The sequence below is a fragment of the Bos indicus x Bos taurus genome, chromosome 19, assembly GCF_003369695.1.
Source record: "Bos indicus x Bos taurus breed Angus x Brahman F1 hybrid chromosome 19, Bos_hybrid_MaternalHap_v2.0, whole genome shotgun sequence".
Lineage (NCBI taxonomy): Eukaryota > Metazoa > Chordata > Mammalia > Artiodactyla > Bovidae > Bos > Bos indicus x Bos taurus.
In genome coordinates this window covers 49,256,718-49,375,578 of record NC_040094.1, presented here as the reverse complement: position 1 = coordinate 49,375,578, position 118,861 = coordinate 49,256,718, and the positions used below count along the sequence as shown (strand labels likewise).

General features: G+C 48.8%; 6 protein-coding genes across 21 annotated transcripts; 5 read left to right on the top strand and 1 right to left on the bottom strand.

Moving 5' to 3' along the window:
- The first annotated feature begins 6,264 nt into the window (after positions 1–6,264).
- LOC113877501 (intercellular adhesion molecule 2-like) lies at positions 6,265–18,002 on the top strand. 3 transcript variants are annotated; one of them, XM_027517664.1, is made up of 5 exons: positions 6,285–6,479; positions 13,639–13,743; positions 15,236–15,502; positions 16,759–17,079; positions 17,740–18,002. In XM_027517664.1, the coding sequence occupies exons 2-5, from the start codon at positions 13,683–13,685 to the stop codon at positions 17,811–17,813; spliced, it is 723 nt and encodes a 240-aa protein (XP_027373465.1). In that variant the 5' UTR covers positions 6,285–6,479; positions 13,639–13,682; the 3' UTR covers positions 17,814–18,002. The 3 variants fall into 3 exon arrangements, 2 of the variants coding, with proteins under 2 accessions (XP_027373465.1, XP_027373464.1); XM_027517663.1 differs by having other exon boundaries at positions 13,480–13,743; XR_003506753.1 differs by lacking the exon at positions 17,740–18,002 and having other exon boundaries at positions 6,265–6,479; positions 13,480–13,743; positions 15,236–16,398; positions 16,581–16,831.
- A 101-nt stretch (positions 18,003–18,103) lies between these two features.
- LOC113877500 (intercellular adhesion molecule 2-like) lies at positions 18,104–42,607 on the top strand. 8 transcript variants are annotated; one of them, XR_003506752.1, is made up of 8 exons: positions 18,104–18,331; positions 19,072–19,129; positions 20,374–20,459; positions 27,707–27,811; positions 29,266–29,523; positions 31,063–31,383; positions 32,045–32,663; positions 36,784–36,870. XR_003506752.1 is itself a non-coding variant. In XM_027517657.1 (8 exons), exons 1-7 carry the CDS (start codon positions 18,289–18,291, stop codon positions 32,137–32,139), a joined length of 966 nt encoding a protein of 321 aa, XP_027373458.1. In that variant the 5' UTR covers positions 18,104–18,288; the 3' UTR covers positions 32,140–32,156; positions 36,784–36,871. The 8 variants fall into 8 exon arrangements, 7 of the variants coding, with proteins under 7 accessions (XP_027373458.1, XP_027373459.1, XP_027373456.1 ...); XM_027517657.1 differs by having other exon boundaries at positions 32,045–32,156; positions 36,784–36,871; XM_027517658.1 differs by lacking the exons at positions 29,266–29,523; positions 31,063–31,383; positions 32,045–32,663; positions 36,784–36,870 and adding exons at positions 38,319–38,576; positions 41,364–41,684; positions 42,345–42,607.
- A 90-nt stretch (positions 42,608–42,697) lies between these two features.
- LOC113877499 (intercellular adhesion molecule 2-like) lies at positions 42,698–65,232 on the top strand. 3 transcript variants are annotated; one of them, XM_027517650.1, is made up of 9 exons: positions 42,698–42,939; positions 43,681–43,738; positions 44,982–45,067; positions 52,311–52,415; positions 53,870–54,127; positions 55,664–55,984; positions 56,646–56,757; positions 62,117–62,221; positions 63,648–63,740. In XM_027517650.1, the coding sequence occupies exons 1-9, from the start codon at positions 42,897–42,899 to the stop codon at positions 63,655–63,657; spliced, it is 1,098 nt and encodes a 365-aa protein (XP_027373451.1). In that variant the 5' UTR covers positions 42,698–42,896; the 3' UTR covers positions 63,658–63,740. The 3 variants fall into 3 exon arrangements, with proteins under 3 accessions (XP_027373451.1, XP_027373453.1, XP_027373454.1); XM_027517652.1 differs by lacking the exons at positions 56,646–56,757; positions 62,117–62,221; positions 63,648–63,740 and adding an exon at positions 64,945–65,232; XM_027517653.1 differs by lacking the exons at positions 42,698–42,939; positions 44,982–45,067 and having other exon boundaries at positions 43,689–43,738.
- Positions 65,233–68,998: 3,766 nt separating this feature from the next.
- On the top strand, positions 68,999–98,716 carry LOC113877503 (intercellular adhesion molecule 2-like). Of its 4 annotated transcripts, none has more exons than XM_027517669.1 (5): positions 68,999–69,264; positions 76,572–76,676; positions 78,149–78,406; positions 95,788–96,108; positions 96,857–98,716. In XM_027517669.1, exons 2-5 carry the CDS (start codon positions 76,616–76,618, stop codon positions 96,907–96,909), a joined length of 693 nt encoding a protein of 230 aa, XP_027373470.1. In that variant the 5' UTR covers positions 68,999–69,264; positions 76,572–76,615; the 3' UTR covers positions 96,910–98,716. The 4 variants fall into 4 exon arrangements, with proteins under 4 accessions (XP_027373470.1, XP_027373469.1, XP_027373468.1 ...); XM_027517668.1 differs by lacking the exons at positions 95,788–96,108; positions 96,857–98,716 and adding exons at positions 79,662–79,982; positions 80,642–80,950 and having other exon boundaries at positions 69,000–69,264; XM_027517667.1 differs by having other exon boundaries at positions 69,008–69,264; positions 96,769–98,716.
- Positions 90,685–114,337, top strand: LOC113877502 (intercellular adhesion molecule 2-like). 2 transcript variants are annotated; one of them, XM_027517666.1, is made up of 5 exons: positions 90,685–90,948; positions 107,905–108,009; positions 109,487–109,744; positions 111,001–111,321; positions 111,981–112,721. In XM_027517666.1, the coding sequence occupies exons 2-5, from the start codon at positions 107,949–107,951 to the stop codon at positions 112,163–112,165; spliced, it is 825 nt and encodes a 274-aa protein (XP_027373467.1). In that variant the 5' UTR covers positions 90,685–90,948; positions 107,905–107,948; the 3' UTR covers positions 112,166–112,721. The 2 variants fall into 2 exon arrangements, with proteins under 2 accessions (XP_027373467.1, XP_027373466.1); XM_027517665.1 differs by lacking the exon at positions 90,685–90,948 and adding an exon at positions 100,434–100,697 and having other exon boundaries at positions 111,981–114,337.
- PRR29 (proline rich 29) lies at positions 112,989–116,535 on the bottom strand. Its single transcript, XM_027517672.1, has 6 exons — positions 116,444–116,535; positions 116,107–116,182; positions 115,828–115,934; positions 113,549–113,760; positions 113,320–113,390; positions 112,989–113,150 (listed from the first exon to the last, which is right to left on the bottom strand). Exons 1-6 carry the CDS (start codon positions 116,501–116,503, stop codon positions 113,125–113,127), a joined length of 552 nt encoding a protein of 183 aa, XP_027373473.1. The 5' UTR covers positions 116,504–116,535; the 3' UTR covers positions 112,989–113,124.
- Positions 116,536–118,861: the final 2,326 nt, after the last annotated feature.

Sequence of the window (118,861 nt, the reverse complement as noted above, 5' to 3'; positions counted from 1 at the left end):
TTGGCCACCTCATGCTAAGAGTTGACTCATTGGAAAAGACTCTGATGCTGGGAGGGATTGGGGGCAGGAGGAGAAGGGGACGACAGAAGATGAGATGGCTGGATGGCATCACCGACTTGAGGGACCTGAGTTTGAGTGAACTCCGGGAGTTGGTGATAGACAGGGAGGCCTGGTGTGCTGTGATTCATGGGGTCGCAGAGTCGGACGTGACTGAGCGACTGAACTGAACTGAACCACTGGGCCGCCAGGGAAATCCCCTTCTTAGTTTCTGTGGGCAGAGCTTCCTTGAAACACTGCAGAAAGTTTCCCCGAAAGTACTGGTTCAGGCTGAATTCCAGGAAGGTGGCCAGATTAAGACCCACATGCCTTGTGGTGAGGCAGGGGTTGGGGCAGGTGTTGGTCCAGGAAATCCACAGGGCAGAAACACCAGGGAGGTAACTCAGCCAACACAGCAGTGGGAAAGACACGACCTGCATGTGTCGGAAGCACGTAAGATGTCTGCCCACATGCCAAGGCATGAGCTCAGTGGCCAGCCTGGTTGGACTTTAGGATCCTGCTAACATGCTTTCACCCCTCAGGCCACATCCCCTCTGGTGACATCCGAGGATGCTCTGCTTTCTCTTGCACCACCAGGAAGGGGTCATTCACTGGAGGACCCCAAGGGCCCGCCAGCCCCTGGACAGCTTAGCAAGGGCTCTGCCTGGAGACTGGCTCCTTCCACTCGGCCAACCAGCACCCCATCCTCCCACTTCCCACCCCTACCCCCACCCAGCAGACACAGGGGTCATCCCTGAGAGCCATGGATGCTCCCTCTCTCTGAAGCACGGATCCTTGGATGCAGCCAAGTCCAAGGGAGCAGGAAGAGCTGCAGGGCAGGAGGAGATGGGGATGACAGGATGAGATGTTTAGATGGCATCACTTGGCACCTGCTTGCTGCCATCTGTCACTTGATGCGGCTCTCAGATTCCCCACGAAGCTATTGAGCCCGGGCTGCGGTCATGTCTGGGACTGGTCCAGGCCAGGGAGGGAGGTGGCTGGTAGCACGCTCACCCACCTCTGAGAACAGGGAGAGGCCAACAGGTGGTCAGGCCAGGGCCATGGGCTTCTTTTTGCCCCCAAAGTTATTAGATGTATGTGCAGATATACCCAATTGTATTCCATCAGTGAACACACTTGTTTGTACTACCTTTTTGTATTAGGCCCATCTGTCCTGTGTGCTAGACACATGCCTTAGCTTCAGGTTTGGTTCAGTCGCTCAGTCGTGTCCGACTCTGTGACCCCACAGACTGCAGCACGCCAGACTTCCCTGCCCATCATCAACTCCCAGAGCTTGCTCAAACTCATGTCCATTGAGTCAGTGATGCCATCCAACCATCTCATCCTCTATCGTCCCCTTCTCCTCCTGCCCTCAATCTTTCCCAGCATCAGGGTCTTTTCCAATGAGTCAGCCCTTCACATCAGGTGGTCAGAGTATTGGAGTTTCAGCTTCAGCATCAGCCCTTCCAATGAATATGCAGGACTGATTTCCTTTAGAATGGACTGGTTGGATCTCCTTGCAGTCCAAGGGACTCTCAAGAGTCTTCTCCAGTGCCACAGTACAAACACATCAGTTCTTCAGTGCTCAGCTTTCTTTATAGTCCAACTCTCACATCCATACGTGACCACTGGAAAAACCATAGCATTGACTAGACAGACCTTTGTCAGCAAAGTAACGTCTCTGCTTTTTAATATGCTGTCTAGGTTGGTCATAGATTTTCTTCCAAGGAGTAAGCATCTTTTAATTTCATGGCTGCAGTCACCATCTGCAGTGATTTTGGAGCCCAAGAAAATAAAGTCTGTCACTGTTCCATAGCTTCAGGAGATGATAACAAAAGAAAATTACAGTTAACCCCGCCTGCTTGTCTGTCTCCCGGGGCCAGGCAGGCACTGGGCTGGGATATCTGTGCCCTGGTGGCTGGCTGGCCTCAGTTCTCTCCCATGGCAGACCAGTATTTCCTCAAGATTAAGAGCACTTAACAGGACTTGCCTGGTGATCCAGCAAACGAGACTCTAGGCTCCCAACACAGGGGGCCCAGGTTTGATCCCTGGTCAGGGAATTAGATCCCACATGCTGCAACAAAGCCCAAAGATACTGTATGCCACAACTCAGACCAGGTGCAGCCAAATAAATAAATATTAAAAGAAAGAACACTTAACATCCTTTCTTCGGTGAAAAACAAACCAGACCCTTTGCCAAGGCAGAAAATCACATCATGACCCTGTGTCTGGGCCAATGAACTGTGAGCAGACGAACAGGGCTGGCGAGAACATGAGAGCCCCTGGGAGACCGTATGGAAAACGCCAGGGGTTCCTGGGCGCCGTTTCCAGACGCAGGAAGGGCAGGGCCGGCAAGACAGCAGCTGAGTATATAAACTTGGCCTCTGAGCGGGTTGGCAGGTAAGCCCAGTAAGTACCCTTCCCGCCCCCTCTTCCCTGAACCTCCAAATCCACCTTCCCTTCCCCAGCCCGGCTCAGTGACTTGGATGAAGCCGTAGAAATACAGGCTCGTGAGTCTGTCTGCCTCTGCCGTGCTAAGTCACTCCAGTCATGTCCAACTCTTTGCAACCCCAGGGACTGCAGCCCACTGGGCTCCTCTGTCCATGGGATTCTCCAGGCAAGAATACTGGAGTGGGTTGCCAGGCCCTTCTCCAGGGGATCTTCCTGACCCAGGGGTCAAACTCAGGTCTCCCACATTTCAAGAGGATTCTTTACCATCTGAGCCGCCAGGGAAGTGTGTCTGCAGGCATTGCAGAGCTGGAAAGAGTGACCAGTCACCAAGATGATTCATGACCCAATCAAGATTCCAGAAGTTACCAGAAACTGGAATGCTGAGCCCAAACAAAGATGATGGCATTAATGACAGGGCCAGAGGTGGAGGGCAGGGCTGTGAGGGGCTGGAAACTCACTGACATTTGATGACACAGGAGTTTGGCCTGGAGAGACGTGGGAGGAGCTGGTGGGGGCACAGATGTCTGTCACGTGATGCGGAATAAGGGTCTAAGCTGGAAGCGGGGGCACAGGGTCCCCAACGGCAGATCCTGGCTCCGGGAGGGCAAAGGGCTGCTAACAGCTTGAACTGCCCAGCCAGGCCAGAGGAGGGTTGCAAGGGAGCAGGTGCGGTCTCCAGAGGAACCCAACAGAGGGGAAGGGCCTCACCCTGAGCAGACTAAGGGAAAGTCTTCTTTGGGTCAGAGGTTGGGCTCGGGTCCCTTCCAAATCAAACCTGAGGGCTACCCCTCCCTGTGATGAGTTCCTAGAAAAAGGGGTGTGACACAGGAAGCAGGGTGGGAGGCACCAGAAAGAAGGGTTCAGGGTTCACCGTGGGGTGGGGGTGGGGTGGCCATTCATTCTGCAGGATTCCCCAGAGTCACCTCTTGCCATGGACTGAGAGGCAGCTGGTACAGATAAGAGAACCAAGAGCCACAGGACCGTTTCCCAAAGTTCACGCCTCAGAATATGAATTCCAAGGGAGGTGAAACTCAGAAAAACAGGCTCAGCGTCCAGACACGTTCAGGAAATGCTGAATCAAATCAAGATTCCCCGTTCACTGCAATGCCATTCAGAGGCCTTTCATATACTCACAGGAGATTCTCCCAGCGAGGATGTGCCCTTATCTCCCAACTATTGCTTTTCATTAACGGGAATAAAGAAGGAATGGTGTTTGCGGTGGTGGAGATGATGCTATCTTTTCATCAGATTTTGTTTCCCTCTTTCTGGAAACCCAGGAAGACAGCAGTCCCATCCTCTCTTGAAGTTAGGTTAGGGCATGTCAGTGGCCCTTTTATCCACTGACAAATGAACTGAGGCGGTTCTCTGTTGTTGTGACACATTTCTGATTGTGGCTGGGTGGCATCCTTACAGCTACAAAGCTTGCACAGAAGTTGGAGAAAGGGCGGTCAGGGTCAAGCCCCAGAACTCGCCTGACAAGGTCCCACCGCTGCCCCTGGACCCAGACTCTGATAGTTAAAAACCACAAACACCTGGTAGTATCTGACTTTTTAAAATTTTTCTAAAAATTTTAAGTATAGTTAACTTATATAATATTGTGTTAGTTTCAGGTGTACAGTACATTGAATTATACACACACACACACACACACACACACAAAGAATCCACCTGCAATGCAGGAGACCTGAGTTCATTTCAGTTCCTGGGTTGGGAAGATCCCCTGGAGTAGGAAGTGGCACCCCACTCCAGTATTCTTGCCTGGAAAACCCCATGGACAGAGAAGCCTGGCAGGCTACCGTTCATTGGCTTGCAGAATCGGACATGACTAAAGCGACTTAGCATGCACACACATGTCTCATAAAACCTAGCCATTAGCTTAAATCTAATTAACATTTATTGAACCTGCTCTTGGTGGTTCAAAGGGGAAGGCACAAGAAGCTTAGCAGAGAAGAGAAGGAAATAAACGGACCCGAAAAGCGATTTGCTCAGAAGTCACAAAATGGGTCGAGGAGGAGAGGGGGAGTGGAGGAGGGGAAAAGGTCAATGGCACATGCGCCCTGATTTGTGTTTAAAACTAAAATCCCGTGGGCCCCTCGAAGCCTTGGATCCTGATGCCCCCACCCCAACATTTGACCAGCATTGTGAGAGGAAGGTTTCAAAAGAACTTCTATGAAGAAATCGAGGCACAAATGTACCAGGAGAGATCACTTCAAAGCCAGCAGAACTTCAGCAACTGTGGCCTCCACTGTCTTGGTCTCTTGCACACATACATGCAAGCTCACTCGTGTCTGACTCTTTGCAACCCCAGGGACTGTAGCCCGCCCGGCTCCTCTGTCCATGGGGTTCTCCAGCCAAGAATACTGGACTGGGTTGCCATTCCCTCCTCTGGGGGATCTTCCTACCCAGTGATTGAATCCCAGCCTCCTGCATCTCCTGCATTGGCAGGTGGACTCTACCACTCGGCCACCGGGAAAGCCCTGTCTTGGTCCCAGACGCATACTCATTTGTGTCTTTCCTAAGCCAGGACTTTCAGTGGCAGGCGCTGAGGGGCAGGCCTGTGAGAGCAAAACCTCTGCTTGTGGGTGAGCCCAGCTGGCTGCCTAGCACCAGCTCTGAAACTCTGCCTCTTGGTACAAAGCTACTCTGCCAGGGGAGGGTTTTCTTAATTGTTAGGTGAAGTGGCAGATGTGAAAAGATCTCAGAACATAATCATTCCTAGGTGTAAGTAGTTTTGGGTAGTAGGGCGTGTCAAATACAGGGAAGACCCTGCTCCCTGATGTTGATAAGCCTCCTGCAGGGGTTCAGTGGGCGGTTCATCCAGGATCTGTCTCATTCATCCAAGGCCCCAGGAGCACAGAAAACACACATCAAAAGAAATAGCGGAGAGGGAATTCCCTGGTGGTCCAGTGGTTAATACTCAGCATTTCCATCGCCATGACCCGGGTTTAATTCCTGGCTGGGGAATTCATATTTTGCAAGCCCTAAGGCATGGCCCAAAAAAAAAAAAAGGAAAACATGGAACTACCATAGGCTACAGCAATTCCACTTCTGGGCATTTGCCTCAAACAGTTGAAAGCAGGAACTTGAAGACTTGTCTGGACCCCCATGACCACAGAAGTGTTATTCACAAGAACCACAGGAGGAATCATCCCAAGTGTCCACTGACCAATGAGTAGATAAACCTAATGGGGTGTATTCATCCAAGGGGATGCTATTCAGCCTTCAAAAGCAAGGAACTTCTCACAAATGTGCTATGGCATGAATGAGCCTTAAGGACATCAGGCTAGGTGAAATAAGCCAGGGCAAAAGGACAAATGATGTCTGATTCCACTCACAGGAGGGCCCAGTTACAGGGAGAACAGTGGTTGCCAAGGGCTGCGGGGAGGGGGATAGAAAGCCAGTGTTTCAAGGAGAGGGGCGGTGTTCACTTTGGGATGAGGGTGAGGGATGGTGGTTCTAGAGAGGAATGGTGGTGGATGTTACACAAAATGTGAATGTGTTTAATGCCCCAGAACCCTACACTAAAAACGTTAGAACGGTCAATTTTACAGGGTATATTTTGTTGTTGCTGTTGTTTAGTCACTGAGTCATGTCCAACTCTTTTGCAACCCAAGGGACTGTAGCTTGCCAGACTCCTCTGTCCATGGGATTTCCCAGGCAAGAATTCTGGAGTAGGGTGCCATTTCCTTCTCCAGGGGATCTTTCTGACTCAGGGATTGGCTCCCACATGGGCAGGTGGATTCTTCACCTATAAGCCACCTGGGAAGCCCCAGTATATATTTACCGGGGTTTAAAACAAGAGGTAATAAACAGAAAGTCACAGTCAGATATCATAGCTGGGACAGGAAGCACGTGACTTCTGAGAGGGGAATTCAGTCAAAAACCAGGCAACACTCGTTGAACCAGCAGCAGCCCAGGGAACAAGAGCTGCTGGAAGCTGGACCCCGGCCACCCTCTTTCCCCATCATGGCAGCACCCATTTGCTGGTACAGGTAAGGTGATGCTCCCTGCTTCCCTCTTGGCAGAGTGGAAAGGGCTTGGGATAGATTGTCAATCAACACTTGAGTTCTTGTTCTTGCCCTTCCCCGGGCTTCCCCCACCCATTCCAGGCCCCCCATGAGCACAGGGGCTGATATGCAGCAGAATTTCCTTCAACTGGTCAGTCGTTGCATGAGGAGCTCAGCCAACCATCTCTCTGAGTCCAACAGCCTATTGCTTTGTGGTTATTTCCTGGTTTTGTCCTTTCTCTTCCTCTCCTGCTCTGTAAACCACACAACCCTCTTAGAAGCCTGGGGCTGCCTTCCTGCCATGGCCCACGTGGGTCCAGGTCATCTGGACTGAGCTCAGAGCTGATGCTTAGGGGACAAGAATAGTCCCCAGCCTCTTGGGGTCACACTCAAGGTTCCTAATGAATCCCATTCAATGAAGTCCTACCTGGTTAGAAGGGACTTTCCTATCCTGTGGCTCATAGTCTCAAGGAGCCTCTTCTTTCTAGATATGTGGGAATTTCTCTTTTCCCTTTGTATTCTTTTGTGAAATTTACTATGTGACACATAATGAACACATCTATGTAACATGCATGTGCCTTGCACAGTAAGATAATGTAACAATCAGCCCTGAACCCAACACTCAACCCAAGGACGAACTACCACTAAACTTTCCATCTACCTACTGTGCTACTCACCTCCCACCCAGATATAAATAACCACCCTCCCAAAGTCTGTTTCAATTGTTCTCTTGATTCTTTTAATTTAGTGCTTTATCACATCCATTTATTTTCATTTTATGAAATAGTTATATAACATATTCTGTGTGCCAGCTACTGTTTCGAATACTTTTAAATATTGTCATATAATTAGTTTAATCCACACACCATTCCCATAAGGAATGTGCTATGGTTAATCCCATTTTACAGAAGAGAAAACTGAGGCACACAGAGATAAAGTGACTTGCTCAGGGTCACGCAGAAACCAGGTCTTCTGGTTCTTAGTACAAAAATTTCTCTAGGGCATATATCTAAGGGTGGAATTGTTGGTTATAGGATATAACGCTATTCAGCATTAGAAGATAATGCCTGATTATTTCTCAGAGAACCAAAATACACTCTCACCAGCAATAAACGAATTCCTTGACCCACAGCCTGTCCAACAATTGGTCTTGTCGACTTTTTTAACTTCTGGTAGGCTGCAGTCCATGGGGTCGCTAGGAGTCGGACACGGCTCAGTGACTTCACTTTCACTTTTCACTTTTATGCACTGGAGAAGGAAATGGCAACCCACTCCAGTGTTCTTGCCTGGAGAATCCCAGGGAGGGGAAGCCTGGTTGGCTGCCGTCTATAGGGTCGCACAGAGTCGGACGAGACTGAATCGAGTTAGCAGCAGCAGCAATCTAGTAGATATAAAGTGGTTCCTCATTGTGGTTTTAATTTCCCTGGCTCTTATTGAATTAAAGCATCTTTTCATTAGTTGAGACATTTTGTTTTCTTTGAAATGTTCATCATGTCTTTAATATATTCAAAATTATCAGTTATTTATTCCAGCATTAGTGATCTTGAGGTTTTGCTTTAGAAATCTTTCCTTGCCCCAAGGACATAAAAATACTGTCCTATATTTTCTCATGGGCTTCCCCAGCGGCTCAGCAGTAAAGAATCTGCCTGCAATGCAAGAGCCGCTGCAGGAGCCGAGGGTTTGACCCCTGGATCAGAAAAGTCTCCTGAAGTAGGAAATGGCAACCCACTCCAGTATTCTTGCCTGGGAAATCCCATGGACAGAGGAGCCTGGTGGTCTACAGTCCACGGGGTCACAGAGTTGGACACTGTTTAGCAACTAAACATATTTTCTTATAAAAGTTTTTAAAGTGTTCTTTTACACATGAGTCTTTAAATTAGATAGAATTGATCTCTTCATTCCACGTGAGGTAGGGATACGTTTCCCATCTTTTTCCTCCGCATAGTTAGCCACTTGATCCAGCTTCATTCACCTATATCCCTTCTCCCCACAGTGATCGCCAGGGCTGGTTTCGTCAGATGTGTGAGTTTCATGCGTCTAATTCTAGGCACTTTATGCTGTTCCACTGGTTAATCCGTCTACGTCTATACTAATATCATATTTTATAGTAAGTCTTAAAACTAGCAGCAAATTCCCTCATTTTATTTTTCTTTAGGAGTGTCTTGGTCCTTTTGTTCTTTCCATAATAAGTTTCAGAATCATCTTTTTGTACCATGATGCCCTTATTAGGATCCATTGGAATGTCATTAAATCTATGGGAAGAGGATTGTCCTCATTATAGTATTGAACCTCTTAGTCATGAACATGGGCTGGTTCTACATTTATTTAAACTGTACTTAATGTTTTTCAATAGTGTTTTATAACTTTCTTACTATAGGTCTTATGTACATTTTGCTATCTTTTTGTTTCTGTGTATATATATATAATTTCTATCTTTTTGCTACTATACATAGGGTGCTTTTTAAATTACTTTTTTCCCCTGGAAACTCCATGCAGCATGCAGAACTTCCCTGACCAAGGATCAAACCTGTGGCCCCTGCAGTAAAAGTGCAGAGTCTTAACCACTGGACCATCAGGAAAGTCCTAAATTACAGTTTTGTATATTACTGTTATACACAAAAGCAATTTCTTTTTGGATATTGGTTTTTGGATATTTCTTCTGGGATATTGGATATTGGATTTTCTTGTGAAAATCTCTTATTCTGAATCATTCATCCGATTGATCATTCATTCGGATTTTCTACCTAGGCAACCACATAATATGAAAATACTGATGGTTTTACTCTTTTCCCACGCCTAGGCCTTTAATTTCTTTTTCTTGTCGTACTATATTGTCTAGGACCTGTGGGAAAATGTTACATAGAAGCAGAGATAGTTGTCATCCTTTTCTGGTTCTGGATTTTAAAGGAAATGTCCTAAAATTTCCTCATCAAAGAAAATAATACATATGTAAAATAAATAATAGTACATATGAAAACTTTCTCTGATTTTCCTTTATCACATTAAGGACATTTCCATCTAGCCTGCTGGGAGCTTTTGTCATGAAAGAATGTTGAATGTCATCATTTTTTTTTCCCTAGATCTATTAAGATGATCATATGTTTTTTTCTTCTTAAAACTATAATGTAAGTTTTTAGTATGGGCTCCTTCAAAAGCAGAGCTTGCAACAAGGACTACAGTTCAGGTAGATTATTTAATTATTGAAGCCAGGAAGCAGGAAATAAGGAACAGAAAGACTGGGGCAGGGAAGGAGAGAAAGCCAATAGAAGATGCATAACTGATGCTGCAGGTGTAAGCAAAGGGAGTTCAAGTCTGTCGGGACCTCTGATAGGTCTACAGGATGCTGGCCTGATTGCCTATCCAAAGGAACGAGGCTGGAGCTGTGTTTGCCAGTTCTTGGCCTCTTGTTGGTTGAGGGTTTCATGTTTAGGGAACTTGACACTCCTAGGCTTCTGGGAAACACTAGCCGGTAGCTAAGTGACTCCTTAAGCATTGGAGAAGCCTGAGAAAAAAAAGCAAAAAGAAGCATGGTATAAACCTGAGGTGGGACCCTGGAGCATAAGATGAGTCTAAGGTTGCAGGAAATTATCCACTGCAAATGCAGCTGATTTTAGAGAAGAGCATAAGCAACGTGACATAGAGCACCAAAGTTTACTATTACCAACAATAATAAATGACATTCATAGCTTTCTCTTCTATTGTTTGACCAACTTTTCATAGCTAAGCGTAACTTGGATATGATGTCTAATATTTTTAATACATTGCTAGGTTTGTATTTTTCTTATTTTTCATCTATATTCATGAGTGAATATAAAATATAAATATAAACAAAACATGTATAATATAAATATAATATATAAAGTATAATATAAATTAAAATATAATGTAAAATATAAAAATTATAATTTTATAATTTAATTTTAATTTTTCTGTTTCATCCTAATTTGTCTCATTTTGGTATTTAGGTTAAACTGGCCTCATAGAAAGAGAGCATGTTCCTGCTATTTCCATTCTCAGAAAGAGCTTTTGTAAAATTAGAATTATCCCTACTTAAACCTCTGTAACACTGTCTAGATTTGATGTTTTCTTTGTGGGAAGATTTCAAATTATGGATATAATTTTTTTAATAGTTGTAGAACTATCCAGGTTTTTTATTTCTTCTTCAATCAAGTTAGGTAAGTTCTACTTTTTCTAAGATTTGGTCTACTCGGTTTCATATTTCTTGGCATAAATGATTTATAGTCTTTTAATTTTTAAGTTTATTGAAGTGTAATTGATTTACAACATTGTATTAATTAAATGTTCAATTATGGTAAAATACACATAAATTTCACCACTTAACCATTTTTGAACGTATATTTGGTTGTCTTACATTCACATTGTTTCACAGTGGATCTTGAAACATTTTTAGCTTGTGAAACTGAAACTCTATACCCATTAAATAAATTTTTAGATTGGCCTATAATGTACAATATTATGTAAGCTTCAGATGTTCTACACAGTGGTTTGGTATTTGCATACATTTTGAAATTATCGCCACAGTTTAAGTCTAGTATCCACCTCTCTCCATACAGAGTTACCAAAATATTATTTGACCATATTCCTTATGCTGTATTACATACCTGTGGTTTATTTTATAACTGGTGCTTTGTACCTCTTAATCCCATTCATCTATTTTGGAGCCCCTTAGCCTCCAGCAACCACCCATTCGTTCTCTGTATTTAGGAGCCTGGTTTTGGTTTTGTTTGTTTTGTTTTCCAGATTCCACATATACGTGAGGTCATATTTGGTAATTCTCTTTGTCTGATCCATTGTTATTCATTAGTATAACGCCCTCTAGGTCCATCTGAGTTGTTGAAAATGGCAAGATTTCATTCTTTATGGCTGAATAGTATTCCGTTGTGTAGATACAACCACATCTTTATCTATGCATCCATTGATGAACACTTAATTTGCTTCCACATGTTGGCTATTGGAAATGAGGCCACAGTGAACATTTGTGTGCACATATGTCTTCGAATTAGTGCTTTTGTCTTCTTCAGAAGAATACCCAGAAGTAAAATTGCTGGATCATACGGCAGTTCTATTTTTAATTTTTTGAGGCACCTCCATACTTTTTCCCACAGCAGTTGTACCAATTTACGATCCCACCAACAGTACAAAACTGTCCCCTTTTCTCCACACCCTTACCAATGCTTTTCATTTGTTCTCTCTTTGATGATAACCGTTCTGACAGTGGTGGGTGATATCTCAATGTGGTTTTGATTTGCCATTTCCCTGATGATTACTGATGTTGATCATCTTTTCACATTTGCTTCATTATTCATAATAGAGAGATGTTGTATTAAAATTTCTTGCTATGATGATGGTTTTAGCTCTTTGTTGTTCCTTCAAACTAAGCGCTTACAAGTTTAGAACTCTTATAATTTCCAGATGAACTGATCCTTTAATCTAGGTACTCCCTCTGTCCCTAATAAATATGTTTGTCTTAAAAGTCCCTTTTGCTTGATACGAACAGACCTTTCCTGGTTTTATTTTGGTTAGCTTTACTGGTGTATCTTTTACCATTCGACTTTCAACCATTCCACACTCTTATTCATTAGATGTGCCTCATAAAAAATGTAGATCCAAGTTTTGTGTTTAAATATTTTAAAAATGTAAGCTGAGATGAGAATTTAGGAATGATTGAGCAAATTACTCCCTATAAACCCGGCTAAAAACTGAGTTTAAAAGCCTGCATTTTCTTTCTTTTTGGCCATGCAATGCGCATATGGAATGTTAATTCCTAGGGGATCAAAGACTAGGGCTCCAAGGTTCACCCTCAGAAGCGAAGAGTCTTAACAACTGGACACCAGGGAAACCCTAAAAGGAAAATCCTAAAAGCCTGCATTTCAACAACATCCACAGTTGGCAAGAATCCTGACCCAGAAGGCTGCCCTCCAAGGCGGTGTGTTTGAGCTATTTTTCTGTTGTTGTTCCGTCTCTAAGTCATGACGACTCTTTTCAAACCCATGGACTGTAACATACCAGGCTCCTCTGTCCTCCACTATCTCCATTTAAAAAAAAAAAAAACAAAAAACAGTTTTAGGTTTACAGCAAAATTTAGGGCAAGTAGAGACTTGCCACTTACCTCCTGTCCCCATACATGCACAGCCTCTCCTGTTACCAACATCCCCCAGCAGAGTGGTCCATTTCTCATAACTGATGAACCTGCATTGACACGTCATTATCACCCAAAGACCATCGTTGACATCACGGTTCAGTCTTGGTGTGTACATTCTGTGGGTTTGGGCACGTGTGTGCTGACACATATGCACCATTGTAGTAGCAAACAGAGCGGCTTCTCCGTCCTAAAGTCCTCTCTGCTCTTTCAGTCCATGTCTCCCTCCCTTTAATCCCTGGCAACCACCAATTCTCCAACCAACCACTCCTCATTCCGAAATTCTCACCTCAGTTCCATCACCTAATATCTTTGTGATTTATTAATTCACCTGAGCCCTGAACTTCCTCAGATGCACAATCAAAATTGGCAGATTTGGTGTGATAATGAGACAATGTATTAAAACCTAAACCTAGTCCCTAACAAAGAGTAGGCATCAGGAAATGCTAGTTTTCTTTTCCTTCCTCCTTATCTTGGTAACATGAAATCACATTTAGCTAAGAAAAGAGACAGGAAAGTGCCTGGGGACCCTGTACGTCACCAGAAATCTAAGGGGGAGGGGGCCAGAGGAAGGAGGAGAATGTCCAGCTTTCGCCTCCCAAACCCTCTTTCCAACTGGGAAACTCCCTCCTAGGTTAACCCCAATAATGAGTCCTGTGGGATTCGGGGCTCCCCAGATTTGGGGCTTGTAGCGGTGACTGTCCTGCGTCCACACACATCACACACACATGAGCCCTGGGTGCTCGCCCCACCCCTGATGGCAACGTGCTAGGAGGACTAGGCTATGTCCCACCTATCAGCTGACTCCTGGCTTCCTCTGCCCAGTTTCTTATAGGCCTGTGGCCCTGGGAGCTGGCCTTCCATGTGGCTTCCCCAAGACCACTCAGATAATGAGAGGAAATACGATACAGCTTACAGAAAGCTGGGAGTTCCGGACTGCCGCTGGTCACCCCTTCCTGACCAGTGCCCTTCACGTCTCTCCAGGCAGTCCTCAGCTGTTCCCTGCAAACCTGTGGACGCCACCCGAGATGTCCCCTTTTGGTGGCTGGGGAACGCTCGCAGCCTTTCTCGCCCTGCTCTGCTGCCGAGGTGAGCCTGGGGATCCAGACTGGGTGTGTGCCAGCCAGCGGGTATGTCACCTGTACCCCTGGTATCGTGCAGAGAAGGGGGTCCTGGTCCTGAAGTCGCTAGGGCTTTGAGCACAGCGGCCACCCGCCACGGTTGTGGGCTGCTGTGTGAGCCTGGATTCCCCATGACCCCATGACCCCATGACCCCAGGGCAGCAGGTTGGGGTCCTGGCCTTCACACGCTGGGTTGAACGGGCCCCATAACTTCAGGATGTGTGGATGTGGCAGGTCGTGGAGACTGATGAGGAAATGAAGGGAGGCTGAGGCTCGAGGGAAGGTGAGGGCACATCCCAGCTGGTCTTCAGAGGTGGCCCAGTGGACAGCAGAGGTCAGTGGAGGGCATTGTCTTCTGCTGACCATCAAAGTGCAAATGAAGCCCCTTCCAGGGAGTCCAGGGGACGGTGAAGAATGCCTCCATGTACTCAGTGCTCTGTTTTGGAAAACCTGGCAGGTGTTTTCATGGCAACCATGTAGGAAAGGGATTACTAACCCATTTGACAGATGGACAAACTGAGGCTCAGAAAGAGAAAGCACTTTGCCCAAGGCCACAGAGCTGGCAAACTCGGGATTCAAATGCAGCTCTCTCTCTCTCTCCCTGCAGAGCCTCTCTCTTGCCCCAGCTGAGGGCTAGGTGGGGCGTGCGGGTGTGGCGGGAGAACAGGGCACAGTACAGGCCCAGCTGGCCGAGATCAGTTCAGATTCCTCACCTTCTTCCTCGCTGGGCTCTGACCCCCCTGGTCTCCTCTCTGCCCAGGGTCTTAGTGCTGGTGGTTTTCTGCCCTCAGCAGACACCTGCCAGCCAAGTCCCCCCATCTCCTTCATCCTTAGCTCAAATGTCACCGTTTCCATGGAACCTGTGCTGAGCACAGTATTAACATGGCAGCTGCACCCCACTCCCTATTTCCTTTCCCAGGTACTTCACACCAACTGAAAACAGGTTAGTTTCCTTGTTTGTTACTCTGTGTCCCTTGCGGCAGTGTGAGCTCCACTAGGGGAAGCCTTTGTCTTCTTCCGTCTCTGATGGCTCCCCAGAGCCTAGAATGGTGCCTGCCACACAGCCGGTGTTCTACAAGGATTTGCAGGAGAGAGTGAAGGAGTGCAGGAGGAGCTGAACTCATGGACACAGGGCCTGAGAGGACACGATCCACTTCCATTTCAGGGAGGCCTTCAGAGAGGAAGGGTCATTTGGGCTGGGGGCCAAGTTTGAATACAATCTTCTTGGGGATAGAAGGTGTGCCTGATGAAGACTCACCAGGAGGTGAGAAGCTAGAAAAAGAGCAGTCAGGGACAGGGAGACAGCTAGAGGGCAGCCCCCTTGGTCTAGATCACAGGCAATAATGTCTGCACAAGGAGAGAGGAGCAGAAGGGACCCCTTGATCAGAGTGCCCACCATGGGCAGCTCCTCCAGGCAGGGCAGCAGGGCTGTCTGCTGAGCAGAGTTTTCTGGTTTCCAGGTTCTGGTGAGGAGCAGTTCGAGGTACCCATGGAGCCAAACCACCTGTTGGTGGGGTCTGGAGAGTTTCAGGTGATTAATTTTACTGCCAGTTGTACAGACCCCAAGAAACTTGTTCTGGAGACAGCCCTACACAAGACTTTCCTGGAGGACCAAGCTCAGTGGAAGTTGTTCAAGGTCATCAGCATCTCCAAGAACATGGAGCTCATGTGCAGTTTCATCTGCGGCGGCAAGGAGGGGATGAAAGTTTTCAACATCACCGTGTTCTGTGAGTGTTGCCCACGGGGCCCTGCTCCCCGAGACCGGAGCCTGTGTCTGCAAACCCACAACGAGCTGCTCTGTCACTGCTCCTGGGCACTCTCCTATGGCCTGCACCTCCCTGGGCTCCTAGATCCAGGCCACAGTCTCAGAATCTTCTCAAACCCTCCCCTGACCTCCTTGAACCCTGCCAGCAACCAGGATTTTGAGATTTGCTCAGAAGCAAACAATCCAAGCAAGGTTTAGACAAATCTAAAAATCATTTCCACAGTTTCCTCCCACTGGGGAGCACCCCCATCACCAGAATGCCCTGCATCCCATGACAAGCAGCAGGGACCCCATCAGGAGGGCTGGCACAACCATTTCACCTCCTGGAGAGAAGGTTGTGGTCTTATCTTCCCCTGAGGGCCCTTTCCAAATGTGTAACCATCACACACACACACACACCTGCCCATGGGCCACAGAGACCGTGGAGAGACGGGGTTTCTCTCAGAAGCTCGGCACTTAGGGTATCTCTCAGAACTGTCAAGAGTGGACAAATGAGGAGAAAGATGTCCTAAATCTACCACATTATCCTGGGGTAATGGAGGCTAGGTATTCTAGTTCAAAAATGAACCCAGGGAGATGTCCTGGTGGTCCAGTGGCGAAGACTATGTACTCCCAATACAGGGTACACGGGGTTGATCCCTGGTCAGAGAACTAGATCCCACATACCACAGCTAAGACCTGGAACAACAAAAGAAATAAATCTTGGGTTTAAAAAAAAAAAAAAAAACAGAAACTCAGGGAACCATGGAGTTTAATAGTAAGGGATAGCAATAGTTTTAAACCTGATCCTGAAAACCAAGGCAGCTCTGACTCTTGCCCCCGCCCCTAAAGACTCTCACAATTCATGGCCCCATTCCAGTGAGTACTCCCTTCTAAGTCTCTCTCAACAAAACTATCCAACTGTTTCATTTTTGAAATTTCTATTGAATTTATGGAGAGGAAAGAGACACAGCCAAAACTTTTATCTCTCTAGTTGACTGAACAGACTCTGAACCTTTTCTTTGGAGACACCAGGGCACCTCCATTCTTGTCCGTTGCAGAAGTCATCAGGTCCCTGAAACTACCACCCAGGACATCGTTCACCCTGAACTGCTTCCTCCGTCCAGCCCCAGCCCACTTCCTGAGAACACCGTGGTCACGGGGGATGGTCTGGGCTGGGTGGGGCCTGCCCGAGCTGCACCCCCATCCTGAGCAGACCTCCCTTCCACTTTCCTGCAGACCCTCCAAAGCAAGTGCTGCTGACGCTGTCGCACACCTCAGTGGCCGTAGGGACACTGTTCACCATCGAGTGCAGGGTCCCTGCCGTGGCACCCCTCGAAGGCCTCACTGTCACCCTGCTCCGTGGTACTGAGATCTTGTACAATCAGACCTTTGTGGGGACAGCACCCTTCCCCCAAGATGCCGTGGTCACCCACAACACCACAGCTCACAGGGAAGACGGCCACCATAACTTCTCGTGCGAGGCCCAGATGGACCTGCGCTCTCGTGGCGGTGGCCTTGTCCACAGAGTCTCAGATCCCCAGAGGCTTGAAGTCAAAGGTGAGGGGGAGCCCACAGATCAGGAGCGGGGACATTCGCTTTCAGCCCTTCAGGGGAAGAAAACGCCTTCGCCCCACTCTCTGCCAGCTCAGGGGAGGCACTTGGGGAAACGGCACTTGATCCCTGGGGTTACCCGGAGCTCCTGGCGAGTTCCTAGCTTGGACCCTGACTAGTTGCTTGGTTATGAGTGAGCTGGGTGACCTTAACCAAGTGAAGCTCGTCTCTCTGGCCTTGACCCCTCTCTGCAGTGATAAATTTGACCTGACTGACTCCTAAGGTCCCCTCGAGTTCTGCTTCTGTGACCCTAGATGTCAGGATCCTCTTTGTCTTCAGAGAGTTTGGCCGAAGCTCCCTCATCTCTGCCCAGGGAGGGGCTTGGCCTGGACCACGCCGCAGTGCAGACCGTGAGGTCTGGCAGTGCATGGCAAGGGGACCATCTGAGTCCATCTGCCCTCACGGTCTCACAGAGGCCGGCTGGTGGCCCGGACCCCATCCTCCTTCCCTCCAGTGATAACACCATCTGCCACTCATGCCTGCAATGCGGAGTGACAGCAAGCTGCCCAGGGGTGGGTGGGTGGGTGACGGGTAGACAGCTGTCCCTCTGGAGCCTGGCACCTGGGACCGGAGGACTTCTGTGACCTCTTCCCCTTCTCTCCCCAGAGCCCGTGCCCAGCAACCAGATGGTGATCATGGCGATCGTGATAGTGCTGCTGCTCTTGTTCTGGTTCAAATAACTGCGGAGAAGTAACACCTGAGTGCAAGCCGCTTAGAAGAGCCTGAGACGGAGCCACCGGGCACAGCCCCTGTGAGCTGCGTGGCCACTGTCATGGCGGCCACTGGAACTCAGTGTGGATCCTTAGGCTGTGTCCAGGCCTGGCTGAGGGACCATGTGAAGCAGCCTGAATACAAACACCTGGACTTAAGCCCATGCCTTCGTGTCGCCTCCTGGGAATGGCCAGGAGGGGGAGCCACCAGGCCTGGCTGAACTTCTGTCTCCAAATGTCTCCTCAGCCTCCCTCCGCCCTCTCCTTCAGAGGCCTTCCTGAGCCCCAGCAAACCCAGGCCCTGGTGTGCCCCCAGGACGATCCGCCCGGCCACCAGGCACCCAGCCTCATGGGACCCTGAGTGACTCCCTGAGGGAGGGTGGGGAGACCCGCCCTGGCCCAGGGGGACAGAGAGACACTCTGTTCCCACGTGGCCCTCCAGGACATGGCTCTGACTTCTCTCCTGCCAACAGAGCCAGCATCCAGGGGTGAGTGTGGGGGCCCCAGTGGCTTGGCTCCGGGAACCTCCCACCAGGCCTCCCCCGCCACTCTGGGCCTTCTGAGAGCCATGGAAACGAAAGCTGTCCTCGCCTCTTACCTCCAGTTCTGTTATTGGGCCAAATGGAGACCCCGCAGCCCTGGTCATCCAGAGAGAGGGGAAGGGGAGGAGGTCGACGGAGGGCTCCGTCTCCCAGGCCTCTGCCAGCCGGGGCAGCGATCAATGGGACAGGGTTGGCCTTTTATGTGGCTTTTGGGGTCTGGACGGTGTAAGGTATAGTTTGGGCCAAGGCAGAAAGAGGAACGACAATCTCAACAGAAATAGGTTACCTTTATTCAGGCAAGGAGGGGCGACAGCCGGCCTAACAACCCACTGATCCGGAGAGGGATCAGGGAGTCTCCATATTTGTAGGGAGGCTTGTGGTAGCGATAAGGGAAAGGTTACTCAGGCAGGATGTTTTGGTTATTTTTTATTTGAGCTGGCATTTGTGGTTGGGCAGGGGGTGATAAGTCTTCCGGGCAGATGTAGGAGGTGAAAGGTTTCTGGACAAGGGGTGATTAAGTCTTCTGGGCAGGAGTAGGGGGTGGAAGGTTTCTGGACAAGGGGTGATAAGTCCCAGAAAGATGCAACTGGCCTGGAGCATCAGGGTGGGACCTAAAGTTCTGTTTTGTTTTCTCCAAAGTTAGATGATTCAGCAAGGGCCTTTGAAACTGCTGTTTTCTTTTCTAGGCCCAAAAGACTCCTTCAGACCGGGCTGTAAGGGGCTCAAACCTGGATCAGAGATCAGGTTGGTTCAAGGTCTCCATGTGGTGGAGACAGGACTCATTCACCCCGGGGAGAGGGCCTGGTTGTGGATGGGGAGGAGGTAAGAAGGGTTGCCAGGTGTAGAAAGGGGTTGGCAGGCACGAGAGGGACACAGGGGCTCCAGGGCTGTGCTCAGTCGCTTCAGTCTTGTCTGACTCTTTGCAACCCCGTGAACTGTGGCCCGCCAGGCTTATCTGTCCATGGGATTCCCCAGGCAAGAATACTGGAATGGGTTGCCATTCCCTCCTCTGGGGGATATTCCTACCAGTGATCCAACCACAGCCCCCTGCATCTCCTGCATTGGCAGGTGGACTCTACCACTCGGCCACCGGGAAAGCCCTGTCTTGGTCCCAGACGCATACTCATTTGTGTCTTTCCTAAGCCAGGATTTTCGGTGGTAGGCGCTGAGGGGCAGGCCTGTGAGAGCAAAACCTCTGCTTGTGGGTGAGCCCAGCTGGCTGCCTAGCACCAGCTCTGAAACTCTGCCTCTTGGTACAAAGCTACTCTGCCAGGGGAGGGTTTTCTTAATTGTTAGGTGAAGTGGCAGATGTGAAAAGATCTCAGAACACAATCGTTCTTAGTTGTAAGTAGAAGTGTTTGGTGGTTGGGCATGTCGTATACAGGGAAGACCCTGCTCCCTGATATTGACAAGCCTCCTGCAGGGGTTCAGTGGGCGGCTCATCCTGGATCTGTCTCATTCATCCAAGGCTCCCAGGAGCACAGAAACCACACATTGGAAAAAAAGAGTGCAGAGGGAATTTCCTGCTGGTCCAGTGATGAATAGCAGTTTCGCTGCTGTGACCCGAGCTTACTTCCTGGTTGAGGAACTAAGATCCCCACCAGGGAGGCTTCAGCTTGTGTGGCCTCCACTGTCTTGGTTCCTTGAATGCATGCGTGCGTGCTCAGTCACGTCTGACTATCTGGGACCCCATGCACTATACCCCGCCAGACTCCTCTGTCCTTGGGATTTCCCAGGCAAGAACACTGGAGTGGGGTGTCTTTTCATTCTCCAGGGGATCTTCCCGACTCAGGAATCAGCTCCCACATTAGCAGGTGGATCCTTAAACAATGAGCCACCTGGGAAGCCCCGGTATATATTTACCGGGGCTTAAAACAAGAGGTAATAAACAGAAAGTGATGTTAGTGTGAGGTCCGAGCTGGGACAGGAAGCAAGTGACTTCTGAAAGGGAAAATCAGTCAAAAACCAGGCAACACTTGTTGAACCAGGAGCAGCCCAGGAAACAGCGGCTGCTGGAAGCTGGACCTCAGCCACCCTGTTTACCCATCACAGCATCACCCGTTTGCTGATACAGGTAAGGTGATGCTCCCTGCTTCTCTCTTGGCAGAGTGGAAAGGGCTTGGGATAGATTGTCAATCAACACTTGAGTTCTTGTTCTTTCTCTCTCTCTCTCCCCTTAAGCCCAGGGGCTGTAATTGCTACAAAATTTCCTCCGGCTGGTTGGTTGTTGCATGAGGACCTCAGTCAGCCATCTCTCTGAGTCCAACAGCCTATTGCTTTGTGGTTATTTTCTCTTTTTGTCCTTTCTCTTCCTCTCCTGCTCTGTCAACCACACAACCCTCTTAGAAGCCTGGGGCTGCCTTCCTGCCATGGCCCACGTGGGTCCAGGTCATCTGGACTAAGCTCAGAGCTGATGCTTAGGGGACAAGTATAGTCCCCAGCCTCTTGGGGTCACACCCAAGGTTCCTGATGAATCCCATTCAATGAAGTCCTACCTGGTTAGAAGGGACTTTCCTATTCTGTGGCTCATAGTCTCAAGGAGCCTCTTCTTTCTAGATATGTGGGAATTTCTCTTTTCCCTTTGTATTCTTTTTGTGAAATTTACTATGTGACACATAATGAACACATCTATGTAACATGCATGTGTATTGCACAGTAAGATAATGTAACGATCAGCCCTGAACCCAACACTCAACCCAAGGACGAACCACCACTAAACTTTCCATCTACCTACTGTGCTACTCACCTCCCACCCAGACATAAATAACCAGCCTCCCAAAGTCTGTTTTTATTGTTCTCTTGATTCTTTCTTTAATTTAGTGCTTTATCACATATGCAGTTTAGTGCTTTATCACATATGCATTTATTTTCATTTGATGTAATAGTTCTATAACATAAACTGTGTGCCAGCTACTGTTTTGAATACTTGTTAATATTGTCATTTAATTAGTTTAATCCACACACTATGCCCATAAGGAATGTGCTATGGTTAATCCCATTTTACAGAAGAGAAAACTGAGGCACACAGAGATTAAAGCGACATGCTCGGGGTCATACAGATAGTAAGCAGGGGACAGGTCTTCTGGTTCTTAGGCAAGAGTTTCTCTAGGGCATATATCTAAGGGTGGAATTGTGGGTTATAGGGAATGGCACTATTCAGCATTAGAAGATAATGCCTGATTATTTCTCAGAGAACCAAAATACACTCTCACCAGCAATATATGAGTTCCTATTGACCCACAGCCTTTTCAACAATTAGTCTTGACTTTCTTAACTTCTGCCAATCTAGTAGATATAAAGTGGTTCCTCATTGTGGTTTTAATTTCCCTTGCTCTTACTGAGTAAAAGCACCATTAGTTGAGACATTTTGTTTTCTTTGAAATGTTCATTATGTCTTTAATATACTCAAAATTCTCAGTTGTTTGTTCTAGCAGTGGTGATGTTGAGGTCTCGCTTAGGAAATCCTTCCTTTCCCCAAGGACGTAAACCTACTCTCCTGTATTTTCTTATGGATTTCCCTGGTGGCTCAGCGGTAAAGAATCTGCCTGCAAGCCAGGAGCCACTGCAGGAGGGGAGGCCTGGGTCAGGAAGATCTCCTGAAGTAGCAAATGGCAACCTACTGCAGTATTCTTCCCTGGGAGATCCCATGGACAGTGGAGCCTGGCAGTCTACAGTTCCCTGGGTCACAGAGTTGGACACGACTGAGTGACTAAGTATATATTTTCTTATAAAAGTTTTTAAAGTGTTCTCTTTAAGTTAGATAGAATTGATTTCTCCATTCCAGGTGAGGAATGAAGGGATACATCCCTCCCAATGAAGGGATCAATGTAGGGATACGTTTCCCATCCTTTTTCTCCACATAGTTGACCAGTTGATCAAGCATCATTCATTTTTATCTCCTTCTCCACCCGGTGATCTCCAGGGCCATTTTTGTCAGGTGTGTGAGTTTCATGCAAGACTATTTCTGGGCACTTTACTGTTCCACTGGTTAATTTGCCTTCATCTACACTAAAATTATATGTTACAGTAAGTCTTAATATTTAGTAGAGCAAATCCCCTCATTTTATTCTTCTTTAGGGGTGTCTTGGTCCTTTTGTTCTTTCCATAATAAGGTTTAGAATCATCTTTTGTTTTCCATGAAATCCCTTATTTGGATCCATTGAAATTGCATTAAATCTGTAGGAAGAAAATTGTCCTCATTATAATATTGAATCCCTTAGTCATGAACATGGGTGGGTTCTACATCTATTTAAATTGTGTTCAATGTCTTTCAATTGTGTTTTATAACTTTCTGACTTTAAGTCTTATATTCTGCTATCTTTTTGTTTCTGTATATGTATTACTTCTATCTTTTTGCTACTATACATAGTGTGCTTTTTAAACTACTTTTTTTTCCTGGATACTCCATGCAGCATGCAGATCAAACCTGTGGCCCCTGCAGAATAAGTGCAGAGTCTTAACCACTGGACCACCAGGGAAGTCCTAAATTACATTTTTGTATGTTACTGTTCTATACAAAAACAATTTCTTTTTGGATATTGATCTTACAGCTAGCTGTCTTGCTAAAATCTCTGATTATTTTGAATCATTTGTCTGATCATTCATTTGAATGTTCTATCTAGGCATCCATATCATATGAACACACTGATGATTTTGCTCTTTTCCCATCCCTAAGCCTTTAATTTCTTTTTCTTGTCTTACTATATTGTCAAGGACGTCTGGTAAAATGTTAACATAGAAGCAAAGATAGTGGGCATCCTTGTTTGGGTCCAGATTTTAAAGGAAATGCCCCTAAGATTTACTCATTAAAAAAATAATACAGATGTTAAAAAATAATAGTACACATGCAAACTTTTTCTGAGTTTCCTTTATCATGTTAAGGATATTTCCTTCTAGTCTGCTAAGAGGTTTTGTCATGAAAGAATATTGAATGTCATCATTTTTTTTTCTAGATCTGTTAAGATGATCATATTTTTTTCTTCTTAAATCTGTAACATAAGATTTTAGTTTGGACTCCTTCAGAGTAGAGCCTGCAACAAGGACTTCAGTTCAGGTAGATTACTGAATTATTGAGGCCAGGAAGTAGGGAGTGAAGGAGTAAGACTGAACCAGGGGAGAGAAAGCCAATAGAAGATGCATAACTGATGTTGTAGGTGTAAGCAAAGGGAGTTCAAGCCTTTCAGAATCTCTGATAGGTCTACAGGATGCTGGCTAGAACTGCCTCCCCAAAAGAAAGAGGCTGGACCATGTTTCTCCTAGCTCTTGGCCTCTCCTTGGTTGAGGGTTTCATGTTAGGGAATCTGACACTCCTAGGCTTCTAAGAAACATTAACAGGTATCTAAGTGACTTCTAAAGCATTGAAGAAGACCCTGAGGCAAAAAAGCAAAAAGGAAACATGGTATAAACTTGAGGTGGGGTCATGGAACATAAGGTGAGTCTCAGGTTGCAGGAAATTTTATGCTGTAAATACAGAGGATTTCAGAGCAGGGCAGAAGTATCGTGACATAAAGCACCAAAGTTTACTATTCCCGACAATAATAAATGACATTTGCAGCTTTCTCTTCTATCATGCGACCAGCTTTTCATAGCTAAGCCTAACTTGGATATGATGTCTAATATTTGTAACACATGGCTAGATTTGGTTTGTTTGTGTTTTTATTTTGCATTTGTATTCATGAGTGACACTGGCTTCTAATTTTTCTATTTCATCCTATTCTTGTCTCATTTTGGTATTAAGGTTCTTCTGGCCTCTTAGAAAGAGTGTGTTCCTGCTATTTTCATTCTCAGAGATAGTTTTTGTAAGATTAGAATTATCCCTACTTAAACTTCTGTAATGCTATCTAGACTTGATATTTTCTTTGTGGGAAGATTTCAAATTATGGATGTAATTTCTATAATAGTTGTAGAACTATTCAAACTTTTTATTTCTTCTTCAATCAAGTTAGGTACTTTTTGCGTGTCCGCAAAGATTGGACACGACTGACTGAATTGACTTTTTCTAAGACTTGGTCTACTTGGTTTCATATTTCTTGGCATAAATGATTTATAAGTTTTTAATTTTTGTAAGTTTTTAATTTTTAAGCTTATTGAAGATTTACTGCTGCTACTGTTGCTGATGCTAAGTCGCTTCAGTAGTGTCTGACTCTGTGGGACCCCAAAGAGGGCAGCCCACCAGGCTCCCCCGTCCCAGATTTACAATGTTGTGTAAATTAATTTTCAATTATGGTAAAATACACCCAACACAAAATGCACCACTTAACTGTTTTTAAATGTTCATTTGGTTGGGTTACATTCACAATGTTTCACGATGGATCTCAAAACTTTTTTATCTCACAAAACTGAAAGTCTATACCCATTAAACAAACAACTCACCATTTCCCCCTGCCCCCAGGCCCTGGCAACCACTGTTCTGCTTTCTGTTTCTATGAATCTATAGTCTTCTTCTTTTGTGAATTGCAAGATACATTACTGTAAATTTTTAGACTGGCTTGTAATATACAGTATTATGTAACCTTCTGGTGTTCTACACAGTGGTTTGGTATTTGCCTACATTATGCAGTTATCACAATAAGTCTAGTATCCACCTGCTTCCATGCAAAGTTATTCCGGTGTTACTGACCATATTCCTCATGCTGTGTTACATCCCTGTGGCTTCCTCTGTAATTGGTGCTTTGCTCCTCTTAATCCCATTCATCTGTTTTGGACCCTCCTCGGCCCCTTCGCCTGCAGCAGCCACCCCTTTATTCTCTACATGTAGGAGCCTGGCTTTGGTTTTGTCTGTTTTGTTTTTCAGATTCTGCATATGTGTGAGATCACATGGTATTTGTCTTTCTCTGTCTGTGTCATTGCACTTGGCATAACACCCTCTACGTCTGTCCGTGTTGTCGAAAACGGCAAGATTTCATTCTTTATGGCTGAATAATATCCTGTTGTGTATTATACCAAACCCATCTTTACTCATGCATCTATGGATGAACATTCAGGAGGCTTTCACATGTTGGCTACTGGAAATGATGCCACAGTGGACAGTGGTGCACATGCATGTCGTCGAATTAGTGCTTTTGTTTTCTTCAGGAGGATACCCAGAAGTGAAATGGCTGGATCATACGGCAGTTCTATTTCTAATTTTTGAGGCACCTCTACACATTTCTCCACAGCAGTTGCACCAATTTACAATCCCACCAGGAGGACACGAGGGCTCCCTTTCTCCACACCCTTGCCAATGTTTTTATTTGTTGTCTTTGATGATAACCATTCTGACAGTGGTGGGTGATGTCTCATTGTGGCTTTGATGTGCCTTTCCCTCCTGATGAATGATGCTGAGCATCTTTTCATATTTGCTTATTATTCATGATACAGAGATGTTGTATTAAAATTTCTTGCTATGATGATGGTTTTATCTCTTTGTTGTTCCTTCAAGCTAAGTGCTTACAACTTTACAACAATTATAATTTCTGTATGAATTGACCGTTTAATCTAGGTACTCATTGTATCCCTGATAAATATTTTTTGTCTTAAAATTCCTTCTTCTTTGATATGAATAAACCTTTCCCGGCTTTTCTTTTGGTTAGCTTTTGCCTGGTATATCTTTTTTCATTCTTCGACTGTCAACCATTCGACACTCTTACTCATTAGATGTGTCTCATAAACAATGTAGACCTGGGTTTTGTGTTTAAATATCTTTTAAAGTGTAATCCGAGGAACGTCCCTGGTGGTCCAGTGGCTAAGACTTCCAGCTCCAGTGCATGGGGCCTGGGTTCCATCGCTGGTCAGGGAACTGGATCCCGCATGCCAGAACTAAGACTTGGTGCAGCCAAGTAAATACATGTATATTTTTAAAATGTAATCTGACATGAGAATTTAGAAAGCACTGAGACCATGACTTCCTCTAAAGCTGCTAAAAACTGAGTTTAAAAACCTGCAGTTTCTTTATTTTTGCCTATGCCACCTGCATATGTAATGCCCATATGGACTGTTAGTTCCCCAGACCAGGGATCAAACACTTGGAAGCAGAGTCTTAACAACTGGACCACCAGGGAAGTCATAAAGGCCTGCATTTGCAACAACCATCCATGGCTGACAAGCATCCTGACCCAGAAGGCTGCCTTCCAAGGCAGTGTGTTTGAGCTATTTTTCTGTCGTTGTTCCGTCTCTAAGTCATGTCGACTCTTTCAACCCCATGGACTGTAGCCCACCAGCTCCTCTGTCCTCCACTCTCTCCATTTTTTTTTTTTAGTAGACTTCTTTTTAGAAGAGCAGTTTTAGGCTTAGAGCAAAACTTAGGGGAAATAGAGACTTGCCACATACCTCTTGTCCCCACACATGCACAGCCTCTCCTGTTACCAACATCCCCCACCAGAGTGGTCCATTTCTCATGACTGATGAGCCTGCATTGACACGTCATTATCACCCAAAGATCATAGTTGACATTACGGTTCAGTCTTGGTGTGTACATTCTGTGGGTTTGGGCAAGTGTGTGCTGACTCATAGGCACCATTGTAGTAGCAAACAGAGCAGCTTTTCCGTCCTAAAGTCCTCTCTGCTCTTTCAGTCCATGTCTCCCTCCCTTTAATTCCTGGCACCCACCAATTCTCCAACCAACCACTCCTCATTCCTAAATTCTCACTGCCGTTCCATCACCTAATATTGTTTGATTTAGGCAAGTTATTAATTCACCTGAGCCCTGAACTTCCTCGAATGCACAATCAACATTGGTAGATTTGGTGTGATAATGAGATGATGTATAAAACCATAACTTAGTCCCTAACAGAGAATAGGCATCAGTTAAATGCTAGTTTCCTTTTCCTTCCTCCTTGAATTGGTAACGTGAAGTCACATTTAGCTAAGAAAAGAGACAAGAAAGTGCCTGGGGACTGTGTGCATCACCAGAAATGTAAAAGGGGAGGGGCAGAGGACAGGGGAGAATGTCCAGCTACGGCCTCCCAAACCCTCTTTCGAACTTGGAACGTCGGTCCCTTGTTGACACCAAAAAAGTGTCCTGTGGGATTCAGGGCTCCCCAGATTTGGGGCCCCGTGTGCACACACATCACACACACATGAGCCCCGGGTGCCCGCCCCAATCCTGAGGGCAGAGTGCCAGGAGGACTAGGAATGTCCTGCTTATCAGCTGACTCCTGGCTTCCTCTGCCCAGCTTCTTGCAGACTTGTAGCCCTGGGAGATGGCCTTCCATGTGGCCTCCCCAAGATCACAGATAATGAGAGGAAATATGGTCATCAGCTTACAGAGGCTGGGGGTTCAGGACTGCAGCTGTAAGTCCTCCCCAGCCGCCTGCCTGACCGGAGCCCTTCACCTCTCTGCAGGCAGTCCTCAGCTGTTCCCTGTGAGCCTGCAGAGGCCACCCGAGATGTCCCCTTTTGGTGGCTGGGGAACGCTCACAGCCTTTCTCGCCCTGCTCTGCTGCCAAGGTGAGCCTGGGGGTCCAGACTGGGTGTGTTCCCGCCAGAGGTTAGGTGTGGAGAAGGGGGTCCTGGTCCCGAAGTCTTTGAGGCTTTAGCACAGCGGCTGCCCACCATGGGTGTGGGATGCTATGCAAGCCTGGTTTCCCCATGACCCCATGACCCCGAGGCAGCAGATGGGGGACTTGGCCTTCACACTTCGGGCTGAACAGGCTCCATAACTTCAGGGTGTGTGGATGTGGCAGGTCGTGGAGACTGATGGGAGACCAAGGAGGCTGGGGCTCAAGGGAAAGTGAGGGCACGTCCCAGCGGGTCTTCAGAGGTGGCCCAGTGGACAGCAGAGGTCAGTGGAGGGCATCGTCTTCTGCTGACCATCAACGTGCAAACGAAGCCCCTTCTGGGTGGTCCAGGGGACGGGGAAGGAGAATGCCTCCAGGTGTGAGCACTCTGTTTTGGAAAACCTGTCAGGTGCCTTCATGACGACCATGCAGGAAAGGGATTACTAGCCCATTTGACAGATGGAGAAACTGAGGCTCAGAAAAGGAAAGCACTTTGCCCAAGGCCACAGAGCTGGCAAACTCGGGATTCAAAGGCAGCTCTCTCTCCCTAGAGAACCTTTCTCTTTCCCCAGCTGAGGGCTAGGTGGGGGCGTGAGGGTGTGGCGGGAACACAGGACAGAGCACAGGCCCAGCTGGCCGAGATCAGTTATGATTCTTGGCCTTCTTCCTCACTGGGCTCCAGCCATCCTGGTGTCTTCTCCACCAGGGTCTTGGCTCTGCTGGTTTTCTGCCCTCTGCAGACACTGGCAACCAAACTCCCCCCATTTCCTTCCTCCTTTCCTCAAACGTCTCTGTTTCCATGAAACCTGTCCTGAGCATAGTATTTAACGTAGCAGCCCCACCCCACTCCCTATTTCCCCTCTTGGGTGCTACCCACCAACTGGCAGGCTGGCTAGTTCGCTTGTTGGTTACTCTGTGTCCTTCACGGCAGTGCGAGCTCCACAAGGGCAAGCTTTGAATTTCTTCGGTCTCTGATGGCTCCCTAGAGCCTAGAACGGTGCCTGCCACACAGCTGGTATTGTACAAGGATTTGCAGAAGAGAGGAAAGGAGTGAGGGGGAAGCTGAACTCATGGACATGGGGCCTGAGAGGACATGATCCACCTCCAGTTCAGGGAGGCTTTAGCAGAAAGGGGTCAATTGGGCTGGGGGGCGAGTTCGAATATACTCTGCATGGGGATAGAAGATGTGCATGAGGAAGACTCACCTGGAGGGGACAAGCTGGAAGAGCAGTCAGGGGCAGGGAGACAGCTAGGGCACCTCCCCGTTGGCCTAGACCAGAGGCAGTAATGTGTGATCAAGAGGGAGGAGCAGAAGGGACCCGTTGATGAGACTGCTAATCATGGGCAGCCCCACCGGGCAGGGCAGCGGGGGTGTCCGCTGAGCAGTGTTTTCTGTCCTTCCAGGGTCTGGTGAGAAGGCGTTCGAGGGGCCAGAGCACCTGATGGTGGGGTCTGGAGAGTTTCAGGTGATTAATTGCACTGCCAGTTGCACGGACCCCAAGAGCCTTGTTCTAGAGACACACCTAAACAAGACACTCCTGGAGAGCCAGGCTCAGTGGAAGCTGTTCCAGGTCTACAACATCTCCAAGGATGAGCACCTCGTGTGCAGTTTCATCTGTGCCGGCAAGCAGGAGACGAAAGTTTTCAACATCACCGTGTTCTGTGAGTGTCGCCCACGGGGCCCTGCTCCCCGAGGCCGGAGCCTGTGTCTGCAAACCCACAACGAGTTGCTCTGTCACTGCTCCTGGGCACTCTCCTATGGCCCGCACCTCCCTGGGCTCCTGGGTCCAGGCCACAGGCTCAGAATCTGCTCACACCCTCCCCTGGCCTCCTAGATCCCTGCCAGCAATCAGGATTTTGAGTTTGCTCAGGAGTGAACAATCCAAGTAAGTTTTAAACAAATCTAAAAATCCATTTCCAGAGTCTCCTCCCAGTAGGGGAGCACCCCCAATCACCAGAGTACCCCACATCCCATGACAAGAAACAGGGACCCCATCAGGAGGGCTGGCACACTCTCCAGTAACCTATTCACCTTCTGGAGAGAAGGTCATGGTCTATTCTTCCCCTGAGGGCTCTTTCCAAATGTGTGACCATCACACACACACACACCTGGCCACCGGCCACAGAGACCATGGAGAGACCGGGGTTTTCCCGGAAGCTCGGACCCAGGGTATCACTCAGAACTGTCATCAGTGGACAAATGAGTATAAAGATGTCCTAAATCTACCACATTATCCTGGGGCAATGGAGGCTAGGTATTCTAGTTCAAAAATGAACCCAGGGAGGTGTCCTGGTGGTCCAGTGGCTAAGACTATGCATTCCCAATTCAGTGGACCCGGTTTTGATCCCTGGTTGGAGAAGGCAATGGCACTCCACTCCAGTACTCTTGCCTGGAAAATCCCATGGATGGAGGAGGCTGGTAGGCTCCAGTCTATGGGGTCACTAAGAGTCGGGCGGGCAACTTCACTTTCAGTTTTCACTTTCATGCATTGGAGAAGGAAATGGCAACCCACTCCAGTATTCTTGCCTGGAGAATCCCAGGGACGGCGGAGCCTGGTGGGCTGCTGTCTGTGGAGTCGCACAGAGTCAGTCACAGCTGAATTGACTTAGCAGCAGCAGCAGCTGCAGGGAACTAGATCCCATATACCACACCTAAGACCTGGAACAACAAAAGAAAGAAATCTTTTTTTTTTTTTTTCTTTTTTTTAAAGGAAACTCAGGGAACCATGGAGTTTAATAGCTAAGGGATAGAGATATTTTTAAACCTGATCCTGAAAACCAAGGCAGCTCTGACTCTTGCCCCCGCCCCTAAAGACTCTCACAATTCATGGCCCCATTCCAGTGAGTACTCCCTTCTAAGTCTCTCTCAACAAAACCATCCAACTGTTTCATTTTTGAAATTTCTATTGAATTTATGGAGAAGAAAGAGACACAGCCAAAACTTTTATCTTTCTAGTTGACTGAACTGATTCGGAACCTTTTCTTTGGAGACACCAGGGTACCTCCTTTCTTGTCCGTTGCAGAAGTCATCAGGTCCCTGAAACTACCACCCAGGACATCGTTCACCCTGAACTGCTTCCTCCGTCCAGCCCCAGCCCACTTCCTGAGAACACCGTGGTCACAGGGGATGGTCTGGGCTGGGTAGGGCCTGCCCGAGCTGCACCCCCATCCTGAGCAGACCTCCCTTCCGCTTTCCTGCAGACCCTCCAAAGCAAGTGCTGCTGACGCTGTCGCACACCTCAGTGGCCGTAGGGACACTGTTCACCATCGAGTGCATGGTCCCCGCCGTGGCACCCCTCGAAGGCCTCACTGTCACCCTGCTCCGTGGTACTGAGATCTTGTACAATCAGACCTTTGTGGGGACAGCACGTTTCCCCCAAGATGCCGTGGTCACCCACCACACCACAGCTCACAGGGAAGACGGCCTCCATAACTTCTGGTGCGAGGCCCAGATGGACCTGCGCTCTCGTGGCGGTGGCCTTGTCCACAGAGTCTCAGATCCCCAGAGGCTTGAAGTCAAAGGTGAGGGGGAGCCCACAGATCAGGAGGGGGGACATTTGCTTTCAGCCCTTCAGGGGAAGAAAACGCCTTCGCCCCACTCTCTGCCAGCTCAGGGGAGGCACTCGGGGAAACGGCACTTGATCCCTGGGGTTACCTGGAGCTCCTGGCGAGTTCCTAGCTTGGACCCTGACTAGTTGCTTGGTCATGAGTGAGTTGGGTGACCTTAACCAAGTGAAGCTCGTCTCTCTGGCCTTGACCCCTCCCTGCAATGATAAATTTGACCTGTCTGACCCCTAAGGTCCCCTGGAGTCCCACTTCTGTGACCCTAGATGGCCAGGATCCTCTTTGTCTTCAGAGAGTTTGGCCAAAGCTCCCTCATCTCTGCCCAGGGCGGGGCTTGGCATGGACCACGCCACAGCGCAGACAATGAGGTCTGGCAGTGCATGGCAAGGGGACCATCTGAGTCCATCTGCCCTCAGGGTCTCACAGAGGCCGGCTGGTGGCCCAGACCCTGTCCTCCTTCCCTCCAGTGATAACACCATTTGCCACTCATCCCTGCAATGCAGAGTGACAGCAGGCTGCCCAGGGGTGGGTGGGTGGGTGACGGGTAGACAGCTGCCCCTCTGGAGCCTGGCACCTGGGACCGGAGGACTTCTGTGACCTCTACCCCTTCTCTCCCCAGAGCCCGAGCCCAGCAACCAGATGGTGATCATGGTGACCGTGATAGTGCTGCTGCTCTTGTTTGTGACATTCGTCCCCCTGTGCTTGTACAAATAATGGCAGAGAACTAACACGTGAGTGCAAGCCACTTAGAAGAGGCTGAGACGGAGCCACCAGGCACAGCCTATGTGAGCAGCATGGCCACTTTCATGGCGGCCACTGGAACTCAGTGTGGCTCCTTAGGGTGCGGTCCAGGCCTGGCTGAGGGACCATGTGAAGCAGCCTGAATACAAACACTTGGACTTAACCCCATGCCTTCGTGTCTCCCCCTGGGATTGGCCAGGAAGGGGAGCCACCAGGCCTGGCTGAACTTCTGTCTCCAAATGTCTCCTCAGCCTCCCTCCGCCCTCTCCTTCAGAGGTCTTCCTGAGCCCCAGCAAACCCAGGCCCTGGTGTGCCCCCAGGCCGGCCCGCCTGAGCACTAGGCACCCAGCCTCATGGGACCCTGAGTGACTTCCTCCTAAGGGAGGGTGGGGAGACCCTCCCTGGCACAGAGGGGCAGAGAGACACTCCGTTCCTACGTGGCCCTCCAGGACACGGCTCTGACTTCTCTCTTCTGCCAACAGAGCCAGCATCCAGGGGTGAGTGTGGGGGCCCCAGTGGCTTGGCTCCGGGATCCTCCCGCCAGGCCGCCCCCACCACTCTACAGATGATTTCAGAGCAGGGCAGAAGTATTGTGACATAAAGCACCAAAGTTTATTATTCCCAACAATAATAAATGACATTTGCAGCTTTCTCTTCTATCCTGCGACCAACTTTTCGTAGCTAAGCCTAACGTGGATATGAAGTCTAATATTTAACACATGGCTAGATTTGGTCTGTTTGTATTTTTCTTATTTTGCATTTGTAATCATGAGTGACACTAGCTTCTAATTTTTCTATTTCATCCTATTCTTGTCTCATTTTGCTATTAAGGTTCCACTGGCCTCTTAGAGCGTGTTCCTGCTATTTTCATTCTCAGAAAGAGTTTTTGTAAGATTAGAATTATTCCTACTTGAACTTCTGTAATGCTATCTAGACTTGATATTTTCTTTGTGGGGAGATTTCAAATTATAGACGTAATTTCTATAATAGTTGGACAACTGTTCAGGCTTTTTATTTCTTCTTCAATCAAGTTAGGTACTTTTTGGGTGTCCACAAAGAGTTGGACACGACCGAGCAACTCAACTGAACTGACTTTTTCCTAGACTTGGTCTACGTGGTTTCATATTTCTTGGCATAAATGATTTATAAGTTTTTAATTTTTGTACGTTTTAAATTTTTAAGTTTATTGAAGATTTACTGCTGCTGCTGCTGCTGCTGCTAAGTCGCTTTAGTAGTGTCTGACTCTGTGCGACCCCACAGAGGGCAGCCGACCAGGCTCCCCCGCCCCAGATTTGCAATGTTGTGTAAATTAATTTTCAATTGTGGTAAAATACACCCAACACAAAATGCACCACTTAACTGTTTTTAAATGTACATTTGGTTGGGTTACATTCACATTGTTTCACGATGGATCTCAAAACTTTTTTTTTTTAGTATTTTTTTATTTTATTATTATTTTTTTAAATTTTATTTTATTTTTAAACTTTACATAATTGTATTAGTTTTGCAAATATCAAAATGAATCCGCCACAGGTATACATGTGTTCCCCATCCTGAACCCTCCTCCCTCCTCCCTCCCCATACCATCCCTCGGGGTCGTCCCAGTGCACTAGCCCTCAAAACTTTTTTATCTCACAAAACTGAAAGTGTATACCATTAAACAAACAACTCACCATTTCCCCCTGCCCCCAGGCCCTGGCAACCACTGTTCTGCTTTCTGTTTCTATGAATCTATAGTCTTCTTCTTTTGTGATTGCAAGATACATTACTTCATATTTTTAGACTGGTTCATAATATACAGTATTATGTAACCTTCAGGTGTTCTACACAGGGCTTTGGTATTTGCATACATTATGCAGTTATCACCACAGCAAGTCTAGTGTCCACCTGCTTCCATACAAAGTTATTCCGGTGTTACTGACCATATTCCTCATGCTGTGTTACATCCCTGTGGCTTCCTCTGTAATTGGTGCTTTGCTCCTCTTAATCCCATTCATCTGTTTTGGACCCTGCTCGGCCCCTTGCCTCCAGCAACCACCCATTTGTTCTCTATATGTAGGAGCCTGGCTTTGGTTTTGTTTGTTTTGTTTGTCAGATTCTGCATATGTGTGAGATCACATGGTGTTTGTCTTTCTCTGTCTGAGTCATTGCACTTGGCATAATACCCTCTACGTCTGTCCGTGTTGTCGAAAATGGCAAGATTTCATTCTTTATGGCTGAATAATATTCCATTGTGTATTATACCAAACCCATCTTTACTCATGCATCTATGGATGAACATTCAGGAGGCTTTCACACGTTGGCTACTGGAAATGATGCCACAGTGAACAGTGGTGCACATGCATGTCGTCGAATTAGTGCTTCTGTTTTCTTCAGGAGGATACCCAGAAGTGAAATTGCTGGATCATACAGAAGTTCTATTTCTAATTTTTGAGGCACCTCTACACGTTTCTCCACAGCATTCGCACCAATTTACAATCCCACCAGGAGGACACGAGGGCTCCCTTTCTCCACACCCTTGCCAATGTTTTTATTTGTTGTCTTTGATGATAACCATTCTGACAGTGGTGGGTGATGTCTCACTGTGGCTTTGATGTGCCTTTCCCTCCTGATGAATGATGCTGAGCATCTTTTCATGTTTGCTTATTATTCATGATAAAGAGATGTTGTATTAAAATTTCTTGCTATGATGATGGTTTTATCTCTTTGTTGTTCCTTCAAGCTAAGTGCTTACAAGTTTACAACAATTATAATTTCTGTATGAATTGACCGTTTAATCTAGGTACTCATTGTATCCCTGATAAATATTTTTTGTCTTAAAATTCCTTCTTCTTTGATATGAATAGACCTTTCCCGGCTTTTCTTTTGGTTAGCTTTTGCCTGGTATATCTTTTTTCATTCTTTGACTGTCAAGCATTCGACACTCTTACTCATTAGATGTGTCTCATAAACAATGTAGAACTGGGTTTTGTGTTTAAATATCTTTTAAAGTGTAATCTGAGGAATGTCCCTGGTGGTCCAGTGGCTCAGACTTCCAGCTCCAGTGCATGGGGCCTGGGTTCCATCCCTGGTCAGGGAACTGGATCCCGCATGCCAGAACTAAGACTTGGTGCAGCCAAGTAAATACATGTATATTTTTAAAATGTAATCTGACATGAGAATTTAGAAAGCACTGAGACCATGACTTCCTCTAAAGCTGCTAAAAACTGAGTTTAAAAACCTGCAGTTTCTTTAGTTTTGGCCATGCCACGTGCATATGTAATGCCCATATGGAATGTTGGTTCCCCAGACCAGGGATCAAACACTTGGAAGCAGAGTCTTAACGACTGGACCCCCAGGGAAGTCATAAAAGCCTGCATTTCAACAACCATCCATGGCTGACAAGCATCCTGACCCAGAAGGCTGCCTTCCAAGGCAGTGTGTTTGAGCTATTTTTCTGTCGTTGTTCCGTCTCCAAGTTGTGTCAACTCTGTCAACCCCATGGACTGTAGCACAGCAGCTCCTCTGTCCTCCACTCTCTCCGTTTTTTTTAGTAGACTTCTTTTTAGAAGAGCAGTTTTAGGCTTAGAGCAAAACTTAGGGGAAGTAGAGACTTGCCACATACCTCCTGTCCCCACACATGCAGAGCCTCTCCTGTTACCAACATCCCCCACCAGAGTGGTCCATTTCTCATGAGTGATGAGCCTGCATTGACACGTCATTATCACCCAAAGATCATAGTTGACATTACGGTTCAGTCTTGGTGTGTACATTCTGTGGGTTTGGGCAAGTGTGTGCTGACACATATGCACCATTGTAGTAGCAAACAGAGCGGCTTCTCCGTCCTAAAGTCCTCTCTGCTCTTTCAGTCCATGTCTCCCTCCCTTTAATTCCTGGCAACCACCAATTCTCCAACCAAACACTCCTCATTCTTAAATTCTCACCGCAGTTCCATCACCTAATATCGTTTGATTTAGGCAAGTTATTAATTCACCTGAGCCCTGAACTTCCTCGAATGCACAATCAACATTGGTAGATTTGGTGTGATAATGAGACGATGTATAAAACCATAACTTTGTCCCTAACAGAGAATAGGCATCAATTAAATGCTAGTTTCCTTTTCCTTCCTCCTTGAATTGGTAACGTGAAGTCACATTTAGCTAAGAAAAGAGACAAGGAAGTGCCTGGGGACCGTGTGCATCACCAGAAATGTAAAAGGGGAGGGGCAGAGGACAGGGGAGAATGTCCAGCTACGGCCTCCCAAACCCTCTTTCGAACGTGGAACGTCGGTCCCTTTTGACACCAAAAAAGTGTCCTGTGGGATTCGGGGCTCCCCAGATTTGGGGCCCCGTGTGCACACACATCACACACACATGAGCCCCGGGTGCCCGCCCCACTCCTGAGGGCAGAGTACCAGAAGGACTAGGAATGTCCTGCTTATCAGCTGACTCCTGGCTTCCTCTGCCCAGCTTCTTGCAGACTTGTGGCCCTGGGAGATGGCCTTCCATGTGGCCTCCCCAGGATCACAGATAATGAGAGGAAATATGGTCATCAGCTTACAGAGGCTGGGGGTTCAGGACTGCAACTGTAAGTCCTCCCCGGCCGCCTGCCTGACCGGAGCCCTTCATCTCTCTGCAGGCAGTCCTCAGCTATTCCCGGTGAGCCTGCAGAGGCCACCCGAGATGTCCTCTTTTGGTGGCCGGGGATCGCTCACAGCCTTTCTGGCCCTGCTCTGCTGCCAAGGTGAGCCTGGGGGTCCAGACTGGGTGTGTTCCCGCCAGAGGTTAGGTGTGGAGAAGGGGGTCCTGGTCCCGAAGTCTCTGAGGCTTTAGCACAGCGGCTGCCCACCATGGGTGTGGGATGCTATGCAAGCCTGGTTTCCCCATGACCCCATGACCCCGAGGCAGCAGATGGGGGACCTGGCCTTCACACCTGGGGCTGAACAGGCTCCATAACTTCAGGGTGTGTGGATGTGGCAGGTCGTGGAGACTGATGGGAGACCAAGGAGGCTGGGGCTCAAGGGAAAGTGAGGGCACGTCCCAGCGGGTCTTCAGAGGTGGCCCAGTGGACAGCAGAGGTCAGTGGAGGGCATCGTCTTCTGCTGACCATCAACGTGCAAACGAAGCCCCTTCTGGGTGGTCCAGGGGACGGGGAAGGAGAATGCCTCCAGGTGTGAGCACTCTGTTTTGGAAAACCTGTCAGGTGCCTTCATGACGACCATGCAGGAAAGGGATTACTAGCCCATTTGACAGATGGAGAAACTGAGGCTCAGAAAAGGAAAGCACTTTGCCCAAGGCCACAGAGCTGGCAAACTCGGGATTCAAAGGCAGCTCTCTCTCTCTCCCTAGAGAACCTTTCTCTTTCCCCAGCTGAGGGCTAGGTGGGGGCGTGAGGGTGTGGCGGGAACACAGGACAGAGCACAGGCCCAGCTGGCCGAGATCAGTTATGATTCTTGGCCTTCTTCCTCGCTGGGCTCCAGCCATCCTGGTGTCTTCTCCACCAGGGTCTTGGCGCTGCTAGTTTTCTGCCCTCTGCAGACACTGGCAACCAAGCTCCCCCCATTTCCTTCCTCCTTTCCTCAAACGTCTGTTTCCATGAAACCTGTCCTGAGCACAGTATTTAACGTAGCAGCCCCACCCCACTCCCTATTTCCCCTCTTGGGTGCTACCCACCAACTGGCAGGCTGGCTAGTTCGCTTGTTGGTTACTCTGTGTCCTTCACGGCAGTGCGAGCTCCACAAGGGCAAGCTTTGAAGAGCCTAGAACGGTGCCTGCCACACAGCTGGTATTATACAAGGATTTGCAGAAGAGAGGAAAGGAGTGAGGGGGAAGCTGAACTCATGGACATGGGGCCTGAGAGGACATGATCCACCTCCAGTTCAGGGAGGCTTTAGCAGAAAGGGGTCAATTGGGCTGGGGGGCGAGTTCGAATATACTCTGCATGGGGATAGAAGATGTGCATGAGGAAGACTCACCTGGAGGGGACAAGCTGGAAGAGCAGTCAGGGGCAGGGAGACAGCTAGGGCACCTCCCCGTTGGCCTAGACCAGAGGCAGTAATGTGTGATCAAGAGGGAGGAGCAGAAGGGACCCGTTGATGAGACTGCTAATCGTGGGCAGCCCCACCGGGCAGGGCAGCGGGGGTGTCCGCTGAGCAGTGTTTTCTGTCCTTCCAGGGTCTGGTGGGAAGGCGTTCGAGGGGCCAGAGCACCTGATGGTGGGGTCTGGAGAGTTTCAGGTGATTAATTGCACTGCCAGTTGCACGGACCCCAAGAGCCTTGTTCTAGAGACACACCTAAACAAGACACTCCTGGAGAGCCAGGCTCAGTGGAAGCTGTTCCAGGTCTACAACATCTCCAAGGATGAGCACCTCGTGTGCAGTTCCATCTGTGCCGGCAAGCAGGAGACGAAAGTTTTCAACATCACCGTGTTCTGTGAGTGTCGCCCACGGGGCCCTGCTCCCCGAGGCCGGAGCCTGTGTCTGCAAACCCACAACGAGCTGCTCTGTCACTGCTCCTGGGCACTCTCCTATGGCCTGCACTTCCCTGGGCTCCTGGGTCCAGGCCACAGGCTCAGAATCTGCTCACACCCTCCCCTGGCCTCCTAGATCCCTGCCAGCAATCAGGATTTTGAGTTTGCTCAGAAGTGAACTGTTGGGGGCCAGAGTGAGGTACTCCGCCCATGGCAAAGGTCATGAGGAAGGAGGCTCGACATACGCAAAGGCGGGATCGAGCCTCAGGAGTCCCCCTGGAAATCCTCGAGCGTCTACCCCCATACCCAGAGCCTGCCTACTTTACTACTTTGTGCTCACCTACATCTCTGACTTTACGGGGGGCTGTCCCCCACCACCTCTTTTGGAGAAGGAGTTAACCTAGAGCTCCAGTTAATAATAATTCCTGGGCGTGATAAGAGTGTTTTAACCTACAAACTCCTCTGAAGGTTCTCTAGCCTGCCTGACAGGCTTGTCCGGCCACATGTGATTGCTCACAGCCTCCCAACCGTGAGAGGCACAAGATGCTTTAAACCTTCTAAAAACAGGTTCTTTAGAGAAGTTAGAAAACTATAAGTATAGTGGGCTAATTAGAAATTGTGTTGATGAAGGGTTTTTCATTTCTTGAGCCAATGTTTGTTGCTAAGTCTCCATATCCCCTGCCCTTACACACATTAATGAATATATAGAATTAACCTTTGATATTGATCACGTTAGACCTTAGGCTAAGTAAATTCTTTCCTTAACTAAAACCCACTACACCCTCACCCTGTAGGAATGTAACTTTATTCTGTTTTGAGAATAATCAGCCCTCGAGAAATAAGTGTCCTGATTGACTGACCGCTGTCACAAGGAGAGGGTCGTAAATTGTCAGCAGGCCCCCCTGGCCAGAAGATGATGTAACACCCCTAAGACCTCTGTATACATTTGTATGAAGCACCTGACTTTGATAAAAGTCAGGACTGCTGACCCCGAGTGACTTTTGCATAACATCTCAGTGTATAAAAGTAGACCATGGAAAATAAAGAATTGGGATCAGTTTCTCGAAATACTGGTCTCCCCATGTCGCTCTCTCTCTCACTCTGGTTGAGTCTCCATCTGGGGCGCGGAACCCACCATGCTTACTAATTATGCCTGGGCTTCTAAGATCCGACTGGGGAGGCCTCAGTGTCTCCTCTCCTTCGGGAGAACGGAAGGACGCCTGCGGCCTACGTAAGTGGTGCAAACTTCTTGTCTTGAAGTTTTATTGGTCTCCCGTGTAAACCAAGCTACTCAGCCTCTTTTCTCCACTGAATTTTCCTACTGAGCTATCCTCATCCTATTACTCTTTATATCTTTGATAAAATATTTAAATAAATAGGTCGCCGACGCCGTCCCCGCTTCGAATACCCTGGATCAGCCGGGGCAGGACCCCGGCAGGTGGTGCCCGTTTTAAACAAATCTAAAAATCCATTTCCAGAGTCTCCTCCCAGTAAGGGAGCACCCCCAATCACCAGAGTACCCCACATCCCATGACAAGAAACAGGGACCCCATCAGGAGGGCTGGCACACTCTCCAGTAACCTATTCACCTTCTGGAGAGAAGGTCATGGTCTATTCTTCCCCTGAGGGCCCTTTCCAAATGTGTGACCATCACACACACACACCTGGCCACCGGCCACAGAGACCATGGAGAGACCAGGGTTTTCCCGGAAGCTCGGACCCGGGGTATCACTCAGGACTGTCATCAGTGGACAAATGAGGAGAAAGATGTCCTAAATCTACCACATTATCCTGGGGCAATGGAGGCTAGGTATTCTAGTTCAAAAATGAACCCAGGGAGGTGTCCTGGTGGTCCAGTGGCTAAGACTATGCATTCCCAATTCAGTGGACTCGGTTTTGATCCCTGGTTGGAGAAGGCAATGGCACTCCACTCCAGTACTCTTGCCTGGAAAATCCCATGGATGGAGGAGGCTGGTAGGCTCCAGTCTATGGGGTCACTAAGAGTCGTGCGGGCGACTTCACTTTCAGTTTTCACTTTCATGCATTGGAGAAGGAAATGGCAACCCACTCCAGTATTCTTGCCTGGAGAATCCTAGGGACGGCGGAGCCTGGTGGGCTGCTGTCTGTGGAGTCGCACAGAGTCAGTCACAGCTGAATTGACTTAGCAGCAGCAGCAGCTGCAGGGAACTAGATCCCATATACCACACCTAAGACCTGGAACAACAAAAGAAAGAAATCTTTTTTTTTCTTTTTTTTAAAGGAAACTCAGGGAACCATGGAGTTTAATAGCTAAGGGATAGAGATATTTTTAAACCTGATCCTGAAAACCAAGGCAGCTCTGACTCTTGCCCCCGCCCCTAAAGACTCTCACAATTCATGGCCCCATTCCAGTGAGTACTCCCTTCTAAGTCTCTCTCAACAAAACCATCCAACTGTTTCATTTTTGAAATTTCTATTGAATTTATGGAGAAGAAAGAGACACAGCCAAAACTTTTATCTCTCTAGTTGACTGAACTGATTCGGAACCTTTTCTTTGGAGACACCAGGGCACCTCCTTTCTTGTCCGTTGCAGAAGTCATCAGGTCCCTGAAACTACCACCCAGGACATCGTTCACCCTGAACTGCTTCCTCCGTCCAGCCCCAGCCCACTTCCTGAGAACACCGTGGTCACAGGGGATGGTCTGGGCTGGGTGGGGCCTGCCCGAGCTGCACCCCCATCCTGAGCAGACCTCCCTTCCGCTTTCCTGCAGACCCTCCAAAGCAAGTGCTGCTGACGCTGTCGCACACCTCAGTGGCCGTAGGGACACTGTTCACCATCGAGTGCAGGGTCCCCGCCGTGGCACCCCTCGAAGGCCTCACTGTCACCCTGCTCCGTGGTACTGAGATCTTGTACAATCAGACCTTTGTGGGGACAGCACCCTTCCCCCAAGATGCCGTGGTCACCCACAACACCACAGCTCACAGGGAAGACGGCCTCCATAACTTCTCGTGCGAGGCCTGGATGGACCTGCGCTCTCGTGGCGGTGGCCTTGTCCACAGAGTCTCAGATCCCCAGAGGCTTGAAGTCAAAGGTGAGGGGGAGCCCACGGATCAGGAGGGGGGACATTCGCTTTCAGCCCTTCAGGGGAAGAAAAGGCCTTCGCCCCACTCTCTGCCAGCTCAGGGGAGGCACTCGGGGAAACGGCACTTGATCCCTGGGGTTACCCGGAGCTCCTGGCGAGTTCCTAGCTTGGACCCTGACTAGTTGCTTGGTCATGAGTGAGCTGGGTGACCTTAACCAAGTCAAGCTCGTCTCTCTGGCCTTGACCCCTCTCTGCAGTGATAAATTTGACCTGACTGACTCCTAAGGTCCCCTCGAGTTCTGCTCCTGTGACCCTAGATGTCAGGATCCTCTTTGTCTTCAGAGAGTTTGGCCGAAGCTCCCTCATCTCTGCCCAGGGAGGGGCTTGGCATGGACCACACCACAGCGCAGACCATGAGGTCTGGCAGCACATGGCAAGGGGACCATCTGAGTCCATCTGCCCTCATGGCCTCACAGAGGCCGGCTGGTGGCCCAGACCCCATCCTCCTTCCCTCCAGTGATAACACCATCTGCCACTCATGCCTGCAATGAGGAGTGACAGCAGGCTGCCCAAGGGTGGGTGGGTGGGTGACGGCTAGACAGCTGCCCCTCTGGAGCCTGGCACCTGGGACCGGAGGACTTCTGTGACCTCTTCCCCTTCTGTCCCCAGAGCCCGTGCCCAGCAACCAGATGGTGATCATGGCGAACGTGATAGTGCTGCTGCTCTTGTTCTGGTTCAAATAACGGCGGAGAAATAACACCTGAGTGCAAGCCGCTTAGACGAGGCTGAGACGGAGCCACTGGGCACAGCCCCTGTGAGCTGCGTGGCCACTGTCATGGCGGCCACTGGAACTCAGTGTGGCTCCTTAGGCTGTGTCCAGGCCTGGCTGAGGGACCATGTGAAGCAGCCTGAATACAAACACCTGGACTTAAGCCCATGCCTTCGTGTCGCCTCCTGGGAATGGCCAGGAGGGGGAGCCACAAGGCCTGGCTGAACTGTCTCTAAAAGTCTCCTCAGCCTCCCTCCACCCTCTCTTTCAGAGGCCTTCCTGAGCCCCAGCAAACCCAGGCCCTGGTGTGCCCCCAGGACGATCCGCCCGGCCACCAGGCACCCAGCCTCATGGGACCCTGATTGAGTTCTTCCTCCTGAGGGAGGGTGGGGAGACCCGCCCTGGCCCAGGGGGACAGAGAGACACTCTGTTCCCACGTGGCCCTCCAGGACATGGCTCTGACTTCTCTCCTGCCAACAGAGCCAGCATCCAGGGGTGCGTGTGGGGGCCCCAGTGGCTTGGCTCCGGGAACCTCCCGCCAGGCCTCCCCCGCCACTCTGGGCCTTCTGAGAGCCATGGAAACGAAAGCCGTCCTCACCTCTTACCTCCAGTTCTCTTATTGAGCCAAATGGAGACCCCGCAGCCCTGGTCATCCAGAGAGAGGGGAAGGGGAGGAGGTCGACGGAGGGCTCCGTCTCCCAGGCCTCTGCCAGCTGGGGCAGCGATCAATGGGACAGGGTTGGCCTTTTATGTGGCTTTTGGGGTCTGGACGGTGTAAGGTATAGTTTGGGCCAAGGCAGAAAGAGGAACGACAATCTCAACAGAAATAGGTTACCTTTATTCAGGCAAGGAGGGGTGACAGCCGGCCTAACAACCAGGCTGATCCGGAGAGGGATCAGGGAGTCTCCATATTTGTAGGGAGGCTTGTGGTAGCGATAAGGGAAAGGTTACTCAGGCAGGATGTTTTGGTTATTTTTTATTTGAGCTGGCATTTGTGTTTGGGCAGGGGGTGATAAGTCTTCCGGGCAGATGTAGGGGGTGAAAGGTTTCTGGACAAGGGGTGATTAAGTCTTCTGGGCAGGAGTAGGGGGTGGAAGGTTTCTGGACAAGGGGTGATAAGTCCCAGAAAGATGCAACTGGCCTGGAGCATCAGGGTGGGACCTAAAGTTCTGTTTTGTTTTCTCCAAAGTTAGATGATTCAGCAAGGGCCTTTGAAACTGCTGTTTTCTTTTCTAGGCCCAAAAGACTCCTTCAGACCGGGCTATAAGGGGCTCAAACCTGGATCAGAGATCAGGTTGGTTCAAGGTCTCCATGTGGTGGAGACAGGACTCATTCACCCCGGGGAGAGGGCCTGGTTGTGGATGGGGAGGAGGTAAGAAGGGTTGCCAGGTGTAGAAAGGGGTTGGCAGGCACGAGAGGGACACAGGGGCTCCAGGGCTGTGCTCAGTCGCTTCAGTCTTGTCTGACTCTTTGCAACCCCGTGAACTGTGGCCCGCCAGGCTTATCTGTCCATGGGATTCCCCAGGCAAGAATACTGGAATGGGTTGCCATTCCCTCCTCTGGGGGCTATTCCTACCAGTGATCCAACCACAGCCTCCTGCATCTCCTGCATTGGCAGGTGGACTCTACCACTCGGCCACCGGGAAAGCCCTGTCTTGGTCCCAGACGCATACTCATTTGTGTCTTTCCTAAGCCAGGACTTTCAGTGGCAGGCGCTGAGGGGCAGGCCTGTGAGAGCAAAACCTCTGCTTGTGGGTGAGCCCAGCTGGCTGCCTAGCACCAGCTCTGAAACTCTGCCTCTTGGTACAAAGCTACTCTGCCAGGGGAGGGTTTTCTTAATTGTTAGGTGAAGTGGCAGATGTGAAAAGATCTCAGAACACAATCGTTCTTAGTTGTAAGTAGAAGTGTTTGGTGGTTGGGCATGTCATATACAGGGAAGACCTGCTCCCTGATGTTGACAAGCCTCCTGCAGGGGTTCAGTGGGCGGCTCATCCTGGATCTGTCTCATTCATCCAAGGCTCCCAGGAGCACAGAAACCACACATTGGAAAAAAAGAGTGCAGAGGGAATTTCCTGCTGGTCCAGTGATGAGTAGCAGTTTCACTGCTGTGACCCGAGCTTAATTCCTGGTTGAGGAACTAAGATCCCCACCAGGGAGTCTTCAGCTTGTGTGGCCTCAACGGTCTCGGTCCCTTGAATGCATGCGTGCATGCGCAGTCACGTCTGACTATTTGGGACCCCATGCACTATACCCTGCCAGACTCCTCTGTCCTTGGGATTTCCCAGGCAAGAACACTGGAGTGGGGTGTCATTTCATTCTCCAGGGGATCTTCCTGACTCAGGAATCGGCTCCCACATTGGCAGGCAGATCCTTAAACAATGAGCCACCAGGGAAGCCCCGGTATATATTTACCGGGATTTAAAACAAAAGGTAATAAAAAGAAAGTGATGTTAGTGTGAGGTCCGAGCTGGGACAGGAAGCAAGTGACTTCTGAAAGGGAAAATCAGTCAAAAACCAGGCAACACTTGTTGAACCAGGAGCAGCCCAGGAAACAACGGCTGCTGGAAGCTGGACCTCAGCCACCCTATTTACCCATCATGGCATCACCTGTTTGCTGATACAGGTAAGGTGATGCTCCCTGCTTCTCCCTTGGCAGAGTGGAAAGGGCTTGGGATAGATTGTCAATCAACACTTGAGTTCTTGTTCTTTCTCTCCCTGTCTCCCCATAAGCCCAGAGGCTGTAATTGCTACAAAATTTCCTCCAGCTGGTTGGTCATTGCATGAGGAGCTCAGCCAGCCATCTCTCTGAGTCCAACAGCCTATTGCTTTGTGGTTATTTTCTCTTTTAGTCCTTTCTCTTCCTCTCCTGCTCTGTCAACCACACAACCCTCTTAGAAGCCTGGGGCTGCCTTCCCGCCATGGCCCACGTGGGTCCAGGTCATCTGGACTGAGGTCACAGCTGATGTTTAGGGGACAAGTATAGTCCCCAGCCTCTTGGGGTCACACCCAAGGTTCCTGATGAATCCCATTCAATGAAGTCCTACCTGGTTAGAAGGGACTTTCTATCCTGTGGCTCATAGTCTCAAGGAGCCTCTTCTTTCTAGATATGTGGGAATTTCTCTTTTCCCTTTGTATTCTTTTGTGAAATTTACTATGTGACACATAATGAACACATCTATGTAACATGCATGTGCATTGCACAGTAAGATAATGTAATGATCAGCCCTGAACCCAACACTCAACCCAAGGACGAACCACCACTAAACTGTCCATCTACCTACTGTGCTACTCACCTCCCACCCAGACATAAATAACCAGCCTCCCAAAGTCTGTTTTTATTGTTCTCTTGATTCTTTCTTTAATTTAGTGCTTTATCACATATGCAGTTTAGTGCTTTATCACATATGCATTTATTTTCATTTGATGTAATAGTTCTATAACATATACTGTGTGCCAGCTACTGTTTTGAATACTTGTCAATATTGTCATTTAATTAGTTTAATCTATACACCATGCCCATAAGGAATGTGCTATGGTTAATCCCATTTTACAGAAGAGAAAACTGAGGCACACAGAGATTAAAGCGACATGCTCGGGGTCATACAGATAGTAAGAAGGGGACAGGTCTTCTGGGTCTTAGTGCAAGAGTTTCTCTAGGGCATATATCTAAGGGTGGAATTGTGGGTTATAGGGAATGGCACTATTCAGCATTAGAAGATAATGCCTGATTATTTCTCAGAGAACCAAAATACACTCTCACCAGCAATATATGAGTTCCTATTGACCCACAGCCTCTTCAACAATTAGTCTTGACTTTCTTAACTTCTGCCAATCTAGTAGATATAAAGTGGTTCCTCATTGTGGTTTTAATTTCCCTTGCTCTTACTGAGTAAAAGCACCATTAGTTGAGACATTTTGTTTTCTTTGAAATGTTCATCATGTCTTTAATATACTCAAAATTCTCAGTTGTTGATTCTAGCAGTAGTGATCTTGAGGTCTCGTTTAGGAAATCCTTCCTTGCCCCAAGGACGTAAACGTACTCTCCTGTATTTTCTTATGGATTTCCCTGGTGGCTCAGCGGTAAAGAATCTGCCTGCAAGCCAGGAGCCACTGCAGGAGGGGAGGCCTGGGTCAGGAAGATCTCCTGAAGTAGGAAATGGCAACCCACTCCAGTATTCTTGCCTGGGAGATCCCATGGACAGTGGAGCCTGGCAGTCTACAGTTCCCTGGGTCACAGAGTTGGACACGACTGAGTGACTAAGTATATATTTTCTTATAAAAGTTTTTAAAGTGTTCTCTTTAAGTTAGATAGAATTGATTTCTCCATTCCAGGTGAGGAATGAAGGGATACATCCCTCCCAATGAAGGGATCAATGTAGGGATACGTTTCCCATCCTTTTTCTCCATATAGTTGACCAGTTGATCAAGCATCATTCATTTTTATCTCCTTCTCCACCCGGTGATCTCCAGGGCCATTTTTGTCAGGTGTGTGAGTTTCATGCAAGACTATTTCTGGGCACTTTACTGTTCCACTGGTTAATTTGCCTTCATCTACACTAAAATTATATGTTACAGTAAGTCTTAATATTTAGTAGAGCAAATCCCCTCATTTTATTCTTCTTTAGGGGTGTCTTGGTCCTTTTGTTCTTTCCATAATAAGGTTTAGAATCATCTTTTGTTTTCCATGAAATCCCTTATTTGGATCCATTGAAATTGCATTAAATCTGTAGGAAGAAAATTGTCCTCATTATAATATTGAATCCCTTAGTCACGAACATGGGTGGGTTCTACATCTATTTAAATTGTGTTCAATGTCTTTCAATTGTGTTTTATAACTTTCTGACTTTAAGTCTTATATTCTGCCATCTTTTTGTTTCTGTATATGTATTACTTCTATCTTTTTGCTACTATACATAGTGTGCTTTTTAAACTACTTTTTTTTCCTGGATACTCCATGCAGCATGCAGATCAAACCTGTGGCCCCTGCAGAATAAGTGCAGAGTCTTAACCACTGGACCACCAGGGAAGTCCTAAATTACATTTTTGTATGTTCCTGTTCTATACAAAAACAATTTCTTTTTGGATATTGATCTTACAGCTAGCTGTCTTGCTAAAATCTCTGATTATTTTGAATCATTTGTCTGATCATTCATTTGAATGTTCTATCTAGGCATCCATATCATATGAACACACTGATGATTTTGCTCTTTTCCCATCCCTAAGCCTTTAATTTCTTTTTCTTGTCTTACTATATTGTCAAGGACGTCTGGTAAAATGTTAACATAGAAGCAAAGATAGTGGGCATCCTTGTTTGGGTCCAGATTTTAAACGAATTACTCTGAAGATGTACTCATGAAAAAGATAATACAGATGTTAAAAAAATAATAGTACACATGCAAACTTTTTCTGAGTTTCCTTTATCATGTTAAGGATATTTCCTTCTAGTCTGCTAAGAGGTTTTATCATGAAAGAATATTGAATGTCATCATTTTTTTTTCTAGATCTGTTAAGATGATCATATTTTTTTCTTCTTAAATCTGTAACATAAGATTTTAGTTTGGACTCCTTCAGAGTAGAGCCTGCAACAAGGACTTCAGTTCAGGTAGATTACTGAATTATTGAGGCCAGGAAGTAGGGAGTGAAGGAGTAAGACTGAACCAGGGGAGAGAAAGCCAATAGAAGATGCATAACTGATGTTGTAGGTGTAAGCAAAGGGAGTTCAAGCCTTTCAGAATCTCTGATAGGTCTACAGGATGCTGGCTAGAACTGCCTCCCCAAAAGAAAGAGGCTGGACCATGTTTCTCCTAGCTCTTGGCCTCTCCTTGGTTGAGGGTTTCATGTTAGGGAATCTGACACTCCTAGGCTTCTAAGAAACATTAATAGGTATCTAAGTGACTTCTAAAGCATTGAAGAAGACCCTGAGGCAAAAAAGCAAAAAGGAAACATGGTATAAACTTGAGGTGGGGTCATGGAACATAAAGTGAGTCTCAGGTTGCAGGAAATTTTCTGCTGTAAATACAGAGGATTTCAGAGCAGGGCAGAAGTATCGTGACATAAAGCACCAAAGTTTACTATTCCCGACAATAATAAATGACATTTGCAGCTTTCTCTTCTATTGTGCGACCAGCTTTTCATAGCTAAGCCTAACTTGGATATGATGTCTAATATTTGTAACACATGGCTAGATTTGGTTTGTTTGTGTTTTTATTTTGCATTTGTATTCATGAGTGACACTGGCTTCTAATTTTTCTATTTCATCCTATTCTTGTCTCATTTTGGTATTAAGGTTCTTCTGGCCTCTTAGAAAGAGTGTGTTCCTGCTATTTTCATTCTCAGAGATAGTTTTTGTAAGATTAGAATTATCCCTACTTAAACTTCTGTAATGCTATCTAGACTTGATATTTTCTTTGTGGGAAGATTTCAAATTACGGATGTAATTTCTATAATAGTTGTAGAACTATTTAAACTTTTTATTTCTTCTTCAATCAAGTTAGGTACTTTTTGTGTGTCCGCAAAGATTGGACACGACTGAACTGAACTGACTTTTTCTAAGACTTGGTCTACTTGGTTTCATATTTCTTGGCATAAATGATTTATAAGTTTTTAATTTTTTTAAGTTTTTAATTTTTAAGCTTATTGAAGATTTACTGCTGCTGCTGTTGCTGATGCTAAGTCGCTTCAGTAGTGTCTGACTCTGTGGGACCCCAAAGAGGGCAGCCCACCAGGCTCCCCCGTCCCAGATTTACAATGTTGTGTAAATTAATTTTCAATTATGGTAAAATACACCCAACACAAAATGCACCACTTAACTGTTTTTAAATGTTCATTTGGTTGGGTTACATTCACAATGTTTCACGATGGATCTCAAAACTTTTTTATCTCACAAAACTGAAAGTCTATACCCATTAAACAAACAACTCACCATTTCCCCCTGCCCCCAGGCCCTGGCAACCACTGTTCTGCTTTCTGTTTCTATGAATCTATAGTCTTCTTCTTTTGTGAATTGCAAGATACATTACTGTAAATTTTTAGACTGGCTTGTAATATACAGTATTATGTAACCTTCAGGTGTTCTACACAGTGGTTTGGTATTTGCATACTTTATGCAGTTATCACAATAAGTCTAGTGTCCACCTGCTTCCATACAAAGTTATTCCGGTGTTACTGACCATATTCCTCATGCTGTGTTACATCCCTGTGGCTTCCTCTGTAATTGGTGCTTTGCCCCTCTTAAGCCCATTCATCTGTTTTGGACCCTGCTCGGCCCCTTCGCCTCCAGCAACCACTCCTTTATCCTCTACATGTAGGAGCCTGGCTTTGGTTTTGTCTGTTTTGTTTTTCAGATTCTGCATATGTGTGAGATCACATGGTGTTTGTCTTTCTCTGTCTGAGTCATTGCACTTGGCATAACACCCTCTACGTCTGTCCGTGTTGTCGAAAATGGCAAGATTTCAGTCTTTATGGCTGAATAATATTCCGTTGTGTATTATACCAAACCCATCTTTACTCATGCATCTATGGATGAACATGCAGGAGGCTTTCACATGTTGCTACTGGAAATGATGCCACAGTGGACAGTGGTGCACATGTATGTTGTCGAATTAGTGCTTTTGTTTTCTTCAGGAGGATACCCAGAAGTGAAATGGCTGGATCATACGGCAGTTCTATTTCTAATTTTTGAGGCACCTCTACACATTTCTCCACAGCATTCACACCAATTTACAATCCCACCAGGAGGACACGAGGGCTCCCCTTTCTCCACACCCTTGCCAATGTTTTTATTTGTTGTCTTTGATGATAACCATTCTGACAGTGGTGGGTGATGTCTCATTGTGGCTTTGATGTGCCTTTCCCTCCTGATGAATGATGCTGAGCATCTTTTCATGTTTGCTTATTATTCATAATAGAGAGATGTATTAAAATTTCTTGCTATGATGATGGTTTTATCTCTTTGTTGTTCCTTCAAGCTAAGTGCTTACAACTTTACAACAATTATAATTTCTGTATGAATTGACCGTTTAATCTAGGTACTCATTGTATCCCTGATAAATATTTTTTGTCTTAAAATTCCTTCTTCTTTGATATGAATAGACCTTTCCCGGCTTTTCTTTTGGTTAGCTTTTGCCTGGTATATCTTTTTTCATTCTTCGACTGTCAACCATTCGACACTCTTACTCATTAGATGTGTCTCATAAACAATGTAGAACTGGGTTTTGTGTTTAAATATTCCTAAAGGGTAATCCGAGGAACGTCCCTGGTGGTCCAGTGGCTCAGACTTCCAGCTCCAACACATGGGGCCTGGGTTCCATCGCTGGTCAGGGAACTGGATCCCGCATGCCAGAACTAAGACTTGCTGCAGCCAAGTAAATACATGTATATTTTTAAAATGTAATCTGACATGAGAATTTAGAAAGCACTGAGACCATGACTTCCTCTAAAGCTGCTAAAAACTGAGTTTAAAAACCTGCAGTTTCTTTAGTTTTGCCTATGCCACCTGCATATGTAATGCCCATATGGACTGTTAGTTCCCCAGACCAGGGATCAAACACTTGGAAGCAGAGTCTTAACAACTGGACCACCAGGGAAGTCATAAAGGCCTGCATTTGCAACAACCATCCATGGCTGACAAGCATCCTGACCCAGAAGGCTGCCTTCCAAGGCAGTGTGTTTGAGCTATTTTTCTGTCGTTGTTCCGTCTCTAAGTCATGTCGACTCTTTCAACCCCATGGACTGTAGCCCACCAGCTCCTCTGTCCTCCACTCTCTCCATTTTTTTTTTTAGTAGACTTCTTTTTAGAAGAGCAGTTTTAGGCTTAGAGCAAAACTTAGGGGAAATAGACACTTGCCACATACCTCTTGTCCCCACACATGCACAGCCTCTCCTGTTACCAACATCCCCCACCAGAGTGGTCCATTTCTCATGACTGATGAGCCTGCATTGACACGTCATTATCACCCAAAGATCATAGTTGACATTACGGTTCAGTCTTGGTGTGTACATTCTGTGGGTTTGGGCAAGTGTGTGCTGACTCATAGGCACCATTGTAGTAGCAAACAGAGCAGCTTTTCCGTCCTAAAGTCCTCTCTGCTCTTTCAGTCCATGTCTCCCTCCCTTTAATTCCTGGCACCCACCAATTCTCCAACCAACCACTCCTCATTCCTAAATTCTCACTGCCGTTCCATCACCTAATATTGTTTGATTTAGGCAAGTTATTAATTCACCTGAGCCCTGAACTTCCTCGAATGCACAATCAACATTGGTAGATTTGGTGTGATAATGAGACGATGTATAAAACCATAACTTAGTCCCTAACAGAGAATAGGCATCAGTTAAATGCTAGTTTCCTTTTCCTTCCTCCTTGAATTGGTAACGTGAAGTCACATTTAGCTAAGAAAAGAGACAAGAAAGTGCCTGGGGACTGTGTGCATCACCAGAAATGTAAAAGGGGACGGGCAGAGGACAGGGGAGAATGTCCAGCTACGGCCTCCCAAACCCTCTTTCGAACGTGGAACGTCGGTCCCTTGTTGACACCAAAAAAGTGTCCTGTGGGATTCAGGGCTCCCCAGATTTGGGGCCCCGTGTGCACACACATCACACACACATGAGCCCCGGGTGCCCGCCCCAATCCTGAGGGCAGAGTGCCAGGAGGACTAGGAATGTCCTGCTTATCAGCTGACTCCTGGCTTCCTCTGCCCAGCTTCTTGCAGACTTGTAGCCCTGGGAGATGGCCTTCCATGTGGCCTCCCCAAGATCACAGATAATGAGAGGAAATATGGTCATCAGCTTACAGAGGCTGGGGGTTCAGGACTGCAGCTGTAAGTCCTCCCCAGCCGCCTGCCTGACCGGAGCCCTTCATCTCTCTGCAGGCAGTCCTCAGCTGTTCCCTGTGAGCCTGCAGAGGCCACCCGAGATGTCCCCTTTTGGTGGCTGGGGAACGCTCACAGCCTTTCTGGCCCTGCTCTGCTGCCAAGGTGAGCCTGGGGGTCCAGACTGGGTGTGTTCCCACCAGAGGTTAGGTGTGGAGAAGGGGGTCCTGGTCCCGAAGTCTTTGAGGCTTTAGCACAGCGGCTGCCCACCATGGGTGTGGGATGCTATGCAAGCCTGGTTTCCCCATGACCCCATGACCCCGAGGCAGCAGATGGGGGACTTGGCCTTCACACTTCGGGCTGAACAGGCTCCATAACTTCAGGGTGTGTGGATGTGGCAGGTCGTGGAGACTGATGGGAGACCAAGGAGGCTGGGGCTCAAGGGAAAGTGAGGGCACGTCCCAGCGGGTCTTCAGAGGTGGCCCAGTGGACAGCAGAGGTCAGTGGAGGGCATCGTCTTCTGCTGACCATCAACGTGCAAACGAAGCCCCTTCTGGGTGGTCCAGGGGACGGGGAAGGAGAATGCCTCCAGGTGTGAGCACTCTGTTTTGGAAAACCTGTCAGGTGCCTTCATGACGACCATGCAGGAAAGGGATTACTAGCCCATTTGACAGATAGAGAAACTGAGGCTCAGAAAAGGAAAGCACTTTGCCCAAGGCCACAGAGCTGGCAAACTCGGGATTCAAAGGCAGCTCTCTCTCCCTAGAGAACCTTTCTCTTTCCCCAGCTGAGGGCTAGGTGGGGGCGTGAGGGTGTGGCGGGAACACAGGACAGAGCACAGGCCCAGCTGGCCGAGATCAGTTATGATTCTTGGCCTTCTTCCTCACTGGGCTCCAGCCATCCTGGTGTCTTCTCCACCAGGGTCTTGGCTCTGCTGGTTTTCTGCCCTCTGCAGACACTGGCAACCAAACTCCCCCCATTTCCTTCCTCCTTTCCTCAAACGTCTCTGTTTCCATGAAACCTGTCCTGAGCACAGTATTTAACGTAGCAGCCCCACCCCACTCCCTATTTCCCCTCTTGGGTGCTACCCACCAATTGACAGGCTGGCTAGTTCGCTTGTTGGTTACTCTGTGTCCTTCACGGCAGTGCGAGCTCCACAAGGGCAAGCTTTGAATTTCTTCGGTCTCTGATGGCTCCCTAGAGCCTAGAACGGTGCCTGCCACACAGCTGGTATTGTACAAGGATTTGCAGAAGAGAGGAAAGGAGTGAGGCGGAAGCTGAACTCATGGACATGGGGCCTGAGAGGACATGATCCACCTCCAGTTCAGGGAGGCTTTAGCAGAAAGGGGTCAATTGGGCTGGGGGGCGAGTTCGAATATACTCTGCATGGGGATAGAAGATGTGCATGAGGAAGACTCACCTGGAGGGGACAAGCTGGAAGAGCAGTCAGGGGCAGGGAGACAGCTAGGGCACCTCCCCGTTGGCCTAGACCAGAGGCAGTAATGTGTGATCAAGAGGGAGGAGCAGAAGGGACCCGTTGATGAGACTGCTAATCATGGGCAGCCCCACCGGGCAGGGCAGCGGGGGTGTCCGCTGAGCAGTGTTTTCTGTCCTTCCAGGGTCTGGTGAGAAGGCGTTCGAGGGGCCAGAGCACCTGATGGTGGGGTCTGGAGAGTTTCAGGTGATTAATTGCACTGCCAGTTGCACGGACCCCAAGAGCCTTGTTCTAGAGACACACCTAAACAAGACACTCCTGGAGAGCCAGGCTCAGTGGAAGCTGTTCCAGGTCTACAACATCTCCAAGGATGAGCACCTCGTGTGCAGTTTCATCTGTGCCGGCAAGCAGGAGACGAAAGTTTTCAACATCACCGTGTTCTGTGAGTGTCGCCCACGGGGCCCTGCTCCCCGAGGCCGGAGCCTGTGTCTGCAAACCCACAACGAGTTGCTCTGTCACTGCTCCTGGGCACTCTCCTATGGCCCGCACCTCCCTGGGCTCCTGGGTCCAGGCCACAGGCTCAGAATCTGCTCACACCCTCCCCTGGCCTCCTAGATCCCTGCCAGCAATCAGGATTTTGAGTTTGCTCAGGAGTGAACAATCCAAGTAAGTTTTAAACAAATCTAAAAATCCATTTCCAGAGTCTCCTCCCAGTAGGGGAGCACCCCCAATCACCAGAGTACCCCACATCCCATGACAAGAAACAGGGACCCCATCAGGAGGGCTGGCACACTCTCCAGTAACCTATTCACCTTCTGGAGAGAAGGTCATGGTCTATTCTTCCCCTGAGGGCTCTTTCCAAATGTGTGACCATCACACACACACACCTGGCCACCGGCCACAGAGACCATGGAGAGACCAGGGTTTTCCCGGAAGCTCGGACCCAGGGTATCACTCAGAACTGTCATCAGTGGACAAATGAGTATAAAGATGTCCTAAATCTACCACATTATCCTGGGGCAATGGAGGCTAGGTATTCTAGTTCAAAAATGAACCCAGGGAGGTGTCCTGGTGGTCCAGTGGCTAAGACTATGCATTCCCAATTCAGTGGACCCGGTTTTGATCCCTGGTTGGAGAAGGCAATGGCACTCCACTCCAGTACTCTTGCCTGGAAAATCCCATGGATGGAGGAGGCTGGTAGGCTCCAGTCTATGGGGTCACTAAGAGTCGGGCGGGCGACTTCACTTTCAGTTTTCACTTTCATGCATTGGAGAAGGAAATGGCAACCCACTCCAGTATTCTTGCCTGGAGAATCCCAGGGACGGCGGAGCCTGGTGGGCTGCTGTCTGTGGAGTCACACAGAGTCAGTCACAGCTGAATTGACTTAGCAGCAGCAGCAGCTGCAGGGAACTAGATCCCATATACCACACCTAAGACCTGGAACAACAAAAGAAAGAAATCTTTTTTTTTTTTTTCTTTTTTTTAAAGGAAACTCAGGGAACCATGGAGTTTAATAGCTAAGGGATAGAGATATTTTTAAACCTGATCCTGAAAACCAAGGCAGCTCTGACTCTTGCCCCCGCCCCTAAAGACTCTCACAATTCATGGCCCCATTCCAGTGAGTACTCCCTTCTAAGTCTCTCTCAACAAAACCATCCAACTGTTTCATTTTTGAAATTTCTATTGAATTTATGGAGAAGAAAGAGACACAGCCAAAACTTTTATCTTTCTAGTTGACTGAACTGATTCGGAACCTTTTCTTTGGAGACACCAGGGTACCTCCTTTCTTGTCCGTTGCAGAAGTCATCAGGTCCCTGAAACTACCACCCAGGACATCGTTCACCCTGAACTGCTTCCTCCGTCCAGCCCCAGCCCACTTCCTGAGAACACCGTGGTCACAGGGGATGGTCTGGGCTGGGTGGGGCCTGCCCGAGCTGCACCCCCATCCTGAGCAGACCTCCCTTCCACTTTCCTGCAGACCCTCCAAAGCAAGTGCTGCTGACGCTGTCGCACACCTCAGTGGCCGTAGGGACACTGTTCACCATCGAGTGCAGGGTCCCCGCCGTGGCACCCCTCGAAGGCCTCACTGTCACCCTGCTCCGTGGTACTGAGATCTTGTACAATCAGACCTTTGTGGGGACAGCACGTTTCCCCCAAGATGCCGTGGTCACCCACCACACGACAGCTCACAGGGAAGACGGCCTCCATAACTTCTGGTGCGAGGCCCAGATGGACCTGCGCTCTCGTGGCGGTGGCCTTGTCCACAGAGTCTCAGATCCCCAGAGGCTTGAAGTCAAAGGTGAGGGGGAGCCCACAGATCAGGAGGGGGGACATTTGCTTTCAGCCCTTCAGGGGAAGAAAACGCCTTCGCCCCACTCTCTGCCAGCTCAGGGGAGGCACTCGGGGAAACGGCACTTGATCCCTGGGGTTACCTGGAGCTCCTGGCGAGTTCCTAGCTTGGACCCTGACTAGTTGCTTGGTCATGAGTGAGTTGGGTGACCTTAACCAAGTGAAGCTCGTCTCTCTGGCCTTGACCCCTCCCTGCAATGATAAATTTGACCTGTCTGACCCCTAAGGTCCCCTGGAGTCCCACTTCTGTGACCCTAGATGGCCAGGATCCTCTTTGTCTTCCGAGAGTTTGGCCAAAGCTCCCTCATCTCTGCCCAGGGCGGGGCTTGGCATGGACCACGCCACAGCGCAGACAATGAGGTCTGGCAGTGCATGGCAAGGGGACCATCTGAGTCCATCTGCCCTCAGGGTCTCACAGAGGCCGGCTGGTGGCCCAGACCCTGTCCTCCTTCCCTCCAGTGATAACACCATTTGCCACTCATCCCTGCAATGCAGAGTGACAGCAGGCTGCCCAGTGGTGGGTGGGTGGGTGACGGGTAGACAGCTGCCCCTCTGGAGCCTGGCACCTGGGACCGGAGGACTTCTGTGACCTCTACCCCTTCTCTCCCCAGAGCCCGAGCCCAGCAACCAGATGGTGATCATGGTGACCGTGATAGTGCTGCTGCTCTTGTTTGTGACACTCGTCCCCCTGTGCTTGTACAAACAATGGCAGAGAACTAACACGTGAGTGCAAGCCACTTAGAAGAGGCTGAGACGGAGCCACCAGGCACAGCCTATGTGAGCAGCATGGCCACTTTCATGGCGGCCACTGGAACTCAGTGTGGCTCCTTAGGGTGCGGTCCAGGCCTGGCTGAGGGACCATGTGAAGCAGCCTGAATACAAACACTTGGACTTAACCCCATGCCTTCGTGTCTCCCCCTGGGATTGGCCAGGAAGGGGAGCCACCAGGCCTGGCTGAACTTCTGTCTCCAAATGTCTCCTCAGCCTCCCTCCGCCCTCTCCTTCAGAGGTCTTCCTGAGCCCCAGCAAACCCAGGCCCTGGTGTGCCCCCAGGCCGGCCCGCCTGAGCACTAGGCACCCAGCCTCATGGGACCCTGAGTGACTTCCTCCTAAGGGAGGGTGGGGAGACCCTCCCTGGCACAGAGGGGCAGAGAGACACTCCGTTCCTACGTGGCCCTCCAGGACACGGCTCTGACTTCTCTCTTCTGCCAACAGAGCCAGCATCCAGGGGTGAGTGTGGGGGCCCCAGTGGCTTGGCTCCGGGATCCTCCCGCCAGGCCACCCCCACCACTCTACAGATGATTTCAGAGCAGGGCAGAAGTATTGTGACATAAAGCACCAAAGTTTATTATTCCCAACAATAATAAATGACATTGCAGCTTTCTCTTCTATCCTGCAACCAACTTTTCGTAGCTAAGCCTAACGTGGATATGAAGTCTAATATTTAACACATGGCTAGATTTGGTCTGTTTGTATTTTTCTTATTTTGCATTTGTAATCATGAGTGACACTAGCTTCTAATTTTTCTATTTCATCCTATTCTTGTCTCATTTTGCTATTAAGGTTCCACTGGCCTCTTAGAGCGTGTTCCTGCTATTTTCATTCTCAGAAAGAGTTTTTGTAAGATTAGAATTATTCCTACTTGAACTTCTGTAATGCTATCTAGACTTGATATTTTCTTTGTGGGGAGATTTCAAATTATGGACGTAATTTCTATAATAGTTGGACAACTGTTCAGGCTTTTTATTTCTTCTTCAATCAAGTTAGGTACTTTTTGGGTGTCCACAAAGAGTTGGACACGACCGAGCAACTCAACTGAACTGACTTTTTCCTAGACTTGGTCTACGTGGTTTCATATTTCTTGGCATAAGTGATTTATAAGTTTTTAATTTTTGTACGTTTTAAATTTTTAAGTTTATTGAAGATTTACTGCTGCTGCTGCTGCTGCTGCTAAGTCGCTTTAGTAGTGTCTGACTCTGTGCGACCCCACAGAGGGCAGCCGACCAGGCTCCCCCGCCCCAGATTTGCAATGTTGTGTAAATTAATTTTCAATTGTGGTAAAATACACCCAACACAAAATGCACCACTTAACTGTTTTTAAATGTACATTTGGTTGGGTTACATTCACATTGTTTCACGATGGATCTCAAAACTTTTTTTTTTTAGTATTTTTTTATTTTATTATTATTTTTTTAAATTTTATTTTATTTTTAAACTTTACATAATTGTATTAGTTTTGCAAATATCAAAATGAATCCGCCACAGGTATACATGTGTTCACCATCCTGAACCCTCCTGCCTCCTCCCTCCCCATACCATCCCTCTGGGTCGTCCCAGTGCACTAGCCCTCAAAACTTTTTTATCTCACAAAACTGAAAGTCTATACCATTAAACAAACAACTCACCATTTCCCCCTGCCCCCAGGCCCTGGCAACCACTGTTCTGCTTTCTGTTTCTATGAATCTATAGTCTTCTTCTTTTGTGATTGCAAGATACATTTCTTCATATTTTTAGACTGGCTTATAATATACAGTATTATGTAACCTTCAGGTGTTCTACACAGGGCTTTGGTATTTGCCTACATTATGCAGTTATCACCACAGTAAGTCTAGTGTCCACCTGCTTCCATACAAAGTTATTCCGGTGTTACTGACCATATTCCTCATGCTGTGTTACATCCCTGTGGCTTCCTCTGTAATTGGTGCTTTGCCCCTCTTAGTCCCATTCATCTATTTTGGACCCTGCTCGGCCCCTTCGCCTCCAGCAACCACCCATTTGTTCTCTATATGTAGGAGCCTGGCTTTGGTTTTGTTTGTTTTGTTTTTCAGATTCTGCATATGTGTGAAATCACATGGTATTTGTCTTTCTCTGTCTGAGTCATTGCACTTGGCATAATACCCTCTACGTCTGTCCGTGTTGTCGAAAATGGCAAGATTTCAGTCTTTATGGCTGAATAATATTCCGTTGTGTATTATACCAAACCCATCTTTACTCATGCATCTATGGATGAACATTCAGGAGGCTTTCACACGTTGGCTACTGGAAATGATGCCACAGTGGACAGTGGTGCACATGTATGTCCTCGAATTAGTGCTTTTGTTTTCTTCAGGAGGATACCCAGAAGTGAAATTGCTGGATCATACGGCAGTTCTGTTTTTAATTTTTGAGGCACCCCTACACGTTTCTCCACAGCATTCGCACCAATTTACAATCCCACCAGGAGGACACGAGGGCTCCCTTTCTGCACACCCTTGCCAATGTTTTTATTTGTTGTCTTTGATGATAACCATTCTGACAGTGGTGGGGTGATGTCTCATTGTGGCTTTGATGTGCCTTTCCCTCCTGATGAATGATGCTGAGCATCTTTTCACATTCGCTTCATTATTCATAATAGAGAGATGTATTAAAATTTCTTGCGAGTCTGGGGCTTTTTGAGCCCTAACCTACCAGGAATCAGTGTCTGGCACCATACAATAAACACTGTACTTTCCTCCACCATAACCTGGTGTTAGTAGACTGGCTTTACTGCATGGGCTAGCAGACACAGCACCATAGTTTGGCTCGGCACCACAACTTGGTTTCAGTTCCCTCTTTTCTTTGCTTTTTCTCAATCTTGAAGGGAACAAGTATTAGACAAGAAAAGGAATACAGTAACATTTTTGATAAAGAGGTTAATCATAAACTTGGCAGAGGAACTCAGCTTCAGTTACATTGAGATAGGTTGCTGCTGGTACTACTGCTAAGTCACTTCAGTCGTGTCCGACTCTGTGCGACCCCATAGACTGCAGCCCACCGGGCTCCCCCGTCCCTGGGATTCTCCAGGCAAGAACAATGGAGTGGGTTGCCATTTCCTTCTCCAATGCATGAAAGTGAAAAGTGAAAGTGAATTCGCTCAGTCGTGTCCGACTCTTAGCGACCCCATGGACTGCAGCCTACCTGGCTCCTCCGTCCATAGGATTTTCCAGGCAAGAGTACTGGAGTGGGGTGAGATAGGTTAAATGATAGATATTCATTGCATGTCTAGATCATTATGAAATAAGACAAAATCCTCATTCATTACTGACCATAACTTCTAACCACTTTTGGCCTCATTTTACAGAGGAATAAAAGATATAAAAAAAAAATAAATAAATAAAATTTCTTGCTATGATGATGGTTTTATCTCTTTGTTGTTCCTTCAAGCTAAGTGCTTACAAGTTTGCAACAGTTATAATTTCTGTATGAATTGACCGTTTAATCTAGGTACTCATTGTATCCCTGATAAATATTTTTTGTCTTAAAATTCCTTCTTCTTTGATATGAATAGACCTTTCCCGGCTTTTCTTTTGGTTAGCTTTTGCCTGGTATATCTTTTTTCATTCTTTGACTGTCAACCATTCGACACTCTTACTCATTAGATGTGTCTCATAAACAATGTAGAGCTGGGTTTTGTGTTTAAATATTCCTAAAGGGTAATCCGAGGAACATCCCTGGTGGTCCAGTGGCTAAGACTTCCAGCTCCAGTGCATGGGGCCTGGGTTCCATCGCTGGTCAGGGAACTGGATCCCGCATGCCAGAACTAAGACTTGGTGCAGCCAAGTAAATACATGTATATTTTTAAAATGTAATCTGACATGAGAATTTAGAAAGCACTGAGACCATGACTTCCTCTAAAGCTGCTAAAAACTGAGTTTAAAAACCTGCAGGTTCTTTATTTTTGCCTATGCCACCTGCATATGTAATGCCCATATGGACTGTTAGTTCCCCAGACCAGGGATCAAACACTTGGAAGCAGAGTCTTAACAACTGGACCACCAGGGAAGTCATAAAGGCCTGCATTTGCAACAACCATCCATGGCTGACAAGCATCCTGACCCAGAAGGCTGCCCTCCAAGGCAGTGTGTTTGAGCTATTTTTCTGTCGTTGTTCCGTCTCTAAGTCATGTCGACTCTTGCAACCCCATGGACTGTAGCACACCAGCTCCTCTGTCCTCCACTCTCTCCATTTTTTTTTTTAGTAGACTTCTTTTTAGAAGAGCAGTTTTAGGCTTAGAGCAAAACTTAGGGGAAATAGAGACTTGCCACATACCTCTTGTCCCCACACATGCACAGCCTCTCCTGTTACCAACATCCCCCACCAGAGTGGTCCATTTCTCATGACTGATGAGCCTGCATTGACACGTCATTATCACCCAAAGATCATAGTTGACATTACGGTTCAGTCTTGGTGTGTACATTCTGTGGGTTTGGGCAAGTGTGTGCTGACACATATGCACCATTGTAGTAGCAAACAGAGCGGCTACTCCGTCCTAAAGTCCTCTCTGCTCTTTCAGTCCATGTCTCCCTCCCTTTAATTCCTGGCAACCACCAATTCTCCAACCAACCACTCCTCATTCCTAAATTCTCACTGCCGTTCCATCACCTAATATCGTTTGATTTAGGCAAGTTATTAATTCACCTGAGCCCTGAACTTCCTCGAATGCACAATCAACATTGGTAGATTTGGTGTGATAATGAGACGATGTATAAAACCATAACTTAGTCCCTAACAGAGAATAGGCATCAATTAAATGCTAGTTTCCTTTTCCTTCCTCCTTGAATTGGTAACGTGAAGTCACATTTAGCTAAGAAAAGAGACAAGAAAGTGCCTGGGGACCGTGTGCATCACCAGAAATGTAAAAGGGGAGGGGCAGAGGACAGGGGAGAATGTCCAGCTACGGCCTCCCAAACCCTCTTTCGAACTTGGAACGTCGGTCCCTTTTGACACCAAAAAAGTGTCCTGTGGGATTCAGGGCTCCCCAGATTTGGGGCCCCGTGTGCACACACATCACACACACATGAGCCCCGGGTGCCCGCCCCACTCCTGAGGGCAGAGTACCAGGAGGACTAGGAATGTCCTGCGTATCAGCTGACTCCTGGCTTCCTCTGCCCAGCTTCTAGCAGACTTGTGGCCCTGGGAGATGGCCTTCCATGTGGCCTCCCCAGGATCACTCAGATAATGAGAGGAAATATGGTCATCAGCTTACAGAGGCTGGGGGTTCAGGACTGCAACTGTAAGTCCTCCCCGGCTGCCTGCCTGACCGGAGCCCTTCATCTCTCTGCAGGCAGTCCTCAGCTGTTCCCGGTGAGCCTGCGGAGGCCACCCGAGATGTTCTCTTTTGGTGGCCAGGGATCGCTCACAGCCTTTCTGGCCCTGCTCTGCTGCCAAGGTGAGCCTGGGGGTCCAGACTGGGTGTGTTCCCGCCAGAGGTTAGGTGTGGAGAAGGGGGTCCTGGTCCCGAAGTCTCTGAGGCTTTAGCACAGCGGCTGCCCACCACGGGTGTGGGATGCTATGCAAGCCTGGTTTCCCCATGACCCCATGACCCCGAGGCAGCAGATGGGGGACCTGGCCTTCACACCTGGGGCTGAACAGGCTCCATAACTTCAGGGTGTGTGGATGTGGCAGGTCGTGGAGACTGATGGGAGACCAAGGAGGCTGGGGCTCAAGGGAAAGTGAGGGCACGTCCCAACGGGTCTTCAGAGGTGGCCCAGTGGACAGCAGAGGTCAGTGGAGGGCATCGTCTTCTGCTGACCATCAACGTGCAAACGAAGCCCCTTCTGGGTGGTCCAGGGGACGGGGAAGGAGAATGCCTCCAGGTGTGAGCACTCTGTTTTGGAAAACCTGTCAGGTGCCTTCATGACGACCATGCAGGAAAGGGATTACTAGCCCATTTGACAGATGGAGAAACTGAGGCTCAGAAAAGGAAAGCACTTTGCCCAAGGCCACAGAGCTGGCAAACTCGGGATTCAAAGGCAGCTCTCTCTCCCTAGAGAACCTTTCTCTTTCCCCAGCTGAGGGCTAGGTGGGGGCGTGAGGGTGTGGCGGGAACACAGGACAGAGCACAGGCCCAGCTGGCCGAGATCAGTTATGATTCTTGGCCTTCTTCCTCGCTGGGCTCCAGCCATCCTGGTGTCTTCTCCACCAGGGTCTTGGCGCTGCTAGTTTTCTGCCCTCTGCAGACACTGGCAACCAAGCTCCCCCCATTTCCTTCCTCCTTTCCTCAAACATCTGTTTCCATGAAACCTGTCCTGAGCACAGTATTTAACGTAGCAGCCCCACCCCACTCCCTATTTCCCCTCTTGGGTGCTACCCACCAACTGGCAGGCTGGCTAGTTCGCTTGTTGGTTACTCTGTGTCCTTCACGGCAGTGCGAGCTCCACAAGGGCAAGCTTTGAAGAGCCTAGAACGGTGCCTGCCACACAGCTGGTATTGTACAAGGATTTGCAGAAGAGAGGAAAGGAGTGAGGCGGAAGCTGAACTCATGGACATGGGGCCTGAGAGGACATGATCCACCTCCAGTTCAGGGAGGCTTTAGCAGAAAGGGGTCAATTGGGCTGGGGGGCGAGTTCGAATATACTCTGCATGGGGATAGAAGATGTGCATGAGGAAGACTCACCTGGAGGGGACAAGCTGGAAGAGCAGTCAGGGGCAGGGAGACAGCTAGGGCACCTCCCCGTTGGCCTAGACCAGAGGCAGTAATGTGTGATCAAGAGGGAGGAGCAGAAGGGACCCGTTGATGAGACTGCTAATCATGGGCAGCCCCACCGGGCAGGGCAGCGGGGGTGTCCGCTGAGCAGTGTTTTCTGTCCTTCCAGGGTCTGGTGAGAAGGCGTTCGAGGGGCCAGAGCACCTGATGGTGGGGTCTGGAGAGTTTCAGGTGATTAATTGCACTGCCAGTTGCACGGACCCCAAGAGCCTTGTTCTAGAGACACACCTAAACAAGACACTCCTGGAGAGCCAGGCTCAGTGGAAGCTGTTCCAGGTCTACAACATCTCCAAGGATGAGCACCTCGTGTGCAGTTTCATCTGTGCCGGCAAGCAGGAGACGAAAGTTTTCAACATCACCGTGTTCTGTGAGTGTCGCCCATGGGGCCCTGCTCCCCGAGGCCGGAGCCTGTGTCTGCAAACCCACAACGAGCTGCTCTGTCACTGCTCCTGGGCACTCTCCTATGGCCCGCACCTCCCTGGGCTCCTGGGTCCAGGCCACAGGCTCAGAATCTGCTCACACCCTCCCCTGGCCTCCTAGATCCCTGCCAGCAATCAGGATTTTGAGTTTGCTCAGAAGTGAACTGTTGGGGGCCAGAGTGAGGTACTCCGCCCATGGCAAAGGTCATGAGGAAGGAGGCTCGACATACGCAAAGGCGGGATCGAGCCTCAGGAGTCCCCCTGGAAATCCTCGAGCGTCTACCCCCATAACCAGAGCCTGCCTACTTTACTACTTTGTGCTCACCTACATCTCTGACTTTACGGGGGGCTGTCCCCCACCACCTCTTTTGGAGAAGGAGTTAACCTAGAGCTCCAGTTAATAATAATTCCTGGGCGTGATAAGAGTGTTTTAACCTACAAACTCCTCTGAAGGTTCTCTAGCCTGCCTGACAGGCTTGTCCGGCCACATGTGATTGCTCACAGCCTCCCAACCGTGAGAGGCACAAGATGCTTTAAACCCTCTAAAAACAGGTTCTTTAGAGAAGTTAGAAAACTATAAGTATAGTGGGCTAATTAGAAATTGTGTTGATGAAGGGTTTTTCATTTGTTGAGCCAATGTTTGTTGCTAAGTCTCCATATTCCCTGCCCTTACACACATTAATGAATATGTAGAATTAACCTTTGATATTGATCACGTTAGACCTTAGGCTAAGTAAATTCTTCCTTAACTAAAACCCACTACACCCTCACCCTGTAGGAATGTAACTTTATTCTGTTTTGAGAATAATCAGCCCTGGAGAAATAAGTGTCCTGATTGACTGACCGCTGTCACAAGCGAGAGGGTCGTAAATTGTCAGCAGGCCCCCCTGGCAGAAGATGATGTAACACCCCTAAGACCTCTGTATACATTGGAGCCTGGCACCTGGGACCGGAGGAATCTGTGACCTCTACCCCTTCTCTCCCCAGAGCCCGAGCCCAACAACCAGATGGTGACCATCATGATCGTGATAGTGCTGCTGCTCTTGTTCTGGTTCAAATAACGGCGGAGAAGTAACACCTGAGTGCAAGCCGCTTAGAAGAGGCTGAGACGGAGCCACCAGGCACAGCCCTTATCAGCGGTGTGGCCACTGTCATGGCGGCCACTGGAACTCAGTGTGGCTCCTTAGGCTGTGGTCCAGGCCTGGCTGAGGGACCATGTGAAGCAGCCTGAATACAAACACCTGGACTTAACCCCATGCCTTCGTGTCGCCTCCTGGGAATGGCCAGGAGGGGAGCCACCAGGCCTGGCTGAACTTCTGTCTCCAAATGTCTCCTCAGCCTCCCTCCGCCCTCTCCTTCAGAGGCCTTCCTGAGCCCCAGCAAACCCAGGCCCTGGTGTGCCCCCAGGACGACCCACCCGGGCACCAGGCACCCATCCTATGGGACCCTGAGTGACTCCCTCCTGAGGGAGTGTGGGTGACCCACCCTGGCCCAGAGGGGCAGAGAGACATTCTGTTCCCACGTGGCCCTCCAGGACATGGCTCTGACTTCTCTCTTCAGCCAACAGAGCCAGCATCCAGGGATGAATGTGGGGGCCCCAATGGCTTGGCTCCAGGAACCTCCCGCCAGGCCTCCCCTGCCACTCTGGTCTTTCTGAGAGCCATGGAAATGTTAGGTAGGTAGAATAGGGAAAAGGAGTCCAAAATGGCGGTGGCTAAAAGACAAGGAAGGTCAAAGGAAGGTCTGAGGACCAGAGTGAAAACTTCAGGCAGAACAAACAGCACTCCTGGCTAAGCCCAATTTGCATAGGGCAGGCCCAGGTGGAAGAAAAAACATATAAAAGGAGGAGCCAAAGCGCTTTCTCACAGACTCTCTCTCCCACGTGCATGCGCTCTTTTTTCTCTCTCTCTCTCACTCTCTCTCTCTCCCTCCCTCCCTCCCTCCCTCCTTCCCTCCGTCCCTTTCTCTCTCTCTCTCTCTCTCTCTCCCCTGCTATCTTCTAAATAAAATAGAGCTGTAGCACTTATATGCCTAAGAGCTGTAGCACAATTTGTCTAAGACCCGAGAGCTGTGACACGCCGAGGGCTTTAATGTCTGTTGCTCCAAATCTCTGTTGTGACAAGACAAAGAACCGAGGAACATACACTCGCGTGACAGAAACAAAAGCAATCCTCGCCTATTACCTCCAGTTCTGTTATTGGGCCAAATGGAGAACCTGCAGCCCTGGTCATCCAGAGTGAGGGGAAGGGGAGGAGGTCGACGGAGGGCTCCGTCTCGCAGGCCTCTGCCAGCCGGGGCAGCGATCAATGGGACAGGGCTGGCTTTTCACGTGGCTTCTGGGGCGTGGACGGGGCTGTAAGGGGCTCTCACCCAGATCAGAGATCAAGTTGGTTCAAGGTCTCCGTGTGGTGGAGACGGGACTCATCCACTCTGGGGAGACGGCCTGGTTGGGGATGGGGGGGTAAGAAGGGTTGCCAGGTGTAGAAAGGGATTGTTAGGCACGAGAGGGACACGGGAGCTCCAGGACTATTTGCAGCTCCGTGATGAAGCTGGTGTGGGCTCCAGGGTTGATGTCCTCATATCACGAGACTGTCAGCATCATAGTAGTGAGAGAGTCAATTCCTAGGCAGGTCGATAAGAAGTCTGGGGTCCCCAAGGAGGAAGTGAAAGGGGTCTGGAATTCTCAAGGAGGAGAAAAGAACAAACATCTTTTTTTCTCTCCATTCCTTAGCCTTAGTCACATGCTATGGGTGGTTTAGTCGCTAAGTCGTGTCTGACTCTTGTGACCCCATGGACTGTAGTCCGCCAGGCTCCTCTGTCCCTGAGATTCTCCAGGCAAGAAGCAAGAATACTGGAATGGGTTGCCATTTCCTTCTCCTGGGGATCTTCCTGACCCAGGAATTGAACCCAGGTCTCCTGCATTGCAGGCAGATTGTCTCACAACTGAACTATAAGGGAAGTCCTTAGTCACATAAGAGGCTTTTTTCTTTAAGCCCAGGAACTGATAATTACAACAAACAACTCAGTTTAAACTCTGTACTGAGGGTTATATAACAACAATGTATCCTGCTTGAGGGCAGTTTTCCCTTCCTGAAAACCTTGGGGCCAATCCTGTTATCTTAAAATGTAAATTATGGGAGGGGGGTCTACCAAGATCTTTACAACCTAAAGACAATCTTTTGATTTATTGTAATTACTAATTTAAAAAGTATATAACTCCCTTGCTAACACTAATGAGGGGACGCACTCCCCCTTCCCTTCTCATGTCTACCTCAGAACTTTCTCTGTGCTTTTCATACTTGAATAAAACTCTGCTACATAAAAGCGCTTGAGAGATCACGCCTGGTCTCTGGTCCCTAAGCTAAATCTTTTTCTTTGGAGATCACGAGTCTGAGACCCTTCACTGGAAGCTATCAGTAGTCTGGGGGGAGAAGCACCCTCACCGTGACTACCCCCTGCCTCAGTGGACCCCAAGGAAGAAAAGTTAAGGGGACAGAACCCTGGTCTGTGGTAATAATAAGACCAGCCCCCACCGCCCCAGGGCACATGGCCCTTCCAGCATTCCGATTTCTCCCTTGGCCTAGGCCCTGCTGACCACCCACCCGGTCCCTACCTGAAGCCGGGGATACATCTGCACCCACAGTTCCCATGGCACTGGTGGGTGGGGGTCGGGCACGGCTCTGCTGAGATGGGGAAGAGAAAAGAGATCCCCATCAGAGTTCCTGGGGTGGCCTCAGCAAGTTCACCCACAGGTCTCCCCGCACCACCGCTGGCCCCTGGCTCCCTCTTCCAACCCCAGGGCAAGGACCTGACAGCACCCAGACCCCCAGCCTCACTGAGCTCCCCTTTTCTCAGATGCTGGATGGTGGTGCTGAACCTCAGTCGAGTCCTGCAAGCAGGGCTGGTGTAGGCGAGGGGGAAGGAGAGGGCCTGGCCCGGGGAGCAGGGGGCCCAGGGCTGGCAGCGGGCAGGGCAGGTAGTGTGGTGGAAACCCAGAGGGCCCTCCTCCTGCGGTTCCGTCTCTTCCTCCTGTTGACCCTCCAAGGAGAGCTGGGGGTTGTGCAAATGGAAGGGGACACAGTGTCAGACTCCCTGCCCCTGCTCCTGTCTGCGCTGTGCTCAGTCTCTTCAGTCGTGTCCGACTCCTTGCAACCCCGTGGACTGTAGTCCGCCAGGGTTATCTGTCCAGGGATTCCCCAGGCAAGAATATGGAAGGGGTTGCCATTCCTTCCTCTGGGGGATCTTCCTACCCAGTGATCGAACCCCAGCCTCCTGCATCTCCTGCGTCGGCAGGTGGACTCTTTACCACTCGGCCACCGGGAAAGCCCTGTCTTGCTCCCGGACACACACTCATTTGTGTCTTTCCTAAGCCAGGACTTTCAGTGGTAGGCGCTGAGGGGCAGGCCTGTGAGAGCAAAACCTCTGCTTGTGAGTGAGCCCAGCTGGCTGTCTAGCACCAGCTCTGAAACTCTGCCTCTTGGTACAAAACTACTCTGCCAGGGGAGGGTTTTTTTAATTGTTAGGTGAAGTGGCAGATGTGAAAAGATCTCAGAACACAATCGTTCTTAGTTGTAAGTAGAAGAGTTTGGTGGTTGGGGATTCGTATACAGGGAAGACCCTGCTCCCTGATGTCGACAAGCCTCCTGCAGGGGTTCAGAGGGTGATTCATCCCGGATCTGTCTCATTTATCCAAGGCTCCCAGGAGCACAGAAGCCACACATCAAAAAAAAGAAAAAAAGAGTGCAGAGGGAATTTCCTGCTGGTCCAGTGATGAGTAGCAGTTTCACTGCTGTGACCCGAGCTTACTTCCTGGTTGAGGAACTAAGATCCCCACCAGGGAGTCTTCAGCTTGTGTGGCCTCAACGGTCTTGGTCCCTTGAATGCATGCGTGCATGCTCAGTCACGTCTGACTATTTGGGACCCCATGCACTATACCCTGCCAGACTCCTCTGTCCTTGGGATTTCCCAGGCAAGAACACTGGAGTGGGGTGTCATTTCATTCTCCAGGGGATCTTCCTGACTCAGGAATCGGCTCCCACATTGGCAGGCGGCTCCTTAAACAATGAGCCACCTGGGAAGCCCCGGTATATATTTACCCGGGCTTAAAACAAGAGGTAATAAACAGAAAGTGATGTTAGTGTGAGGTCAGAGCTGAGACAGGAAGCACGTGACTTCTGAGAAGGGAAATCAGTCAAAAACCAGGCAACACTTGTTGAACCAGCAGCAGCCCAGGGAACAACGGCTGCTGGAAGCTGGACCTCAGCCACCCTGTTTATCCACCACGGTATCACCCGTTTGCTGATACAGGTAAGGTGATGCTCCCTGCTTCCCTCTTGGAAGAGTGGAAAGGGCTTGGGATAGATTGTCAATCAACACTTGAGTTCTTGTTCTTTTTCTCCCTCTCTCCCCATAAGCAGTTGCTACAAAATTTCCTCCGGCTCCTTGGTCATTGCATGAGGAGCTCAGCCAGCCATCTCTCGAGTCCAACAGCCTATTGCTTTGTGGTTATTTTCTCTTTTTGTCCTTTCTCTTCCTCCCCTGCTCTGTCAACCACACAAGAACTGCTGTGACCCCAGCTTAATTCCTGGTTGAGGAACTAAGATCCCCAACCAGGGGATCTTCAGCTTGTATGGCCTATTGCTCTGTGGTTATATCCTGTTTTTGTGCTTTCTCTTCCTCCCCTGCTCTGTCAACCACACAACCCTCTTAGAAGCCTGGGGCTGCCTTCCCACCATGGCCCACGTGGGTCCAGGTCATCTGGACTGAGCTCAGAGCTGATGCTTAGGGGACAAGTATAGTCCCCAGCCTCTTGGGGTCACACCCAAGGTTCCTGATGAATCCCATTCAATGAAGTCCTACCTGGTTAGAAGGGACTTTCCTATCCTGTGGCTCATAGTCTCAAGGAGCCTCTTCTTTCTAGATATGTGGGAATTTCTCTTTTCCCTTTGTATTCTTTTGTGAAATTTACTATGTGACACATAATGAACACATCTATGTAACATGCATGTGCATTGCACAGTAAGATAATGTAACAATCAGCCCTGAACCCAACACTCAACCCAAGGACGAACTACCACTAAACTTTCCATCTACCTACTGTGCTACTCACCTCCCACCCAGACATAAATAACCAGCCTCCCAAAGTCTGTTTTTATTGTTCTCTTGATTCTTTCTTTAATTTAGTGCTTTATCACATATGCAGTTTAGTGCTTTATCACTTATGCATTTATTTTCATTTGATGTAATAGTTCTATAACATAAACTGTGTGCCAGCTACTGTTTTGAATACTTGTTAATATTGTCATTTAATTAGTTTAATCTATACACCATTCCCATAAGGAATGTGTTATGGTTAATCCCATTTTACAGAAGAGAAAACTGAGGCACACAGAGATTAAAGCGACTTGCCCAGGGTCATACAGATAGTAAGAAGGGGACAGGTCTTCTGGTTCTTAGTGCAAGAGTTTCTCTAGGGCATATATCTAAGGGTGGAATTGTGGGTTATAGGGAATGGCACTATTCAGCATTAGGAGATAATGCCTGATTATTTCTCAGAGAACCAAAATACACTCTCACCAGCAATATACGAGTTCCTATTGACCCACAGCCTCTCCAACAATTGGTCTTGTCGACTTTCTTAACTTCTGCCAATCTAGTAGATATAAAGTGGTTCCTCAATGTGGTTTTAATTTCCCTTGCTCCGAGACATTTTGTTTTCTTTGAAATGTTCATCATGTCTTTAATATACTCAAAATTCTCAGTTGTTTTTTCTAGCAGTGGTGATCTTGAGGTCTCGCTTAGGAAATCCTCCCTTGCCCCAAGGACATAAACATACTCTCCTATAGTTTTTATGGATTTCCCTGGTGGTTCAGCAGGTAAAGAATTTGCCTGCAACACAGGAGCCACTGCAGGAGCCAAGGGCTTGACCCCTAGGTCAGGAAGATCTCCTGAAGTAGGAAATGGCAACCCACTCCAGTATTCTCGCCTGGGAAATCCCATGGACAGTGGAGCCTGGCTGTCTACCGTCCACTGGGTCACAGAGTTGGACACGACTGAGTGACTAAGTATATATTTTCTTATAAAAGTTTTTAAAGTGTTCTTTTACATGTAAATCTTTAAATTAGATAGAATTGATTTCTTCATTCCGGGTGAGGAATGAAGGGATACATCCCTCCCAATGAAGGGAGCAATGTAGGGATGAGGGATACGTTTCCCATCCTTTTTCTCCACATAGTTGACCAGTTGATCAAGCATCATTCATTTTTATCTCCTTCTCCACCCAGTGATCTCCAGGGCCATGTTTGTCAGGTATGAGTTTCACACAAGACTATTTCTGGGCACTTTACCGTTCCACTGGTTAATTTGCCTACATCTACACTAAAATTATATTTTATAGTAAGTCTTCATATCTAGTAGCGCAAATCCCCTCATTTTATTCTTCTTTAGGGGTGTCTTGGTCCTTTTGTTCTTTCCATTATAAGGTTTAGAATCATCTTTTGTTTTCCATGAAATCCCTTATTGGGATCTATTAGAATTGCATTAAATCTATAGGAAGAAAATTGTCCTCATTATAATATTGAATCCCTTAGTCACGAACATGGGCGGGTTCTACATTTATTTAAATTGTGTTCAATGTCTTTCAATTGTGTTTTAGAACTTTCTGACTTTAAGTCTTATATTCTGCTATCTTTTTGTTTCTGTATATGTATCACTTCTATCTTTTTGCTGCTGTAATATAGTGTGCTTTTAAAATTCCTTTTCTTTCCTGGATGCTCTGTGCAACATGCAGAACTTCCCTGACCAGGGATCAAACCTGTGGCCCCTGGAGTGTAAGTGCAGAGTCTTAACCACTGGACCACCAGGGAAGTCCTAAATTACATTTTTGTATGTTCCTGTTCTATACAAAAGCAATTTCTTTTTGGATATTGATCTTACAGCTAGCTGTCTTGCTAGAATCTCTGATTATTTTGAATCATTCATTTGAATGTTCTATCTAGGCAACCACATCATATGAAAAAACTGATGATTTTGCTCTTTTCCCATCCCTAGTCCTTTAATTTCTTTTTCTTGTCTTACTATATTGTCAAGGACATGTGGTAAAATGTTAACATAGAAGCAAAGATAGTGGGCATCCTTGTTTGGGTCCAGATTTTAAACAAATTACTCTGAAGATGTACTCATTAAAAAGATAATACAGATGTTAAAAAAATAATAGTACACATGCAAACTTTTTCTAAGTTTCCTTTATCATGTTAAGGATATTTCCTTCTAGTCTGCTAAGAAGTTTTATCATGAAAGAATATTGAATGTCATCATTTTTTTTCTAGATCTGTTAAGATGATCATACGTTTTTTCTTCTTAAATCTGTAACATAAGATTTTAGTTTGCACTCCTTCAGAGTAGAGCCTGCAACAAGGACTTCAATTCAGGTAGATTACTGAATTATTGAGGCCAGGAAGTAGGGAGTGAAGGAGTAAGACTGAACCAGGGGAGAGAAAGCCAAAGAAGATGCATAATTGATGTTGCAGGTGTAAGCAAATGGAGTTCAAGCCTTTCAGAATCTCTGATATGTCTACAGGATGCTGGCTAGAACTGCCTCCCCAAAAGAAAGAGGCTGGACCATGTTTCTCCTAGCTCTTGGCCTCTCCTTGATTGAGGGTTTCATGTTAGGGAACTTGACACTCCTAGGCTTCTAAGAAACACTAACAGGTATCTAAGTGACTCCTAGAGCATTGAAGAAGACCCTGAGGCAAAAAAGCAAAAAGGAAACATGGTATAAACTTGAGGTGGGGTCATGGAACATAAGGTGAGTCTCAGGTTGCAGGAAATTTTCTGCTGTAAATACAGAGGATTTCAGAGGAGGGCAGAAGTATCGTGACATAAAGCACCAAAATTTACTATTTCCGACAATAATAAATGACATTTGCAGCTTTCTATTCTATCATGCGACCAGCTTTTCATAGCTAAGCCTAACTTGGATATGATGTCTAATATTTTTAACACATGGCTAGATTTGGTCTGTTTGTGTTTTTATTTTGCATTTGTATTCACGAGTGACACTGGCTTCTAATTTTTCTATTTCATCCTATTCTTGTCTCATTTTGGCATTAAGGTTCCATTGGCCTCTTAGACAGCGTGTTCCTGCTATTTTCATTCTCAGAGAGAGTTTTTGTAAGATTAAAATTATCCCTACTTAAACTTCTGTAATGCTATCTAGACTTGATATTTCCTTTGTGGGGAGATTTCAAATTATGGATGTAGTTTCTATAAGAGTTGGACAACTGTTCAGGCTTTTTATTTCTTCTTCAATCAAGTTAGGTACTTTTTGCATGTCCGCAAAGAGTCGGACACGACTGAGCGACTGAACTGAACTGACTTTTTCTAAGACTTATTCTACTTGGTTTCATATTTCTTGGCATAAATGATTTATAAGTTTTTAATTTTTATAAGTTTTGAATTTTTAAGCTTACTGAAGATTTGCAATGTTGTGTAAATTAAATTTTCATTTATGGTAAAATACACCTAACACAAAATACACCACATAACTCTTTTTCAATGTACATTTGGTTGGGTTACATTCACATTGTTTCACGATGGATCTCAAAACTTAATTTTATCTCACAAAACTGAAAGTCTATACCCATTAAACAAACAACTCACCATTTCCCCCTGCCCCCAGGCCCTGGCAACCACTGTTCTGCTTTCTGTTTCTATGAATCTATAGTCTTCTTCTTTTGTGAATTGCAAGATACATTACTTCATATTTTTAGACTGGCTTATAATATACAGTATTATGTAACCCTCAGGTGTTCTACACAGGGCTTTGGTATTTGCCTACATTATGCAGTTATCACCACAGCAAGTCTAGTGTCCACCTGCTTCCATACAAAGTTATTCCGGTGTTACTGACCATATTCCTCATGCTGTGTTACATCCCTGTGGCTTCCTCTGTAATTGGTGCTTTGCTCCTCTTAGTCCCATTCATCTATTTTGGACCCTGCTCGGCCCCTTCGCCTCCAGCAACCACCCATTTGTTCTCTACATGTAGGAGCCTGGTTCTGGTTTTGTCTGTTTTGTTTTTCAGATTCTGCATATGTGTGAGATCACATGGTGTTTGTCTTTCTCTGTCTGAGTCGTTGCACTTGGCATAATACCCTCTAGGTCTGTCCATGTTGTCGAAAATGGCAAGATTTCATTCTTTATGGCTGAATAATATTCCGTTGTGTATTATACCAAACCCATCTTTACTCATGCATCTATGGATGAACATTCAGGTGGCTTTCCCATGTTGGCCACTGGAAATGATGCCACAGTGGACATTGATGCACATGTATGTCCTCGAATTAGTGCTTTTGTTTTTTTCAGGAGGATACCCAGAAGTGAAATTGCTGGATCATACGGCAGTTCTATTTCTAATTTTTGAGGCACCTCTACACATTTCTCCACAGCATTCGCACCAATTTACAATCCCACCAGGAGGACACGAGGGCTCCCCTTTCTCCACACCCTTGCCAATGTTTTTATTTGTTGTCTTTGATGATAACCATTCTGACATTGGTGGGGTGATGTCTCATTGTGGCTTTGATGTGCCTTTCCCTCCTGATGAATGATGCTGAGCATCTTTTCATGTTTGCTTCAGTATTCATAATAGAGATATGTTGTATTAAAATTTCTTGCTATGATGATGGTTTTATCTCTTTGTTGTTCCTTCAAGCTAAGTGCTTACAAGTTTACAACAATTATAATTTCTGTATGAATTGACTGTTTAATCTAGGTACTCATTGTATCCCTAATAAATATTTTTTGTCTTAAAATTCCTTCTTCTTTGATATGAATAAACCTTTCCCAGCTTTTCTTTTGGTTAGCTTTTGCCTGGTGTATCTTTTTTCATTCCACCATTCGACACTCTTACTCATTAGATGTGTCTCATAAACAATGTAGACCTGGGTTTTGTGTTTAAATATCTTTAAAGTGTAATCTGAGGAACGTCCCTGGTGGTCCAGTGGCTAAGACTTCCAGCTCCCACGCATGGGGCCTGGGTTCCATCCCTGGTCAGGGAACTAGATCCCGCATGCCAGAACTAAGACTTGGTGCAGCCAAGTAAATACATATTTTACAAATGTAATTTGAGATAAACATTTAGAAATGACCGAGTAAATGACTTCCTCTAAACTTGCTAAAAATTGAGTTTAAAAACCTGCAGTTTCTTTATTTTTGGCTATGCCACGCACATATGGAACGCCCATATGGAATGTTAGTTCCCCAGACCAGGGATCAAACACTTGGAAGCAGAGTCTTAACAACTGGAACGCCAGGGAAGTCATAAAAGCCTGCATTTGCAACAATCATCCACGGCTGACAAGCATCCTGACCCAGAAGGCTGCCCTCCAGGGTGTTGTGTTTGAGCTATTTTTCTGTCGTTGTTCCGTCTCTAAGTCGTGTCGACTCTTTCAACCCCATGGACTGTAACACACCACCTCCTCTGTCCTCTACTACCCCCATTTTTTTAGTAGACTTCTTTTTAGAAGAGCAGTTTAAGGCTTAGAGCAAAACTTAGGGGAAGTAGAGACTTGCCACATACCTCCTGTCCCCACACATGCACAGCCTCTCCTGTTACCAACATCACCCAGCAGAGTGGTCCGTTTCTCATGACTGATGAACCTGCATTGACACGTCATTATCACCCAAAGATCATAGTTGACATTACGGTTCAGTCTTGGTGTGTACATTCTGTGGGTTTGGGCAAGTGTGTGCTGACACATATGCACCATTGTAGTAGCAAACAGAGCAGCTTCTCCGTCCTAAAGTCCTCTCTGCTCTTTCAGTCCATGTCTCCCTCCCTTTAATCTTGGCAACCATCAATTCTCCAACCAACCACTCCTCATTCCTAAATTCTCACAGCCATTCCATCACCTAATATCGTTGTGATTTAGGCAAGTTATTAATTCACCTGAGCCCTGAACTTCCTCAGATGCACAATCAACATTGGTAGATTTGGTGTGATAATGAGACGATATATTAAACCTTAAATTAGTCCCTAACAGAGAATTGGCATCAGTGAAATGTTGGTTTCCTTTTCCTTCCTCCTTGAATTAGTAACGTGAAATCATATTTAGCTAAGAAAACAGACAAGAAAGTGCCTGAGGACCCGTGTGCATCACCAGAAATGTAAAAGGGGAGGGGCAGAGGACAGGGGAGAATGTCCAGCTATTGCCTCCCAAACCTTCTTTCCAACTTGGAAAGTCCCTCCCTTGTTGACACCAAAAAAGTGTCCTGTGGGATTCAGGGCTCTCCAGATTTGGGGCTTGTAGCGGTAAATGCCCCGTGTGCACATGCATCACACACACATGAGCCCCGTGTGCCTGCCTCACCCCTGATGGCAGCGTGCCAGGAGGACTAGGTATGTCCTGCTTATCAGCTGACTCCTGGCTTCCTCTGCCCAGCTTCTTGCAGACCTGTGGCCCTGGGAGCTGGCCTTCCATGTGGCCTCCCCAAGATCACTCAGATAATGAGAGGAAATACAGTCATCAGCTTCCAGAAGGCTGGGGGTTCAGGACTGCAACTGCAAGTCCTCCCCGCTGCCTGCTTGACGGGAGCCCTTCACCTCTCTGCAGGCAGGCCTCAGCCGTTCCCTCTGAGCCTGCGGACGCCACCCAAGATGTCCCCTTTTGGTGGCTGGGGAATGCTTGAAGCCTTTCTCGCTATGCTCTGTTGCCGAGGTGAGCCTGGGGGTCCAGACTGGGTGTGTTCCCGCCAGAGGTTAGGGCACCTGTTCCCCTGGTGCTGTGTGGAGAAGGGGGTCCTGGTCCAGAAGTCGCTGAAGCTTTGAGCACAGCGGCTGCCCACCACGGGTGCGGGATGCTATGCAAGCCTGGTTTCCCCATGACTCCATGACCCAGGGTAGCAGATGGGGGACCTGGCCTTCACACTTTTGGTTGAACAGACCCCATAACTTCAGGGTGTGTGGATGTGGCAGGTCGTGGAGACTGATGGGAGACCAAGGAGGCTGGGGCTCAGGGAAAGTAAGGGAACGTCCCAGCGGGTCTTCAGGGGCGGCCCAGTGGACAGTAGAGGTCAGTGGAGGGCATCGTCTTCTGCTGACCATCAACGTGCAAACAAAGCCCCTTCTGGGTGGCCCAGGGGACAGGGAAGGAGAATGCCTCCAGGTATGAGCACTCTTTTTTTGAAAACCTGTCAGGTGCCTTCATGAAGACCATGCAGGAAAGGGATTACTAGCCCATTTGACAGATGGAGAAACTGAGGCTCAGAAAAGGAAAGCACTTTGCCCAAGGCCACAGAGCTGGCAAACTCGGGATTCAAAGGCAGCTCTCTCTCTCTCCCTAGAGAACCTTTCTCTTTCCCCAGCTGAGGGCTAGATGTGGGCGTGTGGGTGTGGTGGGAACACAGGACAGAGCACAGGCCCAGCTGGCCGAGATCAGTTCCGATTCTTGGCCTTCTTCCTCACTGGGCTCCAGCCATCCTGTTGTCTTCTCCACCAGGATTTTGGCGCTGCTGGTTTTCTGCCCTAGCAGACACTGGCAGATAAGCTCCCCCCATTTCCTTCCTCCTTTCCTCAAATGTCACTGTTCCCATGAAACCTGTCCTGAGCACAGTATTTAACGCAGCAGCCCCACCCCACTCCCTATTTCCTGTCTGGGGCGCTACCCACCAATTGACAGGCTGGCTAGTTGGCTTGTTGGTTACTCTGTGTCCTTCGCAGCAGCAGGAGCTCCACAAGGGCAACCTTTGAATTTCTTTGGTCTCTGATGGCTCCCCAGAGCCTAGAACAGTGCCTGCTACACAGCTAGTATTCCACAAGGATTTGCAGAAGAGAGGGAAGGAGTGAGGGAGGAGCTGAACTCATGGACATGGGGCCTGAGGGGACTCGATCCACCTCCAGGTCAGGGAGGCCTTCAGAGGAGGGGTAATTTGGCTCGGGAGCGAGTTCGAATATAATCTCAATGGGGATAGAAGATGTGCATGAGGAAGACTCACCTGGAGGGGACAAGCTGGAAGAGCAGTCAGGGGCAGGGAGACAGCTAGGGAGCATCCCCCTTGGTCTAGACGAGAGGCAGTAATGTCTGAACAGAGGGAGGAGCAGAAGGGACCCATTGATGAGACTGCGCATCGTGGGCAGCCCCGCCAGGCAGGGCAGTGGGGGTGTCCGCTGAGCAGTTTTCTGTCCTTCCAGGGTCTGATGAGAAGGTGTTCGAGGGCCCAGAGCACCTGATGGTGGGGTCTGGAGAGGTTCAAGTGATTAATTGCACTGCCAGTTGTACGGACCCCAAGAAACTTGTTCTAGAGACACACCTAAACAAGACTCTCCTGGACAGCCAGGCTCAGTGGAAGCTGTTCAGGGTCTACAACATCTCCAAGGATGAGCAGCTCCTGTGCAGTTTCACCTGCGCCGGCAAGCAGGAGACGAAAGTTTTCAACATCACCGTGTTCTGTGAGTGTCGCCCACGGGGCCCTGCTCCCCGAGGCCGGAGCCTGTGTCTGCAAACCCACAACGAGCTGCTCTGTCACTGCTCCTGGGCACTCTCCTATGGCCGGCACCTCCCTGGGCTTCTGGATCCAGGCACAGGCTCAGAATCTGCTCACACCCTCCCCTGGCCTCCTCGAACCCTGCCAGCAACTGGGATTTTGAGATTTGCTCAGAAGCAGACAATCCAAGCAGGTTTAGACAAACCTAAAAGTCGTTTCCCTCTGTCTCCTCCCAGCTGGGGAGCACCCCCATCACCAGAACACCCCACATGCCCTGACAAGCAGCAGGGACTGCATCAGGAGGGCTGGCACACTCTCCAGTAACCCATTCACCTCCTGGAGAGAAGGTCGTGGTCTTATCTTCCCCTGAGGGCCCTTTCCAAATGTGTGACCACACACACACACACCTGTCCATGGGTCACAGAGACCATGGAGAGACCAAGGTTCTCCTGGAAGCTCGGCACCCAGGGTATCGCTCAGGACTGTCATCAGTGGACAAATGAGGAGAAAGATGTCCTAAATCTACCACATTATCCTGGGGTAATGGGGGCTAGGTATTCCAGTTCAAAATGAACCCAGGGAGATGTCTTGGTTGTCCATTGGCTAAGACTATGCACTCCCAATGGAGGGGACCCGGGTTTGGTCCCTGGTCAGGGAACTAGATCCCACATACCACAATTAAGACCTGGCACAACCAAAGAAATAACTCTTGGATTTAAAAAAAAAAAAAGGAAACTCAGGGAACCCTGGAGTTTAATATCTAAGGGATAGCAATAGTTTTAAACCTGATCCTGCAAACCAAGGCAGCTCTGACTCTTGCCTCCGCCCCTGAAGACCCTCACAATTCATGGCCCCATTCCAGTGAGTACTCCCTTCTAAGTCTCTCTCAACAAAACCATCCAGCTGTTTCATTTTTGAAATTTCTATTGAGTTTATGGAGAGGAAAGAGACACAGCCAAAACTTTTATCTTTCTAGTTGACTGAACTGATTCTGAACCTTTTCTTTGGAGACACCAGGGCACCTCCTTTCTTGTCCATTGCAGAAGTCTTCAGGTCCCTGAAACTACCACCCAGGACATCGTTCACCCTGAACTGCTTCCTCCGTCCAGCCCCAGCCCACTTCCTGAGAACACCGTGGTCACAGGGGATGGTCTGGGCTGGGTGGGGCCTGCCCGAGCTGCACCCCCATCCTGAGCAGACCTCCCTTCGCTTTCCTGCAGACCCTCCAAAGCAAGTGCTGCTGACGCTGTCGCACACCTCAGTGGCCATAGGGACACTGTTCACCATCGAGTGCATGGTCCCCGCCGTGGCACCCCTCGAAGGCCTCACTGTCACCCTGCTCCGTGGTACTGAGATCTTGTACAATCAGACCTTTGTGGGGACAGCACGTTTCCCCCAAGATGCCGTGGTCACCCACAACACCACAGCTCACAGGGAAGACAGCCTCCATAACTTCTCGTGCGAGGCCCAGATGGACCTGCGCTCTCGTGGCGGTGGCCTTGTCCACAGAGTCTCAGATCCCCAGAGGCTTGAAGTCAAAGGTGAGGGGGAGCCCACAGATCAGGAGGGGGGACATTCGCTTTCAGACCTTCAGGGGAAGAAAACACCCTACCCCTACTCTCTGCCAGCTCAGGGGAGGCACTCGGGGAAACGGCACTTGATCCCTGGGGTTACCCGGAGCTCCTGGCGAGTTCCTAGCTTGGACCCTGACTAGTTGCTTGGTCATGAGTGAGCTGGGTGACCTTAACCAAGTCAAGCTCGTCTCTCTGGCCTTGACCCCTCTCTGCAATGATAAATTTGACCTGACTGACTCCTAAGGTCCCCTCGAGTTCTGCTTCTGTGACCCTAGATGTCAAGATCCTCTTTGTCTTCAGAGAGTTTGGCCGAAGCTCCCTCATCTCTGCCCAGGGAGGGGCTTGGCCTGGACCACGCCACAGCGCAGACCATGAGGTCTGGCAGTGCATGGCAAGGGGACCATCTGAGTCCATCTGCCCTCACGGCCTCACAGAGGCCGGCTGGTGGCCCGGACCCTGTCCTCCTTCCCTCCAGTGATAACACCATTTGCCACTCATCCCTGCAATGCAGAGTGACAGCAGGCTGCCCAGGGGTGGGTGGTGGGTGACGGGTAGACAGCTGCCCCTCTGGAGCCTGGCACCTGGGACCGGAGGACTTCTGTGACCTCTACCCCTTCTCTCCCCAGAGCCCGAGCCCAGCAACCAGATGGTGATCATGGCGACCGTGATAGTGCTGCTGCTCTTGTTTGTGACATTCGTCCTCCTGTACTGGTACAAACAACGGCGGAGAAGTAACACCTGAGTGCAAGCCGCTTAGAAGAGGCTGAGATGGAGCCACCGGGCACAGCCCCTATGAGCTGCGTGGCCACTGTCATGGCGGCCACTGGAACTCAGTGTGGCTCCTTAGGGTGCGGTCCAGGTCTGGCTGAGGGACCATGTGAAGCAGCCTGAATACAAACACCTGGACTTAACCCCATGCCTTCGTGTCGCCTCCTGGGAATGGCCAGCAGGGGGAGCCACCAGGCCTGGCTGAACTTCTGTCTCCAAATGTCTCCTCAGCCTCCCTCCACCCTCTCCTTCAGAGGCCTTCATGAGCCCCAGCAAACCCAGGCCCTGGTGTGCCCCCAGGCCGACCCGCCCGGGCACCAGGCACCCAGCCTCATGGGACCCTGAGTGACTCCCTCCTGAGGGAGGCTGGGGAGACCCGCCCTGGCCCAGAGGTGCAGAGAGACACTGTTCCCAGAGTTGTGACGTGATCCGAGAGCTGTGACGTGCCGAGGGCTTCAATGTCCGTCGCTCCAGATCTTTGTTGTGACGAAGCTCGGTTCTTTGTCTGTCACGACAAAGATTTGGAGCGACGGACATTAAAGCCCTCGGCGCGTCACAGCTCTCGGGTCTTGGACAAAACCGTGCTACAGCTGTTAGGCAAATCAGTGTTACAGCTCTATTTTATTTAGGAGATAGCAGGAGAATCCAAGACTCAAAGAGAAGAGAGTGGAGGAGTGCATGGGGAGGGAGAGGGAGAGAGCGCGTGCGCATGTACGCGGGACAGAGAGTCCGAGAGAAAGCACTTTGGCTCCTCCTTTTATAAGTTTTTTCCTCCACCTGAGCCTGCCCTATGCAAATTGGGCTTAGCCAGGAGTGCTGTTTGTTCTGCCTGAAGTCTTCACTCTGGTCCTCGGACCTTCCTGTCTTTTAGCCACCGCCATCTTGGACTCCTTTTCCCTATTCTACCTACCTAACATTCCCCCCTCAAGAGATGGGAGGCCCAATTCTTTGGGAATAGGGGCGTCGAGGTCTTTCTGGCTACTCCCTGCTGAACTGGGACAGCGAGGGGTATTGGGCCTCCCCCTCTTGCTAGTCTCAATCCTCAGAGTCCTTATAGCGGTGTCCAAGGGTGTGTTATATTTTCCATGGTCAGCTGTAGTTTTATATCTTTGTTGAACTGGCACTGCATGTTGTAGCTGGTTGACCTGGGCAGAGACAAAACAGGTTAGACAATTGACAGTACATGGAATAAGCATAAGCATCATCAATATAGCGTAACAAGGACTAGTAGGGACATTAGTCAATTTTAAATTCACATCGCCAGGATGGCTCAAGTCCCTCCTTGTTCAGGGATCAGAAGGTCTATCTCCTGTCTGTTTTGGAGTACAGTCAAGCTGTGTTGGCTCCTTAGAGTTATCCTGAGAAATCTTATCCCCAGAAACCAGATTTTGGGGGTGTTCATTAGAATGACAATCATTGGTAGTTCTGAATAGGTATCTGAGATCTCCCAGGGGCTCACAGGTGTATTGAGTGTCCTCTTCTGTTTTCTTCCATGGCTTGACTCGTGAGTAGTGAATCCAGGAGTCATGTCCTGGTACCTGGTACCTGGTACCCTGACTGCTGTGGGGGTAGAAAGTATTACAGGATAGGGGCCCTTCCATGTGGGCTGGAGTTGAGCCTTTGGGGACCCATCTTTCCAGACTTTAATTAGGACTTCCTAATTTAATTAGGAGTTCCTGGAGCATATAGTGGTGACTCTTTATAATCTTTTGGGTCCTGGTTCATACCCCACAAGCGTATATCCTGTTGGAATTGCCCAATGGCCATGGTATAAGACTAGAGGGTCTGAACCTCTGGATCTAGGAAGAGGTCATTGACATAAACAAAAGGTCTCCCATATAGCATCTCATAAGGACTAAGACCAACCTGTTCCTTAGGGGCAATGCGGGTGCAGAGGAGAGCTATTGGTAAAGCCTCCTTCCTTCCCAGGGAGGTCTCCTGGGTTATCTTTTTTATCGCTGATTTTAAGAATTGATTGGCTCTTTCTACTTTTCCTGAAGATTGAGGCCTCCAGGCACAATGGAGATAATAAGTAATGCCCAATGCTTTCGAGACTCCTTGGGTGACCTTAGAAGTAAATGATGTCCCATTGTCACTTTGTAATGACCTGGGCAGACCAAATCTTGGAATGATTTCATGGAGCAGTTTTTTTACCACCTCCTCAGCCTTCTCAGTCCGGGTGGGAAAGCCTTCAATCCATCCTGTGAATGTATATATCATAACTAATAGGTATTTATACCCTTGAGAAACTGGCATCTGGGTGAAGTCCATCTGCCAGTCCTCTCCTGGGTAGGCCCCACGTCATTGGATGCCTGGGCCAGCTGGGATCTTTGAGCTCCTTGGGGGTTGTTTAATTGGCAAGTGGGACAAGAGGAGACCACCTGTCTTATAGTTGTTTGGAGGCCTGTTCCTCTGAAGGACCTTTCTAGTACTCTTTGGAGGGCCTTTTCTCCTAAATGAGTAGTGGCATGTAAGGAGTTAACCAACTTCCATTGGAGGTTTCCAGGCAGAAAAAGGAGTCCCTCCTTTTGGAACCACCCCATATGATCTTCTTGAAAGCCCTCGCTCTTAGCTTTAAGAGTCTTACCTTCAGTATATGAAGGAGTTTCTGGCAAATTAGCCTGTGGAACTAAGGTGGCAATCCCTATTAGGTCATGGTTCTGTAATGCTGTTCTCCTAGCTGCCTGATCAGCTGCTTGGTTCCCTTGTACCACTTCAGTGTTCCCTTTTTGGTGTCCTTTACAGTGGGAGACTGAAACCTCAGTGGGCAGATGGACTGCCTCCAAGAGTCGAAGAATCTGATCACCATATTTGATTGGGGACCCTCGGGTGGTCAAGTGGCCCCTTTCTTTCCAAACAGCCGCATGTGCATGTAGCACCAAAAAGGCATACTTGGAGTCAGTGTAAATGGCTATTCTTTTTCCTTTTCCCAGCTCTAAAGCTCGAGTCAGGGCTATGAGCTCAGCTAATTGGGCTGAAGTACCTGGTAGCAGAGGCTTAGCCTCTATGGTCTCAAAATTGGAGACTACTGCATACCCGGCTCTTCTTTTTCCATCCACGACAAAGCTGCTTCCATCAGTGTACCAGATTTCCTCAGGATTGGTCAGAGGATCTTCTGACAATCCCTCTCGGGGTTTTGTCCAGGGGTCCAAGATTTCTAGACAAGAGTGAAAAGGGAGAGAGCCCTCGGGGGTAGGTAGGAGGGTGGCTGGGTTAAGAACCTCACAAGGGGATATAGTAGGGCCTGGATTTTCCATCAGCATTACTTGATATCTGAGGATTCTTTGATCAGACATCCATAAATGGCCTCTCCCATTTAGGAGTTGTTTTACTTGGTGGCTGGTAAAAATAGTTAGTTTGCCCCCAAAGGAGAGTTTTAAAGCATCTTCTATCATGATTGCAATAGCTGCAAGATTTCGAAGGCAGGGGGGCCAACCTCGGGAAGTTGGATCCAGCCTCTTGGATAAGTAAGCTACAGGCTGGGGCTCAGATCCCAACCTTTGAGTTAACACTCCCAAGGCTATTCCCTCTCTTTCATGGACATAAAGTTGGGATGCTTTTTCTGGGTCTGGCAACCTCAAGGCAGGTGCCTGAGTTAAGGCCTGTTTTAGTGTAGCCTCTGCCTCCTTTTGAGGAGTTCCCCACATCAGTGGGATTGAATCATCTCATCCCTTTAAGCCTTCATATAAGGGCTGGGCAATTAGACCATAGCTGGGTATCCAGATTCTACAATAACCAGTTAGCCCCAGGAAAGCTCGCAATTGTTTTCGAGTCGTGGGGGAGGGCAACTGGAGGATTCCTTTTACCCGATCAGAGGACTGCCTCTTGGACCCGTGTGTAATCTGAACTCCCAGGTAAGTCCCAAGCCTCTCTTTTGAGAGGATATTGTTTCCAGTTAGGAAACCGAGTGGGATCTCAGAGGACAATGATGACCGGTTCAGCTTGGTGGGCTCGTCCAGGAATCCCCTGATTCCACACCTGGGGGTTAATTTTGTCTTCCCATAGTTTTTGGGCCCTCTCTATTGAAGGTGTAATGGGTTCTTCAGTAGTAACCAGGAGCTGTAGAGCTCTAGAGGCTGAAAAACTTCCCATCACAAGGGTGGTCCCCAGTTTAGTGAGTATATCTCTTCCCAATAAGGGGGTAGGACACTCAGGGACCACCAGAAACTGGTGGGAAAATATTTGTCCATCTCAGCAACAAAGAAGTGCTCGGGTGAATCTTTTAGTAGTTGCTTTTCCTGTAGCACCCAAAATGGTACAGGTTTGGGAGGAGAAGGCTCCGGAGTAGGAGATCAAGACAGAGTAGGTAGGTAGCCCCTGTGTCAACCAAGAAATTCTTGGACCTACCTGCCTCATCCAGTCGCACCCTTGGCTCCAGCCCCGTGATGGTTATCTGTGACAGGCGGGCTGGCTGGAGCGGGCCGCTTCAGTCCTCTCGAACCATCGTGAGGGGTAGGCTTGGCGCTTGACCTTGAGGCTCTTGGGTACCGAGGGCAGAGTGCCGCCCAATGTCCCAGTTGATGGCATTTGTGGCAAGCCGTTCTAGGAGACTTGTCACAGTTTGGACACTCTTGGGCCCAATGCCCCGCCTGTCTACAGATCAGGCATCTGTCTCGTGCCTTGTCCCTCAAGGACTCGGGGTTTGCCATAGGGCTTCTCTGGAGGGCAGCCAGCATCTGGGCATGCCTTGTCTCTTTCTTTCTCTCCTTCTCCTGGGCATTGGCCTCCTTCTCCTGTTCTCTGTTATAAAAGGTATTGGTGGCTGTCTGGACCATCTCATCTAAAGAGGCAGCAGGGTCCTGCTGTTGTAGCTGCTGTAACTTAATTCTGATATCTGACGCACATTGGGACAGGAATTTGTCCCAGGTGATTTTAAAGGAATCACCCGTCCCTCGTAAGAGTCTAAGTCCAGGTTGGTAAACTTTTGGAGTGCCTCTTTTAGCCTCTCCAGAAAGGCAATGGGGTTCTCATTGGGCTCCTGAGTTATTGCTGAGACTGGGCACAGTCCCGCAAGTAATAGGCTTCTTTCTGTTTCCATAGGTAGACTTCCTTAGGGGTGAGTCTTTCTGAAGCTTATCCTACCCAGAACTGTTGCAACCTGAGAGCCAGGCGTCCCCGGGTCGGGGTGCAGATCCCCAGGCAGGCTGAGGCATGACAGCCTCCTAGAGATCGAATCCTCAGGCAGGTCGAGGCGTGACGGCCTCCCGAGGATTGGGTCCCTGGGCAGGTCGAGGCGTGACGACCTCCTGGGACCCCTGGGACTAGAGGATCCCCGAACAGGTTGAGGCGTGACAACCTTTCGAAGACCGATCCCTAGGCAGGTCAAGGCGTGATGACCTCCGGGGACCCTCCGGACTGGAGTTTGGGCGTCCCCAAGATCTCCAGTGTGACCAGTATTGGGTAGGATTAGGGGGTTGGATATTATAGAGTATTTCCCTCCCAAGGCCAGCTATTTTCTGGTTGTCTCTCCAGAAGATTGTAGAGGCAACCTTGTGGGTCTGGATGGGGCTCAGGAAAAGAGTATGAAACAGGAGGGAAGGGGGCAGAGCACAAATTTTGAAAGAATGACATAGCACAAGGGTATAATGTAAACCAATTAAAATCAATTGGGTCCAAGATGACAAGTCAAATTCAAGTAAACCTTAATCCCCAATCTATAAGCCAACAGACACATGCAGAGGTGGCAAGACAGCTCCAAGGCACAAGGTCAGAAGAAGGAGGAGTGGGTGGTTCCCCAATGGCTGGGATGATCCTCTCACTCATTAGCATATGAATTCCATCCCCTCACAAAACCTAGCCAGGCCTAATTCCATGGCCGAAGCCCTTGCCCTCAGCAATGGTTCACACCCTGAAGCGTGGCTTCCCTCTGGATCCTAACAAATCTACCTCTTATCGCTTTGTCTCTCAATGAATTTTTGCAATGAGACATCAGAGCCTGAGTTTCATTAGTTTTGGCCGGGCTTGAGTCCCGGGAGAGAGCTGAAGGACAGGAGGAAAAAGCAGTGGGAAAAACATGCCAAGGAATCCCCTTCACAGCCCACTGGAAGATTTGCCAAATATCTGACAGGTGCTCACAGTTTCATTGGTCTGATCCTTGGCACAGAGAAGAGAAAGGACAGAAGAACCCCCACCGGCTTGGGTAACAGCTACTGGGGCTCAGCAGATAGCGCCTTTGGGACATGCTGAGGAGCAGCCTCTCCAGAGTCCCTCAGTTGTGCCCCTTCCACCCGCCTGTTTGCGGGAGGTTCAAGGAAACAAGAAACGAGAGATTGTAAAGGTCCCTCCAGCCATAGGAGCGAGGACCTCTTACCTTAACTGGAGGTCTTCTGGAATCTGAGACTGGGCCGCGTGAGCTTTCTGCTGAGTTCGTTTATCGCTGTCCCGGTTTCCACGATGGGCCTTCCCCTGCGCTGGGTTTCTTCGCCTTCCGCTTCTAGCGCGGGAGCTTCGCTGAGTTGGGCTCCTGCTGTGCTTGGCCTCTTCCACGAAGGGGTTGTTTCAGCCAGGTTAAACCCGAGTCACGGCACCATAGATGTCACGCGAGTGTATGTTCCTCGGTTCTTTGTCTCGTCACAACAAAGATTTGGAGCGACGGACATTAAAGCCCTCAGCGCGTCACAGCTCTTGGGTCTTGGACAAACCGTGCTACAGCTCTTAGGCAAATCAGTGTTACAGCTCTATTTTATTTAGGAGATAGCAGGAGAATCCAAGACTCAAAGAGAAGAGAGTGGAGGAGTGCATGGGGAGGGAGAGAGAGAGAGCCTGCCCTGTGCAAAGTGGGCTTAGCCAGGAGTGCTGTTTGTTCTGTTTGTTCTGCCTGAAGTCTTCACTCTGGTCCTCGGACCTTCCTTGTCTTTTAGCCACCGCCATTTTGGACTCCTTTTCCCTATTCTACCTACCTAACACTACCTAACAGAAACAAAAGCAATCCTTGCCTCTTACCTCCAGTTCTGTTACTGGGCCAAATGGAGACCCCGCAGCCCTGGTCATCCAGAGACAGGGGAAGGGGAGGAGGTCGACGTGAGGGCTCCGTCTCCCAGGCCTCTGCCAGCCGGGGCAGCGATCAATGGGACAGGGTTGGCCTTTCACGTGGCTTCTGGGGCCTGGACGGGGCTCTAAGGGGCTCTCACCTGGATCAGAGATCAGGTTGGTTCAAGGTCTCCGTGTGGTGGAGACGGGACTCATCCACTCTGGGGAGACGGCCTGGTTGGGGATGGGGGGGTAAGAAGGGTTGGCAGGTGTAGAAAGGGGTTGTTAGGCACGAGAGGGACACGGGAGCTCCAGGACTATTTGCAGCTCCGTGATGAAGCTGGCATGGGCTCCAGGGTTGATGTCTGTTCTCATATCACGAGGCTCTCAGCATCATAGTAGTGAGAGAGTCAATTCCTAGGCAGGTCGATAAGAAGTCTGGGGTCCCCAAGGAGGAGGTGATAGGGGTCTGGAATTCTCAAGGAGGAGGAAAGAACAAACATCTCTTTTTCTCTCCATTCCTTAGCCTTAGTCACATGCTATGGGTGGTTTAGTCGCTAAGTCGTGTCTGACTCTTGTGACCCCAGGGACTGTAGCCCGCCAGGCTCCTCTGTCCCTGACAGTCTCCAGGCAAGGAGCAAGAATACTGGAATGGGTTGCCATTTCCTTCTCCTGGGGATCTTCCTGACCCAGGAATTGAACCCAGGTCTCCTGCATTGCAGGCAGATTGTCTCACAACTGAGCTATAAGGGAAGTCCTTAGTCACATAAGAGGCTTTTTTCTTTAAGCCCAGGAATTGATAATTACAACAAACAACTCTGTTTAAACTCTGTTTAAACCCTCTGTACTGAGGGTTATATAACAACAATGTATCCTGCTTGAGGGCAGTTTTCCCTTCCTGAAAACCTTGGGGCCAATCCTGTTATCTTAAAATGTAAATTATGGGAGGGGGGTCTACCAAGATCTTTACAACCTAAACACAATCTTTTGATTTATTGTAATTACTAATTTAAAAAGTATATAACTCAGTGGGTCTAGCAAGATCTTTACAACCTAAACACAATCTTTTGATTTATTGTAATTACTAATTTAAAAAGTATCTAACTCCCTTGCTAACACTAGGGAGGGGGGCACTCCCCATTCCCTTCTCATGTCTACCTCAGAACTTTGTCTGTGCTTTTCATACTTTAATAAAACTCTGCTCCACAAAGCGCTTGAGAGATCACGCCTGGTCTCTGGTGCCTAAGCTAAATCTTCTTCTTTGGAGATCACGAGTCTGAGACCCTTCACTGGAAGCTATCAGTAGTCTGGGGGGAGAAGCACCCTCACCGTGACTACCCCCTGCCTCAGTGGACCCCAAGGAAGAAAAGTTAAGGGGACAGAACCCTTGTCTGTGGTAATAATAAGACCACCCCCCACCGCCCCAGGGCACATGGCCCTTCCAGCACTCCGATCTCTCCCTTGGCCTAGGCCCTGCTGACCACCCACCCGGTCCCTCCCTGAAGCCGGGGATACATCTGCACCCACAGTTCCCATGGCACTGGTGGGTGGGGGTCGGGCACGGCTCTGCTGGGATGGAGAAGAGAAAAGAGACCCCCCATCAGAGTTCCTGGGGTGGCCTCAGCAATTTCACCCACAGGTCTCCCACACCACCCCTGGCCCCTGGCTCCCTCTTCCAACCCCAGGGCAAGGCCCTGACAGCACCCAGACCCCAGCCTCACTGAGCTCCCCTTTTCTCAGATGCTGGATGGTGGTGCTGAACCTCAGTCGAGTCCTGCAAGCAGGGCTGGTGTAGGTGAGGGGGAAGGAGAGGGCCTGGCCAGGGGAGCAGGGGGCCCAGGGCAGGCAGCGGGCAGGGGAGGTAGTGTGGTGGAAACCCAGAGGGCCCTCCTCCTGCGGTTCCGTCTCCTCCTCCTGTTGACCCTCCAAGGAGAGCTGGGGGTTGTGCAAATGGAAGGGGACACAGTGTCAGACTCCCTGCCCCTGCTCCTGTCTGCGCTGTGCTCAGTCTCTTCAGTCGTGTCCGACTCCTTGCAACCCCGTGGACTGTCGTCCGCCAGGGTTATCTGTCCAGGGATTCCCCAGGCAAGAATATGGAAGGGTTGCCATTCGCTCTTCTGGGGGATCTTCCTACCCAGTGATCGAACCCCAGCCTCCTGCATCTCCTGCATCGGCAGGTGGACCCTTTACCACTCGGCCACCGGGAAAGCCCTGTCTTGGTCTCAGACGCATACTCATTTGTGTCTTTCCTAAGCCAGGACTTTCAGTGGCAGGCGCTGAGGGGCAAGCCTGTGAGAGCAAAACCTCTGCTTGTGGGTGAGCCCAGCTGGCTGCCTAGCACCAGCTCTGAAACTCTGCCTCTTGGTACAAAGCTACTCTGCCAGGGGAGGGTTTTTTTAATTGTTAGGTGAAGTGGCAGATGTGAAAAGATCTCAGAACACAATCTTCTTAGTTGTAAGTAGAAGAGTTTGGTGGTTGGGGATTCGTATACAGGGAAGACCCTGCTCCCTGATGCTGACAAGCCTCCTGCAGGGGTTCAGAGGGTGATTCATCCCGGATCTGTCTCATTCATCCAAGGCTCCCAGGAGCACAGAAACCACACATCAAAAAAAAAAAAAGAAAAAAAAGAGTGCAGAGGGAATTTCCTGCTGGTCCAGTGATGAGTAGCAGTTTCGCTGCTGTGACCCGAGCTCACTTCCTGGTTGAGGAACTAAGATCCCCACCAGGGAGGCTTCAGCTTGTGTGGCCTCCACTGTCTTGGTCCCTTGAATGCATGCGTGCATGCTCAGTCACGTCTGACTATTTGGGACCCCATGCACTATACCCCGCCAGACTCCTCTGTCCTTGGGATTTCCCAGGCAAGAACACTGGAGTGGGGTGTCTTTTCATTCTCCAGGGGATCTTCCCGACTCAGGAATCGGCCCCGACATTGGCAGGCGGATCCTTAAACAATGAGCCACCTGGGAAGCCCCGGTATATATTTACCGGGATTTAAAACAAGAGGTAATAAACAGAAAGTGATGTTAGTGTGAGGTCAGAGCTGAGACAGGAAGCACGTGACTTCTGAGAAGGGAAATCAGTCCAAAACCAGGCAACACTTGTTGAACCAGCAGCAGCCCAGGGAACAACAGCTGCTGGAAGCTGGACCTCAGCCACCCTGTTTATCCCCAACGGTATCACCTGTTTGCTGATACAGGTAAGGTGATGCTCCCTGCTTCCCTCTTGGCAGAGTGGAAAGGGCTTGGGATAGACTGTCAATCAACACTTGAGTTCTTGTGCTTTCTCTCCCTGTCTCCCATAAGCCCAGGGGCTGCAGTTGCTACAAAATTTCCTCCGGCTCCTTGGTCGTTGCATGAGGAGCTCAGCCAGACATCTCTCGAGTCCAACAGCCTATTGCTTTGTGGTTATTTTCTCTTTTTGTCCCTTCTCTTCCTCCACTGCTCTGTCAAGCACACAACTGACTTAGAAGCCTGGGGCTGCCTTCCCGCCATGGCCCACGTGGGTCCAGGTCATCTGGACTGAGGTCACAGCTGATGTTTAGGGGACAAGTACAGTCCCCAGCCTCTTGGGGTCACACCCAAGGTTCCTGATGAATCCCATTCAATGAAGTCCTACCTGGTTAGAAGGGACTTTCCTACCCTGTGGCTCATAGTCTCAAGGAGCCTCTTCTTTCTAGATATGTGGGAATTTCTCTTTTCCCTTTGTATTCTTTTTGTAAAATTTACTATGTGACACATAATGAACACATCTATGTAACATGCATGTGTATTGCACAGTAAGATAATGTAACAATCAGCCCTGAACCCAACACTCAACCCAAGGACGAACTACCACTAAACTTTCCATCTACCTACTGTGCTACTCACCTCCCACCCAGACATAAATAACCACCCTCCCAAAGTCCCTTTTTATTGTTCTCTTGATTCTTTCTTTAATTTAGTACTTTATCACATATGCAGTTTAGTGCTTTATCACATATGCATTTATTTTCATTTGATGTAATAGTTCTATAACATAAACTGTGTGCCAGCTACTGTTTTGAATACTTGTTAATATTGTCATTTAATTAGTTTAATCCACACACTGTGCCCATAAGGAATGTGCTATGGTTAATCCCATTTTACAGAAGAGAAAACTGAGGCACACAGAGATTAAAGCGACATGTTCGGGGTCATACAGATAGTAAGCAGGGGACAGGTCTTCTGGGTCTTAGTGCAAGAGTTTCTCTAGGGCATATATCTAAGGGTGGAATTGTGGGTTATACTATTCAGCATTAGAAGATAATGCCTGATTATTTCTCAGAGAACCAAAATAGACTCTCACCAGCAATATACGAGTTCCTATAGACCCACAGCCTCTCCAACAATTGGTGTGGTCGACTTTCTTTTTGTGTGTGTGTGTGTGTGGTCGACTTTCTTAACTTCTGCCAATCTAGTAGATATAAAGTGGTTCCTCATTGTGGTTTTAATTTCCCTTGCTCTTACTGAGTAAAAGCATCATTAGTTGAGACATTGTGTTTTCTTTGAAATGTTCGTCATGTCTTTAATATACTCAAAATTCTCAGTTGTTTTTTCTAGCAGTGGTGATCTTGAGGTCTCGCTTAGGAAATCCTCCCTTTCCCCAAGGATATAAACATACTCTCCTATAGTTTTTATAGATTTCCCTGGTGGCTCAGCAGTTAAGAATTTGCCTGCAACACAGGAGCCACTGCAGGAGCCAAGGGCTTGACCCCTGGGTCAGGAAGATCTCCTGAAGTAGGAAATGGCAACCCACTCCAGTATTCTCGCCTGGGAAATCCCATGGACAGTGGAGCCTGGCAGTCTGCAGTCCACTGGGTCACAGAGTTGGACACGACTGAGTGACTAAGTATATATTTTCTTATAAAAGTTTTTAAAGTGTTCTTTTACATGTAAATCTTTAAATTAGATAGAATTGATTTCTTCATTCCAGGCGAGGAATGAAGGGATACATCCCTCCCAATGAAGGGAGCAATGTAGGGATAAGTTTCCCATCTTTTTTCTCCACATAGTTGACCAGTTGATCAAGCATCATTCATTTTTATCTCCTTCTCCACCCAGTGATGTCCAGGGCCACGTTTGTCAGGTGTGAGTTTCACACAAGACTATTTCTGGGCACTTTACCGTTCCACTGGTTAATTTGCCTACATCTACACTAAAATTATATTTTATAGTAAGTCTTCATATCTAGTAAGGCAAATCCCCTCATTTTATTCTTCTTTAGGGGTGTCTTGGTCCTTTTGTTCTTTCCATTATAAGGTTTAGAATCATCTTTTGTTTTCCATGAAATCCCTTATTGGGATCTATTAGAATTGCATTAAATCTAGTAGGAAGAAAATTGTCCTCATTATAATATTGAATCCCTTAGTCACGAACATGGGCGGGTTCTACATTTATTTAAATTGTGTTCAATGTCTTTCAATTGTGTTTTAGAACTTTCTGACTTTAAGTCTTATATTCTGCTATCTTTTTGTTTCTGTATATGTATCACTTCTATCTTTTTGCTGCTATAATATAGTGTGCTTTTAAGATTACTTTTCTTTCCTGGATGCTCTGTGCAACATGCAGAACTTCCCTGACCAGGGATCAAACCTGTGGCCCCTGGAGTGTAAGTGCAGAGTCTTAACCACTGGACCACCAGGGAAGTCCTAAATTACATTTTTGTATGTTCCTGTTCTATACAAAAGCAATTTCTTTTTGGATATTGATCTTACAGCTAGCTGTCTTGCTAGAATCTCTGATTATTTTGAATCATTCATTTGAATGTTCTATCTAGGAAACCACATTATATGAAAAAACTGATGATTTTGCTCTTTTCTCATCCCTAGTCCTTTAATTTCTTTTTCTTGTCTTACTATATTCTCTAGGACATCTGGTAAAAATGTCAACATAGAAGCAAAGATAGTGGGCATCCTTGTTTGGGTCCAGATTTTAAACGAATTACTCTGAAGATGTACTCATTAAAAAGATAATACAGATGTTAAAAAAATAATAGTACACATGCAAACTTTTCCTAAGTTTCCTTTATCATGTTAAGGATATTTCCTTCTAGTCTGCTAAGAGGTTTTATCATGAAAGAATATTGAATGTCATCATTTTTTTTTCTAGATCTGTTAAGATGATCATACGTTTTTTCTTCTTAAATCTGTAACATAAGATTTTAGTTTGGACTCCTTCAGAGTAGAGCCTGCAACAAGGACTTCAGTTCAGGTAGATTACTGAATTATTGAGGCCAGGAAGTAGGGAGTGAAGGAGTAAGACTGAACCAGGGGAGAGAAAGCCAATAGAAGATGCATAACTGATGTTGCAGGTGTAAGCAAAGGGAGTTCAAGCCTTTCAGAATCTCTGATATGTCTACAGGATGCTGGCTAGAACTGCCTCCCCAAAAGAAAGAGGCTGGACCATGTTTCTCCTAGCTCTTGGCCTCTCCTTGGTTGAGGGTTTCATGTTAGGGAACCTGACACTCCTAGGCTTCTAAGAAACGCTAACAGGTATCTAAGTGACTCCTAAAGCATTGAAGAAGACCCTGAGGCAAAAAAGCAAAAAGGAAACATGGTATAAACTTGAGGTGAGGTCATGGAACAAAAGGTGAGTCTCAGGTTGCAGGAAATTTTCTGCTGTAAATACAGAGGATTTCAGAGCAGGGCACAAGTATCGTGACATAAAGCACAAAAGTTTACTATTCCCGACAATAATAAATGACATTTGCAGCTTTCTCTTCTATCGTGCGACCAGCTTTTCATAGCTAAGCCTAACTTGGATATGATGTCTAATATTTTTAACACATGGCTAGATTTGGTCTGTTTGTGTTTTTATTTTGCATTTGTATTCACGAGTGACACTGGCTTCTAATTTTTCTATTTCATCCTATTCTTGTCTCATTTTGGCATTAAGGTTCCACTGGCCTCTTAGACAGCGTGTTCCACACACCTCCCCTGGCCTCCTCGAACCCTGCCAGCAACTGGGATTTTGAGATTTGCTCAGAAGCAGACAATCCAAGCAGGTTTAGACAAACCTAAAAGTGTTTCCCTCTGTCTCCTCCCAGCTGGGGAGCACCCCCATCACCAGAACACCCCACATGCCCTGACAAGCAACAGGGACTGCATCAGGAGGGCTGGCACACTCTCCAGTAACCCATTCACCTCCTGGAGAGAAGGTCGTGGTCTTATCTTCCCTGAGGGCCCTTTCCAAATGTGTGACCATCACACACACACACCTGTCCATGGGTCACAGAGACCATGGAGAGACCAAGGTTCTCCTGGAAGCTCGGCACCCAGGGTATCGCTCAGGACTGTCATCAGTGGACAAATGAGGAGAAAGATGTCCTAAATCTACCACATTATCCTGGGTAATGGGGCTAGGTATTCTAGTTCAAAATGAACCCAGGGAGATGTCTTGGTTGTCCACTGGCTAAGACTGTGCACTCCCAATGCAGGGGACCCAGGTTTGGTCCTGGTCAGGGAACTAGATCCCACATACCACAGTTAAGACCTGGCACAACCAAAGAAATAACTCTTGGATTTAAAAAAAAAAAAAAAGGAAACCCAGGGAACCATGGAGTTTAATATCTAAGGGATAGCAATAGTTTTTAAACCTGATCCTGAAAACCAAGGCAGCTCTGACTCTTGCCTCTGCCCCTGAACACCCTCACAATTCATGGCCCAATTCCAGTGAGTACTCCCTTCTAAGTCTCTCTCAACAAAACAATCCAGCTGTTTCATTTTTGAAATTTCTATTGAGTTTATGGAGAGGAAAGAGACACAGCCAAAACTTTTATCTTTCTAGTTGACTGAACTGATTCTGAACCTTTTCTCTGGAGACACCAGGACACCTCCATTCTTGTCCATCAGGTCCCTGAAACTACCACCCAGGACATCGTTCACCCTGAACTGCTTCCTCCGTCCAGCCCCAGCCCACTTCCTGAGAACACCGTGGTCACAGGGGATGGTCTGGGCTGGGTGGGGCCTGCCCGAGCTGCACCCCCATCCTGAGCAGACCTCCCTTCCACTTTCCTGCAGACCCTCCAAAGCAAGTGCTGCTGACGCTGTCGCACACCTCAGTGGCCGTAGGGACACTGTTCACCATCGAGTGCATGGTCCCCGCCGTGGCACCCCTCGAAGGCCTCAGTGTCACCCTGCTCCGTGGTACTGAGATCTTGTACAATCAGACCTTTGTGGGGACTGCACGTTTCCCCCAAGATGCCGTGGTCACCCACCACACCACAGCTCACAGGGAAGACGGCCACCATAACTTCTCGTGCGAGGCCCAGATGGACCTGCGCTCTCGTGGCGGTGGCCTTGTCCACAGAGTCTCAGATCCCCAGAGGCTTGAAGTCAAAGGTGAGGGGGAGCCCACGGATCAGGAGGGGGGACATTCAGTTTCAGCCCTTCAGGGGAAGAAAACGCCTTCGCCCCACTCTCTGCCAGCTCAGGGGAAGCACTCGGGGAAACGGCACTTGATCCCTGGGGTTACCCGGAGCTCCTGACGAGTTCGTAGCTTGGACCCTGACTAGTTCCTTGGTCATGAGTGAGCTGGGTGACCTTAACCAAGTCAAGCTCGTCTCTCTGGCCTTGACCCCTCTCTGCAATGATTAATTTGACCTGACTGACCCCTAAGGTCCCCTGGAGTTCTGCTTCTGTGACCCTAGATGTCAAGATCCTCTGTGTCTTCAGAGAGTTTGGCCAAAGCTCCCTCATTTCTGCTCAGGGAGGGGCTTGGCCTGGACCACGCCGCAGTGCAGACCATGAGGTCTGGCAGCGCAGGGCAAGGGGACCATGTGAGTCCATCTGCCCTCACGGTCTCACAGAGGCCGGCTGGTGGCCCGGACCCCGTCCTCTTTCCGTCCAGTGATAACACCATTTGCCACTCATCCCTGCAATGCAGAGTGACAGCAGGCTGCCCAGGATTGGGTGGGTGGGTGACGGGTAGACAGCTACCCCTCTGGAGCCTGGCACCTGGGACCGGAGGACTTCTGTGACCTCTACCCCTTCTTTCCCCAGAGCCCGTGCCCAACAACCAGATGGTGACCATCATCACCATTGTGATAATGCTGCTGATCTTGTTTGTGACATTCGTCCTCCTGTGCAGGCACCGACTGCGCACGAGTAACACCTGAGTGCAAGCCGCTTAGAAGAGGCTGAGACGGAGCCACCAGGCACAGCCCCTATGAGCAGCGTGGCCACTGTCATGGCGGCCGCTGGAACTCAGTGTGGCTCCTTAGGGTGCGGTCCAGGCCTGGCTGAGGGACCATGTGAAGCAGCCTGAATACAAACACCTGGACTTAGCCCCGTGCCTTCATGTCGCCTCCTGGGAATGGCCAGGAGGGGGAGCCACCAGGCCTGGCTGAACTTCTGTCTCCAAATGTCTCCTCAGCCTCCCTCCACCCTCTCTTTCAGAGGCCTTCCTGAGCCCCAGCAAACCCAGGCCCTGGTGTGCCCCCAGGCCGACCTGCCCGGGCACCAGGCACCCATCTTATGGGACCCTGAGTGACTCCCTGAGGGAGGGTGGGGAGACCCGCCCTGGCCCAGGGGGCAGAGAGATACTCCGTTCCCACGTGGCCCTCCAGGACACGGCTCTGACTTCTCTCTTCTGCCAACAGAGCCTGCATCCAGGGGTGAGTGTGGGGGCCCCAGTGGCTTGGCTCCGGGATCCTCCCGCCAGGCCTCCGCCGCCACTCTGGGCCTTCTGAGAGCCATGGAAACGAAAGCTGTCCTCGCCTCTTACCTCCAGTTCTGTTATTGGGCCAAATGGAGAACCCGCAGCCCTGGTCATCCAGAGACAGGGGAAGGGGAGGAGGTCGAGGGAGGGCTCCGTCTCCCAGGCCTCTGCCAGCCGGGGCAGCAATCAATGGGACAGGGTTGGCCTTTCACGTGGCTTCTGGGGCCTGGACGGGGCTCTAAGGGGTTCTCACCTGGATCAGAGATCAGGTTGGTTCAAGGTCTCCGTGTGGTGGAGACGGGACTCATCCACTCTGGGGAGATGGCCTGGTTGGTGGATAGGGGGGTAAGAAGGGTTGGCAGGTGTAGAAAGGGGTTGTTAGGCACGAGAGGGACACGGGGGCTCCAGGGCTGTTTGCAGCTCCATGATGAAGCTGGTGTGGGCTCCAGGGTTGATGTCTGTTCTCATATCATGAGGCTCTCAGCATCATAGTAGTGAGTCAATTCCTAGGCAGGTCGATAAGAAGTCTGGGGTCCCCAAGGAGGAGGTGATAGGGGTCTGGAATTCTCAAGGAGGAGGAAAGAACAAACATCTCTTTTTCTCTCCATTCCTTAGCCTTAGTCACATGCTATGGGTGGTTTAGTCGCTAAGTCGTGTCTGACTCTTGCGACCCCAGGGACTGTAGCCCGCCAGGCTCCTCTGTCCCTGACAGTCTCCAGGCAAGGAGCAAGAATACTGGAATGGGTTGCCATTTCCTTCTCCTGGGGATCTTCCTGACCCAGGAATTGAACCCAGGTCTCCTGCATTGCAGGCAGATTGTCTCACAACTGAGCTATAAGGGAAGTCCTTAGTCACATAAAAGGCTTTTTTCTTTAAGCCCAGGAATTGATAATTACAACTAACAACTCTGTTTAAACTCTGTACTGAGGGTTATATAACAACAATGTATCCTGCTTGAGGGCAGTTTTCCCTTCCTGAAAACCTTGGGGCAATCCTGTTATCTTAAAATGTAAATTATGTGAGGGGGTCTAGCAAGAACTTTACAACCTAAACAGTCTTTTGATTTATTGTAATTACTAATTTAAAAAGTATATAACTCAGTGGGTCTAGCAAGATCTTTACAACCTAAACACAATCTTTTGATTTATTGTAATTACTAATTTAAAAAGTATCTAACTCCCTTGCTAACACTAGGGAGGGGGGCACTCCCCATTCCCTTCTCATGTCTACCTCAGAACTTTGTCTGTGCTTTTCATACTTTAATAAAACTCTGCTCCACAAAGCGCTTGAGAGATCACGCCTGGTCTCTGGTGCCTAAGCTAAATCTTCTTCTTTGGAGATCACGAGTCTGAGACCCTTCACTGGAAGCTATCAGTAGTCTGGGGGGAGAAGCACCCTCACCGTGACTACCCCCTGCCTCAGTGGACCCCAAGGAAGAAAAGTTAAGGGGACAGAACCCTTGTCTGTGGTAATAATAAGACCACCCCCCACCGCCCCAGGGCACATGGCCCTTCCAGCACTCCGATCTCTCCCTTGGCCTAGGCCCTGCTGACCACCCACCCGGTCCCTCCCTGAAGCCGGGGATACATCTGCACCCACAGTTCCCATGGCACTGGTGGGTGGGGGTCGGGCACGGCTCTGCTGGGATGGAGAAGAGAAAAGAGACCCCCCATCAGAGTTCCTGGGGTGGCCTCAGCAATTTCACCCACAGGTCTCCCACACCACCCCTGGCCCCTGGCTCCCTCTTCCAACCCCAGGGCAAGGCCCTGACAGCACCCAGACCCCCAGCCTCACTGAGCTCCCCTTTTCTCAGATGCTGGATGGTGGTGCTGAACCTCAGTCGAGTCCTGCAAGCAGGGCTGGTGTAGGTGAGGGGGAAGGAGAGGGCCTGGCCAGGGGAGCAGGGGGCCCAGGGCAGGCAGCGGGCAGGGGAGGTAGTGTGGTGGAAACCCAGAGGGCCCTCCTCCTGCGGTTCCGTCTCCTCCTCCTGTTGACCCTCCAAGGAGAGCTGGGGGTTGTGCAAATGGAAGGGGACACAGTGTCAGACTCCCTGCCCCTGCTCCTGTCTGCGCTGTGCTCAGTCTCTTCAGTCGTGTCCGACTCCTTGCAACCCCGTGGACTGTCGTCCGCCAGGGTTATCTGTCCAGGGATTCCCCAGGCAAGAATATGGAAGGGTTGCCATTCGCTCTTCTGGGGGATCTTCCTACCCAGTGATCGAACCCCAGCCTCCTGCATCTCCTGCATCGGCAGGTGGACCCTTTACCACTCGGCCACCGGGAAAGCCCTGTCTTGGTCTCAGACACATACTCATTTGTGTCTTTCCTAAGCCAGGACTTTCAGTGGCAGGCGCTGAGGGGCAAGCCTGTGAGAGCAAAACCTCTGCTTGTGGGTGAGCCCAGCTGGCTGCCTAGCACCAGCTCTGAAACTCTGCCTCTTGGTACAAAGCTACTCTGCCAGGGGAGGGTTTTTTTAATTGTTAGGTGAAGTGGCAGATGTGAAAAGATCTCAGAACACAATCTTCTTAGTTGTAAGTAGAAGAGTTTGGTGGTTGGGGATTCGTATACAGGGAAGACCCTGCTCCCTGATGCTGACAAGCCTCCTGCAGGGGTTCAGAGGGTGATTCATCCCGGATCTGTCTCATTCATCCAAGGCTCCCAGGAGCACAGAAACCACACATCAAAAAAAAAAAAAAGAAAAGAAAAGAGTGCAGAGGGAATTTCCTGCTGGTCCAGTGATGAGTAGCAGTTTCGCTGCTGTGACCCGAGCTCACTTCCTGGTTGAGGAACTAAGATCCCCACCAGGGAGGCTTCAGCTTGTGTGGCCTCCACTGTCTTGGTCCCTTGAATGCATGCGTGCATGCTCAGTCACGTCTGACTATTTGGGACCCCATGCACTATACCCCGCCAGACTCCTCTGTCCTTGGGATTTCCCAGGCAAGAACACTGGAGTGGGGTGTCTTTTCATTCTCCAGGGGATCTTCCCGACTCAGGAATCGGCCCCGACATTGGCAGGCGGATCCTTAAACAATGAGCCACCTGGGAAGCCCCGGTATATATTTACCGGGATTTAAAACAAGAGGTAATAAACAGAAAGTGATGTTAGTGTGAGGTCAGAGCTGAGACAGGAAGCACGTGACTTCTGAGAAGGGAAATCAGTCCAAAACCAGGCAACACTTGTTGAACCAGCAGCAGCCCAGGGAACAACAGCTGCTGGAAGCTGGACCTCAGCCACCCTGTTTACCCATCAGGGCATCACCCGTTTGCTGATACAGGTAGGTGTTGCTCCCTGCTTCCCTCTTGGCAGAGTGGAAAGGGCTTGGGATAGACTGTCAATCAACACTTGAGTTCTTGTGCTTTCTCTCCCTGTCTCCCATAAGCCCAGGGGCTGCAGTTGCTACAAAATTTCCTCCGGCTCCTTGGTCGTTGCATGAGGAGCTCAGCCAGACATCTCTCGAGTCCAACAGCCTATTGCTTTGTGGTTATTTTCTCTTTTTGTCCCTTCTCTTCCTCCACTGCTCTGTCAAGCACACAACTGACTTAGAAGCCTGGGGCTGCCTTCCCGCCATGGCCCACGTGGGTCCAGGTCATCTGGACTGAGGTCACAGCTGATGTTTAGGGGACAAGTACAGTCCCCAGCCTCTTGGGGTCACACCCAAGGTTCCTGATGAATCCCATTCAATGAAGTCCTACCTGGTTAGAAGGGACTTTCCTACCCTGTGGCTCATAGTCTCAAGGAGCCTCTTCTTTCTAGATATGTGGGAATTTCTCTTTTCCCTTTGTATTCTTTTTGTAAAATTTACTATGTGACACATAATGAACACATCTATGTAACATGCATGTGTATTGCACAGTAAGATAATGTAACAATCAGCCCTGAACCCAACACTCAACCCAAGGACGAACTACCACTAAACTTTCCATCTACCTACTGTGCTACTCACCTCCCACCCAGACATAAATAACCACCCTCCCAAAGTCCCTTTTTATTGTTCTCTTGATTCTTTCTTTAATTTAGTACTTTATCACATATGCAGTTTAGTGCTTTATCACATATGCATTTATTTTCATTTGATGTAATAGTTCTATAACATAAACTGTGTGCCAGCTACTGTTTTGAATACTTGTTAATATTGTCATTTAATTAGTTTAATCCACACACTGTGCCCATAAGGAATGTGCTATGGTTAATCCCATTTTACAGAAGAGAAAACTGAGGCACACAGAGATTAAAGCGACATGTTCGGGGTCATACAGATAGTAAGCAGGGGACAGGTCTTCTGGGTCTTAGTGCAAGAGTTTCTCTAGGGCATATATCTAAGGGTGGAATTGTGGGTTATACTATTCAGCATTAGAAGATAATGCCTGATTATTTCTCAGAGAACCAAAATAGACTCTCACCAGCAATATACGAGTTCCTATAGACCCACAGCCTCTCCAACAATTGGTGTGGTCGACTTTCTTTTTGTGTGTGTGTGTGTGTGGTCGACTTTCTTAACTTCTGCCAATCTAGTAGATATAAAGTGGTTCCTCATTGTGGTTTTAATTTCCCTTGCTCTTACTGAGTAAAAGCATCATTAGTTGAGACATTGTGTTTTCTTTGAAATGTTCGTCATGTCTTTAATATACTCAAAATTCTCAGTTGTTTTTTCTAGCAGTGGTGATGTTGAGGTCTCGCTTAGGAAATCCTCCCTTGCCCCAAGGATATAAACATACTCTCCTATAGTTTTTATAGATTTCCCTGGTGGCTCAGCAGTTAAGAATTTGCCTGCAACACAGGAGCCACTGCAGGAGCCAAGGGCTTGACCCCTGGGTCAGGAAGATCTCCTGAAGTAGGAAATGGCAACCCACTCCAGTATTCTCGCCTGGGAAATCCCATGGACAGTGGAGCCTGGCAGTCTGCAGTCCACTGGGTCACAGAGTTGGACACGACTGAGTGACTAAGTATATATTTTCTTATAAAAGTTTTTAAAGTGTTCTTTTACATGTAAATCTTTAAATTAGATAGAATTGATTTCTTCATTCCAGGCGAGGAATGAAGGGATACATCCCTCCCAATGAAGGGAGCAATGTAGGGATAAGTTTCCCATCTTTTTTCTCCACATAGTTGACCAGTTGATCAAGCATCATTCATTTTTATCTCCTTCTCCACCCAGTGATGTCCAGGGCCACGTTTGTCAGGTGTGAGTTTCACACAAGACTATTTCTGGGACTTTACCGTTCCACTGGTTAATTTGCCTACATCTACACTAAAATTATATTTTATAGTAAGTCTTCATATCTAGTAAGGCAAATCCCCTCATTTTATTCTTCTTTAGGGGTGTCTTGGTCCTTTTGTTCTTTCCATTATAAGGTTTAGAATCATCTTTTGTTTTCCATGAAATCCCTTATTGGGATCTATTAGAATTGCATTAAATCTGTAGGAAGAAAATTGTCCTCATTATAATATTGAATCCCTTAGTCACGAACATGGGCGGGTTCTACATTTATTTAAATTGTGTTCAATGTCTTTCAATTGTGTTTTAGAACTTTCTGACTTTAAGTCTTATATTCTGCTATCTTTTTGTTTCTGTATATGTATCACTTCTATCTTTTTGCTGCTATAATATAGTGTGCTTTTAAGATTACTTTTCTTTCCTGGATGCTCTGTGCAACATGCAGAACTTCCCTGACCAGGGATCAAACCTGTGGCCCCTGGAGTGTAAGTGCAGAGTCTTAACCACTGGACCACCAGGGAAGTCCTAAATTACATTTTTGTATGTTCCTGTTCTATACAAAAGCAATTTCTTTTTGGATATTGATCTTACAGCTAGCTGTCTTGCTAGAATCTCTGATTATTTTGAATCATTCATTTGAATGTTCTATCTAGGAAACCACATTATATGAAAAAACTGATGATTTTGCTCTTTTCTCATCCCTAGTCCTTTAATTTCTTTTTCTTGTCTTACTATATTCTCTAGGACATCTGGTAAAAATGTCAACATAGAAGCAAAGATAGTGGGCATCCTTGTTTGGGTCCAGATTTTAAACGAATTACTCTGAAGATGTACTCATTAAAAAGATAATACAGATGTTAAAAAAATAATAGTACACATGCAAACTTTTCCTAAGTTTCCTTTATCATGTTAAGGATATTTCCTTCTAGTCTGCTAAGAGGTTTTATCATGAAAGAATATTGAATGTCATCATTTTTTTTTCTAGATCTGTTAAGATGATCATACGTTTTTTCTTCTTAAATCTGTAACATAAGATTTTAGTTTGGACTCCTTCAGAGTAGAGCCTGCAACAAGGACTTCAGTTCAGGTAGATTACTGAATTATTGAGGCCAGGAAGTAGGGAGTGAAGGAGTAAGACTGAACCAGGGGAGAGAAAGCCAATAGAAGATGCATAACTGATGTTGCAGGTGTAAGCAAAGGGAGTTCAAGCCTTTCAGAATCTCTGATAGGTCTACAGGATGCTGGCTAGAACTGCCTCCCCAAAAGAAAGAGGCTGGACCATGTTTCTCCTAGCTCTTGGCCTCTCCTTGGTTGAGGGTTTCATGTTAGGGAACCTGACACTCCTAGGCTTCTAAGAAACGCTAACAGGTATCTAAGTGACTCCTAAAGCATTGAAGAAGACCCTGAGGCAAAAAAGCAAAAAGGAAACATGGTATAAACTTGAGGTGAGGTCATGGAACAAAAGGTGAGTCTCAGGTTGCAGGAAATTTTCTGCTGTAAATACAGAGGATTTCAGAGCAGGGCACAAGTATCGTGACATAAAGCACAAAAGTTTACTATTCCCGACAATAATAAATGACATTTGCAGCTTTCTCTTCTATCGTGCGACCAGCTTTTCATAGCTAAGCCTAACTTGGATATGATGTCTAATATTTTTAACACATGGCTAGATTTGGTCTGTTTGTGTTTTTATTTTGCATTTGTATTCACGAGTGACACTGGCTTCTAATTTTTCTATTTCATCCTATTCTTGTCTCATTTTGGCATTAAGGTTCCACTGGCCTCTTAGACAGCGTGTTCCTGCTATTTTCATTCTCAGAGAGAGTTTTTGTAAGATTAAAATTATCCCTACTTAAACTTCTGTAATGCTATCTAGACTTGATATTTCCTTTGTGGGGAGATTTCAAATTATGGATGTAATTTCTATAATAGTTGGACAACTGTTCAGGCTTTTTATTTCTTCTTCAATCAAGTTAGGTACTTTTTGCGTGTCCGCAAAGAGTCGGACACGACTGAGCGACTGAACTGAAGTGACTTTTTCTAAGACTTATTCTACTTGGTTTCATATTTCTTGGCATAAATGATTTATAAGTTTTTAATTTTTATAAGTTTTGAATTTTTAAGCTTACTGAAGATTTGCAATGTTGTGTAAATTAAATTTTCATTTATGGTAAAATACACCTAACACAAAATATACCACATAACTCTTTTTCAATGTACATTTGGTTGGGTTACATTCACATTGTTTCACGATGGATCTCAAAACTTTTTTATCTCACAAAACTGAAAGTCTATACCCATTAAACAAACAACTCACCATTTCCCCCTGCCCCCAGGCCCTGGCAACCACTGTTCTGCTTTCTGTTTCTATGAATCTATAGTCTTCTTCTTTTGCGAATTGCAAGATACATTACTTCATATTTTTAGAGTGGCTTATAATATACAGTATTATGTAACCTTCAGGTGTTCTACACAGGGCTTTGGTATTTGCCTACATTATGCAGTTATCACCACAGTAAGTCTAGTGTCCACCTGCTTCCATACAAAGTTATTCCGGTGTTACTGACCATATTCCTCATGCTGTGTTACATCCCTGTGGCTTCCTCTGTAATTGGTGCTTTGCTCCTCTTAATCCCATTCATCTCTTTTGGACCCTGCTCGGCCCCTTCGCCTCCAGCAACCACCCATTTGTTCTCTACATGTAGGAGCCTGGTTCTGGTTTTGTCTGTTTTGTTTTTCAGATTCTGCATATGTGTGAGATCACATGGTGTTTGTCTTTCTCTGTCTGAGTCGTTGCACTTGGCATAACACCCTCTACGTCTGTCCGTGTTGTCGAAAATTGCAAGATTTCATTCTTTATGGCTGAATAATATTCCATTGTGTATTATACCAAACCCATCTTTATTCATGCATCTATGGATGAACATTCAGGAGGCTTTCACACGTTGGCTACTGGAAATGATGCCACAGTGGACAGTGATGCACATGTATGTCCTCGAATTAGTGCTTTTGTTTTTTTCAGGAGGATAGCCAGAAGTGAAATTGCTGGATCATACGGCAGTTCTATTTCTAAATTTTGAGGCACCCCTACACGTTTCTCCACAGCATTCGCACCAATTTACAATCCCACCAGGAGGACACGAGGGCTCCCTTTCTCCACACCCTTGCCAATGTTTTTATTTGTTGTCTTTGATGATAACCATTCTGACAGTGGTGGGTGATGTCTCATTGTGGCTTTGATGTGCCTTTCCCTCCTGATGAATGATGCTGAGCATCTTTTCATGTTTGCTTCAGTATTCATAATAGAGATATGTTGTATTAAAATTTCTTGCTATGATGATGGTTTTATCTCTTTGTTGTTCCTTCAAGCTAAGTGTTTACAAGTTTACAACAATTATAATTTCTGTATGAATTGACCATTTAATCTAGGTACTCATTGTATCCCTAATAAATATTTTTTGTTTTAAAATTCCTTCTTCTTTGATATGAATAAACCTTTCCCAGCTTTTCTTTTGGTTAGCTTTTGCCTGGTGTATCTTTTTTCATTCCACCATTCCACACTCTTACTCATTAGATGTGTCTCATAAACAATGTAGAACTGGGTTTTGTGTTTAAATATCTTTTAAAGTGTAATCCGAGGAACGTCCCTGGTGGTCCAGTGGCTAAGACTTCCAGCTCCAACGCATGGGGCCTGGGTTCCATCGCTGGTCAGGGAACTGGATCCCGCATGCCAGAACTAAGACTTGGTGCGGCCAAGTAAATACATATTTTACAAATGTAATTCGAGATAAACATTTAGAAATGACTCAGTAAACGTCTTCCTCTAAACCTGCTAAAAATTGAGTTTAAAAACCTGCAGTTTATTTTTGGCTATGCCAGGCACATATGGAACGCCCATATGGAATGTTAGTTCCCCAGACCAGGGATCAAACACTTGGAAGCAGAGTCTTAACAACTGGACCGCCAGGGAAGTCATAAAAGCCTGCATTTGCAACAACCATCCATGGCTGACAAGCATCCTGACCCAGAAGGCTGCCCTCCAGGGTGGTGTGTTTGAACTATTTTTCTGTCGTTGTTCCGTCTCTAAGTCGTGTCGACTCTTTCACCCCCATGGACTGTAACACACCAGCTCCTCTGTCCTCTACTACCCCCATTTTTTTAGTAGACTTCTTTTTAGAAGAGCAGTTTAAGGCTTAGAGCAAAACTTAGGGGAAGTAGAGACTTGCCATATACCTCCTGTCCCCACACATGCACAGCCTCTCCTGTTACCAACATCCCCCACCAGAGTGGTCCATTTCTCATGACTGATGAGCCTGCATTGACACGTCATTATCACCCAAAGATCATACTTGACATTACGGTTCAGTCTTGGTGTGTACATTCTGTGGGTTTGGGCAAGTGTGTGCTGACACATATGCACCATTGTAGTAGCAAACAGAGCAGCTTCTCTGTCCTAAAGTCCTCTCTGCTCTTTCAGTCCATGTCTCACTCCCTTTAATCTTGGCAACCACCAATTCTCCAACCAAACACTCCTCATTCCTAAATTCTCACCGCCGTTCCATCACCTAATATCGTTGTGATTTAGGCAAGTTATTAATTCACCTGAGCCCTGAACTTCCTCAGATGCACAATCAACATTGCTAGATTTGGTGTGATAATGAGACGATATATTAAAACCTTAAATTAGTCCCTAACAGAGAATTGGCATCAGTGAAATGTTGGTTTCCTTTTCCTTCCTCCTTGAATTAGTAACGTGAAATCACATTTAGCTAAGAAAAGAGACAAGAAAGTGCCTGGGGACCATGTGCATCACCAGAAATCTAAAAGGGGAGGGGCAGAGGACAGGGGAGAATGTCCAGCTATTGCCTCCCAAACCTTCTTTCCAACTTGGAAAGTCCCTCCCTTGTTGACACCAAAAAAGTGTCCTGTGGGATTCAGGGCTCTCCAGATTTGGGGCTTGTAGCGGTAAATGCCCCGTGTGCACATGCATCACACACACATGAGCCCCGTGTGCCTGCCTCACCCCTGATGGCAGCGTGCCAGGAGCACTAGGTATGTCCCACTTATCAGCTGACTCCTGGCTTCCTCTGCCCAGCTTCTTGCAGACCTGTGGCCCTGGGAACTGGCCTTCCATATGGCCTCCCCAAGATCACTCAGATAATGAGAGGAAATACAGTCATCAGCTTCCAGAAGGCTGGGGGTTCAGGACTGCAACTGCAAGTCCTCCCCGCTGCCTGCCTGACCGGAGCCCTTCACCTCTCTGCAGGCAGTCCTCAGCTGTTCCCTGTGAGCCTGCGGACGCCACCCAAGATGTCCCCTTTTGGTGGCTGGGGAATGCTCGCAGCCTTTCTCGCTATGCTCTGCTGCCAAGGTGAGCCTGGGGGGTCCAGACTGGGTGTGTTCCCGCCAGAGGTTAGGGCACCTGTTCCCCTGGTGCTGTGTGGAGAAGGGGGTCCTGGTCCAGAAGTCGCTGAAGCTTTGAGCACAGCGGCTGCCCACCACGGGTGCGGGATGCTATGCAAGCCTGGTTTCCCCATGACTCCATGACCCAGGGTAGCAGATGGGGGACCTGGCCTTCACACTTTTGGTTGAACAGACCCCATAACTTCAGGGTGTGTGGATGTGGCAGGTCGTGGAGACTGATGGGAGACCAAGGAGGCTGGGGCTCAAGGGAAAGTAAGGGAACGACCCAGCGGGTCTTCAGGGGCGGCCCAGTGGACAGCAGAGGTCAGTGGAGGGCATCGTCTTCTGCTGACCATCAACGTGCAAACAAAGCCCCTTCTGGGTGGCCCAGGGGACAGGGAAGGAGAATGCCTCCAGGTGTGAGCACTCTGTTTTGGAAAACCTGTCAGGTGCCTTCATGAAGACCATGCAGGAAAGGGATTACTAGCCCATTTGACAGATGGAGAAACTGAGGCTCAGAAAAGGAAAGCACTTTGCCCAAGGCCACAGAGCTGGCAAACTCGGGATTCAAAGGCAGCTCTCTCTCTCTCCCTAGAGAACCTTTCTCTTTCCCCAGCTGAGGGCTAGATGTGGACATGTGGGTGTGGTGGGAACACAGGACAGAGCACAGGCCCAGCTGGCCAAGATCAGTTCCGATTCTTGGCCTTCTTCCTCACTGGGCTCCAGCCATCCTGTTGTCTTCTCCACCAGGGTCTTGGCGCTGCTGGTTTTCTGCCCTCTGCAGACACTGGAAGCCAAGCTCCCCCCATTTCCTTCCTCCTTTCCTCAAATGTCACTGTTTCCATGAAACCTGTCCTGAGCACAGTATTTAACGCAGCAGCCCCACCCCACTCCCTATTTCCTGTCTGGGGCACTACCCACCAATTGACAGGCTGGCTAGTTCGCTTGTTGGTTACTCTGTGTCCTTCCCAGCAGCAGGAGCTCCACAAGGGCAACCTTTGAATTTCTTCGGTCTCTGATGGCTCCCCAGAGCCTAGAACAGTGCCTGCTACACAGCTAGTATTCCACAAGGATTTGCAGAAGAGAGGGAAGGAGTGAGGGAGGAGCTGAACTCATGGACATGGGGCCTGAGGGGACACGATCCACTCCAGGTCAGGAAGGCCTTCAGAGGAGGGATCATTTCGGCTGGGGGGCGAGTTCGAATATAATCTCAATGGGGATAGAAGATGTGCATGAGGAAGACTCACCTGGAGGGGACAAGCTGGAAGAGCAGTCAGGGGCAGGGAGACAGCTAGGGAGCATCCCCCTTGGTCTAGACCAGAGGCAGTAATGTCTGAACAGAGGGAGGAGCAGAAGGGACCCATTGATGAGACTGTGCATTGTGGGCAGCCCCGCCAGGCAGGGCAGCAGGGGTGTCTGCTGAGCAGTGTTTTGTGTCCTTCCAGGGTCTGGTGAGAAGGCGTTCGAGGGCCCAGAGCACCTGATGGTGGGGTCTGGAGAGTTTCAAATGATTAATTGCACTGCCAGTTGTACGGACCCCACGAACCTTATTCTAGAGACAGCCCTAAACAAGACTCTCCTGGAGAGCCAGGCTCAGTGGAAGCTGTTCCAGGTCTACAACATCTCCAAGGATGAGGAGCTCCTGTGCAGTTTCACCTGCGCCGGAAAGCAGGAGATGAAAGTTTTCAACATCACCGTGTTCTGTGAGTGTCGCCCACGGAGCCCTGCTCCCCGAGGCCGGAGCCTGTGTCTGCAAACCCACAACGAGCTGCTCTGTCACTGCTCCTGGGCACTCTCCTATGGCCCGCACCTCCCTGGGCTTCTGGATCCAGGCACAGGCTCAGAATCTGCTCACACCCTCCCCTGGCCTCCTCGAACCCTGCCAGCAACTGGGATTTTGAGATTTGCTCAGAAGCAGACAATCCAAGCAGGTTTAGACAAACCTAAAAGTCGTTTCCCTCTGTCTCCTCCCAGCTGGGGAGCACCCCCATCACCAGAACACCCCACATGCCCTGAGAAGCAACAGGGACCGCATCAGGAGGGCTGGCACACTCTCCAGTAACCCATTCACCTCCTGGAGAGAAGGTCGTGGTCTTATCTTCCCCTGAGGGCCCTTTCCAAATGTGTGACCATCACACACACACACCTGTCCATGGGCCACAGAGACCATGGAGAGACCAGGGTTTTCCCGGAAGCTCGGACCCAGGGTATCGCTCAGGACTGTCATCAGTGGACAAATGAGGAGAAAGATGTCCTAAATCTACCACATTATCCTGGGGCAATGGGGGCTAGGTATTCCAGTTCAAAAAGAACCCAGGGAGATGTCTTGGTTGTCCACTGGCTAAGACTATGCACTCCCAATGCAGAGGACCTGGGTTTGGTCCCTGGTCAGGGAACTAGATCCCACATACCACAGTTAAGACCTGGCACAACCAAAGAAATAACTCTTGGATTTAAAAAAAAAAAAAGGAAACTCAGGGAACCCTGGAGTTTAATATCTAAGGGATAGCAATAGTTTTAAACCTGATCCTGAAAACCAAGGCAGCTCTGACTCTTGCCTCCGCCCCTGAACACCCTCACAATTCATGGCCCCATTCCAGTGAGCACTCCCTTCTAAGTCTCTCTCAACAAAACCATCCAACTGTTTCATTTTTGAAATTTCTATTGAATTTATGGAGAGAAAAGAGACACAGCCAAAACTTTTATCTCTCTAGTTGACTGAACTGATTCTGAACCTTTTCTTTGGAGACACCAGGGCACCTCCTTTCTTGTCCATTTCAGAAGTCTTCAGGTCCCTGAAACTACCACCCAGGACATCGTTCACCCTGAACTGCTTCCTCCGTCCAGCCCCAGCCCACTTCCTGAGAACACCGTGGTCACAGGGGATGGTCTGGGCTGGGTGGGGCCTGCCCGAGCTGCACCCCCATCCTGAGCAGACCTCCCTTCCGCCTTCCTGCAGACCCTCCAAAGCAAGTGCTGCTGACGCTGTCCCACACCTCAGTGGCCGTAGGGACACTGTTCACCATCGAGTGCATGGTCCCCGCCGTGGCACCCCTTGAAGGCCTCACTGTCACCCTGCTCCGTGGTACTGAGATCTTGCACAATCAGACCTTTGAGGAGACAGCACCCTTCCCCCACGATGCCGTGGTCACCCACAACACCACAGCTCACAGGGAAGACGGCCACCATAACTTCTCGTGCGAGGCCCAGATGGACCTGCGCTCTCGTGGCGGTGGCCTTGTCCACAGAGTCTCAGATCCCCAGAGGCTTGAAGTCAAAGGTGAGGGGGAGCCCACGGATCAGGAGGGGGGACATTCGCTTTCAGCCCTTCAGGGGAAGAAAATGCCTTCGCCCCACTCTCTGCCAGCTCAGGGGAGGCACTCGGGGAAACGGCACTTGATCCCTGGGGTTACCCGGAGCTCCTGGTGAGTTCCTAGCTTGGACCCTGACTAGTTGCTTGGTCATGAGTGAGCTGGGTGACCTTAACCAAGTCAAGCTCGTCTCTCTGGCCTTGACCCCTCTCTGCAATGATAAATTTGACCTGACTGACTCCTAAGGTCCCCTGGAGTTCTGCTTCTGTCACCCTAGATGTCAGGATCCTCTTTGTCTTCAGAGAGTTTGGCCAAAGCTCCCTCATCTCTGCCCAGGGCGGGGCTGCCCTGGACCAATCCACATAGCAGACTATGAGGTCTGGCAGCGCATGGCAAGGGGACCATCTGAGTCCATCTGCCCTCATGGTCTCACAGAGCCCGGCTGGTGGCCCGGACCCTGTCCTCCTTCCCTCCAGTGATAACACCATTTGCCACTCATCCCTGCAAAGCGGAGTGACAGCAGGCTGCCCAGGGGTGGGTGGGTGGGTGACGGGTAGACAGCTGCCCCTCTGGAGCCTGGCACCTGGGACCGGAGGACTTCTGTGACCTCTACCCCTTCTCTCCCCAGAGCCCGAGCCCAACTATCAGATGGTGATCATGGCGATCGTGATAGTGCTGCTGCTCTTGTTTGTGACATTCGTCTTCCTGTGCTTTGTCTTCAGCGAGAAGTGGCGCCGGGGGCGGACAGGTCATTACCCAGTGCAGGCCGCTTGGAACAGGCTGAGACGGAGCCACCGGGCACAGCCCCTGTGAGCTGCGTGGCCACTGTCATGGCGGCCACTGGAACCAAGTGTGGCTCCTTAGGCTGCGGTCCAGGCCTGGCTGAGGGACCATGTGAAGCAGCCTGAATACAAACACCTGGACTTAACCCCGTGCCTTCGTGTCTCCCCCTGGGATTGGCCAGGAAGGGGAGCCACCAGGCTTGGCTGAACCTCTGTCTCCAAATATCTCCTCAGCCTCCCTCCGCCCTCTCCTTCAGAGGCCTTCCTGAGCCCCAGCAAACCCAGGCCCTGGTGTGCCCCCAGGCCGACCTGCCCGGGCACCAGGCACCCATCTTATGGGACCCTGAGTGACTCCTCCTGAGGGAGGGTGGGGAGACCCGCCCTGGCCCAGGAGGGCAGAGAGACACTCCGTTCCCACGTGGCCCTCCAGGACACAGCTCTGACTTCTCTCTTCTGCCAACAGAGCCAGCATCCAGGGGTGCGTGTGGGCGCCCCAGTGGCTTGGCTCCGGGATCCTCCCGCCAGGCCTCCCCCGCCACTCTGGGCCTTCTGAGAGCCATGGAAACGAAAGCTGTCCTCGCCTCTTACCTCCAGTTCTGTTATTGGGCCAAATGGAGACCCCGCAGCCCTGGTCATCCAGAGAGAGGGGAAGGGAGGAGGTCGACGGAGGGCTCCGTCTCCCAGGCCTCTGCCAGCCGGGGCAGCGACCAATGGGACAGGGTTGGCCTTTCACGTGGCTTCTGGGGCCTGGACGGGGCTCTAAGGGGCTCTCACCATGGATCAGATATCAGGTTGGTTCAAGGTCTCCGTGTGGTGGAGATGGGACTCATCCACCCTGGGGAGATGGCCTGGTTGGGGATAGGGGGGTAAGAAGGGTTGGCAGGTGTAGAAAGGGGTTGTTAGGCATGAGATGGACATGGGGACTCCAGGGCGGCTGTTTCCAACTCTTCAATGAAGCTGGCCTGGCCCCAGGGCTGCTATCTGTCCTCATCATGAGCTCTCAGCATCGTAGTAGTCTGGGGGGAGAAGCATCCTCAGTCGTCCCCAAGGGCGAGTTAAGGGGACAGACCCGCTGTCTGTAATGATGACAATACGACATGCCCCCCACCTCAGGGCACATGGCCCTCCCAGCCTTCAGATCCACCCCTTGGCCTGGGCCCTGCTGACCACCCACCTGGTCCCTACCTGAAGCTGGAGGTACATCTGCACCCACAGTTCCCGTGGCACTGGGCGGTGGAGGTGGGGGCACCGCTCTCCTTAGATGGGGAAGGGAAAAGAAACCCCCCATCAGAGTTCTCAGAGTTGCCTCTGCAATTTGACCCACAGGTCTCCCCACCCCACCCACAGATCCTGGCCAGTTCTTCCACCCCCGGACCAAAGCCTTGGCAGCACCCAGACCCCCAGCCTCACTTACACCCCCCTTTTTCCAGGCGCAGGAGGGTGATGCTGAATCTCAGCTGAATCCTGCACGCGGGGCTGGTGTAGGGGAGGGGAAAGGAGAGGGCCTGGCCAGGGGAGCAGGGGCCCCAGGGCAGACATGGTGCAGGGCAGGTAGTGGTGGTGGAAAACCAGAGGCCCCTCCTCCTGGGGTTCCGTCTCCTCCTGGTGTTGAACCTCCAGGGAGACCTGGGGATTGTGCAAGATGGGAGGGGAGACAATATAGCGTCAGATTCTCCCTGCCCCTGGTCCTCCATTCCTCTGAATTATTTCTTCAGATACACAGCTCAAAACGGCTCCTGTTTTTTGAGCATTTAAGACAAGCAAGCAAAGCACTTTGGAGACATTTATTCCTTATTCTGCAGGTGGGAAAACTGAGGCTCACAGGTTAAGCAGCTTTTCTAAGGTTACCCAGCTCCTAAGTAGCCAAGCAGGGACTGGAGGGACCCAAATATGGCTCCAGAGCTGGGCTCAGGAGTCCCCCTGGCCTCACCCTCTTACCGATCCAGGGTCACTGGACTCTTTAATAGACAAGGGATAGGCTACCCACTCCAGTATTCTTGGGCTTCCCTAGTGGCTCAGCTGGTAAAGAATCTGCCTGCAATGTGGGAGAGTTGGATTCGATCCCTGGGTTGGGAAGATCCCCTGGAGAAGGGAACGGCTACCCACTCCAGTATTCTGGCCTGGAGAATTCCATGGACCATATAGTCCATGGGGTCACAAAGAGTCGGATACAACTCTTTAATCAATAGATTTTAATAAGCCAGCCAAGGAATTCAGGCTGATGATTCACTGGGCCTCAAGCCGCACCAGAGAGTGAGAATGAGAGTCGTCGGGTGCCCAAGCTCCAGGCTGATGGGTGGGTTGGGCTGGAGGAGTGGCTTAGGTGGTCCGCCCACTCTCTGGGTGGTGCCGTGTGCAGGGATCATGCGCAGTCCCCTTGTTTTGCTCCCTGAAGCTCAGAAACGGCAGTTGATTTGTGACCTTTTTGTAGCTTATTGTTCATAAGTGCCCCAGCTGCGGCATGCGTGCAGTTATTTTTAGTTTCTTTGTTTCCCATTGATGGTTAGTCCAGGTGCAAGCACTTCTGTAAAGACTTCCAGGTCCCAGCCCATCTCAAGCCCCAGTCCCTGATCCACTTATGCCCCTGTTGAGGTGGCGTGCTCATCCCAGGGCCATCCCCACCTTCAGGGCTGACAGGGGAGGGGTGAAGGGATGGGATGGCAGCAGCTCCTCAGGGTCTCCCTCTGCCTCTGACCAGCCCCTTCTTGAACCTCGTCTCTGCTCCCTCCAAGCTGACTGGCATCCTCTCTCCACCCAGCTGTCACTCCTGCAGACCTCTCAGGGTGCCTATCGTCTGCTAAATAAGGCTCCTCCTTAGAGCTCCTCCCATGTACCCCCCGACACACATACACACAGAAGTACACAAGGTTTCCTCCATTCTGTCTCTGCCTTTGTCACTGTTCACCTAGATGGTGGACTGTACACCCCTCACCTCCTTCAAGCATCAGAATCCTACCTGGCTTTTTTTTTTTCTTTTTGGCCCCACAAGAAGCTTCTGGGATCTTAGTTCCCTGACCAGGGATTGAACTCCGGGTTCTCCAGCAGTGGAAGCTCGTAGTCCTAACACTGGACCACCAAGGAATTCCTCTGCTGCTGCTGCTGCTGCTGCTAAGTCGCTTCAGTAGTGTCTGACTCTGTACGACCCAGTAGACAGCAGCCCACCAGGCTCCCCCATCCCTGGGATTCTCCAGGTCCTCTACCTGGCTCTTAAGGACTGGTTCTAAGGCCACGTGCTCTTCTGAGGAACCCCAACCAGGTGGCCCTCACAATTTGTACCAGTCACAGCCAAAGTTGCTTTGTATTCATAGTCATTCATTTCTTCAGTCACTTGTTCAACAAAAGCAATTGAGCCCCTAGTAATATATCAGGTACCCTATAGTCCCAGGGTACAGTGGAGCCTCTCTGTCCTTGGGAGTCCAAAGGGTGATGCACTGGCAGGGGATCTTTGAACACAAGACCTGAGTGGTCTGGATTTTGGGACCCCCTACCTCGACTCCATGGAGGATGTCACGGCTATCTGGCACATAATAGATGCCAAACAGAGAAGCCACATAGATGTGGGCTGACTTTGGCTCCTCTGTTGCCTGATTTTCTTTTTTTCTCTCAAGATAGAGGGAACCCCAAATGTTTGCCCGCCTCTGTCCCTGCAGGTGGGCAGCTCTGGCAGTCTACCCCCACTCCCAGGCAACGCACCTGTGGGTTAGTCCAGGAAAGCCCCTGGTTGAGCACCGCTGCCACCTGGCCACTCAGAAAGAGCTGGTTCATCTGAACGTTCTGTAGCATCATCAGCTCCAGCAGGTCTAGGGGACGGGAGTTCAGCAGGCCCCCGCCAGCCCTTCCCCTGCCCTTGCTGGCGACGCCAGGGTCATTTCCCCAGCGTCCTGCCCCGGGAGTGGATGGGTCGGGTGGCGGGCGCCCAGAGAATGTGGCGGGCAGAGCAGGGTACAAAATGGAGAACTCCCGGAGTCTCACCTTCCTTCACGAGGCCTGGCTGCGGGGATGTAGGTGGGATGGTCCACGGGAGGGGCTGCAGAATGGTCACCCAGGGCTGGGGGGGAAGGGGGCCCAGTCAGGCAGGCGGGGAAGGGATGGGGAGCCCCTAAACCTGCAGGAGCTTCTCCTCTTCTGCGCCCCCACGGCCTCCCAGTTCTCTGTCAAGTCTCTTCCTCTCTGGCCGGGGCCTCTCTCCTCACCACCCCTCCAGGGTTTCAAACCTCCAGGAATATTTCCCCAACTCAGCCCCTGACCCTCGCCTGCCCACAAGGCCGTCCAGATAAAGGCAGGCTCCGCTCCCTGACTCAGCCCTCACCATCGGGGCTGCAGTCTGTGCTGGGGGTTGACTCCAGCTCCCTCCAATTCCTGAGGCCATGGCCAGCTGCGGCGATCACGGTTACCTTGACGACACTGGAGGACGCCAAAGTCTCCTCCCACGCATGCGCAGGTCCTGCCTGCGCTACTCTGGTGCCCCGGGCTTTCGCCCTAAGTCCCCGCCTCCTGCTCGGCTGTCTCCAACTTTACGGAGGAGAAGTTCCCAGGGATTCTCACCCCACAGCTCCGGAGGCCGGACTCTTTCCCAGATGTCCATATCCAAACCCCTGCGCTGGGGCTCTCTGGACATCGCGTCTCATCCTACGCTGTATCTCACACCCTTGGGCATCCCCAGCACCAGGCCTGGGGAGCCGGGGCAGGGTTGGGGGGTGGTGTGTGTTGAATGAATAAATGAGTGACTGGGGAGGCCCACCCCACCTCGGACACTTGGTTTTCGGGGCCGGAGCCCAATTGACTAGGATGATGAGTTGCTGCTGCTGCTGCTGCTGCTAAGTCGCTTCAGTCGTGTCCGACTCTGTGCGACCCCATAGATGGCAGCCCACCAGGCTCCCCTGTCCCTGGGATTCTCAAGGCAAGAACACTGGAGTGGGTTGCCATTTCCTTCTCCAATACATGAGAGTGAAAAGTGAAAGTGAAGTCGCTCAGTCGTGTCCAACTCTTAGTGACCCCGTGGACTGTAGCCTGCCAGGCTCCTCCATCCATGGGATTTTCCAGGCAAGAGTACTGGAGTAGGGTGCCATTGCCTTCTCCGAGGATAATGAGTTAGGAGTAGAGAATTATACAGCAGCAGGCTTGGGGGCGAGGGGCAGGTGAGTAAGGAAGGCAGGGGGTTTGCTCCACATCTCTTGCTCTGAGGCTCAGCGGTAGAGAATCCTCCTGCAGTGCAGGAGACGGAGGAGACAAGGGTTTGATCCCTGGGTTGGGAAGATGCCCTGGAGAAGGGCATGGCAACCCACTCCAGTACTCTTGCCTGGACAATCCCATGGACAGAGGAGCCTGGCGGGCTGCCGTCCATGGGGGTTGCAAAGAGTCAGACATGACTGAGCAGAGACACACACTCTGAATAAGAGGGCCGGCCTACAGGCTAAGAGAGGCTTCTGGAGCAGACCATGGAAGGAAACACCGACCAAGTTCGCGGAAAAGGCTGGTTCCTGTTTGCTCCCTGGTCCCTGGTCAAGGTGAGCCACTTCTCCAAAGTGGAGAGTTGGGAGTTTAACATCAGTGCCCCCATTATTGTCCCTTATCTTTTAAAAATTACCAAAGCATGCATTCTTTCGACAGGAAGTTATCAAGGTCTTCTTTGCTTAAGAACAGGTGAAGGGAGAGATCTATTTCGGCAGCTGTGACCATCCTAAGATAGGCCCTGAGCAGCAGTCAAAGAAAATCCAGACAGGAAGCTGGGATTAGCACCCTGGAGCTGCCCTTCCCCCACCCTCCACTTCTGTTCTGTTCTCCTTCCCAGCAGTCCTGGTGTCTAGAACCAGAAAGGCCATTCGCACCTCCTCGTCAGTAAACCTTCTCCCTGTCTCTGGGAGATGGGGTACTGTGGGCAGTGCGTTAGCTGTCCCCAGGGGTCTTCTGGCTTCAACAGCTGTGACCAAGCTGAGATGGGGCACTGTGGTCCCAGGCCCACCCTCATTCCAGGTAGAAAGAGGGAACCAAGCCTTGTGCCCAGGAGGTGCCTGTGTGTGCTCCTTCTGAGCACTCTAGGCACAGCGGCATATCCTTGCTGGTTCCAGCATTGTTGGGAAGTGAAAAACGAGGGCACAGAGTAACCTATGCAAAGCCTTCTATGAGAAAGGATCATGAAAAAGAGAGGACTCAGTCGCTGAAGGATGGAGTTTTGGAGGAAGTTGAGACCCTTAGAATGGGGCCAATGGATGGGACAGGGCAGCCCAGGCTGGGGACACAGCCAGAGCAAAGGCATAGATGCAGGAACGGACAGGACCTAGAAAGATCCAGTGGCTCAAACTGCCTGGCGGGGCGAGGGGAGCTGGATGGAGGGACGTTCCAGGCAGACCCAGGTCAGACTCCATGGCCAAGTTATAGAAGTGAGGCTTTGCCATATGGGTAATGGGAAATTCTTGGTGGGTTTTCCAGGAGAGAAATAAGTGGATGACGTGTACATAGCTATGTTTTAGGAAGATTTATCTTGTTTGTCGTATCTTTGTTTATGTCAACCAGAATTTGAAAGAATAGATGTCTGATGGGATGTGTCTTCCCAGTGGAATACTTGTTCCACCACTGACAATTTTGGTACAAAATATATCTAATTGATGTGGAACAATGTCCAACAGTCAAGCAAGGCAATCAGAAAGCAGCGTGAGATCTTATTAAAAAAAAAATTATATGTATAAATGTGTGTGTGTGTGTGTGTGGAGAGAGAACAAAAGAGAAA

Bases quoted from the DNA above. Each gene is read 5' to 3' on its own strand.
- LOC113877501 (XM_027517663.1), top strand. From the start codon at position 13,545: ATGAGAGGAAATACGATACAGCTTACAGAAAGCTGGGAGTTCCGGACT. The intron at 13,744-15,235 runs GTGAGCCTGGGG...TCTGGTTTCCAG, and splicing joins CGCCCTGCTCTGCTGCCGAG to GTTCTGGTGAGGAGCAGTTC. The intron at 15,503-16,758 runs GTGAGTGTTGCC...ACTTTCCTGCAG, and splicing joins TTTCAACATCACCGTGTTCT to ACCCTCCAAAGCAAGTGCTG.
- LOC113877503 (XM_027517667.1), top strand. From the start codon at position 76,616: ATGTCCCCTTTTGGTGGCTGGGGAATGCTTGAAGCCTTTCTCGCTATG. The intron at 76,677-78,148 runs GTGAGCCTGGGG...CTGTCCTTCCAG, and splicing joins CGCTATGCTCTGTTGCCGAG to GGTCTGATGAGAAGGTGTTC. The intron at 78,407-95,787 runs GTGAGTGTCGCC...ACTTTCCTGCAG, and splicing joins TTTCAACATCACCGTGTTCT to ACCCTCCAAAGCAAGTGCTG.
- LOC113877499 (XM_027517650.1), top strand. From the start codon at position 42,897: ATGGCTCTGACTTCTCTCCTGCCAACAGAGCCAGCATCCAGGG. The intron at 43,739-44,981 runs GTTGGTTCAAGG...TTGTTGAACCAG, and splicing joins AAACCTGGATCAGAGATCAG to GAGCAGCCCAGGAAACAACG. The intron at 56,758-62,116 runs GTGAGTGCAAGC...ATCTCTCTGCAG, and splicing joins CAATGGCAGAGAACTAACAC to GCAGTCCTCAGCTGTTCCCG.
- LOC113877502 (XM_027517665.1), top strand. From the start codon at position 107,949: ATGTCCCCTTTTGGTGGCTGGGGAATGCTCGCAGCCTTTCTCGCTATG. The intron at 108,010-109,486 runs GTGAGCCTGGGG...GTGTCCTTCCAG, and splicing joins CGCTATGCTCTGCTGCCAAG to GGTCTGGTGAGAAGGCGTTC. The intron at 111,322-111,980 runs GTGAGGGGGAGC...TTCTCTCCCCAG, and splicing joins CCAGAGGCTTGAAGTCAAAG to AGCCCGAGCCCAACTATCAG.
- PRR29 (XM_027517672.1), bottom strand. From the start codon at position 116,503: ATGGCCTCAGGAATTGGAGGGAGCTGGAGTCAACCCCCAGCACAGACT. The intron at 113,761-115,827 runs GTGCGTTGCCTG...CACAATCCCCAG, and splicing joins TTTCCTGGACTAACCCACAG to GTCTCCCTGGAGGTTCAACA. The intron at 113,391-113,548 runs GTAAGTGAGGCT...TCCCCATCTAAG, and splicing joins GCGCCTGGAAAAAGGGGGGT to GAGAGCGGTGCCCCCACCTC.
- LOC113877500 (XM_027517654.1), top strand. From the start codon at position 18,289: ATGGCTCTGACTTCTCTCCTGCCAACAGAGCCAGCATCCAGGG. The intron at 19,130-20,373 runs GTTGGTTCAAGG...TTGTTGAACCAG, and splicing joins AAACCTGGATCAGAGATCAG to GAGCAGCCCAGGAAACAGCG. The intron at 27,812-38,318 runs GTGAGCCTGGGG...CTGTCCTTCCAG, and splicing joins CGCCCTGCTCTGCTGCCAAG to GGTCTGGTGGGAAGGCGTTC.